This window comes from Cyclopterus lumpus, chromosome 19 (assembly GCF_009769545.1).
Source record: "Cyclopterus lumpus isolate fCycLum1 chromosome 19, fCycLum1.pri, whole genome shotgun sequence".
In the NCBI taxonomy this organism is placed as follows: Eukaryota; Metazoa; Chordata; class Actinopteri; order Perciformes; family Cyclopteridae; genus Cyclopterus; species Cyclopterus lumpus.
This window is the reverse complement of record NC_046984.1, coordinates 8,836,712-8,980,890: the sequence shown is the minus strand read 5'-3', so window position 1 is coordinate 8,980,890 and position 144,179 is coordinate 8,836,712. Positions and strand designations below refer to the sequence as shown.

The 144,179-nt window shown below is 43.9% G+C and overlaps 6 protein-coding genes across 8 annotated transcripts; 1 reads left to right on the top strand and 5 right to left on the bottom strand.

Annotated features, from left to right (window-relative positions):
* The first annotated feature begins 10,992 nt into the window (after window positions 1-10,992).
* Window positions 10,993-14,999, top strand: LOC117748882 (heparan sulfate glucosamine 3-O-sulfotransferase 2-like). The gene is made up of 2 exons (XM_034559000.1): window positions 10,993-11,486; window positions 14,381-14,999. Exons 1-2 carry the CDS (start codon window positions 10,993-10,995, stop codon window positions 14,997-14,999), a joined length of 1,113 nt encoding a protein of 370 aa, XP_034414891.1.
* Window positions 15,000-24,612: 9,613 nt separating this feature from the next.
* LOC117748679 (ubiquitin carboxyl-terminal hydrolase 31-like) lies at window positions 24,613-36,853 on the bottom strand. Its single transcript, XM_034558660.1, has 16 exons — window positions 35,807-36,853; window positions 33,379-33,516; window positions 33,043-33,131; window positions 32,097-32,189; window positions 31,718-31,853; window positions 31,087-31,237; window positions 30,725-30,905; window positions 30,526-30,637; window positions 30,345-30,439; window positions 29,682-29,759; window positions 29,431-29,560; window positions 28,951-29,070; window positions 28,362-28,587; window positions 27,954-28,112; window positions 27,714-27,866; window positions 24,613-27,611 (listed from the first exon to the last, which is right to left on the bottom strand). The coding sequence occupies exons 1-16, from the start codon at window positions 36,356-36,358 to the stop codon at window positions 26,116-26,118; spliced, it is 3,909 nt and encodes a 1,302-aa protein (XP_034414551.1). The 5' UTR covers window positions 36,359-36,853; the 3' UTR covers window positions 24,613-26,115.
* A 1,801-nt stretch (window positions 36,854-38,654) lies between these two features.
* On the bottom strand, window positions 38,655-47,185 carry cog7 (component of oligomeric golgi complex 7). The gene is made up of 17 exons (XM_034559203.1): window positions 46,701-47,185; window positions 44,099-44,247; window positions 43,720-43,836; window positions 43,137-43,305; window positions 42,945-43,027; window positions 42,711-42,833; window positions 42,282-42,480; window positions 42,073-42,200; window positions 41,776-41,930; window positions 41,502-41,618; window positions 41,321-41,386; window positions 40,976-41,162; window positions 40,726-40,866; window positions 40,466-40,549; window positions 40,132-40,246; window positions 39,392-39,535; window positions 38,655-39,246 (listed from the first exon to the last, which is right to left on the bottom strand). The coding sequence occupies exons 1-17, from the start codon at window positions 46,864-46,866 to the stop codon at window positions 39,080-39,082; spliced, it is 2,310 nt and encodes a 769-aa protein (XP_034415094.1). The 5' UTR covers window positions 46,867-47,185; the 3' UTR covers window positions 38,655-39,079.
* A 3,723-nt stretch (window positions 47,186-50,908) lies between these two features.
* On the bottom strand, window positions 50,909-55,012 carry LOC117748658 (putative protein MSS51 homolog, mitochondrial). The gene is made up of 7 exons (XM_034558628.1): window positions 54,941-55,012; window positions 54,375-54,540; window positions 53,229-53,378; window positions 52,987-53,111; window positions 52,288-52,851; window positions 52,044-52,137; window positions 50,909-51,557 (listed from the first exon to the last, which is right to left on the bottom strand). Exons 2-7 carry the CDS (start codon window positions 54,389-54,391, stop codon window positions 51,362-51,364), a joined length of 1,146 nt encoding a protein of 381 aa, XP_034414519.1. The 5' UTR covers window positions 54,392-54,540; window positions 54,941-55,012; the 3' UTR covers window positions 50,909-51,361.
* A 901-nt stretch (window positions 55,013-55,913) lies between these two features.
* On the bottom strand, window positions 55,914-64,814 carry LOC117749087 (putative protein MSS51 homolog, mitochondrial). The gene is made up of 7 exons (XM_034559301.1): window positions 64,719-64,814; window positions 63,068-63,233; window positions 62,766-62,915; window positions 60,712-60,836; window positions 59,855-60,418; window positions 56,591-56,684; window positions 55,914-56,109 (listed from the first exon to the last, which is right to left on the bottom strand). Exons 1-7 carry the CDS (start codon window positions 64,744-64,746, stop codon window positions 55,914-55,916), a joined length of 1,323 nt encoding a protein of 440 aa, XP_034415192.1. The 5' UTR covers window positions 64,747-64,814.
* Window positions 64,815-65,353: 539 nt separating this feature from the next.
* capn15 (calpain 15) lies at window positions 65,354-101,667 on the bottom strand. Of its 3 annotated transcripts, XM_034558294.1 has the most exons (13): window positions 101,342-101,423; window positions 96,885-97,032; window positions 84,768-86,412; window positions 79,567-79,775; window positions 77,605-77,788; window positions 76,252-76,475; window positions 75,336-75,461; window positions 73,823-73,975; window positions 71,616-71,777; window positions 71,287-71,522; window positions 71,030-71,199; window positions 70,127-70,305; window positions 65,354-68,592 (listed from the first exon to the last, which is right to left on the bottom strand). In XM_034558294.1, exons 3-13 carry the CDS (start codon window positions 86,388-86,390, stop codon window positions 68,415-68,417), a joined length of 3,444 nt encoding a protein of 1,147 aa, XP_034414185.1. In that variant the 5' UTR covers window positions 86,391-86,412; window positions 96,885-97,032; window positions 101,342-101,423; the 3' UTR covers window positions 65,354-68,414. The 3 variants fall into 3 exon arrangements, with proteins under 3 accessions (XP_034414185.1, XP_034414184.1, XP_034414183.1); XM_034558293.1 differs by lacking the exon at window positions 96,885-97,032 and having other exon boundaries at window positions 101,342-101,667; XM_034558292.1 differs by lacking the exon at window positions 101,342-101,423 and having other exon boundaries at window positions 96,885-98,074.
* Window positions 101,668-144,179: the final 42,512 nt, after the last annotated feature.

Here is a 144,179-nt window from a genome sequence, read left to right as displayed (position 1 = left end):
GAATAGGCCTAATTCTGCACATGCTGCATTACAAAATGGCTTGCATCCATTCTCTCTTTAGCCTAATGACAACACGACTGCACCCAAAAACAATCCATAGATTAAGATTGTGGTGTTGTTGTTTTTTTTGTGGGACATGTGAAACACGCAGGTTTACATAAGGAAGCATCCTATTTCAATACAATTGCAAGTACTACCGCAGCTTTATTCCACTGACATCGACCGTATATCTTTTGCTGATATTATTTATTAATTTACTTACGTTATTGTGAATCTGTGCAACCGTTGCCCAATTCGTTATCCGATCTTTGTCGTCTCGTGATTTATTTCAGCACCCGTGCAGATTAGGTAACATATGCAATAATTACGCCGGCCACGTCAGTCCTTTCTACCTGTACAATATCTCCACGTACCTTAATGTTTCGGCGGCGTAAGCTCGATGTTTTCTCTCCACTCGTCCCTTCCTCCCGGTCGCCAGCTTTTCCAACCTCGCTATCTATCTCTCCCCTTTCTCTTCTCTAAATTGATTCGCTTGTTTCCACGGCTGTGAGCTGGCTCTTGTTCTTGTAGGCTATTCCGCAGCGCCAACGCAACGCTACAGTGATGGCAGGTTAAAGATGAACACAATCCACACACACACGCGCGCGCGCACACACACACGGACGAAGAAGAAGAAGAAGAAGAAGAAGAAGAAAAACAGAGATCGGGTTAAGGATCGCCGGAGAAAAGGATGTTATTATTATCAGGTTTAGGGAACGAGGTCTGGGACGAGTGCATCCATGCGCCTTATCATCCTTGGAGAGGAACGCAGGCAGCAAACGCGACGGCGCCCGGTGGGCAGAGCATTTTGCGTCCAGCATAAGCGGCTCTTTACGCACATTCCGTATGTTTCAGCCTGAATCCCACTTAGGAAGCATGAGAAGAATAGATGCACCAACGACTTAAGGATGGAGATGATTTACACATGTTAAACTCGCCACCGAGCTCTGAATGTTGCATTTTAGTCTGGTTTTGGTTTGAGAGGCTTTATTTGAGGTGTTTCTCTGGTGCAACATGAGCTCTATGCATGTACTGAATATAGTCACATATTCATTAGTTAGACTCATCAGCACTGATTGGGTGAATTGAGTCAGTGTGTTTCTTCTTCGACTTTGAAATGTCATGCATTTGTGTCCCTCTTCCGGGTTTAGTCATGAAACAGACACCTGTTCACTGTTGAAGCAACAGGCATAAACATCTGCAGTGACACACATTGCTGCTCCATTGAGCTTTAAAGCAGGTGAAGTGGCTCCCTAAAGTAGTTCTCAGTGATGGATTTAAAGCTGCACATAAGGAAGCCACCACCACCTTTGCTGTCATTATAGCAAACAATCTGCAGCCCTGTGAGGTTTTCACAAACCTTTTACAAAAGCCTGACAAATGTCCATGATGTATTTTGTGTTGCAGAGATAAGCAGCGAGTGGGCTGCTGCGTGTTTTAATAAGTGAATGTTAAAGAATGCCAGCGGGTCGTTAAAGAACGCTTGAGTCAGTCTTTCTCGCTAAGTGGCATATTGATCTTTGTCATGTGTATGTCCACATGTGGCAAGTGCTTGAGCTGCTATATCATCATTTGCCCTTCACAGGCATTTATTTCAGCTCAGAAGGGGCACAGAAGAAGAGAGGCATCTCTTGTAGCCTTGTATCTGCGACCAAAGACTTTGTAGGTATAAATAAATCCCAGTACATCTTTGCTCTGTCTCAGCTCACACTAAAGGTCAAAGGACAGAGAAGGCCAGTTATGCTTCAGAAAGACCCCCAAGATATATACTCTCTCTCTCTCTCTCCCTCACCCTCTCCCTCACCCTCTCCCTCACTCCTCCCCTCCCTCTCTGTGAATGCCATAGTGAGCATTGTTCACGACTACTAGCTTTTGCTGAAAGCTGCACAGCAATGAGGTCTCTGTGCCTTTCGCCTCGCTCTACCTCTCCCCTCCCCCTCCCCTGCCTCTCTCTCTCTCTCTCTCCCACCCATCTACTGCTCTCTCCTTCCCTCTCCTTCTCCCTCTATCTCGCTGCCTCTATTAAATTTCCAGTCACACAGTGGTGCAGAGGATATTCCTCCTTTCCCCTCTTTCTCCCTCTTCCCTCGTTCCCTTTCACTCATGCTGAAATCATAGCCCACATCCAGTCTGTCGCCCGACCCTGGCTGCCTTTCAGTGGCACTCTCGACGTCTCCTCTCTCTGTCCATCTTTTTGCCATCCAACCCCCGCGCCATATAAAATGATTCCCCGCCGCCCATGACAAACCCACCCTGTGCCTCTGCTCTCCTTCCTCCCCCCTCTTCCTCTATGTCCTCACTGTGTCATTGTACATTGAATCTGATATTCTCCGTATGCCTGGTATGCTTGTGTGTGTGTGTGAGTGTGTGTGTGTGTGAGTGTGTGTGTGCGTGTGTTGTGTGTGTGTGTGGTGTGTGTGTGTGTGTGTGTGCTGGCACCCTTGAGCGTGTGTCTGAGAGAGCGTTGGAGTGGAGGGAGGTAGAGGGACATGCGTTTGTGCACAGTAAATGAACAAACACTCATCACTGTATTGCTTGTGTCATCAGTACAGGAAGGCTCTTGGAGGAGAAATACAGCGGAGAGAGCTAATCCCACCATCCAGAGGACGAGTGCATGGCATTTCCAATACAACCCAAACCCCATAAACTCTTAATGCTGTGTTAGGAGCCACGAGGGATAGGAGGGGGAGGGCGATGAGGATTTGGCAGCAACATGCTAGTGCCAAGACATATGTGGCATGCTGATAGCGCCAGAGAGGTGCAGCTCACACTGTGAAGAAGCTTTAGAGGGGTGCTGATACACATCCATCACTTCCATCGTTTCGGGATACTAGCTGCAGGCCTCGCCACTCTGGAAGTGGGTGGTTGAGTAATTGCACACAGTTCAAAGCAAAGATTAAAAATGTGGATAATTTCTGTAGCAGTAGCGCTGATTTAGGTGAAGAGCATTAGTGATTTGTTTAATGGCCCCAAGCGTCCAGTTAGGGTTGTGAACAAAGGGATATTTTTTATGGTTATTTTTAGAAATGTTGAAACATTGTGCTCATTGCCATCTGTGCAGGAGAATAAGAGAGATGCAAGGGAGAGTTTCGAGTTATTCATGGTGACATCTCTGTGTGTGTGCGTGCGTGCGTGCGTGCGTGCGTGCGTGCGTGCGTGCGTGAGTGCATGTTCGAGAGACAGAGAGGGACAGAAAATAAAAAGAGAAAAATCCTAGTGTCACAGTATCTTAGCAACTGCCTCCATCTCCTTGGAGACAAGAGCTGACATCATTTCCTGTCTGAGAGAACTTACTTTTTGATTGTACACAGTGTGTTTGTGCTTATGAGCGTACGGGCATGTGTTTGCGTGTGTGTTTGTGTGTGTGTGTGTGTGTGTGTGTGTGTGTGAGAGTGTTGGCCTGTGTCCATGTTCATATGCAGATGTGGGCCTGCAGTATGTGCACCAATGCAAACAGGATGTGTTGTGTTTCAGCCGGGGTGTGTTCAAGAATGTCGCTCTATTGGAAGTCAATAAAAAAACTAAAACGTCTTGCCATAAAAATGTTACTGCCATTGATTTCCTCTTTTAAATATGTTTAAGTCTGTTTGTTATTTAATTGAATCATCATTTTTAGAAAAGTTTGTGGACATGTTTGTTAGCAATGGAGTATCCACAGTCTGCTGTTCATGTGGGCCCTAGGTATTGCAGAGAAATTGTCATCTTCAACTGCCACCTTGTGAGCAGAGGAGTGAAGTGCAACCAGAAATCAACCTTCTCTCAACTGGCCATGTCACTGTTATTTCAAGTGACAATCAGATATGTTGTATCATGGTATTCACATTTAGAATAGATAAGCACTAAACTACTTTGTTGTAATGTGATCAGCCTCGCTCTTTTAGGAGTTACCAGTTGCTTCTAAAGCAGCTAACAGATATGATAATTTCTTCAAGACCTTTTCTGTCATGACCTTTTCCTGAAAGGTCATGACAGAAAAGCTGAGTGTTATTTGATCATCAACACAACGGCCCCATAGAATTTGCCTCTAAAGCAGAGGTCTTCAACAGGGGGGTCCGTGGAGGTACTGCAGGGGGGTCGTGACATTTCTGGTTGATTAGACAATTTTTCATTAATATTTCTATATTCTTTTCCGCCTATTTGTTTTCCTCACACATTTAAACGTCTTTAAATACACATTAACAGTGAATCCGACATATTGTAGCGAATGGATAAATGGAGGCAGAATATGTTATCTTTCAGTCAGAAATGCACACAGAAGCTCTCAAGCCGGGCACCAGTTCACTCACAGCGAGGCCAGCCTGGGGCTGAGATGACCCTCTGCCTGGCAACCTCCATCCATCCAAGGATAGATAAGTTGTATGCTACTCATCAGGGTCAGGCATCTCACTCATGTGGGAATAGGCTTGAAGATTGCAGATTCCTGTTTAAAAGAAACATGAATCTGTGTTTATGCATGGCAGTGGCACTAATAGGCCATTACTCATTTTCCTTTCCACATTTATGTTTAAAATGAAAACATCATGCATACAAGCTATTTGGTATGCATGATTATCATGCAATAGACAGACAATGTTGTGCATTTGTGTCTATAAATGTTTATAAATGCCAGTGGCACGGCCATAATCACTGTACCTTGCACATGTTGATTTAAAAAAATAAAAACATGAATACTCCTTGGCCTGAAGTATTTACTGGCATTTAAACAGCTGTTCTCACACAGAAACAGATCTAGCCCCAAAAGCATTTTGAAGGTATGATTTTGTTTTGCAGATGCATTGAGCAGGAACTACCAAAAACACAGAGAGATTGATGACACCATTAAAGTGTGTTGCCAATGTTGTGTTTACCAGCTACAGAAACAGAAAATACTTTATAACCGAAAGGGAACTAAAAAGCCTCATTATCAAAAACTTCAAGGATAACTGACTGGTGGCTCCAAACCAGTCAGGGGCTTGATGTTACAGAAAGTACATTTCAGTGAACACAGCATATGAAAACATAGAGGTGCACAAAGCAATATCATGATTGTAAGATGCTAAAGATGGACGGAATGAAAAGAGTTCTGGTTCTCCAAAACTCTGGGTCAATAATACATAAAAGAATACAGAGCTTTAAACCTCGTAGGCCTAGATTACTATTACAGTCTCGTATGCATCAAAAAAGTCAGCAACACAAGGAGTAAAACCATCATACGATAAACAGGAAAGCGGTGTCCAACATTGTGCCAAGCTGATGCTTCAGCAGAATGTGTACACGTCAGCAAAGCATTCATATTCAAGCACACAATTCCATCATTAAAGTACCTTCGATCAAATGGAGCAGAGGGGAAGTTGAGGCAGCAAAGATGTGGCGCAAACCTAAAGGCATATAATGCTTTACAATGACCAGCAAAAGGAAGAGTCAGGGGCTTGGGCTGTGCAGCTCTATCTCGGTTCTATTGGATTCCTGCGGGTCTTTGTGCAAAAGTAGCGCATGACAGAACGTTTTAGAGGAGCTGTATTTAACATTCTGCACATTAATATAGCAGAGAACAAGTATTAAAGATACAGAGAAGTAATGTCTACCCGACCAGAGAATGATAAGTCACTCTCCCTCTGAGTGTGTTACCAGAGCTTCTCCTTGCTTTGTTGACAATGCCCGACTGCTTAGCAGCTAACGGCCATCAGCTAATGGTTAGCTGATGGCCGTTAGCCGCACTGCTCTCATAAGGCAGTTACAGCTGACAATAGAGAGGCGAAGTTCTGTCTCTTCCGGCTGACCACCATGGGACATAATTATGGAAAGAAATAACCACAGTTGTGAATGGCCAGAGTAAAATTCTTTGATACCATTTGAATGGTGCCATGAATTATTCATATGATGTTTGTCAATTTAAAAGATAATTTTGCACATTAAGAAAGTTGCATTTGACGTAATTAGAAAGACTACACACTTAAAAGGTGCGTCAGTGATTTATCTCGCTAAACAATGCGTGTTTCGTACCAGGATGTACTCACAAGGTCAAAAGGGTCTCGCTTGTTCTTTTGCTTTCCGGCTAATAAAAAGATAAAAACCTATCAGGTGAGATAACGTGACATGTGTGCACGGATAGAGCCAAGTTACCTCCTCGCGAGCTAGCAAGTCGAGGTAACGGCCCTGCGTTGTACGTAGTGAGAGACACAAAACCAAATGATGCAACGACAAATCTATGACAAACTGCGACTTTCTTGACTTGCACAATTATCTTTTAAATTGACAAACATCCTATGTGTGTTTCATGGCAACATTCAAACAGGATTATTTTTAACTTCTCAAAGTACATACTAAATATAATTGTATTAGCTTGCTACTATGACTACTTTCGTTCATTTTAAACCCCTAATCTGCAGAACAAGACCAACTGTTAAAACCAGTCTGGAGGGAAGAGTCCACTTCTCTGCTGTAGGATTGTTTTGAAAACACAGACTGGGAGATGCTCGCACAGACCTGGAGGAATACAGCTCATCTGTCTTGGCTTACATAGCCTTCTGCACTGAGACCGTGCTCAAGTGTTCCCAAACCAGAAACCATTGCTGGACAGGAATGTTCGGTTTCAGCTCAGAGCGCGAGATGCTGCCTACAGGTCAGGAGACAGCCTGGAGAGAAGCCAATCGCAGATACCAAGCAGCGTATGAAGGGGCATTTAGAAAATAAAGCCCCCCGCAGCATGTGGAGAGGACTACAAAAGCAGCACCTCACAGACCAGCCACGACACCACGATGTCCTGAACCAGTTCTTTGCTCGCTTTGACAACCACACCAGCAAAGTGAGAACCACAACTACACCACCATCGGAGGACCCTGCACTCGTCCTACAGCGCTACCGGGTGAGGTCCACTCTGATGAAGATTGACATTACCAAAGCAGAAGGGCCAGACAGGATACCAGGCCGTACACTGAAGTCATGTGCCGACCAACTAGCGGGGGTGTTTACCAACAACGTCTGTTGTCCCCACATGCCTCAAATCCACTACCATTACCCTCATGCCCAAAAAACAAACAGTTATACTTCACAACGACTACCGACTATAGCCCTGACACCAATTGTGGTGAAGTGCTTTGAGAGACTTGTACTCTCTCACATCAAAGCCAGCATCCCCAATGACCTGAACAGCCACCAGTTTGCCTACCGGGGAAACAGATCAACAGGAGATGCTGTCTCAATATGTGTGGTGTTGACAGGACTTTCTATTCAGCTCATAGTGTGTTCATAAGTTCATAAAATTCAGTTTATTTTGTATAGCCCAATATCACAAATTACAAATTTACAATACGACATCCCCTGTCCCAGGACCTCACATCATAATAATGTGCAGTACATTTATTTGCCTGTGAATGAGTTAATGAAATAATTCATTAATATGTATTATATTTGTTCATACGCATAATAGAAAATAAAACATGAAATATTTCCTTATTTTGAGCAATAACATTTGGCCAAGTTACTGTTACCACTTCAGGACTTTCGATATTTCGATATACTATATGTCGTTATTCTTACACCAGTGGCGTCTGAGACACCAGACAATGAGGAGGTAAAGCCAATGTTTACACACAAGGGTTTATTGTCCACATCATCATCAACTTTTTCAATAACCCACAGCGACCAAAAAGGTTTGAAAGTTGTTGTTTTTTACAAAAGGCAAAGGAATAAGTAGATGCACCAAAATCAGCACATATGTTTTGACTTCTTGATCACCACTTGACATCTCTATGTAGCATTCATCTTCTTTAATAATTTAGTCGAGTCATCTTACCGTTTTATAATCGAATCGTTGTTTTTCTTGACCAATCCGCCTCTGAAGTGTACAGGAAATCCAATGTTTATTCTTTTAAAGTTTTCACTTTCATTTTGGAATAGAGATGCATTGCGGCCCCCTGACCAGCAGGTGTCAGTGTAGTAGCGTTGTTGGGATGTAGTTATTTGATGTAGTTATTTGAGCCTCAGCCTATATCTAATTCAGAAATAAAGATTCATATCACAGCAGATCTTTAGAGGTGTCTTCTTAGTTGAAACATATTGTGTGGTGACACTCTACTTAGCAGCTCTCTATATCTCTGATTGTTACAGGACCTACAATCTTCTGCTGCAGATAACAAAATGTACTGGTATATATTTCTGGCTTCAGCATTATTAAGTTTAATTATTAATTAGTATGTTCATACTTGCAGTATCTGGACGACTAAACCACTTGACTGCCTGCGGTCAGGAATAAATCATTCATTTGAGTAATCTCTTTCAAGCTGCATTCACATCATAACACTGACACACAAACATCACTGTGACTGTTTGTCACTAAACAAAACAGTGCCCGGTTTCTAAAAGGGGATGTAATCTGTATCTGTGAGGGTGATCCTTCACCCATCTGTAGTGTAAAGTTGTCTGGGTCGTCTGTATCTGCACTGAGTGTGTCAGGACGCGCTGTCGCTTCCTCCTCAGGCTTCACTTACCTCTGACAAATGAGCAGTGGTGCTGATGGAGTGGACAGCGGGCAAACCATGGCCTTTATTCTGTGATCTCCAAGAGACAAGCAGCAATATTAAGGCCGTTCAGCTTTCACAGACACACAGTTTGTTTTTCATAAAACCCACTTCATGTCATGTCACAGCTGGCTTCCTTGCTGTAAAACCAACTTGCTTCTCTTGAAAATGTAACATAGCTGGTTAATAACGTCAGTGTAAAGGGCTTACATCTTTGTTTTCGTTAGAGTTTAACAATTGCCTCATCATTAATGGTGTTCTCCGGGGCTTGTGTGTCCTTTCCGATATGATCTGTTTAAGACAGCATTGAAATAAATGTTTTCTCAATGTTCCTCTGTCCCAGTTCATCAGTCTAAAAAGGATGACACTCTATTCTGTAATAACCTACAACAAGACACATGTTCTGTAAATTAAACTAAGGTTAAGCAGATAAAAAAAACAAGCGACAGGAACAAGCCACACAGTCAGCAGAGGTGATTATAACATTTAATCACTGAGCACTATCGCCAAGCTTTGCCGGCTTCTCGCCCCAAGGTTTGATTTACCCGCCCTCTTCCTGAGGAAAAATCTCATTCACTAGACGGATTGCTGAGCGGGCCTCTGCGACCGGCCCCTATAAATCATTCTTTAATCAGAGGCCTCTGAGATTGGGCGCAGACACCCACAGGAGCACCGCTGTGACACCTCAACTCCTCCCTGTGCGTCTCTGCAGTCCAGGGTGTTTTGATCCTCTTCTGTCTCCTCCCCGGGCTTGTCTGCATGTGTATCAGTCATGAGGAAACTAAGAGGGATGATCGCCGTGCACTCTGTGCTCACAACAGCCCCCCAAACACTTCCTCGTTAAGGAGACCTGAGACGAGATCACTGGTCAGGAGCTGGACTACTAACCGGGCACAGTGGGAAACACAGAGTGGGAGAAACAGGGGGTTAATAGGGGCCCATTTTATGCACCAGGGCCCCCCAAGTAGGGTAATCCGGCCATGCTTTGGTTTCCAAAATGGGAGGGGGGGAGGCTCCAAGAAATTCCTGGCAATTCTGATGCTACGACTTAATAAATCACTAGACGGTGGACAACACTGAGAGTTTGTTCTTGTTATCTGCAAACTCAAAAGAGACAACAAGATACTATATGACAGGAAAGTGTTAATGAAGCAAAACCTTCGTCACAGGAAGTTCATCTTGGTGTGGGTCCCTGACATGGAAACATTTGGGCACACCTTGTCGTTGTTTGTTATTGTCCTGTTGAGGATCGAGAGCACTTTTTCTCTCACGTCATCAAGTGGAAATATATTTGTTTTGTATGATAAAATATCAGACAATAGTGAAGAATATAATGGTCTGGCGAATTATTTGTCAAAAAAACAAAACTCTTTAAATATTATCATTGTAAAATTGAATCAGGGAATTTCTGGGCATTTTTGTGCTTCAAAATATAACTTAAATGATTAATCACTTCTACTTAAAATAGATGGAGATTACTTGTTGCTTGACTTATTGTTTAAGCTCTATAAAAAATGACTGATAGAGTTCCAAGCTTTATTTATTATTTTTGAAACCGTTGATCCACCCATCTCACCATTCTTCTGTTATCGTGGGAATTCTCGAGTTTCTGATCAAATTTCATGATCTTCATCAGCCCAGTTGTTGAATTATAGATGTTGAACTACTGATGTTCAAGATATCAGTTTTTTCTGAGCACTTTAAGGACATATATCAAGCTGAGAAATACTAGCTCAAGTTAAACTCAACTGACAGCTAATTGATTAAGTTCAATATTCAGAAAATTAACACATAAACAGAGAAGAGGATACGACACTAGATGCCCCTCTGGATTGATGCAGGTTACGGTCATGCAAGTATTCAGTTATGAATGTTTATGAATGTGTGTTCATCCTGAATCGTTGGGTTCTCACATGCCATTTGGTGTAAATGTGTTTATGCAGCAGATATACCCTGTATAATTGACCGAGAAGAGTAACCCACATGATGGAAAATGAGTACAGTCAAATGAATGAGGAAGGAGCCGAATGCTTTTATGCAAAGATGCTGTGACGTCACCGTGTTGCATTATTCTTGTGTCGCTCGGCCGGTTCGGAGCTGTCAGACTCAGAGAGCGCACTCCTACTGCTTCTCACTCGTGCGTGGTGACCATGGAGACGTCCATGCGTTTTACAGCAGGTTGTCGTTTCCAAAGTCAGTGCGCGAGCGAAAGGATGCGGTTCAATTACCGAGCTGAAGAGATGGGACACAGATGGAGGGTGTTAGTGTTATCCGCGATGAAGTGGTGCAAGTGGTGACTACCAACTGGCAAGACGCAGAAGTTGTCTTATTTTTTCCTGCTCTGGAGACAGTGGGCACTTCAGCCACTTTAACGACTTAAAAAGAAAAAAAAATCAGAAAGGACGGAACGCAAAAATCAATTAGAAAACCATGCACTGTTCATATCCATGGAGAGATGGCATGCGTGCTCCTCTTCAGTCGAATCCCTCCCTTCTCACACCGGCTCACGCGAACATCCATTTGCTTACTGTCGATGTTCCTGTCTTATCTGTGCTACTGTGCACTCTTCCCGGCCGACACCATCATGCAGAAGGCAGGTGATCCGACGCCCGGCTGTCAGCGCGTCCTGGCCGATGGAGCCAAAAGGCGCATTCAGAAACCAGCGTCCTGCGCGTTGCAGTTGGATGCCAGACCGAGCAGTGTTGAGGCATCTCGGCTGAAATCCGACCAAAGACCTCCTTCCACTCTCCACGTCGACACGCCCAGTCCTCCCATGGGAAACTTAAAGTTCGGCAATAAAAAGTTACCGAACGCCATCATAGTCGGTGTGAAGAAAGGAGGCACCAGAGCGGTGTTAGAGTTCATCCGGATTCATCCGGACGTGAGAGCGGCTGGCACAGAGACACACTTCTTCGACAGGAACTATGACCGAGGCCTGGAGTGGTACAGGTAAACACATGCCTCACCTGCACAGGTGTATACATGTAATCAAATGTTGGATGACCTGCAAATGGCACCACGTGTGCTGTTATAATGTGCCAAGAAACAAGAGAGGAATTGTAAACGTTTCTACACTCAGACGGTTAAAACTCAATTACAACGTGTGACTGTTTTGCAGTATAAGAAAAATTAAAAGGAATGAGTAATTATCAGCCTGAATTAGTAAAAGTGGAGCCTTTTTATGTGCGTGGGGCTTCTGGGAGTCGTTGGCGGTCAGCTGTGCTTGTGTCCTTACATGCATATATCTGCTTTTGTTCAGCCTGACTCAATGATGATATCAAATAATGTCATAAATGATCATGAAGATGAGGACGATATTTGGCCAATACGGATGTCTAATTAAATTTCTATTTGCTTTATATTAAATATAGTTGGTAGTTTTCTTCTTTAAAAAGGAAAAAAAGGCTATTTCTGAGGGTGTTCCCAGACAAACACTTAAAGTAATTAAAAGACAAGCAAAAGCTGAGACAAATGGTGTCCTCTTGCCTTCTGCCAGAAAATCCCATTAAATCAGCTGCTTACTGTCAAAAATGTGATGTGTCCCCTCCCCTCGGTGCCTCTCTGTGCACATTATCTTTTCAGGTGGATCAACAAGCTGGATGTGGTTTTTTTATGCAGTCTCAAGACTTGTTTCACGTTCTTAATGCAGGAAACTTGAGAACTGAGCTCTGTTTACATCGGCAGAAAAGTGGCCCCTCATGCTTTGATGTACTGTAGAGCAATTCACCAGATTTATCGTCAAATCCGACCTCTCGAGGTAAACGGTATAAACTGCAGCATGCAGGCCCTGCTGTCGCTGGCAGGCCGCTGAGCTATTGTCTTGTTTCTATATGGCAATTAAACTAATCTTAAAATGAATGTCAAAGTAAAGGATTTATTTCTAAAGCGCTACATGAAGCATCTTTTATGTGCAACAAAGTCTTTATTTACATATTTAGATCACAAATGTTCTGGTTTAATCATGAAATATGATGCATGCATGCAGACAACCAAACATACAACAAACACACTCACTCATGTTAATGACATAAGGGATGTGTTTCAGTATCACTGTACAAGTATAACCTGAAAGAATCCCCACTAATTGGCTCTTTTCAGGGAGGTGAAGCCCTTTTTATCTCAGAGATGTGAACCCTCGCCCATTACCGTAGTTTGAGTGTCAGCTGTCAAAGCTGGCGAGAAAAGGTCAAATTCTAACTCGCTTGACTTTTGAGGATTTGCTTTGAAAACAAAAATTTGCCTGTCAGGAAACATTTCTCTGAATTCTTATCAATAAAGACCAAACTATTGTTTTGCATAGTTGCAGTCTCATTCTCAATATGCATACGAGTAGAAATGCAACGATGACTCAGAGTTGGCAGTGCTGAAGACAGGAGTGGGCACTCGCACTCCAGTGGAGAACAAAAATAAATAAATATTTCACAGGTTCTTTTGCAAACCTTTTCAAGAATGTAAGCGCAAGGAATCTGTTCTAACCCTCTTCTATGGGCTGTGACCATTCTGATGCTCCGGCATTCATTTTGTTTTTTTTCAAACAACTTCACACTGGCACATTGTTCAGGTAGCAGGAGAGGCCGACACAGAAGCAGGCTGACTGGCGCAGTTACATGATTTATTAAACAAAAGGCTTCCACACTGAGAGTCTGAGATGAAGGCAGGAAACAGCAGACAGGTAACCGGCAAACAAAACTCCACGCAGCGGCAGAAGATACCAAAGGGGAACAGAAGAAAAGGAGAGGACACTAACGAGGGACAGGAGAAACTCATAAGGGCGGGGCCGACAATCAGCCGAGACACGGAGAGGAGAAGACCTTCAAACCAAATCGGGGAACAAAGTGGAGCGAAAACCCTCCACCAACCAGATAGTTTACTCATAACATGATGCATCGCTCGTTTGCATTTGCCATCATTCAAAGAGTTAAAGCCACTGTGTGTAGGAACATGACATTTCTCGGTATCAATGCAATGGGAATGAAAACAACACATGGTACTTCAAACCAAAACCATCAGAATCCATAGATGCTATATAAGAGCAGGAGCTTTAATTTACAGGTAGAAAGATGAGTTGATTAATCAATTAGTTTTTAAGTACAAAAGCCAAACACTCTCTTGTTTAAGGTTCTGAAATCTGAACATTTGCTTTTTCATCATCGAAAATGTTGTATATTTCGGTTTCTGCTTTCTTAGAATATATAGACCAAATTATAACTTGACAGATTAATCGATTATGAGTATACTTGTTAATTGAAGCTCTATTAACAGGCTCTTTTTGAACTTCGTCCTTGGTCATGGTTTCCAATCATACTTCACACTTTTACTCTGAAAGCACACTTGATCAATTCATTTCTTTCAAAGACAACACTGGCCTAGTTTGCAGACCCAGAGGCAGCCTAACAGAGCCACTCTGCTATATGTGTTCTGTTTGCTTTCATCGTGATTTATTACTCCTGAATCATGCTGGGCGGACGCACAGGAGAGCTGTCAGCGAGATAAGCCTCGTGTGACAACAGGCCACTATGACTTTGCGTCCTATTATCGTTTACATCGAGAAACTGGGTTTATGGTTATAACTGGAGCTTCACAGTTATACAATGGTTTAGTGCCTTTTGAAAACTAACTTTTGTAATCCTGCCCTAAATATACATCTAATACACACGTTTTCCTTTCGACGGAGTGAATGCAAGGACTTGGTGTCCTCTGACTCTGAATCTGTTAGCCTTTGTGCTCATGTGAGAAATTCAAACTGGCAAGAAAATCGCATAAGAATACACTTAAAGAAATGTGAAATGTAAATGAGAAACCTCTCTGACTGAAATTTTTCACTTTGTGTTTCTTTCAATCAGAGGCTTAATGCCAAGGACTCTTGAAAGCCAACTCACGATGGAGAAGACGCCAAGCTACTTTGTGACAAAAGAGACGCCGCAACGGATCTCTGCCATGTCCCGAGATACCAAGCTCATTGTGGTGGTGCGTGACCCCGTCACTCGTGCAATATCTGATTACACTCAGACTTTATCCAAAACTCCTGACCTACCGAGCTTCCAGGATCTGGCCTTTAGAAACCAGAGCCTGGGCATTGTGGACGTGTCCTGGAACGCCATTCGGATCGGCCTGTACGCTCTGCACCTTGAAAACTGGCTCCGCTTCTTCCCCCTGGCTCAGATCCACTTTGTGAGCGGGGAGCGTCTTATCACAGACCCGGCAGGGGAGTTGGCTCGGGTGCAAGACTTCCTTGGGCTAAAGCGCATTGTCACAGACAAACACTTCTATTTCAACCGCACCAAGGGCTTCCCTTGCCTTAAGAAGCCGGAGAGCAGCGGCTCGCCTCGCTGCCTGGGCAAGTCCAAGGGCAGAACTCACGTGCAGATAGACAGAGACGCTATTGAGCAACTGCGAGACTTCTATAGACCTTACAATGTCAAGTTTTATGAAATGGTGGGTCACGACTTCAAGTGGGAGTAGAGTTTTGAGAGATGTTTTTTTAAATGGCACAAGAAAGATTTATTTATTCCACAAAACTCCAAAATGTTTTGCCTGCATTAATATGACATGGTTAAGCCGGAGAGCTAACAATCAGCCGTCTCCAGGCAATTTTTTGAGTGAAACTGCGAAAAAAGTTATTATTTTTTTGACACTAATGAACATTCGCCCTAGTAACGATCAGCCAGCATAAGCATCCTGTTCGTTGCCGGATACAGCCATCATTTCAGCCTCAGGATCACATGATTTCTTTTCCTGTGTGTTATTGCTGACTAGATTCCCCATTTGCTGACTGGTTTATAAAGACAGAAAAAAAGGAAATTCCAGGGAATGGGATTAGTTCCTCTTAAAACCTGCTTCACTAATCACGGCAGGGCTTGAAAACGAGACCTTGGAAAATGTCAGTGAAGTCTTCAGGGAGAGCAGAATTAAGCTGCAGGACTGTGGTGGTAAATCTGAAATGTAAAGCCATAAAGCAAGCGTGAACCACCTAATATCATATACTGTTGGTCTCATCAGTTTCTATACAGGGTGGAAGATTTTCTGTCATTTTTTCCTGCATTAATCGAGTAAGTCAGTATATGCTGTGACATGCAGCACTTCACTTTGTTCTCTGTGCTTTGTTTCCAAAAGAACATGTTTATATATATTTGTAACAAAACTATTTAATCAGTACCTTTGCCACAATACTTCTCCATGAACTTCATTAAATGAAACGGAAGCACACATGTTATTTTGTCTTATCTGAAACCGTGATGTTAAATCACTTTTTCAATCCCTACATGAGATCCTCTTGGAAAATGGTTGATTCTCCACTATACCCCCCTTTTCATATCTAGTGTAAAACTTGTTTTCAACAGATTAGATCACTAACAATCCGTCGCCATATTGCTACTGAAAACACACCTTTTTGAAGTTTATCGCATTCTGTAAGGTGTGTTGTGTGCCTCTGTGTAGGTGGAAGGAATTTCAATCACTTTTCAAAGACAAAGCAGGGAACACCTCGACGTGGCAGGTTATCAAATAGAATCTGGGACTGCATGTCGCATGATTGCAGGGAAAAGTTTGGATTTGACTACATGCTCTGAATACTAAATAAAGCCAGACTCATACAATACTGTAAAATCAAATGGGAAAAAATTACTTTGTGACACACAAACAGGGATATAAGAGATTGCCTTATTATCTCAAGCAGTGTGTTGTGAAAGATTCGGCTCTCAATTTCCACATCACACATCATGATGGTACAGGCTTTAGATTGCACTTTAAATTTACGCTTGAAATTAAAGTGTTATTATTTATTTTACAGGTTACCAGTGCCTATGTAAGTAAAAGAGAACATGTTAATAGTTTAGCCTTTGCTGACCGCAGCTGTGAGCAGAATGCTAAACTATTAGCAACATTAGCTCACAACCCGGTCTCTCTCCCAACGCGCTTGGTCAGTTCTAGTACAGCCTACTGTGTATGTATGAAGTGCATGCCCATGCACTAGTTCTAGGTCCGCTCTGAATGTAAATTTATGACCTAATTACTCCCTCTACTTCTTCCCTATTACATAATCGGTAAGCATTTCAGCAATGATTATATCAGTATCATTACATTTTAAGCAGACGTATTGACGGAGCATACAGCCGGAGAAAGTTCACGAACAGAAACACAAAACAGCAGCAAACTAACTCTGCATTTTATCTTTTAATATCACAAGTAATAGACTCTGAGAATATGTTTCCTTGACCAACAATAATGATTTCATTATTATCACTCCCAGTGAAATGTAGGACATGATGGTCCTCTGTGTTATCTACATACCTCAGAAGTCTATACTTTTATCTGTTTGAATAGTACTTCATCTGAAGCGCCATTGAAATTCCTGTGTAACACTTAGAAGATTTCTTGGTGTTTGACATCCAAATAAAGAGAGCTCGGGAAGCCAACAATCTGCTTTTGTTTTCACTCCGCTATATGTCCAGACTCTCTCCTCCATTCTTTGCATCATTTGCTCACATTGTCAGGAGAAAGATCATGCTCCATTCTATGGGACCTCTCTCTCTCCCCCCTCCCCCCGCTGCTTCTCTTTCACCTGCCGCCTCTCTCCCTCTCCGAGCATTCATTAAACTCACAAGACCTCCAGGTGGGGCGTATAGGCAGCGCCGGATGCCATTCTTGTCATCATACCCGCCGGCAGCTCATTTCTCTGGCTCTCTCTGAGCACACACAGGTGAGCTTATATCCAGTCGTCACTGAGAGCTGCAACTCTCTGTATCGTACACATGGGTCCTCATTAGGCCGGAGGGCTGGAGAGGAGCAATCCCCGAGAACAAGCACCAGTCAGAGTCTGATTAGACTCTGCAAGTGAGCAGCTCTCCAGAGATTGTGTGCAGGTCAAAACTCTCTCTCACTCTTTTTCTCCCTCACTCTCTTTCTAGCTCTCTCACACATACACTCACACATACACACACTCAGCTTTATTTTCAAATATGAATTCCCTGAGCAACCAGCCAATGCAAATCACAAAATCCTTTGCATTTTGAAGCACTACAAAGTGACCTATTTGTACTGCAGCTAATTAGGTGTTTCCTAGGCTTAATGAGTTGATTAATATTTGTTTTTCTTGCTGATATTAAGACTTAATGAGCCATTTTATTAATATATTATGTTTAATGTTTTTAACATTTGGATATTTTGTATTTTGGGATTCCTGGTATTGCTATAGAGCAGCCTGGTCCTTATTTAATGTTCAAAATACCTGAAGGAGCTGAAGGGAACCAAACTGTGGTGCATTGTTGATGAGCACTCGTTATTGATAAGACTTCAAGAGCAGACACACAGTGTTCTTTTTATCTTCCACAGGGTTTTGTGATCTGCTATCGATGCTTAAAGCAGCAATATTGTTTTTGTTCTGGTGGGGTGAAAATCAAAATAGAAAAGGTCTACTAAAAAAAAAGGCAGACTCTATATATATATTCAAACGTCACACTGATGTTCCTCATACACATCCATAATGTAGTTCATCTGCAGAATCCCCGTTAGTCAATTTGGCTTCATACACTCCCTCTTTTGGATTTTTAATGAGCTTAGAAGTGAAATATAAGCAGTTGGAAAGGAATATTTAGAAAGAAATCCTTTAGTGAAACGTTAATGTTGCAAACATTTTAACAGATGACTGTTAACAATGCAATGAAAAATGCTGTATGCAAGCCTACAGGAAAATGCATTTACATGCACACTCTATTGAGGCTGCAGGGAATCCAAATAGTACACATTGGCCCAGCGTTCCTCGTCCCGGGATGTTCACAGGAGATAGAATGAGGCTCCCTGGTATCCGAGTGAGACAGCAGCTGACACTGCAGAGGCAGAGATTCAGCCGTGCACCTCATTCAGTCCTAATGCTTCAGAATAGTTTAACTTCTGCAGCCGACAGGATGTCCCAGTGGTCGAAATCACCAGTGGCTTAGTAGCCAAATTAAAATGAAGTGCTGACAACTGTGACACAGTCTCAAGTACGTAATGATACATGTTCCAACTATTTACAGACCAATGTTGGAACTGCCGTCTGTAGGGATGACGCTGAACAAGCTTGTTCATGTGCGCTTCTCTGTCAAGCTCATGCTGGAAAGGGAAGTGAAGAAGTGAAGTATTTCAAGTGTAGGCCATTTGTTGATATGTCATGGGCCAGTCTAAAAGAAGACTTTTTCATTTACATTATACCTGCCACCCGTTTTGTCTCCAGCTGAGACTGAGAGGACTATGACAAAGATGGAGAGATTTTGTTGGGGCGCATGCCCTTTCAAGATTGACGTCTGCAAAGTTCTCCAAATTGGAAACGGTTGTTCAGGCGCCATCTCCTCGTTATTGCATCCGTTTGTCAGATGAGCGCCAGTCTGCTTTCTGTGGAGCAGCAGAAAGCGAGGTAGAAAGCTGATTAGATCGGAGGAGTAGTCAGACCTCGGCGTGTCTCTCACCAGGAGATGTGTTCTAATTAGAGAGCGCGCCTCGTGTCTCACTGAGGAGAATAACAAGCCTCGTCCCGAGGCTGCATCCAGATGAACCTCTCTCATCCGCAGCAAACCAAAACACAGCTGATGTACCAGCACGAGCCGGATTCCGCACCACACCTGAGTCGACATTAGGATCTTGATGGGGGTTCACATCATGTGGCAGCGCTCTCAAAGCAGGAGGCCAAGCAAAGCTGGAGCAACAATGACTGTTTTTAGAGCCCGAGCACCTCTTTCAGGTAATGAACACAGATTCAAACCCCAATCATTAGCAAACTGGACATAATATCTGCACGGCATTCCACTAAGAGGGGGGTGTTTTTTCCAACATATGAACCTGGATGACATTTTGGGGGCTTTGATTATGGGATGGACCCTGCATAAGCCGTCTCTAATGGGGAACTATTTTAAATGACATGTCAGTCTTGGTTTGTTGTGCAAATGCCGAGACATATTTAAATACAAAATTAGGCTGAGACCAATTGTCTTGTAAAGAAGAATTACATTTGAAAGGGGACATTTTGTTTGAATTGCTAACCACATTTGGTAAGAAAGATATATTTAAAACAATATCTAATCAGTAAAATACTTTGTATTAAATCTAGGGTTGAATTATAAGCATAATTGATAATATACATGCACAACAATATATAAAGAAATCCCAATATTAAAGAAACATTTATTGACAGGTCGCAAACTATTGATCTTATAATATTTGATTGACTGGCCATCTTTAATCATAATCAGCCGTGGTGAAAATGGCAGATTCATTCAAATATGAGCTCCATTAACTATTGAAATGCCTATTAGTCAATCTAAGATATGAAGACAATACAAGATCATCTTTAGTACTTTTGGAAATACTCCTGCAGTGCTCTCTTTCACGGAAAGGTAAAGTGTACTGTCAGACAATACATTCTTTGAAGTGCCCATAAACATCAGTGTACACATGCACACACTACTCACACAGTGGAGGATGGTCCAGCCTCCCCAGGCGGCTTGTCTCAGATTGGGTGTCAGATGCTGGATACAGCTGCACTCATCACAGCTTTTATGAATACATTACCTTTTATGTTCACCCAACTGATTTATCTTCCTCAGAAAATCAAACAGGACAGATCTCCAGTCCCCGGTTTCAGAAACTGTGCAAGACAAATATCTGCGGCCAAAATAACTGCAAATATTTCAAGCGGGTGTTAATTCAAACCTCACATGTGAGTGTGTGTGCAGATGTTTTTTCTTTTCTTTTTTCTTTAGCAGAGATGGTTTATGAAATATCAAAGTGTGTTATTTGCCTCCATGAAAACTCCTCAACATCAAAGACTCCCCTCATCTCCCACAAGAACCCAAGGATCCTGGAGTTGTTTTTCTTCTTTACCCGTGCAGCGAAGCCTGTCTTCTTCCATCGCAGCGTTGCTCATAAAGCAAACGTGTCTAATGATACAAGATACAAGATGGAGAGACTGCTGCCAACAAAATGGGGAGAGAGGGAAGAAAAAAAAACATTGTGGGTGATGATTGACATCTCTCCATCTTTTTTTTATTATTCCTGTGATGTTTGTCCAGACACGCCGATGCCAGAAACTGTGGCCTCACACTTTGGCTGATGCAGCAATCTGGTGATGTGCGTCTGTCTGTCTGTCTGTCTGCCAACCACCTGGCTGGAAGAAGCATAATCAACCTCGCAGTCAATCACTCCTCGCACAGCCAATGGTGTAGGATGAGTGTCAAAGGAAGCGTGGCAGACATGCACTGGCTGTGTGTCCAGCGTTGACACTTCACACCTTGCTCTCTAGCATCCTGATGAGTCCTCTGTACTGGCAAGGCCTCGGGATTCCAGCAACCCAGAAATGATTGTGCAGCGAGTGGGAGGAATGTGGCTGCTGGGTCTCAGGACATTTTACAGGTTATGGTTTTAAGTATATCCTCCCCCTTCTTCAGCAGAAACCGCACTTAGTTGCCTAAAATGTGTAATGAATTAATAAATGAAAGCATTAAAGTTAAAACTGTCTTCCAATTAAAGCTGTGAGTTGGTTGTATTGTGTATGATGGCTCTATTGCATAAATAATAGCTTTGTGACCCCAAATGCCTTCTGAAAGATACTAGGAAGATTATTCCTAACAGTTTATGGGATTTGCCTCTGGTCCACAAACAACGGCACATTCTCATTGGGCGTTCAAGTTGTTTTCAAGGCACCACTCGGGGTTGCGTAATTCATTCGTGGTTGTCCCACATGACACGTCATGTATATTGCATTGCCTAAAGAGCAGCTCTCTCTCTCCTCCTGCACTCAAGGCTCACTATAGATATTTCATCTCCAATTAGAGGGAATGAAAGAAGTGCATCACTGGACTCAAGAGAAGAGAAATAATTGACACGCTCGCTCCTGAAACAAGTGAATAATTGAATTTGTTTTTAATTCGGCGGAGTGAGAGAAAAAGAAAGTCTCACATCAAGAAGGAATCAAAAGAAATAGGAAGACAAATGTGGTCATTTGGTAGATGTACTTTTCAGAATACTTTCCTCCAACTCTTGAGTGTGGCCAACAAGAGGAAATAAATCAGGAGATCCCAAAAGGAAGCTGTTTATGCTATTTATGAGATTATTTCTGTTTTATTTGAGTTGTTGCGTTGCAAGGTCTCAGTTAGACGTATTTACAACACATACAGTATGTGGACAGGGAGGCTCATATACTTTAAAATAACTAGAAATAGCAGATGGACAGCATCAACTTAACCACTGCTGAGTAAGACAAAACACAAACAAACAAAAAAGAAAACAGCTGCTGTCTGAAACTTACTTCTAGGTATGTTGGAGTTTACAATCTTGCAATTAATAAAACTGTTGTTATTATCTCTGAATTGCTGCTTCCGTTGCTAATAAATGTTTCCTGAATGATTTTCAGCAATGACACTGTGAATTGATGTTAATTTAATGCTAGTGCACTTTTGTTGAACAGAGGGCACGACAAGTATGAATTGACCCTTTGCTAAGCCCCGCCCCCTGCTACATGCGTCAAGCTGTCAGAGCTGCCATGGAGCCCACACTGTCACTAACTGAATGTATGTTACCAGTGTTTTCAAGGAGAAGCAGAGAAATGGGTGAGCGGGTGTTGAAAGACTTTAGCAGCAAAGCTCCTCGTGCTCAAGACATTTGTATTTATAAGACAATGAACGAATGAGAATGAATGGATGTTATTTCATCTTGCTTTAAGGTACTGTCATTTAATAACATCCAAACAAACCTGGGTGAATGACAGCATCTCATTATTAGTAAATGAGGTTGCACTTGTTTTAGGAAATGCTAAGAATTGTTTAATTACTTTAAAAGGTTCTATTGGCTGTAAAAAGCACATCAGAAGGCTTTCTGATCTATAAATACCAACATTTCCAACTCAGCTGCTTCCACCTATAAAGTTGTCCACTCTCTTCGTCTCTTCACACCTTTTTTTCTTGTGTTTTTTTGTTATGTATGTATTAATGTTGTTATGTATTTTTAAGATAATACCATACGACAGCACCAAAACCTCGGGTGACAAACAAATATGAAAAGCACAGTTTGTGGCATACTTGTGAGGTTTAGTGTTGAACTTATTGAATCATTATTATTGAATTATTTTATAGTGGTGTTTATGACATTGTTGCCACCCTGCCTTCACCCCAGTAATAATCACTGCATCAATCCATACAAACAGCAAGCAGGGGAAAAGTGAAAGCTAATCACAAAGGTCCTGCTCGTCATCTCCTTCTTTCCAGGGAGCGTCCTCAAAATGGAGACTTTGCAACAGCAGTAAGGGCAGAATTTGGCCACAGGACATACCAAGATTGGATTGATCAATAACTAATTTAGCATGATGCATTATGTTCAGGAGTCAAGAGGGGTAATGTCACGGTTTGCTGGTTAAATTCAGCTTCAAAGTTGCTGAATTCTCCACTGAGGTCTTGCTAATGATGTTCTCTTGGAACTGATACAATTGGCAAATGATTATTGATTCCAGCACTCGAGGAGGCTGCGCTTGTTTGCAGAATGATCTTGCGCCGGGTTGCAGCCTGTGAGTTTTCTAATCACAGTCATACATGCATATTAATTGAACGACTTCACACTTTTCTGTACACCAGACAACATGTTCATTTGTGATCATCTGTGTGACGCCGAGCCTTCCTGCTGCATATGAAGAGAGAACCACAGGCCATTTCTTTTAAATGTCATCCCTTTCTCTGCAGAGGTGAGAAGTGAAAGGGGTGAAAATCTAATTTCCAAAACTGATGACTGTTATATAAAATTACAAGAATAGAAAGACAAAGAGGTAGCATTAACTCTTAATATGTCCAGCCTTGGGCCAAAGTAATAAATGCACAATTGAATCAGCTCTCAATAAATGATGGTGCTGTAGTTTAATAGCATACCATCTTCCTCTTCCAGCATCCAATTTGACGGTACTATATATCTCAGTAATCCCACAAGTTGGAATCTCTGTGACACATTCAGCATGTTGCTTTATTTCCCTTCGTTTTAGTTATGTCTACTGAGCTTTGAGCTCCACCCAGTGGAGATAATGAGAACTGTAGAATAAAAAGATAGCTGTAACCTGTAAATGTAAACCAAATCGTGAAAAGCTACATGTTAAAAAAAACCAAACGTGACATCATTTTATTTTGTTTGTCTCGCATTGTTAAATCAATGCCAACCCACACTGCTACTGCACAAAAAGATAAACACAGCACATGTCAAACATTACATTATATCGCGGAATATGAATGGAACAATAGAACGGTTTCATCATTCTCATGCATTTGGGAAAATAAATCTTTCCTCGCCGCATTGTTATATTCATACATCCCATCCCATTTTGGCATCCATACGTCCGTTTATCAGTTTATGTGCTGCATGTGTTGGATGTTATAGCAAAAGTATCAACACACTGTAGCCACCTGGCACTGACGATAATCCTCTGTTTCATTCTGCACCATGAGCCAGTAAGTAAAGTAGTGTTTGGGTTAACTGGTGAACACTCCCCCTTGAAAGTGACATTCAGTAAATCTATAATTCTGATCTGTACAATTATAAATTAAGAAAATGTGTATTTGTGTGGGATTCTTTCACTGTGGAACATTTACAGCTTCTCTGTCATTTGTCGTTCTTTTTCTGAGACCAAGAATTGAATCAAAAACAATATGAAAGAGTAGAGAATATACTGTGCATCATCAGTTGTTTTTTTGTTTATCTTCAGACAAAAGCAGAAGCGGTTATGAAGGCCGAGGTCACCGTCTTGTCTGGAACGATCTCGGTGAGACCTGTCGAGATGTTTTGATTTAGAAGCAGACAACAAGCCCGCCTGTCGCTCATAACACGTCATAACACGTCATAACACGTCATAACACGTGATAACACACAACAATTTGATCACCAGTGTCATTCTAACATGTTCACTATGAATCCCAAACTATTACAGATGATGAATGAAAGTGAAACCACAGCGTGTGAACTCCAGCGGTGTTGTGCTGCCATATAAAATAAAAACTCTCCTGTTAAAAGTTGCTGAAAGTTGGAAATTGTGAGAAAAAAAACGTGAGACAAATGAATACAAAACAGAAGCATTCATTTGCAAGTGAGTCGATTTACTTTGAGAGGGTGAATGAGCAATACTTATCATTCATACAAAATGTATATTACTTTGAAGAAATGTGCAAACAAAGCTTTAATAAAGGATGCCTTAACATGCTCTCTGATGCCGGCATTTGTAAAAATATACAATTAGAAATATATACACATCCAAGAGTAGCACATACTCTACATACTCAGTGTGGGCATTAGCAAGAATCTGCTTGCATAGTTAAGTGCATGCATAAGCAATTTATCATGCAACAACTGGCATATACTTCATGGATGGGTGATCTCTTCTCTCAGTCTGTCGTTCAGTTGCGGATTTACTCTGCGATGCAAGCTAAAGATGTGCACAAGCTGTGATGTCACACGCCAAGACAGAAGATGGGCTGACTCAAACATACCATAATGCTCTATGTACATGTATGGTGTTTTTCAACGAAGGCGAACCCAGCTGTCTTTGAATATGTGTGCGTATAGTGGCTTTTTACATTAACCCTGTGTTCATCTGAGAGGAATGTTTTGGAGATGTCTGGCAGTCTGAAGAGGCTGATCCCCATGAGGTCACATGGACGCCGCAGTTTAAGTGTCGGCATCAGCAGCTGGAGGGCAGAGGTGGAGGCGGGTGGGAGGTTGTCTGAGGGGTAACAGGTCATTACTAGTAAATAAAACACAAACATTTAGGAACCATTACAAACCGGACGTCTCCAGACATTGAACACCAACGACACATGCTTCCTTCCTGCACTTCCCCCAGTCTCGTTTCTGGCTGCACACAAATACTTCTCATGGGCTGTTGCGCAATGACTACATCGAGGAGCATATGTAAACAGCAGTTCGGGTTAAATAGGCTTAGTTGTGTGTCGACTTGAAATTACATTTTTAGTGCTTAATAAATATTAAAATTGAATTATAAATTTACCAACACCTGCAGTTATACAATTCCGATTAAATACGTTGATTATCTGAGGCACTGATGTTTGTTGAAATATGGCTCTCAATATTGACAGAGAGCTCTACATCAAGATTTTTGGAAATAATTCAGTGTTTCACTGCATCAGCATGTCAAAAATTGCCAGTAAACTTCCTTTGGTGACTGATTAGTCCGTGTTCGATGTATCTCAAAAGTTTCTGTCCACCATTGTTTCTGCTTTCCGTCTTGTGCAAAGTCACTTTTATTTTCACCTCCTACTGAGATGTACTTCTCCCAACTATGCTACCGACAGAACAGGGCAATAATTCAATACATGTGCAGTCCATGCTTATTTATAATACAGTATAATATTCCTCAAAATGAATGCAATCCATACAAAGTGCTTCGTTAAAATCCATTCCCAAATAACTATTTAACAATGTGGACAGTAAGTGTCCAGTATGGCAGCTGGTGTTCAGTAACCACTGAAAAGCTACAGGTGCTTTAAAGATGTTTGTCTGGTTTAATGGTTAAAACATCTCAGAGCTGCACGAGAGAGACTGTTAAGAGGCCTTTAAAACAATGTCACTTGGCCCTCTGGCTAGTGTGTGTGGAGCTTATAGGGATCTTCCTGGACTGCATTATCTTTTTAGCAGGCTCCTTCTTCGAAGGCTCTTTTGCATTGGCAGAGGACTGGGTGGCAGTTTCTGCCCCAGAAAGCTTGGACTTTGTGGAGGGCAGCAGTGAATGCTTTGCTGCAGCGGACCCCTTTGAGGATTCCTTGTCTTTGGCTGTGGTCCCGTTAGCCTGGGCCTCTGAAGCCACGCTCTGGGCTTTCTTGCTCGCCCCGTGTGGGATTCCCTCTCTAGATGCATCCCCAGCACCGTCCTCTGGACTCACTTTAGCCTCTCCCACCCCTGCTTTCCCCCCGTCGGCTGACTTCCGCGTCTCTTTGGGCCTCAGAGCAGTTTTGAAGAAGGATAAACCTTTTTCCTCTGTCTTACTGTTCCTTTGAGGTCCCCTTGATGGCGGTGCTGCGCCCGCGGAGGAAACGCCGACACTCGAAGATCGGAGACTAGCCATGGAGGAGCTACTGCTTGAGCTCCGGCCCGCTGGCCTGTTCTCCACTGCACGGCCCGGCCTGCCGTCTGCTCTGCTAGCAGCAGTCGACCGGGGAGGCCCTCCATGGTTGACCTTCTTCTCTGAGACCACGTTAGTCCGTGAGGATTCACGGCTCGCGCTCCTTTCTGCTGCTTTAGTCCTTGCTGAGGCTGAGCTTTTCTCACCTCCCCCTCTAGGTGATGTCCTCCTCGGAGGGTGTGAGCTTTGTAATCCTGGAGAACCACTCTTCCCCTGTTGGGCAGAGTCAGGATGGAGTACCTCCGGGGTTTGGGATGACCCTTTCTTCGAGGGGGTTGCTGTTCTCGAGGAGCCAGCCTTGCTAGTTTTGGGTGGTCCATCGCTTTTGTCCTTGGGGGATGACGCCGACGCTGCACTCTTGGTCTGAGTTCGAGACGGTAACTTGTCAATGGCTGGGGATGCAGGTGACAGAGAGCTGGATGATGTTGAGGACGTGGCAGGGCGCTTCTTGGGACTTGCTGAGGTCCTTTTAACGCAAGTGCTATCTGCAGCCCCATTTCTTTGTTTTGGGTCCTTTGCAGCCGCCCCGTGTCGAGGACTGACCGGTTCAGCAGCAGAGGCTGCATTGTTGTGGTCCCCAGTCTGGGCGGAGCCCCTCTGCTCTGCCTGAGCCACATTCTTGGAGTGAACCTGCTCCGTCAGCCTCTTACTGCCTGGATTACTTTCCAAAGCTCCGAGGGTCGACTTGGCCCCAGATGCTTTGTCTAGCTTTGGGGACAGCTTGGTATCAACCACTTCTCCTATCCTCTCCAGTGTCGGGGAGGAGGAGTGGGATTCCAGGGAGAAGCGGGAGGGAGAGTTGGAACGGAGTTGGAGCTTAGCAGAGTGGGACCAGGACGGTTTAGTGACATTTTCACTGAGCACCAGGGGGCTGGCAATGGACGATCTTGAGGAGAATGTTTGTCTTTGCATGCCCCTTACTGCTGGCCGGCTCGACAAGCCTGCATGGTAGAAAGACAAGCATCAATAAAAGATTCTTTCAGAAATGATTTGAAGACTTTAAAGCATTGAAGATTATTCAGATTTGGATGAGTCTATATCACCATCGTCCTCGCTCCGATCACCAGCAAACTCAGCTGACTCAGAGAGGGAGGCCAGGGAGGTGCGTCTGGAGGAGCCAGATGAGGCTTGGCTCGGTGGACGGCTGCCCATCAGCCGACTGATCCAGTGCTCACACAAAGAGGAGCTGGTGGATCCTAAATAGAACAGACAGTGGTTGTACATGTATACTAATTTAACATGAGAAGAAGAGATTGTACAAGCGTATATTAAAAAAAGATTACCTCCCACAGAACTGTTGGCGGACCAAGATGGAATTGTGGCACGCCTTTGGTAAAACAAGATGTAACCGGTCTGCTTGCAGACTTCATCTTCAGATATGGGCTGAACATCACTGTCATCAAAGCAATACCACTGTCCATCGATAGAGTTCTTACAGTGAGCTACAAGACACAAGGTAATTCAATGGTATAAATATCTTGGAAAGAAAATCAGTTAATACAACAACCACAGATTATATCTGTATCTGTAGAATAACGTAGCATTTCATTATTCTTAACGGTATATCCTTCTTGCCTCTAACTTTTTCAACTTAACCTTTGACCTTTCTTGGTCTTTCCTGTCTACATTGTACATTTGGCGAGTAAATCGATTGTGATTCTGATTATTGGTTGTTGTTGCTGCTCCATTACCTGTGTAATGTCCTCCCTGCATGGTCCCATGATGGTTACACACAGCGTACAGGTCATACAGGTAGTCCTCTGGGTCACGGCCCATCCCATAAGGCCGTCTCCATGGTGACCAGTGAGAGGGAAGACTCCAGCTGCTCTGGCTCCTCTTCACCATATGGGGTGCCATGTCCATGCCTGTGAGCGGGAACTTCACCATGTTCTGCATCTTCATTCGTCGATCCCCGTCCTAAAGACACATTTATGGAATTCAAGTTGTTCTATAGTTTTCTACACAGCAATATACAAAGATATCATCTCTCTAGTTAAGACAGCAACGCTTGTTGTAACTTTGTGAGTCTGTGTGTGTGTGTGTGTGTGTGTGTGTGTTCATGGCCAAATGTAGTCCTGGAGACATCTACTGTGGCGGTTAACTACCAGAGTGCTTAGTCAGCTGTTTATATTTCTGTCAGTGTGGTGACAGATGCATGAGCGTGATAGTGTTGCATAAAAACTCTTCATGTGTGTCGATGAGATCAAAATGGCAGAGTTGGAAGATGAGTGTGGCAAAGGAGCTTAAGTCGGGGGGGGGGGGATAAGAATACAAGAGTACCTGTCTAAAGCGTTTCAGGTGAAGTATGAGGATGTCTGGCAGGGTCCACAGACTGAGCTTGATACTGCCCTGCTGGAGCTGCTTACAGTGTGGACATCGCCACGCGTCATCAGGGGCGAGCTGAAATGAGTGTGAAGAAAAACCTGTTATTAGAGAGCAATTAACGTCCGGTTGTGTTCTATTCATTTGGTTTTTTTGACCTGTTAACATATGTTTTCTGTATAATAAAAGTATGCCATTTCTTGGTGGAAACGTTTAATTGTACTGCCATCTAGTGTATGTAATTATACAGCCCCGAGCCTGGCATCTTGACATCACGACAGAGATCAAATGGATAGAAATATAATCCAACAACACATCCCGTACTCACTGTCACTTAGTGTGCAGCAAATGATAAACACATCTTTAATCCTAATATGTATTCAGTCCGTGATATGCTCAGGACTCCTGCAGCCTCCATGATACCGTGTCTCCGCCTACCTGTTCCTCTTTGGTGTAGAGCTGAAAGCACTGGGCCAGTGAGCAGGTCTGAGGCTGCAGGTGCTGCTCCTTTGCTTGACGCACGCTTTCAGCATCTGGGGTGTACTCGTCCTCAGTTCTTTTGAACAGACTGCAGGCAGAACAGAGGGATCAAAAGACATGTACATGTATTTGTGCCTCGAGAGGAGACATCACACATCGGCCCTGAGCTTATTAAAGTGCGCGGGACTGTCGCTTCAGATCACACTTACTAGTCTTTCGTCTCCTTGTCCCACTCAACAACAATTTTGACATGAGGTGGCCCTCCAGGACCGCAAGACTTGAACGCCCTGTTGAAAATTAGATTAAGACACCCCCACATTATGTTTTTCATTTGAGTTGTTGTAGGTGATACATATGCAGAGTTTACAAAATGATTAGAGTTAACACTAAAGTAAGTTCTTAATTTAAGACTGCTTCCAAAAGCCAGTATTATCTATGACTCTAGGAGATATCTACAAAACGTTATCTAAAGATTGCACACTGGATTCTAGATATAATCTTCATAGACCTGGAGATCTGAAGCCTTCTGATAAACAAGCATAACATTAAGGCAACACTTTAGCTCCAGTGAGGTCGGGGGATTTATTTTCTGCTCATTTGTTTTGTTAGTTTTTCATGTGGCATCAGAGAAGAAAAAGAATCCATGCAAAAACAACAGAGCTCAACACATCTTTAGAAGAATATCTATAAAACCAGCCACGCTATCATACATCTCAGGAGATATTTTAACATCAATATTCCTGCTGAAGAGTCGGCCTACATACCGTAGCTCTTCAATCAACTTCAAGTGGATTGAACTCACTGCAGGGTTTATGTAATGACTATTCAAGTGTGGTAACACGACCGCCCCTGGTGGCGATAAGTGGCATTACCTCTCCACGGAAGGATGGCAGAGAGGCTGCTCCTCTTGAGGCAGGAGGTACGTGATTCCAACCACTCCGACCACACGCAACGTGAATGGCCCTACCTACAGACCGCCCAGGACAAGACATTAAAAATGTAACACATAAATGTGAAGACAATTCAAATCCAATATGTAATAAGTTGGTGTACCTGCACAAACACTCCAGGGCGCAAAAGATGCCGCATCTTCTCCAATATCTCTTTCTGAAGCACGTCCCATGTCACTGTACGCTCCAAATACAGAATGAATGGATTACCAAACCTGCAGAGATGACAAACATTTGATGCATCAGTTTGAAAGATTTCTTTGGGGATAATGATCCAAACCTTTGGAAGTGTTGTTCAATACCTGCGTCCCTGCTGTCCAGCACAGGCTCTGTTACACACCAGCAAGACAATCTTCTCAGCCTGTCCACTGTTCTTATGAGGACTCTGAGGTGGGGTAGTCGGCTCTTGTATTTGTGTGGATATACGATTATTATCTGTGCCGTACTTCAGGTTGTTCTGGTTGAGATATGCATGTGGGCTCCCTGTAGTAAACACACAATGAAAAGATACAAAAGGGAAATAAAAGAAGATGATATATACACAAAAAAACAATCCAACACACTGGTGAGTGTGTGAAGCAGCTCCCTGACTAAAGCATTTCTCCAATGTTAGTCCATTTCTAATCTAATCTCAACTAGTCTCAACTCAAACAGGATGTCGTACCGCCTCGCTTGGAGCGGATCTGCTCCGGTCGGAAGAGCTCAGGTGTCTCGAAGGCAAAGATGGAGTCGCTCTCCTGGATGATCTCGAGGTCGTCGTCGTCGTCACAGAAGGAGCGGTGAAAGCCGTCAAAGTACATTTCAGTGAGGACGATCTGAGCGGAGACGGGGAACAAAAGCAGTTTGATTCATTCATTTGATGGAAATGATTGAAACACGAACTCTCACAAGGATTAACAAAAGGGGGTGTTTCCAAGTATCAGAAGAGGCTTTATATTCTAAAATACAGTACAATCACTGTATTTTAGAATAAAGCACTGATGATAAAATAAGTACAAACTTCTCTCATGGCTCAATGAAAACATCACCATCCAGTATACTCAAAGTAGCACACCCTATCTTTAATCCTATTAAATTTGATGCCTTAATGGCTTTAAAATTTAATTTAAAATAATAAAAATAATTTCTGGCTGCCTTCACAAAAATCTGTCCAGGGACAGCAGATGAAAATTACCCTCTCTAGCTAACTCTGTCTCACTTACAGCTTTTACTGTTGATTAGTGTGCATTGTCCCTGTAAAATAAAATAAACAAACAAATACTAATAAATAAAAGAAGAGCCTAATAAGACAGCACCTGTTGGGCAGGAATTTTGGTCTCTTGGGCCACAGCTTGTCTCAGCCTGGACACGGTGCCAGAAAGAGGCACCGCCACCCCGACTCTCATGCAGTGGGAGCATTTTCCTTGGTACACCACTGTCACATACAGGGGCCTGCAACACAGACGGATTGAAATTAATTGTCTGTTTCATAACCACAGCTGGACTGGTGTTTTCAAAGATAGACGGCATCTTCTAATTTTAACTTTCTCCCTTCGGATCTTTCACGGTGTTTCTCGAGGCTGGCTTTGACACTCCTTTTTAGTGCCGGGCATACTTTGGGATACGGGGACTTTTTTTTTTTTTGGGACTGACAGATACTGTCTCGCTCATAAACAAGATGCAGAGTCACCTTACCGTGTATGAGGTACGGGGATTGGCAGTGAGATGCAGAGGAAAGGGTCAAAGGTGTTGCTCTGTTTCTGGCAGTGAGGGCAAGTCAGAGAGGACCTACACAGAGACATGATGAGAATAATTACATGCAGCCGGCATGGAACCGAACTGTAATAACAACATATTGTCTTTTTACACATGCCAAACACTTTCATGACTGGCAAAAACACGGTGGGGACAAGACTCCAGGAAGTCAGACACACAAACCTATTAAATCTTCAGTGTGTCATTTTTACATTTCACTCTACAAATTAATAAAACGATATACTAAATTCTGTTACTTTTAGACAGAGCCAAGATGGATGTTTCCACCGTTTCCAGTCTTTATGATAAACAGCCGGATGCTGTAGCTTCATATTTATCTCACAGTGGTATTGATCTTCTCAACTAACTCATGGCCAGACAGAGAAAAGTGGAACTATTCCTATAAGAATTGTGGAATATATGAATGAAAAACCTAACATCAACTTCCAGTAGTAGGATGTTCACAATAATCTCTTCAGTTTTAGAATTTCTAGAAAGATCACAGCAGAGCATACCAATGTAATAATGTTGGTGTATCACTATAAACATCAGTGCTTTATACTACAGTAATTAATATTACAGAAGTTAGACGAAATAACGCACGCATTTGAGGAACAAGACTTCATATTGTTGGAGTTTAAACTTGTGATCATCGTTTCTTGTTGTCAATACATTCGTATCGTAGGTTCTGTGCCTATAGGTCCCGCGATGACACCCAGAATAAGGCTAGAGGATATGGTCAAAAGGAACCTTTGGAATATTTTATCAGAAAATTATGTGTTGTGTGATTTTCCATAAAGTTACCCATGCCATAGAAGATAAAGTATGTTGAGGACTTTGTTTGTATGAATATTGAATATTTTCCCAGCAATTGAAAGTTTCACACCTGTATTGTGCCTGAAACAACTCCTGTACGAAAGAGCCAGGTGCTGGAAGTGGAGAACCTTCAGGGGCATTTTCCTCTTCTACTGGAGGCTGGGAAAGCACGATAAACACAAACCAATACAATATAATGCATATTATATAACAAGCGGTGACCAGTCGGACAGTTCATAGTCACGTAACATTCAGTTTATTTCAATATTGTTCAGATGGGAAACACAAAAGGGGGTAACATCCCGTCAAAACATATTAATTTGTTGAGATATTCACATTACGTTGGTCTATTAGCTGAATATAGAGGTCTCAAAAAACGATAGCCGTGCTCCAAGTTGATGTTTACCTTCCTGGGGGGTCTGATGTCCGGGTGGATTATATGGTTGAGGTCCTCATGAACTCTATCCAGCAACCAGAGGAGGAATTCCTGGGCATCGTGCTGGGAGTTGCCCTTGAACTGCAGGGCGCTCTTGGACACCACATTCTGCAGCAGGACAAACACAACATGGTTCAAGTAGACTGCTCCTAAAACAGAAATGATTGGCTCGTCATAAAACATTCAGCACGTTTGACCGGGATGTTGATCAGCACAATCCGAAAGGTCAGCAGAGGTGCGGGTGAGACGCAGCCGGCGAGCGGAGAAGCTTTTAAAAACCAGGACACAGATAATCGACAACTTAACCTGACTGACAATGAGACAATGAGCTATTGGAGACAACAACAGTGTGCGCCCCTACAGAGTCACCCAGGCTGGCAGCTATAAAGTCACCTCTACATGGCTATCAACATGTCAAGCAAGGTCAAAGATATGAGGGGACCGTGCCCTGGGCGTCTTCCCATCCCGACCTTTGGGACCTTCTTCCTCATTTTGAAGGCGTTACCAATGCGGCTTCAGCATTTTGTTCAAGACGTGGTGCAAATAAAGAGAGAGCCTTTCTTCTGTGGCTTGGCAACAGCGGGCGTCTTTAAGTGAAGGTCTGTCGATGAAGGCTTAATACCCCGACAATACAGAAGCCCTGCATAATCTACAAACACCTCTAATCATTTAATCAACCATTGATTGCAGTTACCTTGTGCTGTTTACGCACTACCACCCTCTGTCGGATGTGTTTTACCATCAATCAAGTTGTCAAATGAAGTATCACTTTTCACAAATGGTGAATGTGTTATCATCTATGAGTGTTTGTGTGGACAGTGCTCCGGGGCAGTTTGGGTGGTGTACAATGACATAATCCTGGAAGCAATCCTGGACTCTGAGACACGGTGGATAGTTCCCCTGTGTTATTATCACGGAGGCCTTCCTAATGATCTTTAAGTGCACTCAGTTGAGGCTCATGTTGTGGTCTGAGTGTAAGAAGAGCAAAACCGACACACGCTGAGCTGTAATCTACACGAACCACAGAGAAACATGTTTAGCTGAAGTTCAATTCGCTGCATTTAAGTTTGTGATGTATAAGAGTAATGCTATTGAGATATTAAAAGAGAAAGTACACATTCTACTGCATGAACATATAAGGAGCAATGCAGCAACAGCGTGGGCTTTTGACAAGATTCTTTGTTTATCACAAATTAGACACCATAGTTGATCAATTGTGTCTGATAGTCTGGGTTTGCAGTTGATTTTCAAGGCCTCACACTCAGGGTAGAATAATCTATATCCAATCGGACAGTTTGTACTTTGGCTGGCAACCGATGTAAAAAGTGGACAGAAATAGAAACACTGTCAAGAATATGTTATGGCCCTGATCAATTTCATTCCTCCCATTATGTATTTTTGAACTTTTGAGAAAAGAAAATAGGTTATCAGACATATAAAAATAAAAAGGACACCTTTGTGATTGTGACAGGCAAACGTTTCAGCGCTGGGAAACGAGTTTATGAGGGGAATGGATGAAAAAGCAGACGAAGCTGATACGTGGGGGGCGGCCAATAAAGCGGCTCCAAAATCAGATGAGTTTTATTACGACTCAGATCTGTGTTAGTCCAGGAACTTTCATTAGGATGTATTCTCCTTTGTTAAGTGTAGTTGCAAATAAAACAAACTGGAATCAGAACTGTGGGCTATATGCTGGAATATGATTATTGACCAAACACAGAAAGTACCTTGTGTTTTCATATATACAATAAGTTTGCTTTTGAGGACAGACTAAACTGCCATATGAGGCTTGTTGACAAGCAAAGCAGTCACCCAAGGCCAGTGCAAAATCACTACATCTAAACCCTGTCTGCAATCACCCTGACAAATGAAGGAATTTCATTATTTTAATAACTAGACTCAAATTCACATCTGGATAAACCGATCGCATCAAAGCAGCTGCCTCTGGTCTTATCGATGTCAACATTGACAGAGCACAGACAATATGTTTTATGTTTTATCACCACTGATTAATCCAAAAGTAGGATTATGCAGCACAGTCCCTATGCAGCATAATCCCTTTTCATATATTATCCTTCATGGAGGTGCACAAAAGGCACAAACTGGGGCTGAGCTGTAATCCATAAGGCCCTTTGTAATCATAACACTGGTGGCTTTACTCTTCTTCTTTCAGCTCACATGGACCATATAAGAAAAATAACACATTTAAAATGTGGCTCCGGATGGCAAAAATAAAAAGTTATTGACTCTAGAAGATCATATCTCGATGAGTACTGAACGTCCGGAAACTTTATTCTAGTCTAATCTAACTGGTGTCAATATGCACACCGTGTGCTTTCGGCATCTGCTGCGAGATGAATTATGCCTCACATATGGAGCCCTGTGACGCGCAGCCTACCTTGAAGTCCCTGCTGTGCTGAGGCGTGTACTCGAAGGTCCACAGAGCACGAACCAGCCCGGACAGCTGCTCGGTCACCTCCCCGGAGTCTTGCTGCTGGCCCCCCTTCTTCTGCACCAGTCCCCCGTTGGCTTTGGCCCGGTCGCCGCCGCCGCCGCCGGTCGTCGTCGTCGTCGTCTCGCCCTCTTTGAACTGCTCCAGCGCGAGGTACTCCGCGAAGAGCTCGGTGTTGCTCAGGCACTGCAGGATAGCGTTCATGAAGCAGGTGTTGCCGTGGTTCTTGAGTCCGGCGACCCCCGGCACCTTGTCCCCGAAGGGGAACCCCCCGCAGTCGCTGTCGTCGGACGGGACCGACCCCCCGGTGGTGCTCGGGTTGAAAGTGGCGTCGTCCTTCTCGTCCTCCGCGGCGTGCTCGTCGGTACCGAAATGAGACAGAGTCGACAGAGTCCGGAGAACTCTGTTCATGAAGCTCCCGACGGAGCGGACGGAGCTCCTGCGGAAGAGTTTTTTACTGAAGGATTTCTTCTCCTTGTTACTGACAACTTTCGACATGATGGCTTTCTCCCGCTTTTTACGCCTTAAATCCAGAAAGGGTCCTTCTCCTCTTCTTCTTTTATTTTAGTCTCAGAGCATCTCCTCCCTCCCCCCCCGCGCAGTGACAGCTCCTTCCCGGTGTGATGGTTAGGCCCGAGCATCTGTCACAGAAACACAGAAGGCCCGGCGGTTCTGGGGATCATATCACATGGAGGCAGCAGCATCAGATCAGCCCACTTGCAACACTGCGTCGGATTGCATAAACAGCCTCCATGGAGAGCCGCGGCCAGGGCGCTTTACATGAGAGCTCGGGGCAGTCCCGCTCCGGGCAGCAGCCGTCATCTCTAGCGCTCGGTCCGGTGACATAACATCCCCCGTGTCATGGTGCGGACACACACGCGCACACAACAAACAAATCTGCACCAGTGTCCGTCAGACGTAAACATCAAATCAACCTCTTAGAATAAGGCTGACGGCGTGCGAGCGGAATCCCTCATCATTTATTGAAGAACCCGCAGCTCCACCCTCTTAATTAAAGGCTTTTCTTCAACTCCCCCCCCCCCCCCCCCCCCCCCCCCCCCCCCCCCCCCTCCCCGGGGGTCGGATCCCGGAGCTGTGTTGTTGCAAACGGCCCCGGTTGGTGATATTTACCCGGCTAATGTCGTCCCTAAACACCCCGACCGGAGAGGCACAGCCCGTCGCCCCCTCGCGTTTGGCCGCCGTGGAGCATCTCTTCGGGGGGGGCAGATGTGAGAGGTTCACGTGTCGGTGTCCACAACCGAAAGTTGTTTTTTGATGTTCTCCCTCCAATACTCGTCTCACTCTCTGTGCGCCTTAATTCCTTCTCCGGATGGGATTCATGGCGAGGCCGCTTCTCCCGTCTCCATCATCATCATCATCATCATCATCATCCTCATCATCATCTGTGGGCACGGATACTGCAGGCAGGGCGGTGACGGCTGACGTCAGAGCCAAACACTGGTCCATGTTGGAGGAGAGCAGGTACAGCGGCATGTGATGCGGGATGATGCTCCATCCCGCCTCTGCACAGCATGCACGCTGACGCGCGCCAGTTGGGTAGAAATGTTATCACATTATGTTATCACATTATCAATAATAATACAAAATAGTGACTATCTGATAGATTTAGGGAACCGCTAGAGATAACATGCAACAACCTTATGGAGAAAAGGTATATATTGCCCATTGAGGGGTACAATAAGTTTGATTGTGTTACTGTACAATGTTAGTGGCAATATAAATTTCCCCCGCCCCCCCCAAAAAAAGACAGGCTTTACTATCGTAAAAAAATCTATTAGTAATTAATCTATTCAAATTGTGCTATATAAATAACTACATTTTGAATGATTAATCAATCTGCTAAGTCTAACAATTAACAGAAAATGGTGACAAATGGCCCTCACTATTACCTAAAGCCTAAGGTGACGTGTTCAAATAGTTGTAGTGCGACTAAAAGTATGAATATTTATCTTCACCAGATCAGTAAAGCAGCAACGTCAGAAAAGCCTGACTAGGAAATGTTTGGCATTTTTTGCTTGAAAAATAAAAAATAAAAACATAATTAATCCATTATCAAAACAACTTAATCTCAATGAATTTATACTTTCAGCACAAATAATCTTGTCGTCTGACGTCGTGAAAAAGCCCATCAAATTTTCCCAATCTGTCTGTTAATTATAAACATGTTAAGCACAATATACAATCTTAAAAGCCCCATGGTCTGACCTGTGTGTTACAGTAGTCTTCTATTTCTGCTTATATTCCCCATAATATTCCTTATGTTCCCACAGTTGACTGACAGACCAGGCCATTTTCATCATGTGAGGGTGCAAACGTTCAATGTTAAAGACCAAAATAAGGCTGAAATGTGGCACGTGACAGCTTTAACAGAAAAGGCCATTCATTGATTGATTGATTGATTGATTACATTACAAACTCATTCAACCCGCTATTTCAAGAAATAGTGTGATCAAAAGAGTTGCATAGGGTTTAACACAATAGGGGCCATACATACATACATATATGGATAAAAATGACATGTTATGTAATATGTATGTATGCGTGTATATATATATATATATATATATATATATATATATATATATATATATATATATATATATATACACACACACACACACACACACACACACACACAGGTATATATGTACATATGTATGTAGTATACATACACACGCACACATACATATATGAGAGAAAGAGCTCCTTCACCGTTAATTTTGAAGTCAACTGCTCAGCTCAGTTCACAGAAAAAAAATACAGCTCAGAAATATTACCTTAATATAATTTAATATAGATGAATTATATGAGTGACAAATAATCAACAACTAATATATCAGTCATGTATATATTTCAAATGCTCTCATACATCCCCTGATGGATTACATTTAGTTAATTCCTTAGATGCTTCAGCAATTAAAAAAGAAAAAAGCAGAAATGAAAGATGTCAAGACACTTTCACATGTTGGCATCATCACCATTGGTCATTCAAAGTCCCACTAGTTCAACAATAATCAGTATAAAAAAAACAGAACCACCCTGATTTCAAACTAAATGCCACACTTATTTTGCAGCCCCAAATGTGAGATTCAAGGGACTATAACATGTTCACCAGATATACAGTTGACAACACATTCTTCTTCAAACATGCCGTTCTGAGAGCCACTATACTAGAACCCATCTTCCTCCCCCATGCTGTTAGTAGTCGATGCACCGGACAGCAGCAATGGTGGAGGCCAGCCGACGAGGCAGCAGCTTGGCGGTCTGTCTGTAGTCTTCTGGTTTGGCCCTCAGCAGGGTGACGATGTGCTGCAGGGCGCGGGACGGCTGCAGGCCCAGAGCGTCCATCACATTGCTCAGATAGTCTGTGGAGCAGGAACAGGAGACACATTAACTCAACTGGGAGCCACCACTTCATTGAATTGTTCCCCGTGAACATTAATAACAATGGTGTTGTATTGCGACACCATCACAAGGAACTGCAAACTAAACGCGTCTGGCTCACTGTACCGATATCTGTGGCCAGCTGCTTAGTGGAATGAGTGCTCAGCTGGGGAACGAGCAGGATGGCGTCACAGTAGGTCTGCATGGTGGCCCGAGCAATGGAGCCCAGCCAATAGTCTGCAGTGTTGTCCAGCTCGGGAAGGTCATCGCCTGAGACAGAAGAAGATGTTTCATAAGTGCACAAGGTGGAAAGGGAACAAGAGTTAGTGGTGTGAGGTTAGTGATTAGACAGATGGGGATTAAATATAGGGAGTGAGGAAGAAAGAGGAAACTGGAAATGGAGGATAAAGGATGATTAAGATGATATGGAGAAGAAAAGGTTGACAAAAAAAGAGCAGAGATGGAAGCTAAGGTAACCCAGCTATATAGATATATATAGAAGCTTCATCTATATTCTCTTCCGTGTCATCAAAGAAAGGATTTTCAAACGATGGGAATTTTGTGAAAAACTGCACTTGAGACCGAGTTAAAGTTATTATTAAGACATTTCTCTGTATATACACAGTTTTGTAACATCTAAATATAATTGTATTATATAACAATTCATTCATGTTGTCTTAAGTGACACTTTCTCATTGAGGACCACAGTAAAGTCAATAGATAAAAATAAATAAGAAAGTGAATAAGTTTCAGGCTCAAGATATATACAGTTAGGAAAGAAAGGATGCAGAAAGAGGAGGACGGGGACAGAGAATAAAGACATCCTGAGGAACATTAGATTGTGAGGAAGGTCGATGGCAAGGCACCTTGCTCTGGAGGGAACGGCAGCTTCCCAGCATGGAGGGCCATCTCTAGTGCCGGGTCCTCCTGAGTCACAAATGGCTCCAAGTGGAGCGGCAGAGACATGAGGTACTGCCCGATCTGGAAGGGAAGGACAGACTTCTCGTTTGATAAATTCGGTATCTGGAAAACTACAATATGAAGCTGTGAATGTGTACAAAAAGACAGCAAGTTTGACTGCAGCTTATGAGGCAAGTTGTTCCATTAAATTCTTCTGCACTACACATTTGAAAATGTGTGATTTAGGAATTATTTAAGTTAAATATTATGATGTTTTTATCCCAGCCAAACCAGACTAACATTTGTGATGTATTCTTGCGGTGACAGGCTGTAAGTAGGCAGGTCCTCTGTGTAGCTCTCTCCAAAACCAGGTGCCTCCTGTCGCTGAACACAAACATGGGGCACGAATCAAACGGCATGAGGGGAGATTAAAATAGACAGTGCGTCCAACACTTGGATGCACACGCACAAAAGGATGCCCAAAAGCTCTCAGCAATGCACTCAAATCGTGCCAATCAGCATTCAGAATCAAATCAGGTAGTAACTTGACACTTCATCACCTCCATCTTGGAGACGAGGCAGAGCTGGTGTTTAATTTGCAGGAAGACGGAGTCGAAGGCCAGCTGGTTGGCCTGCTGATTGAGTCTGGTCAGAGCTGCTCTGGGCTCCGTTAACAGGCTGGAGTTCCCTGTGCCCTTCTCCTGCAAGACAGTCGGAAACAGATGCATTAAAAAAAGAAAAGGAAATGCAGTTCACTTCATATGACATCAACAAAACCGAATTATTCCGACACCTTGCCCTGCTCCATACCTTTAGGGAGTAGAGGACTTCCATCAGGCTGTTGTATTCAGTCATATTTCCCCTCTGAAGGTAGTTGTATTCCTGCCAGGGGTTCTTGGTGCTGCTCTTCCTCTCTGTAGAGCTGGCCTCCTGGATGCCTGCAAGGCTGCGTGGACTATACGTCTCTGACAAGTACTTACCTGCCGTGCCCAAGATCCTATAGGATGTGTTGATTGGATTAAGAGAACACACGCAATTCCTTAAAATTGGACATTGTGCCTTGTTGGCAGGGTGACCTATGAGTTACACCCATGATGAATGGTTTAGAGTAAAACTAGAACATTATGAAATGTAAAGAATAAACATGTCTCTTACTTGTTTGACAGCTGCTGCTCAAAGGCTCCACATTGTCTGAGCAGTTCTCCACAAGTGGCAATAATCCTGCAAAACACAACACCAGTTATCCATCCATCTCTACAACTGTACTGACAGGCAGCTTAGTTATACAGAAATCTGCATTCTAATGAAATAGTCTGAAATGTAGAAAGACGTTAACCTGACAGAGTTCTGAAAGGCTGTCCAGTCCTCCTGGAAAACAGATGCACTTGGTGTCTCCTCCAGTTTACACTTCTTTCTGATTGACTGCAGTGTTGTGGAGAAGTCCGACACATATCTAGAATAGATAAAGACAATATTAAAGCTGGCAACAGAAAGTAGGGTTGACCGATCCCAAAAAAATAAGAGAACTATTTATATGAATAAAGCAAAGGGGTTAATATGCAGTATGTGTTTATAGTATGTTATGACACTTGACGATAAAGGATATTTACTTGGTGAAAAGTGCTTTGAGGGCTTTGAGGAGGCCACACACGGCCAGTCCGTCAGTCAGTTTGACGCAGCGGTCCACAGCAGCGCTGGCCAGGCCAAACAACTTGCCAACAGAGTGGCTCAACTCTTCCACACAATCAATAACCTCCCCGTGTTCCTAAATGAAAGAGAATAAGGAGACAAGAGGAGACACAAACGCAGAGAGAGAAACTGAAAACAGGAAGCTATGGTGGTGTTAATAAAACAATTATCGTGCGTGCGTGTCTGTGTGCGTGTGTGTGTGCGTGTGTGTGTCTAACCAAAGGTATAGCACTGATCTGGATAAGGAGGTGAACTTCCTCCAGATCTCCATACTGTAGTTGAAAAGGTTTGTAGGGGTCATACAGCGCACAGACCAGCTCATTCACCTTCAGCAGATTATTCTCACCTGGGGAGGAAACACAGACGGAACGTAAGGACCTAACTCCACCCACATCGGAGGTATCCACAGTCATGTCTCTGCACAGACCCAGGTGCGGCAACATGGCGGCCTCCAGGCTGTGTCCGAAGGTGGACGTGGTGTGATGGAGTTCGAGCAGAGTGTCGAGGCGCTGCTCTTGAGCTGCCCGCTCCACGGCCAAGCTCAAGCACACAGGGATGGACGGGACCATGGCCCCCAGAGTTTGGATCAGCAACACTGTCACCACCTCATACGGGTTCTTGAACACCTGTTTATAGGTAGTGTGCAAACATTTAAAAGAGCATTCTGACTGACAGTATTTATAGACTGCAAACATTGCCTGCCTTATTGCTATATGAATAACATTAACAATAAACATACCGCCTATGAGTTGGTGTTCCACTTTTCTTACTGATCCCTATCCAGCCCTTTAAAATAGTGTGTTAGCATTGTTAGCACGTTACCCGTGCACTGGTTCAGTGTCCACAGCTGTCTCACCTGGCTGCTCCACTGTAATTGAGAGTGCCACGAGGAGAGCAAGGTGTCGTAGAACTCAGACAGCTGCTGATTCAGACTGAGCTCACTCTGAGAGAGGTCCTGCCACATGCTCACCAACTGGCCCTGGAGATGCCCAAACAGACATTCATTAAAAACATTAGCGTACGTCTACACCAAACAGGTAAACGTTGTTTTTATCAATTCATTATTAATTATTAGGCCTGTAGGACCTACCTTGTGACACTTATAGTAGTAGGCAAAGAGCTGTGGCATCCTATCGATCTCTGTGAAGACTTTAACAAACAGCTTGGCTTGGTCTGCAGAGAAAACACGTGGAAACATGAGTATTCTTTACACCGAAAGTGAACTACAGTGAAAAAAGGAGGCGAAGTTGAAATGAATATGAGAAACAAAAGCCCATCTCACCCATAGACATGGAATTAAAGGTTGCTACTATTTGCGTGCTGGCCAGAGCCTCCAGTCTGTTTTTCAGAGCCTCCAGGTGAACACACTTTTCAGAGTAGTCCGGTGTGTCCACCAACATGGCCAGGCTGTTCTGCATGCTGGTCAGCTTGGAGGAAATGATTGCAAAGTCCTGGGAAAGAAAGATAACGTATCAAGATCAATGTCCAATAAGTAATATTTTTAATATTGTTGTTATTTGCTAAATACAGTGTTACTTTTCAGAAATATAAATATTTCAATTGCCTTTTAAAAAAAAAAAAAAATGTTTTGAATCAGTTCATATCAACTTCTTAGAACCGTCTGTGAGTGTCCATTGCCTTGGTTGTCTTGCACACTTTAATGAATTGGAACTATTCCTTGAACATTAAAATAAATTGAACATGCAAAAAGGCATATTACATTAAAAGCTTAAATTCCACTCCAAAAGCCTCAATCATCTGGATGTGGGCCAGGACGAGTAGCAAAGAGTAATGATCACATAGCAGCAAGGCAGAACAAAATAAAATAAGTAAAGTATTGTGATATTGTCTTTTTCATTTAATACCTGTGTTTTGAAGGTCTCCTCAATGTCTGCACTCAGTGTGCTCCATTTGTCAGCCTCCTGCAGAGCTTCAGCTGCCACCTGCATGCGGCTCTTCACTTGATCTATTTCCACCAGGACCTGGAGAACAAGAACCACACAATATAAAAGTCGTAGCTGAGAAATATCCTTCGAGCACCTCAGCACCACGCACATGCCATGCCACTGTCAGGCTTTGCTTATTATCAAAAACATTATTTTAATTAGTATTTCAAAAACATCAGGTTAACACTTTAACTATGTGGATTTGCATCTGTTTTACATGCAATATGTAACTTGTGAATATACTTTTGCATATGCTAAATTCAGTATGTAGTAATGACATAGTGCTTGAACTACACACCTGCATAGACTGTGCAGTGTCTTGCTCAAACTTCTTGATGTCCTCTTTGACCAGAACCATTTGCTCCTTGAGGAAAGAAGCCTCCTGTTTCAAAGCCTCCACGTCTCGTAGCACTCTGGGCATATTTTGGAGGGCCTGATTACTGGTCTCTGCACACAGAAATACAGAAGCATTTTAGTTGAAGAAGGACATAACAGAAAAAAGTATAACTTCCATAACAGTATATTATAGTGAGTGCCATTCTAAGAAGAAATGACCAGCAGTCTTGTCATGCAGTTCTCTTTGATTGGGTTTCAACAACAGTACAAGAAGACCAAAATATAGATCCAACTTAAACAAAGACACACTTACTGCTGCACCTTCTACAGATTGGTGCGATTTGTATAATCTTCTGTATGTCTGAACTGTTTCACTGTAACCCTGTTTTAAGTAAAGGCTGCATAGATGTTGCACTCATTATTCACTACACAGTCAGTTGCCAGATTTTAAGGTTTACATTGTTAAAAACTAATGAAGTCTAATACAACTGTCTTGCAATCTAGCCTACCTTGATGAATGTTCCTTATTTGTTGAAACTGTTCAAGGGGGGTTTATTTGTCCACCCCATCTGTATCAAGGAGGGCACATTGAAGTTAAACATCACTTAGTTAATAACTTCATGGACATGAAGTTGAATGGTGGGACTAACTATGTGTACCTAATAAAGTGGCAACTGAGTGTATCTAAAAGGATTCACAGAAACAATGTTGACCATCCTATTGTCCATAAAATCTACTATTTACCTTCCTATTGTCCATTTAGCTTTACCAGTGTTCTGATGATAAATCTGGTAATGCCATTATGACCTCATGTAATCCAAATTGCTGCAAAATTAAAAAATATTTCTCAAGGCTGGATATTTTGAAACCTGTTTCATGTCAAGGATGTTAAGCAACTCACTACAAAATATGTCACGTGTTTCAGGCCCATCAATGAACGTATAGCTGCCAGTTCATAAGCTGATGCAGCAGCATTACCAAAAAGTTATACTGGAACTGTTTGAGAGGCATTGATTCAACTGCATAGTCATTTTTAACGCTGTTTGTATTGCTGTCCAATTGTAGTGCAAATACTAAATACTAATATTCAAGACACATCTAACGTTGCCATTGACACAGTATGAATCGAATCCTCTTTGTCTAACCCCAAAAAGCTCTTCTCTATTTTTTCCAACCTCCTTGACCCCCCATGTCCCCCTCCTCCCTCCACCCTTCTACCAAGCCACTTTGTTGACTACTTTACAAAAAAAGATAGACGACATACGCTCCTCATTTACTAATCCATCTTCTATAACTACACATCCATTAACTTCATCTTCTTCCCCTTCGTTTTCCTCTTTCACCCCCCTGTCTCCCAATCAAGTTCTTACCTTGGTAACCTCTGCCCGCCCAACCACCTGCCCCCTTGACTCCATCCCGTCTCACATTCTCCAGTCTATTGCTCCCGACCTTCTTCCCTTTCTCACCCATCTTATTAACACCTCCCTCTCAACTGGCTGTTTCCCTAACTCTCTGAAGGAGGCAAGAGTCAACCCTCTCCTGAAGAAACCCACTCTCGACCCATCTGAAGTCAATAACTACAGACCTGTCTCTCTCCTCCCCTTCCTTTCCAAAACTCCAGAGCGAGCTATCTTTAACCAACTCTCCTCCTGTCTCCACCATAACAACCTTCTTGACCCCCACCGGTCTGGATTCAAGACAGGCCACTCAACAGAGACTGCCCTCCTTGCTGTGTCTGAGCAGCTTCACACTGCTAGAGCAGCCTCTGTCTCCTCTGTCCTTATCCTTCTAGACCTTTCTAAGCTAATGCCATTCGACCTCTACAGCTCATCCAGAATGCAGCTGCTCGACTGGTCTTTAACCTCCCGAAATTGAACCACACTACTCCGCTCCTCCGCGTTCTTCACTGGTTACCGGTGGCCGCCCGCATCCGCTTCAAAACATTGGTTCTTGCGTACCGTGCTGCGAACAGATCGGGTCCGGTCTACATCCAGGACATGGTCTAACCTCACACCCAGGACATGGTCTAACCTCACACCCAGGACATGGTCTAACCTCACACCCCAGCTCGTTCACTTCGCTCGGCTTCTGCCAATCGGCTTGTAGCTCCTTCACTTCGAGCTAAACACTCAAAGTCACGACTGTTTGCTGTGCTGGCTCCTCATTGGTGGAACGAGCTCCACATTGACATCAGGACAGCAGAAAGTCTCTACACCTTCCGTCGCAAACTAAAAACACATCTTTTTCGACTATACCTTGAATAGGGAAGGTAGCGCCGTAGTAGCACTTTAGTAGCACTTAAATGTCTCTTACTGAAAGCACTTTGTTGTTTAACTTTATTGAAGAAATTGTACTTGCTTGATTTTTGTTGTTCTGAGTTTGGACTCATGGTTTAATGCACTTATTGTAAGTCGCTTTGGATAAAAGCGTCAGCTAAATGACATGTAATGTAATGTAATGTAATATGATAAACAGAAAGAACATGCAGCGCTTATAGAAGCTATAGGCGTCTCCATAAACCGAAAGATGACACTTTACACACTTAGCTCACGTCCAATAATTACCCTCGATGGAGTTGTTGACTTCCTGGATGAACAGTTGCAGTTTCATGACCAGTGTGGCTGCGTGCGTGTCTGCCTTCCCCGGCGCGTCCTTCTGCACCACCTTGAAGGCGGCGTTCACCCAGTCTTTCACATCAAATTCATCGTCCAGGAATTTGGAAAAATCCATTTTGCCCGTTCACTGTTTCCCCGGCGCGAGACGCTGGGCGGTGTTCAGTCAAACTGTGCAGTCTGTGTCATCGACCCATTGCTAACGTGTGCTAATTCTTCCCAAACAATGGCTTCGAGACGAATATAAAATAAATAGCCCAGGAAAATGAAATTATCATGACAACTAAATATAGTTCCAGCAAGGCGACAGCTTCCTCCAGAGTTATTTTGTAAATGTCTACGGCTTTAAAAAGAGAAAACTAAACACATATTATTAAATGATTGATGCGGCGGCACTGACAACAACTTCCTCTCGGTTCTTTCTATTTATCTTCCCCGGAAACAAGAGCCGACAAAACAAACGGACCTGCTGAAATACATGTTGGACCAAATTACTGTAAAAGTAACATTTCGTCAAAGAAATGTGATATTGTTTTCTGTTTTTAAATAAAGTTTTTTTATTTAAATTTGGTTTAAAACGAAATAAGAGACAGAGAAACATACTAACGGTGAGTTTGAAGCAGTGCCACAAATAAGTACATCCGTGTAGAAACGTGATTTCGTATTGGCCAATGTAGGAACTCTGCTTCCCTCTTGAGGAGAACAATAATGCAAAGCAGGTTAGATTCATTGCTTATGGAACAAGAAATGCTTCTTTTTTTAAACTCATAACTATAATATGTTGCACAAGTAAAAACGCAATAAGCACATAATTCCCAATGTGCCTTTTTTCCTCACTCTAAAGTTTGGGCAAGTAACTAATATTGTACTTAACAGCTGAATTATGGCGCTGTTGCACAGTGCGTCCTGATTTCCCAAAGGAACATTTGATACATTGTTATTAATGCTGCCCAGCATAAATAGAACATCATCCTTCAGCATAGTTAACAAACACAATAGTGTATATTTATGTATTTGTAAAATGGCATTTTGCAGGAAGGGATGGGCACCCAGCAGAGGTCACTCAATTGGTCATGGAACTAGTCCTCACTGAGGCCTGTACATGTACTTCCATGTCCCAGGCACAACCAAATTTCCTTTTGGTTATTTCATATCTTTTGCAGCAGACAGTTATGACTACAGACAGTTGGTTGAATAAATATTATGCAAACCAGAAGGGCAGTGAAGGACTAAGTGGAAAGTGGAGCTGGAAGACAGTAAAGCTACAGAAAACACACCTCAACCACAGCAGCTTTCTGTGAGCCATTTCACTGCTCTTCAGCTCATTTAATGAGATGGGACTAATTGGTGACATTGAGGACACGGTGTCCAAGGCGGTGTTCAGTCCTTCTACTCTGTTATCCGGCCGAGGCGGACTGCACATGGCCCAGATCCTTCTGTCCGTGGTAACCTTTGTCCTGGCTGCCTTCAGAGGAGGGAGCAGTCATACCTACTGGAACTACGCTATGTTCACCTGGGCCTTCTGCCCCACCATGACCCTCATCATCACCATTAGCTCAATATCATACTCAATTTGTTTTGCATGGACTGGTCCGACTTCAGCAACGGGATGGCCATGTCCTCAACGCTCATGACCGTCTCTGTCGCCATCACTTATGCCAACTTCTATGTCTGCCTGACATGCCTGTACAGCTGGATAGTGAGTATATTTGCTTTCTTGTGTGGCTTTGTCTACACGCTCAAGGTGGTGAAGGACAAACTCCTGGACAAGAAGAAAGGGAGCTACCTGGCTGCTCTGCCTGGATTCTGGAAGGTCATGGAGGCCTTTGTGAGCTGCATGATTTTTATATCACTGACTGGCTACGGAGACAAGCACTAATAATGGATTTTGTTTTTTAACATCCATTTTTCATTTCACTCATACTGCCAGAGCTAAAAGGTCATTTATTGTCTAGTTTATTAGAGATGCAATGTAGTTTATTACAATTCAGCTCCAAGCAAAAATGTTTCACAATCTGTTTTTAAATTTCTTAATGTGCTGCTGTGAAATATAAACTGTGTATGGTACTCCATCCATCCATTTTTAATACCGCTTATCCTCATTAGGGTCGCGGGGGCGCTGGAGCCTATCCCAGCTGACATAGGGCGAAGGCAGGGGACACCCTGGACAGGCCGCCAGTCCATCGAGGGCACATGTAGGGACATACAACCATTCACTCTCACATTCACACCTATGGGCAATTTAGAGATCAATTAACCTGCAGCATGTCTTCGGACTGTGGGAGGAAGCCGGAGAGCCCGGAGAGAACCCACGCTGCCACGGGGAGAACATGCAAACTCCACACAGAAGGACCGCTCCGACCGGGAATCGAACCCGCGGCCCTCTTGCTGTGAGGTGACAGTGCTAGCCACTACACCACCGTGCAGCCTAGAGTATGGTACTGCACATTAATATTTAAAGGTGTAAAATGTGTTGCATTTCATCTGTTTGAAATGAGTTTACACATGAATGAACACACCTGTTTCCTGAGACAGACGAGGGCTGCAGTTGTAAATAAAGTGACGCTCTGATAATGAGTTATTGGTGACCTCATCTTTTCCGATAGATGAAAAAGCTCAAAATTGCAGAAGAAACGTGTACTTATTTGTATGTGAAAGAGAGACTGACAAATGTCAGTTTGCAGTTGAATTTCAAGAAAAACATGTTGATCTTGATCCAAGGAAAAATCTAACATTTAAATTAATTTCCAGCCTATATGATCCTTGGACGATAAAGGTAACAGATATGACAGATGTTCATTTGAACACATAACAGAGAAAATGTAAATGTACTTTTTTGCCTGCTGGATCAATTACTAATTACACGGAAAATATTGACATGAATTGTTAAAAACAACTATCGATGCGGCATCGAGAGGGGTTTTAACACAAGATACTGGACACACGCATACAAGATCTGCAAGAGTGCAATAACAGTCTCTTTCCACCTCAGACCTTCAAGACACACAACACACATTGGTACACTGAGAAATTTATGAATCTGGAAATTTGATTAAAAGTCATTATGCAAACGATGCCTGCCTGTTGTGTGTCTATGACAATGGATCCCAACTTTAGTTCTTCAAAATCCGGGGGTTCCTCCATTTGAACATCATGTGTGGCACATTCAAGGGCTGCCAAGGCCTTTTGCGCCTCCTGGAAATAATCTTCAGTGCTTTATGTTTGGTTATCGTTGTCTCTAGAGGCTGGATGGTGAGTCCATGGGTTTTTTCTGGGTTTTCTGCATCACTGTGCCCCTGGTCCTGAGCATGGTGGAGGCCAAAATGTTGCACTTCCTGCTGTCTTTCTTCCTCCCCAACTGGGCAGACCTGGCGTCCAGGCTGACCGCCCTGTGTGCTGTGATGATCGCCTCGGCGACACTCATTTTTGCGTCTGTTTTTGTCTGCCTCTCCTGCGTCGTCAACATCATGTGTTTCATCCTGTCCCTGGGGGCCACCGGTGTTTTCCTGATTGACGGTGTAATGCAAATAAAGAGGTCTCTGAGCGGCTACCTGTGCAGCCTGCGAGGAGGACTCCGCACAACAGAGGCCTTTACCGCGTGTATTATTCTCACTGCTGCCACTGACCACTTTGTAAATGGGGAATGGTCCTTTCTCCCTCTCGGGATGATATGCAGCATTAGCGTGTTCGCCGCTTGCCTCCTGGTCACCGTGGTCATCATCGTGCTCCATCTGCTCAAGCTACTGCAGTGTCTGCTCTCGTTCAAGCTGAGAGTCATGGAGCTTGTGTTTAACATTGTGGCAGTGCTGCTGTACCTGCTGGCTGCCATTGGTTACAAGCCTTACACCTGTGACAAGTGTTCGTTCGTGAACATGAATACTGTTAACAATGGAGCAATTGTCAATATTGTCCATTACACCGTGGACCTGGTTTTATCCTTCAGATCTCGCTAGAAATTAATATGAGATGTATGTAGAGATGAAGATGAAAATACTGATTAGTTTCTGTTTAATTACTTCAGTGACAAGAAACATATTCATTGAACAGTAGCCATTTATATATATATTATTTTATTTTTTTAAATATATATATATATATATATATATATATATATATATATATATATATATTATTTATATATATATATATATATTCCCCAAACTCATGTGAAATAGCAGTTTAAAATCACATTAAACATATAACATTAATCCTGCATTCAGAAGGTGGCATTGCTTTTGTTTGTTTTGGCGATGTCATTTTTTTAGTATTAATGCATACTTAATTCTCAGAAGTTGTTGACAGATAATAGTGAATTATTTATTTTTGAGAAATAGAGGCGTATAATGCATTTTGAAATGATGTCCAAGCTGTGGACAAAGCAGTCTCACCCGTATTTAAACATGTGCATTTCCTCTCTACAGTTTATCCAAATCTCACCTCTCTGGCATGCCATGAAACTGAGATAGTGAATGCAAATGTCACAGTAAACACTTATAGCTGTTACCAACGTAAAATGCTACTAATGTACAAGAATATGCTTAAAGTAAAAATTAAGTAAAAATAGGCATATACAAACAAAGACAACAGAGTGTGCACTGCAGCTCTTGGCTCACTCAGACCTCCTCAAATTCCACAGTCTCCAGTATACCATGAAAACAGAAGTAGTGGGAGTTGCAGTAGACCGCAGGCTTGTTGGGACTCGAGCCCACCACTTCTGGTTTCAGCGAGGCGAAGGGACTGGCTCCGCTTCCCTTCATGTCCATCTCCAACTCCAACAGGATCTGCAGGGAGTAGGTCATCTCTGTCTCACTGCGGGTGGAGGACAAGAAACATCAGCCGCCATGACACGTGACACACACACCGTGGAGGAATTCACAAGGATGACAAGGGAGCAGGCCGAGGATAAGGAGTGGCCTTGCACTTACAGTACTTGTGTAACATATACAGTATGGTGCAGTAATATGCTAATAAAATGCTTCAATGTGCCAATTTGTATACTATCCACAGTAATGATGTGATGCAATTGCATACATTCTGTGAACTCCTAATCCACAGCTCTCTTGCCCAAAGCATTTATAATTAGATTACTGGAATGCATTTTGTTTTTCAACGGTTGTGAATTAATTAATGTTTGTAGAAGTAGAAAGACTTTAAATGGAAATATTCCCGTAAAGTATAAATATATTAAAATAGTATTTTATAAGCACAGTGCTTGAGTGACTGTAATGAGTTACCACCGTATATTTCTGTGAGGTATATTCATGGTGTGCGTGGCTGCTATTCGGTCACACTCACCTGAGAGCAGTGAAAAGGGAAGGAATCTGGTAATCCCGGAGGAGCAGAAGTGTTGGAAGCCAGCCCTGGTCCAGGCCCTGACTGGCATCAAATCCTTGACAGAACAAGATGTGAAGGAAAACAAATGAAAAAGAGTTCCGTATAAACAAGAAATTGCTTCTCAGTGGCTAGATATTTAGCTGTTTACTGCCACTGAGTGTAAAAGTGAGTTTGGTATATTTTGTGATGGAACAGATGTTCTCACCTGGATGAAATCCAACCACCAGGTCTGGCTGGGCTGCTTCCTCTTTCTCCACCACGTCTTCCCAGAACTGGTGATAGAGGCCCTTGTGGGCGCTGATGTAGACTCTGTGCTTGGGGCTAGCCCCACTGAGAGGAGGCCTCATGATGGGGCCGTCCACCACCTCTGGTCCCACCATGACTATCCCGATACCCTGGTGCCCGGGGAACATGTTGTTCAGCTCATCGTAGTCTGTCAGACGGGCGGCCAGAGTCTCACTGTGGCCAGCCCCCACCAGGTGAATGGTGAGAGGTTTGGAATACGGGTCGAGGCCCAACAGTCTCATCGCCCATGCTATGGTCAGCGGCCTGGAGAAGAACTCGCTGCAAACCCTCCACATTGACCACTTCAGGTCCTCATCGGCAGGCGGAGACCTGCCAGCGTCGGTCCACAAGTCTTTCATGTTTGCTCCTTTCAAAATGGGGTTGAGGCGAGCGGTTAGATCTCCCTGCATTGCGAGCCAGTCATCCCAGCCTTTAACTTCTGACTGGGGCTTTGACCACTTCTCTGTAGGGAATGGAAGGTATCCTGATGATGTGAAAAAAACATATATAAAATTAGTTTAGTAGTTAAATAGAAGGAGAAACAGCTTGTGAGTTATCTTAACTATGCTTTATTACATATGTATTCCTTGTTGGAAGAAGTCTTTGATTTCTGTGTTACCTTTGAATAAAAGCCATTCCACGACTCTGTCGATGGCAGCCAGACGCAGCTGTGGGCAGAACTTCTTGTGTTTGGGCCAATCCGCCTTCTGACAGTCTTTACCGCAGTAGTAAACATTTAGACATCTGTGCAAAAACGTAAGCAAAGGGACAGATCTGGGATTGTAACATGACTCATGTTGATGAAGGAATATCATTGCTGCATAAGCCTGCTGGCCGAGATCTTGTTTGGTTGTTTTTTACCTGGTACAACGCTTCAGGCTCTGGCACTTTGAAAGTTGATTTGGACGCTTCTCGCAACAGGCACAGCTTTGAAAAGATTCCTCCATCTTCTCAAACATCTCTTTTTGAGAGTGGAAGGTCATGGCCTTCACCTTGGTCTCCAGACCAGCTCTGGTGAGACACATTTTTTAAAAAAAAGAACATAAATACAATATAATTAATGACCAGTGATTCATTAGTAATGTGTACACATGACATCTATTGCTTCTGTCCATCCGGGGAGAAGGATCCTCCTCTGTTGCTCTCCTGAAGGTTTCTTCAGGTTTTTTCCCTGTCAAAGGTTATTTTTGGGGAGTTTTTCCTGATCCGATGTGAGGTCCTGGGACAGGGATGTCGTATGTGTACAGATTGTAAAGCCCTCTGAGGCAAATTTGTAATTTGTGATATTGGGCTATACAAAATAAACTGAATTGAATTGAATTGAATTCAAACAACAAGTTTAAGAAACAAGTTTAAACACCACAAGCTATAACATAACGTTTCCAATTTTAGACAATGACGTAACCAGTGAAACCTACAGGCTAACTATTCTCGGACTGGAACATTTGCTTCAGTGTGGGCAGAGGGGCGCAGCACAGGCGCGCACACACGGACACACACGGACACACACGCACGCACGCACGCACACACAGTGGGTCTCTACGCGTTACGAGCAGTGGAGCGACAGCACGCAGGGATTCATAACGAATTTACAGACACAAAAAATACATTGCAGAATAGTTGCCCGAAGCTCCAAAGAGACAACTCCCAACATAAAACAAATAGTATGAAACTAGATATTAACGATATCAGGCGGTTCCTGAACTTTGACTTTTATGGTGCGCTACGGTGGTGGAATATATATATATATATATATATATATATATATATATATATATATATATATATATATATATATATATATATATATACATACATATATATATATATATATACATACATATACATATACATATATATATACATACATATACATATATATATACATACATATACATATACATATATATATATACATACATATACATATACATACATATACATATATATATATATATATATATATATATATATATATATATATATATATATGTATTAACTACTTACCTCTCGGAGTCCGTCATGTGTGAATGAGTCGGCCACTCACGCGCTGTTCACTTTTTCTTCTTCTGCGTCTCCTCTGGTGTGTCACGTGATCGGCCTGTGGGGGGCTCTGGTGGAGCACCTGTGCTTTCCCTTCTAGAAAGTTCTGTCAACTCCAGACTCTTCCTGGCTTCAGTCATGACAAAAACAGCGCGCTCGTATCTGTTCTGGTGTTTTCTTGCAATACATACATATTACATTACATTACATTACATGTCATTTAGCTGACGCCTTTATCCAAAGCGACTTACAATAAGTGCATTAAACCATGAGTCCAAACTCAGAACAACAAGAATCAAGCAAGTACAATTTCTTCAATAACGTTAAACTACAGAGTACTATCCGTACGTGCCATTTAAGTGCTACTAAAGTGCTAAACAACAAAGTGCTATCGGTAAGGGACATTTAAGTGCTACTAGAGTGCTACTACGGCTCTACCTTCCCTATTCAAGGTATAGTCGAAAAAGATGTGTTTTGCAAGAAAACACCAGAACACGGCGTTAATTTCATTCATTATAATTCCCACTTACCAGGTCACAGCCCATATGCACATTTAAAAGCCCCGAGCCCCCCATTACAACCACAACGATACCTATATATTGTCCTCCACTAGAGGGCAGAGTCGCACTGTAAATACAGACTGCAAGACATTTCCTCCTGAAGGAGCGAACCAAGGAACACACACACACACACACACACACACACGTGTAATGATATGTTTAACACGTTGTATCAGCGTGATGCTCCAGCATTATTAGTTGTTTTCACACGATTAAACTCCAGAGCAATTCATTTGTCATTGTTACAGATAGCAGTTTCTCACCACTTTAAAAACTGCACTTAAAACTCACCTATTTAAATCTGCCTTTAACCTGTGATGCTGGTTATGTACGTTATAATGTCATCTCTCTGCCTTCATATTGTTATCGCTTTTATTGTTTCTGTTTTTACCATGTACAACTTTGAGTTTTAGATAATGTGTTACATTAGTATGCATATGATTGGATCGGATTTATTGCGAGATTTGGAAATATCACCAGCCACAGATACAATTACAGAGAACCGTAAAAATATGAACTCATTTTGGTCTCATTACATGTACACCCAGGCCCCTTTATATCCAACTCCCATGCCACCTCTGGGAGCCAATAGAGTAGACCTTTGAACCTCCGCTGATGCCCTCAGGTGCCATCACACTTCATAAAGAGCTTTGAGTCATTTCTGTTATCCGTTTCATTCATTTATTATTTCAGTGTGTTAAGTGAGCTAATGCAGTAATGGTGTCTTTGTCTCGCTTTCATGCTCTCTGCCTCATATTCATATAAATATACTGTATATCTGCAGGTAGCAGCACATCAGAGCAATGTCCATCTGTAGAAGGCTACAGGAAGCCCCCCCAATGACCCTGTGAAGTCCACAAACCCTACTTTGGAAACCACATCTTTAAAAAGAGGAGGACTTGTGGCATCCCACACAGGCTTTGGTTTTCCACATGATGGCCTCTTAATCGTCCTCTAATTCTTCTTGAAGCAGCAATCCCTGGAAACGGATGTAGTGAGAATTGCAGAAGACTGGGGTTTTGTTTGGGCAAGACTGGACCTGCTCTGGTTTCTGAGCGGTGAACGGATTGCTCCCACTGTCCCTGATGTGCATCTCCAACTCCGACAGGATCTGGAGTGAGGACTTGAGCTCTGCCTCGCTGTGGAGACAAAGACACAGCTAAGGAATCAATTAACCAAGTGAGTTGTATTGTCCATGAGAGACTGAGGGGAGATTCGACTCAGTCAATACTTTGCTACATCATCAAATTAGAGTCTACAGGGGGTGTTTGCTGAGAATGCTTGAAGGAAAATAAATCCATCTTTTCTTTAACTTGGCCTTTGTACAAACAGTATGTTCTGCCACCAAAAGCAGGGAGTGTGAAGTGTGGAAGGAGTGGTGTGATCGGGCTGTGGAAGATAACTGCATTGACACTGAGGACTGCACTGATGATGTCAGGTATGTGAGGACTAGAGACACCACACATAATATGTGGGTGAGCAACAACAGTAGTAGAGCATAGAGCAGATGCCATGCAATGTGAACATTAGACATTTACTATTGCTCAAAGGGTTGTTATAATTCACAACTATAAAATGTGAAACACATGCATGTTTCAGAGTTACAGTAATGTTACTAACCTGTACATAGTGAAGAAGGAAGGGATGTTATAGTCTCGGAGAAGCAGAAGGGTGGGCAGCCAACCTTCTACCAGACCCTGGTTAGCGTGGAACCCTAAGTTAAAAACACATGCGTGAGACACACTGGTCCTCAATTAGACAAGATCAAAGTGATGACGATTGAGCTGTGAAAACACTAACCATTGGGTTATTCAACCATTGGGGTATTCAATCATTATGGTATTCAACATTGGGGTATTAAACCATTGGGTTATTCATTCATTGGGTTGTTCAACCATTGGGGTATTCAACCATTGGGCTAATCAACCATTGGGCTATTCAACCATTGGGCTATTCAACCATTGGGGTATTCACCATTGGGTTATTCAACATTGGCGTATTCAATCATTGGGCTATTCAACCATTGGGGTATTCACCATTGGGTTATTCAACCATTGGGCTATTCAACCATTGGGGTATTCACCATTGGGGTATTCACCATTGGGTTATTCAACCATTGGGGTATTCACCATTGGGTTATTCAACCATTGGGGTATTCAACCATTGGGTTATTCAACCATTGGGGTATTCAAAATTGGGGTATTCAAACTTTGGGTTATTCAACCATTGGGGTATTCAACCATTGGGTTATTCAACCATTGGGGTATTCAAAATTGGGGTATTCAAACTTTGGGTTATTCAACCATTGGAGTATTCAACCATTGGTTATTCAAGCTTGGGGTATTCAACCATTGGGTTATTCAAACATTGGGGTATTCAACATTGGGGTATTCAACCATTGGGTTATTCAACCATTGGGGTATTCAACCATTGGGTTATTCAACCATTGGGGTATTCAAAATTGGGGTATTCAAACTTTGGGTTATTCAACCATTGGGGTATTCAACCATTGGTTATTCAAGCTTGGGGTATTCAACCATTGGGTTATTCAAACATTGGGGTATTCAACATTGGGGTATTCAACCATTGGGTTATTCAACATTGGGGTATTCAACCATTGGGTTATTCAACATTGGGTTATTCAACCATTGGGTTATTCAACCATTGGGGTAACCATTTAGAATAACTATATAGATATAATATATTTTCTTGCTGATGGTCTCATTTACTTATGTTGGTCATATAGCGGCACCATTATTAATAAATGTTTTTAATTTATTCAAATATTGCTATATCCTGTTCGGTGCTCTAAAGTATGTGACATCACCTTTTTTCCCCCCCAACTGAAATCACCCACTTAAAGAAACAACAAATATTGAAGTAACCAAAACGTTATGCTCTGACAGAGGAAAGTGTGTTGAACATGCGTGGATTCCATGAACCACAGAAAGAAGCTAATTGGAAAAATGTTTCATATAGAATTAATTTAGAATTAGCCGCTCTTGCAACATAAATGGAACTTAACTTTCCAGCACACGGGCTGGAGCGGTAGGACGCCCAGCAGTCCTGCTATATTTATGCTGGATTGGGTTTCTTATTCCTTCAGCATATTAACTGACAGATTCAGTTTTTCTTTTTCCAGAGCTGCAGGGTAGCGTGGTGAATAGCTCGACCTTCAACAAGTGACTGAGGTTCAAGCCACCATGGCAGCAAATACTGGCTTTAGTGTCCTCTAGTGAGCCAAACCTGGCCGCAGAATTCCCCTTCGCTGATCAATAACGTCTCACATTATTAGTTTGTCCAAGAGAACAACGTAATCACGGATTCAATTTCAATCAGCATCAAGAAAAGGCTGCGCATGTGATGAATTTATTAAAGCATCAGCTGTTCAGTACATTACTGGTGTGTATTCTGGTATGTTGGGGGGCCCAGAGCATGACGCGCACACACACACACACGCACACACACACGCACGTATCCACCGCCTGCAACCTCTTTCTGGGGGAACTCAAATTGCAGAAAGAGAGGATTTGGACTTAAAGAATGCATGTCACGATACGAACATCCCAGAGTTTACACTTCCCATCATTATAAAACATTTAACAGGGAGTAAGTGTTTAGACCTTCAGGAGATAAGGTGACAACGAGACGCTGCAGTCCGACTGTTAATGGAAAGGCAATAATTGCCTTTCCACATGGTGGATGGCCGTTCATGCTTATAGACTTAATCGACTTAAAAAATATAGAAGTGTGAAAATCCAGTTTATTTCGCAGAGAACAAGCAGCCTGATCAGGAGACGCCTGTTTGCAATGGTCCATCTTTATATGAATGGCATTACTTAGCCAGCATCCATCTTCTTTATGAGAGCAGTTGACATCACTCTCCGTCTCTTATTCTCTTACGGCCAATGTCCGTGGTTTTTTCCCCCACTGCTTTCTAGCAGCCTTTTCCTCTCTCATTCTCATTGTGACTTTCACACACACACACACACACACACCTTCCTTTTTATTCCTTCCGTCACGCTGCCTGCTCCCCTATCACTTAGACAGTGTCATAACGCAGTGCTTTGCCGGGCACTCGCAGGATGACTAATTCCTTTATATTTAGCTCCAGTGGAGCCTGCGGTGATAACTGGGGCATGGGTTCTGGGGGAGGCTGGGTCGGGGCTTTACTGCTGCTTTGCAGGTTAAAGGGTCATTGAGCAGATTCGGTGGAAGAGCTTAAGAGGTGTAGGGTTAAAGTGACACTTTAATGAGGTGGTTGTTTGTGAGAGTGGACGGGACATGTCTCTCAGTTTTTAGGCTGTTTGTTATGAAATGGAGAGAAAAAAAAGTGTCAGTTGCCTTTGGTGTCGAAATCCAAAAATGATTAACGATATCCATCATTAAAAAAAATTATCCGGAAAATTGTGAAACCGTTCGAGATCAGTGACTGGAGCTTGCAATGTGCGTCAGAGTGAATCTGAGGGAGGTGGGTGGGTGGGCTTTAAAAAAGGCAGCTTACCGACATTATGCTGAGTCCAGCAATCAGAAGTCAAACTCTTTCCCAGCTGCTACAATTAATCATCCAAATCCCCAATAAAAGCCCGGCGCTAATGAATAGGCCAGAGCCAGTGAGTTACACGTCTCCTGCTCGCTCTGTTCTCTGAAAGAGATAATTGTCAAATGAGCATAAAGGGAGACAAGTCACCGGTTCTCAAAGAACACTGACCACTTTCGCTGAGCAGTTTCTATTTATAGCCGCAGTGATCATTATGTTTTCGGATTTAAAAGCGTTTTGAGGTGAACGTCTCCTTTCAACCGGTCTCAAGAGTGTCGTGGTTGTACGGTCACATCTCTAACTTGTTGTTTGTTCATGCTTGACATGATGTTGGATGTTCTCACCTGGATGAAATCCAACCACCAGGTCTGGCTGGGCTGCTTCCTCTTTCTCCACCACGTCTTCCCAGAACTGGTGGTAGAGGCCCTTGTGGGCGCTGATGTAGACTCTCTGCCTGGGGCCAAACGCCCTGAGAGGAGGCCTCGTGATGGGGCCGTCCACCACCTCTGGTCCCACCATGACTATCTCTATGCCCTGGTGCTCAGGGAACATGTTGTTCAGCTCGTCGTAGTCCGTCAGTCTGGCTGCCATGGTCTCATTGTGAGAAGCCCCTGCTATGTGAATAGTGAGCGGTTTAGCATACGGGTCAAGGTCAAAGTGTCGCACGGCCATACCAACTGTGAGAACTCGGGAGAGGAACTCGCTCTGAATCCGCCATAAAGACTGTTGCAGGTCAGAGGCATCCGGCCTCGGCCTGCTGGCGTTCTTCCAAAGGGTTTCCATGTTGGCACCAGACAAGATGGCGTCCAGACGTGGTGCGAGGTCCCCCTGCATGTGAAGCCAGTTGTCCCAATTCTTCACCTCGGCAGCGGGCTTGGACCACTTCCCCGTGGGTAGGGGGAGGTCTCCTGTATGGGGGGGGTGGGCGAACATGTATGATGGATTTGTGTGACACAGAGCTGAGGACACAGATTAGTGTTGATTCTGTCTGGAAGTTTATAAGGTGTTTAAGTTTCAAAGGCTTATATTAAGATTAAAAAAACGCACCAATGTAGCACTGTGACTTTCTGTCAGTGTTTGTCTCTCAGGCATTTCATTTCTGCAGCTCATCTTTAATGTTAGTTAATGATGAATGTTTGTTTTTTTGTGTGTGTTTTGTGAACTGAAACAGTTTCCACAGCACCGCCTTTTAATTTCTCACCAGTGAACATCAGCCACTCCACTAGTCTGTCTATTGCCACCAGGCGTAGCATCCTGCAGACCTTTTTATGCTGAGGCCAGTCCTTTTTCTGACAGTCTTTGGTGCAGTAGTACACATTCAAGCACCTGTGAGAGAAGAATGGCCGTAGAAAGCAATGCAGGGATATTAAATGGAAAGACATAAAAGTTAAACAAGTTACACAAAAACGTTCACAACTTTAAAAGGTTCATCGTGTGGGATTTGGCGGACTCCAGTAAGCTCGTAGGAGAACTACGGGGGCCAACATGAAAACGCAAATCTAGAGCCAGTGTTTGGTTTGTCCGTTCTGGGCTCCTGTAGAAACTCAGTGGCCGGCTTCATGCTGCAAATATTCAAGGTCCCTAAATAATAGATTCTGATGACTTGGATAATCACGCTAATATTAGCACGCTAATATGATGAACTAAGATGTTGAACACGGTCAACAACATTACTCCTGCTCAACATCGAACATCTAGCATTGTCATTAGCATTAGCATTCGCTCAAAGCACAGCTTCACAGAGCTGCTTCGATGGCCGGAGATGGTTTGGTTGGAGGATGAGCTGAGAGGGAAAATGTCCCTTGATAGATGGAATCTGGAGAAACTGTTCAATTATAACCTGAAAGTGAGTGAAATCATATGAGAGAAGTCTGCATTAGTGATGGATTGTGTCGTTGTGGAACAATTTCCTAATCAGCTGAGGACCATAATAACATCCTTTATGAAGCACTTTATTGGAGAGTGTTTCTATGTTCCCAGGGTCATATGTTCACTCAGCTTAATATCATCAAACAAGACCTTTCAAGGGGGTTTGTGTGTTCAGTAATATATCTTTTATATGTTTCTGTATGTGAAAAGTTGAAATCACCCACCTACAGCTTCTAGCCTACAGTTATACTCATTGGGAACTATGCACTCAAATCCGCAGATAAGAAAAAAATTAACTTTCCAAACTGTATTTTAAATATTCATCTCCCTTCATTCATTACCTGCCTTCAACAGCCCTTACCATTCTCTTACAATCTTATTTTATATCAATAACAAACGACCCTGGGAACATAGGGATGACCCCTTTCAGGGATAAAAAGTCTTGTTTGTAAGACATAAATATCATCTTATCATTTATCTACAATCCATGCTTATATTAGAACTCATAACACTCAAGGTGAATTCGGTCCCGTTTTAGGAGGCAGCTGTCCAAAAACAGCCACCTAGGTAGATGTTTGAATTCATTATTCTTTATACGACCTCTTTGTGTGGATGTGGGCTTTTGTGTCGTCACAAACTTTAAGTGGCGAGGTCATTTGTTGGATCAGAGGTCCGACAGCCGGCGCCAGTTGGTGCTTTGGGACACTATATCACTTTACCTTGCAATCATTTACAGCCTTCGAGGCACACACATTTACATAACATAATTCATCAGCCTCCGCGTTCTGTCCCGGCACACTTTGTGTGTACTAATCCTCCGAAGCAAGCAGACAAAGTGAGACAAAACAAGGGGAGAAAACACGTGCCCTTGAAAGGTCTAGCAGAAGGAGTCCGACTATAAATGTGAATCAGAATGAAAAGAAGGTGATGGAAAAGTCACAAGCAGGCACTTCTGGGACTATTGTTGACAATTCTTTGATGTCAAAGGTCTTGAGCTGCTACTGTTAACTTTTCTGAGAAAAGCAGTGGCAGCTGAGCATTCCAAGGAAGACACATGCGAGACAGTGTGAGCGAGAGTGTGTGAATCAGTGGGAGAGCGATAGAAAGAGAGCGATAGAGCCAGGAGAAAGCGCGCTGTACTCCACTCCTTATTGTCAATATGCTCCTCCGTGATGCTGCGACATTATGAACCACTGCTCTTAACAGGCTGCATATGAAACCCAATGAGGGGACCCATCTATATTTGTCACTGACGCAACGGTAACTGGTAATGCTTCACACGTGGCAGCAATTGGACGGTTCGAGCTGATCTGAGAACAGTGTCGGTTTCAGTGGCCTCACAGGTTAACGCGTTATTCTGTGTTCATGCCAGTATAGAGCGCTTACTTCACGCAGCGCTTCAGGGTCTGACCCTCGGTAAGATGCGCTGGGAGTTTGTTGCAGCAGGTGCAAAACTCGAAGGTCTCCTCCATCTTCTTGAACATCTCCCTGTAGTTGCGGAAAGATATTCCTGTGGCCTTTCCCTCAACGGCAGCTCTAGAAATCAGACACATTACTTGTCAAGAACAACACATTTAATGGATAATGAAGTAACATATGGAAGAAGGGCAACTTATCACTTACAGACAATGCCATATGAACTAATCAAAGTCTGGTGAAAATCAAACACAGCTAAGGTAGTGTTTTACCTGTATTCTCCGTAGTCCTTCATGTTGAGCTTGTTGAGAATGACCTTGGAGAGCCCGGGGACACCAGAGTCCAGAGAGTAAAACCCAGACAGGACGGAAAAGACGCTGTCAGTCCTCGGGGTGTCCGGCTGTGGGAGCGCTGGGATCTGGGACGTCATGTTGTGGCCTTAAGTATCACATAAAAGTATCACATTTTCATTTTTATTTTCATTCAATCTTGGTTTAAGCAGGTAATCTAATTGAGACACGCCGTCGTGGACCTGGATCGTGTTTCCCACAGAGAGCCGATGCGACATAGCCCCCCTTTTAACATTCTAAAAACCATCAACTCCATTGGTTTGTGTGCCTACCGACTGACAAAGCAGAGTCAGGGGGGATGTGAGGGACAGGGACAGGGACAGGGACCCCCCCACACCACCACCCCGACCCCAACCCCAAGAGCTCCTGCTGGCAAATGAGAAGAAGCAGGGCTGGAAATGTTGACTTTGGCGGAAGGACACACAGTCCCGAGCTCACCGAGGTATTTGTTCTGCGTGCCCTGACGACCAAGTAACACATTGCACCGACACACACAAAGGGTTTCCCTGCTGTTAGAAGACTCCAGACAGCGTCTGAAATGCTCCTCCTGATAATACATCGCCGCTGCCAGGGCCCACAAATGCTATTTCAGAACTGATGATAACATATATACAAAAAAAGAAAGATACACTGTAAATAAATAACAAGGTGAGCAGCTGCAGAATTTCAAGTATGACTTTTACAAGGATAGAGGAACCTTTCACCAAGCAGCAGTGGAACAGGCCGTACATCAAACGACAGAGTACAGATTCATATTCTCAAGGCTGATCTCCATACGATGGACTTTAAACTACATACACTCTGGCTTGACCACACCCCATACCTTTCTATACTCGGCATGTTTTATTTACTTACCCCCGAGACATGAGGAGAGAAATGTGATCACCTTGCGGGGGGGGGGGGGGGGGGGGGGGGGGGGGGGCGGGGGGCACATCCAGTCGCTCCGAGAATCTTTCTTTAGATTTCATGTACGTCCAAGACTTCCCGTGTATGCTACATCTCAGTTTGATCCCGTTTATTAGGATTGAACATAATCGACCTTCCTCTAAAAAGTACAGCAATGCTTACCTCGGCCTTGAAACAACGCCAATATGCATTTAACTCCACGCAGCTCGTAGCAATGAAACTCTCTTCTTCATTTGCACAATACATGCTTCACTTTATCACATTGTTGTAACCTCAAATTATACTCCAGTTTTACTTGATAACAACTTTTCCTCTACTTTAAGGAACTCTGTATCTTGTCTTTTTTATTTTTTTAAACCAAGTGTTGCTGGGGAATGATTTAGCCTTATCATGTCTGCAGTCAGAATTGAAAAGCCTATATCTAATTAGCGCTTTCATATCTACAGAGCGGGGGTTGGAATTGAACAGATTTCCCATGGGAGGACAGGTTTCTTCTTTTTCTTTGCTCATCTCTTCTCACATTTCTGACCGTGTCACTGTGGAGACTTTAGCAAGCAAAGTCTCTCCGGTGACTATCTGGCGACATCATTATCACATTTTCACCCTGCGGTGGTGGTGCACTCCAGACTAAGACTGAAGACATGGACAGATCATTTAGCAGTCATACCTTTGGTTCCAGGCGAGCAGAGAGCCATCGAGATGATTCCTGTTAGAAGAACGTGATTGACAGCTGCTTATGTTGGATGTCACCACATCTTGGAGCCTTTACCGTGTCCCTACTGGGATCAGCAATACATTTACCACCACAGAGCCAAAGTGGGTGGGTGGGCTGGGGGACTGTTAAGTGTTGGCATCTGAGGTTGGGGGGGTGGAGACTGAAACAGGGAGAGGACTCATAAACACAAGATACCAGTGATATATATTCAGTCTGCTGGAAGAAGGGAGTCCAAGGATGAGAAATGGAGAGCAAACAGGAACCAATGATAATCAAATCAGAAAGTGGATTTCTGGAATCAACTAAAGTGCTGTAAACAAGTCCACATGTCAGTGAACATGTTTGTTTTAAACACAAACACATTATCCTTTTATCAGACTGTTTTCCCACTTACATTTACAGCTTGAAAGCTCTGACTTCTTCTTACTATTCATCAAAAACAAAAGACTGAACAGACAATAAATCAAAACACATTTCTGCTCAAATTGTTCATGAGGGTCTTTTCCATGAGTCACAAACTATAAAAGCCTTTGTTAATGAACAGTAAATGGAAATGTGCATGTGGAAAAACAATAAGTTCGCAAATGTTAATTTAAAAAAATTTATTTGGTCCATCGGAACCTGAGATTGAAAATTAAACATACATATGTTTGTACACATATACTCATATTCCCATCCCAGAAAAGATCAATAAAATATATATCACATTCATCAGAATTCCATTTTTTTCAGCATTAGGTTTCATTGTTTTGTTTCTATCATACTTTCAAGGTTTATTTTTTATTTTTACAATTTTAAAAAGGGGGCCAGTCAATGTTTTCCCCCATTTTCTATCTCATCCGTGGCTTTAGTTTGCATTCTGTACAATTTACAAGGAGGGAAAGGAGGAGAGGAAAGGCGCTGTGTTCTCTGGCTGTTCCCTTTCCAGCAGCAGGGGGCGCCCCCCACGCACAGAAGAGTCACCGCCACAACTTCACAGAAGAGGAAGGACACCAGCAAGAGCCAAAATGACACATAGTATAAAACAAAAAGCAAAAAAAACAACAACAATCTCATGTAATTGTAAAGTGATCCAGCGGTGACATTGGATTTTGAGGTGCCTCGTCATTGCAGGTGATTCAGTGCAGGTTCATTTCTTGTCAAGCTAATTAATCCCTCTGGGCTCAAAATAAAGCCAACGCGTTATCACATTCCTTTATCTGTCATACATCAGTCCAGTATTCAGCAATATTCATTTGACAACAGGCCTGCAAATCACTTATACAAATAAATTAAAAAGGTCACAGCTGCTTCCCTGTGATCATGCACGCTCACACAGGGCGGGACAGACATCATTACATATTATGTTTCTTTGGAAAACATATTTACAGCTACCTCAGCTTCAGGTTTCAAGACACATTACACAGCTGGAGCAGTTTTCTTATTCTTGCGAGTTGCCCTGGAGATGTGGTGAAGTGCAGCCGGCCGACCGGTGGGGGACGGCGTGCTGCCGCCTTACCGCCAACGCTACCCACCAAATGCTCATGAGATTGTGCACGTGACGGCACTTTCTCAACTCAAAAGGCGGCTGAGCGCAAGTCTTCGACTGAATCATCTCACGTGGGAACTTTGATGTTTAAACTCAAAACTGAACTTGACACGAAAAAGATCAGCAAGCGCACGATCAATCGTTGTGTGAATGCGCCAGCGAATTTTGCTTATCAGCTTTCAAGTTTTACCCTCTATTTCACACCACAATACATCAACTTTGACTTGAAATAACGTCTCCCACGCCACGCTCTTACTACAGTACCACGTCCCTCTTCCCCCCTCTCTCTGATAAAACATTTATGTTGCCATGGCGAGGACTGAGAGATCCTAAGTGAATTGGAGTAATGGCTTTGACACTGGGAGGAATTGGAACGAAAAAGCGGGCTGGGCCTTAAAAGGTGGACCTACGTTAAAACAGCTGTAGGCAACTCATCCTTTGAGACCACGCAGATGAAACATAACTACCTTCCGTGTCTCAGGGGTCCCTTTACTCTCCTGTTACGTGTGCAGGCAGACTGACAAAATGATAATTTGTTGTTACACGAGTGCTGCGCGCTGTCGCTAATGTGCGGTCGGTGTCGTCTTGTGGGAGGGGGGAGGGCCAGATGCTCGCGCTGCACCCAAGCAAACAACAACGGTCCCTGACCTCCCAAAGTAAACTCGGCAGCTCGTCGCAAGAGCTCCCCCAATGGCAGACTGACTGTTCAAACAGCCACTGGCTCCTCCGGTACTCCCTAAGCACACTGAAGTGTGTAAATCAAAACACTGGCAAAGTGTGAGAAATAGACAAATACTCGCTGACCTTCGGTACCACGGAAAAGATCCGACACAACTTTCCGAGAGTGCAAAAAGCAGCATTAATTCAGTCTGTATGTCGAGAGAGGAGAGTGAGAATTTATGTGTGAAGATATAAACTGACTGCCGATCTGGATGAGAAAAGCCAGGGTGCCCGAGGGGTAAACTACAAAGCTGGTCATGTAATGACTCGCCTCCAGCGTTTCGACCCCAAACTGAGGCCGAGTGAAAATGAATTAAAGTATGCGAGAGACAGGAAAAGAGGAGCTACAGTGGTTTGTTTCTCTGAAGGGGAAAAAAAGGCCAAAATGTATGTTAGTCCATTGAACCACGAGGACGGGAATTCTATTATGTGTCAGTATTTCACAAGTTAAAACCTCTCTCCAGCACGGCTTGGCTGGTGAGTGTCGACGTTTGAGCTATCTGGGCACCGTACACCTGCCACATCAGCTTGAGGTTTTGCTCGACTACAACTTACTCTACAAATCACGGGTTTGGTCCTGAGCTAGAGAGAGAGAGAGAGAGAGAGAGAGCAGACAGCCCTGCAGAGATGATGGAGAGTGGGGACAGACAGCGCTGTGTGAAAGATAGCTTTTCTGCGGCCTCAGAAAAAAAACACCAAAAAAAGGGACGAGACGTTAACATGGACCGTGTACAAAAACAAGTAAGACCGACGTGTATCGTCTCGAGTAAAAAAAACAAACATGTATGACCATGAGTAAAAGTGGAATATGGGTTTTGGCTCATTAAGTACCGTACCGAGGGCGAGGCGAGATAAACTCCCCCTGAAGTCTCCTGCTCGGTTAGCTGTCCTTGCGGACGGCACAAGTGTCTGATCGCTGCGGGTGATTGGCTCAAAGTTTGTGGGCCGGAAAATGGCTCAGTAGTTACGGCACTCCACCCTGACTTCTGGGAAGGAAGCAGGGTCGTCTCCAAGCGTACGTAACTCAGGGATGATCCCTCGTACAGCGCTCATTCCAAAAACATCCAGAATTTTAAGTAGTCGGAGCTGGATCCTGTTGTTAGGTGCCTGGCTGAAGAATTGTTTTTGGGACTCCATGTGACCTGTTCCCTCATTTCCTCCTGACATGGCACATCCATTTGGCAAGGGAGAGAGTGCGTGTCGACCGGATGAAAGCATTTATTGAGAATTTGGAGGACAGCAGATCAATGCTGCACGTTTATGCTTTACATTCAGGTGCGTGTGTTCTCCACGTTTTAGGGCTGCACACAACACTCGCCCTTCCTCGCCTGGTTTTCTCCAGTGCTCTGACAGTTCATTGGATAATAGTCAGCGTGTATGTGTGAGATAGTGGGCGGTGGTCATAGTGGCCGGGGCCGGTGCAGGCCATCAATGTCCGGAGTGAGCAGGGGGCTGTGGGTGGCCTTGGTGGGGGTCCAGTCTCCCAGGGAGGCCTGGGCTGCCTTACGGTGAGCCAAGCGGTGGGTGATGGAGAAGCCGGCGTTTCCTTCCAGCTGTGAAAGCACCACCAGCACCTGCCTGCAGGGGGAGACAGAGAGCGCTGGGGAATAAAAAAAACATGGAGCAGCTCCTGGTCGAGGCCTCTCTCGCTTCAGTTAAGACAGAAAAAGCACCCGGTGACCTTTCTGAATACAAATGTGGTATTTTCATGTTGTGCATTGTATATGGTGAAGGGAAGAAAGGGACTGTATGACAAATACTTGTCTGAGGAGGAGGGTTAAAACCTATTTTTATTTTATAAAAAAGCAAGACCCTCCCTAGCGTAAATAATATTTTCTTCAGAACCCCCAGCCCCCTCCCTAATATATTCAAATAATATATTTATGGAAAAAATAGAGCCACTATTTTCTAAAGAGCTGCTGACTAAACAGTTATTAGAGTGAACTAAAGGGTGAATCAGGAACAGACAACAGGTCTGCAGCTGCTAATGGACTCACCAATACTTTCACCCTACTCCGTATTGCACTCATTTAAAATAAATATAATTAGTTTAGATCTTTTTGATGAAGTCATTTTGTTTTACAATAAATCACACAAGGGAGGAGTGAGATAAACTCTAAATATAGGATGAGAAAAAATTAAATACCCTTCCCTGCCCAAAAAGTCTGATTTCAAACAAAAATGTTTTTTTCTGGCTAATAATTATTGTACAGTTCTAATAATGCCACTGATCTTGGACTTGTTTATTAGCTACTCAGCAAAGTTAAAGCTATGATTGGAGGAAGACAAGGTGCTAAGTCAGCACGATCTCAACAGAGAACAAGATGAGTTAACATGGGGACAATTATTCACAATATTAATGATATCTGGGTACACCCCAGTTTGAATCCTGAATATGATTACCAAGCTGCTGAATGTGTTTGCCTCTGAACTGATTGCATAATAGCAAGTGAGAAAGAACATCAGAAAATCAGATGAATAGTGGAGTATTCCCAACAAGTGAACAGACATAATAGTTAGATGAGAGAAAATGACATTAAAAGACACGGCCCTCCTGCATGGGGACTTTACAGTTTCCCATTATGTGTGGGACATAACTTCAAGGGGATAAGGTCGTACATTTTAATTAATGTATGCTGAAATGCGTCTGTACGCCTGAAACATCCATACAGTAGATGTCCAAAGAACCGAAATTCAGATAAACCTAATGATGTGTGAACAACTCCAGTGTGCTGCTTTTCATAGGTGACTATTTAAATCAGTGGCTTTAATGGGAAGAGAACAATGGGGACCAACATAAAACCAAAGGAAGCTCTAACTGTGCTGAGACCAGCCTAAGGTAGATTAAGAAATACGGAACGCTAATCCTTTGGGATGGCTGGCGTTTAAAGAAGTGTGGACGTGTGTCCAGATATAATCGTCTGAAGGGATGTTTGCTGCACCTGTACCAAATGTTCCCAAAGCTTTTCATCTCTTCACTTGCTATTTAGGTTGTTTTCTTCCGAGGTGAAATATAGCTTCATAAAGAAAGACTGGAAGAGTTGTGTGTATGTGAGGAAGAGAGAATAAGGTGTGTGTGTGTGTGTGTGTGTATGTGTGTGTGTTGGTGTACCTGTGCAAAGGTGGTACACTGTCTATTGTCTTGAGGCTGCCGCGTGTGGACACCACATTGAAGCTGTCGGTGCAGTCACAGGAGACGTGGAGGTAGTATTTGGGGTGGCGGTTCTCCACCACCACGATGAGCCCCGCCCAGCCGTGGGTCAGGTAGTAGCATGTCATGCCCTCGCGGCCCTGAGAGCATACGTGGAAACGCCAACAAATTTGAGCAAGAAAGACTTCCTTTCCCCCCCCCCAAACAACATATCTTGCGGCTGCAGTGCATTCTGGTCTATCATTCTGGCTAGACTGCTAGATTTATGCTTGCATGGCTGGAAAATAATCTGCAGTCTAACTAATATCTAGCTGTATCGGAAAGGTACATCACTATTGTGTTTAAATGCTATTAAAACTGCTTTAGCTGCTGTCATTTAGCTGGTGTCCAATGGACCAGGAACAGCATCTAGCAATTCCACTGCACCCAATATCTGTCAGCAACACATGTATGTGCTCATAAAACAACAAATAACTTGATTCATGACACAGGACGGCTCAAATGACTTTAATAGCCCCTAACTATATTGTTCAAACACTACTGTTTGTGTTGTGACTGTCATGCATTCGTGAGTGCTCGGCCCGCCTCCTGTGAGCGCTGAATTCCTGGAGAGCTCAAGTGCTGAATGATTTAACAAAGATGATCTCAAGTGTTTAAAAAGCTCTGTCATCCTCTAAAATATCAGCCAATGTGACAGCATTTTAGGGAAGTGCTGTTCACGACAGCCAGAATAATTCACTTCTTCCTTGGGTGTGAGCGGCTGTGTGTGTGTGTGTGTGTGTGTGTGTGTGTGTTGGTGTGACACACAGAGAGACAAGGGAGCTTATTCTCTTGTTCGCAGGCGAGCGTGTACACGCGTCTCACCTCGTGTCTCTCGCCTTTGTTTTCCGTGAGCAGGATGATGGCATCGGCCAGCGTGGTGGCCGTCGCCTCCACCTGCTCCACCATCACCTGTCTAGAGCTGTAGATGGCGAGGATGTAGCCGGGGAAGTCTTGGCTGGGCCGCCGCGCTGCCCCGCTGGTAGGACTGGAGACTGCAGGACAGAGATAAGCGTCGTTATGGATGACGTGAACATTCATCAGCAACAAATGCACTGCGCGTTATATGTCTGTACACCTACTGGGCGTGGGCGGACCTCCCGTCCCGCTGACATTCATCTGCCAGTGGTTGAAGGCGCAGCAGACAACAGCATACTCCCCCGGCTCCAGCATCACATCGCAGCCAACAAACTTCTTCACCGCCCGCTTGCTGTGGGCCAGCAGGCGGCCCAGAGTCAGCTTGTTTCCGCTGCCGAAGGAGGCACGAAACACCATGATGCACAGGTCCAGCAGGTGGCTGTCGGCGGTGTCTGAGCGCCTGCACAGGGGACGGAACGGGGTTAGCGCACAACTCAAAAGAAGGGGAGGAAGGACAAAAAAAAAAAGCTGATGGAATGGCTGCCCTATTTACCGGCTCCCCTCCTGGAAGAGAGCGAACTCCAGTGCCGTCCTCTCCAGCACAGTGAGGGCCGTGACGGTGACCGGCCCGCTGGCCTTGCTGGGAAAGCAGCCCTGTAGCCTCACCTCCTGCCAGTCTGAGTGGATCTTACAGATGTCCACTGAGTCAAAGTACCTGTGGGAGGATGGAGCCTTCTTCAGTACAACAGTACATACAGCATCAACAGGGAAGTGGTGCGTCAGGAGCGGCTCGTGTGAGACACTAACAGTTTGACCCGCTGCTCTGCCCCCGTTTTGATCAGAGTCTATTTGTACGCATCACAAGGAGCTCTTCAACATTAGCATGGCCTCTGAGGGTGCTGCTGTACAAACACCATTTACCTTGCTAACGCATCAGACCTTCTTCTTCAAAGACGGAGGAGGCCCCGAGAGACACTCTAGTCTTCCTCGCCTTCAGTCTGTTTTTCATTGTTTCATCACTTTCTAACCTCCCACTGACAACTGTCTCACATCTTACTTTTTGCCTTCTTGACAATTGGGAAGAAGAGATCGGGGGGAAAAAAGGGGGACAGGCCAAATCTTTGATCACTAGATATAAATGTGTCTTGTTTTGGGTGGTATAATCCTTCTGAAACGATTTTAATAATCAACATCAGCACCATCACAGATTTGTCCACTTGAATTAAATTGTCAAAATAAGAGCCTTGATGGTTATCCGACAAGCTGACCACTTTTCTTTCCTTCTTTTTCCCCATATACCGACAAAAAGTGGAGGCAGGCGCATGCTGTAGTTGTGTCATATCGTACAAAAGCTGGGAGATTATTTTTCCGTCAGAGAATACAATAAACAGTCAGGAGACAGATGGGATTCTGGTCCGGGCCGCACACATTTTTCAGGTTCGAGTTGTTCAGGGGGACAGCCGCATTGATCCCTCTGGACTTCTTGCGACTCTTATTTTGTTAGACACGAGGGACATGAATAAGAGCCCGACACACACCTCATTTATCTTTGGGCGAGCCGACTAACCTGGTGGACAACAGCCATTGATCAGATGGTTTGCTGACGGTGAGAAAAAAACCTTTTCTAGGCAAATGCGGTCCGGTACACGAGATAACTTTTTGTAGGGTGTAAAATCGTGTTCTACGCTCGGTGAAATAATTTTGTTGGATTCTCTTCAAATTTAATTCGATTTTTCTTTTGCTGTGATTCAGTACAGTTATTTTACCAACATTAAGGTTCAGTCAGTTATGTTTTAGTGCGGTCCAAGGCAACAACTCCCTGTTATGTTTCAGAGTACTTTTCGATCAAGCCGTTAGAGGCCACAGTGTTAACGACCTTCTCCAAGGTCACCGGCCAGTGACAGCTTAAAAAACAACTTGATGCTCTGTGTGATTGAATGACAGGATTAATCTCATATCACAAAACACGCTCACAGCCATTACAAAAGCAACCGAAAAAAAAAATTAATCTGTGGGAACCGGTTTATGATGCACAAACAAACTCACAAAAATGCAATGCACTAAAAGAAAAAAAAAACAACGTTGTCATTCCGTTTGGCGTCAATACCAGATGGTAAGCAAAAATCCACAAAGGCATGAGATTAATAATCCATCCATCACTTTTAGCATCACGGCACAATAAAAGGGCCTCAAGAGTTATTTCACATGAATTCAGTGGACAAAAGCTTTGACATTTGCAAAACAGCTGGTGCTGAGTAGATCCTTCCTGGGATAAGCATCACAGGTGTTCATGCATTTTACATTTGTAACCATGGTGTGTTTGGAATTAACACAAGAAGTGTAGCGTTAGCGGCCACTGCCTCCATTGCTCAACTTAACGAGCAGAAGAAAAAGCTGAGCATCCTTCATGTGGGCACGTGGTGGACAACAAAGTACAACAATGACGATGGCGTATTATCAGAGATATCAAATACAACCGAGATAGACGTGTCAACTTTAGATGCTGCCATGCCTCCTGGTGGCCACCAGGGGGAAGAAAGGTCAACTGGGAATGAGTGAATAATTGAAAGAAGTCTGAAAGAGTGAGCTACTTTATGATCCCCATCTAAAAATGAGGCCCCTTGTGGATTAATGAATTTTTTTTTATTTCTTTTTTTTTGCTGCCGTCATTATGGTTGCATCTGTCCTGGCAATAAGACTAGATCTACCCAATTACCACGAAAATAGTAAACAAAATCTCGCCGTAAACAGGGCTCTTACTTTATGAAGTCGCTGTACTCCATCCAGAAGACACCCTCGCTGCTGCCGTGAGCCATCAGGTCGTGGCGCAGGTGCTGCGGCCAGTCTGTCCACTCGTCCGACCAGCTGCCGTTCCAGGAGAAGCGACCCCACGGGTTACGCAGCCGCAACAACCTGAAGCGTGGCCAAAGAGTGACAGTTAGGGAGGAGGAGGATGGATGGCGAGGGAGAGACAATTACAGGATCCAGTTAGAGCGACAACAGCTTTCTGTCAACGCAGTATCCCCATCGCTGCTCCTCTTATGGATCATTGCCTACTTTTTAACAACCCATTTCATTTTACTGCCTCCTCGCGACAGTGAAAAACTTAGGAGACAACCATATTGGAGAGTCCCCTCTTTCCGGAAAAAGAAGTGCAGGTGAACGTCTGTTTCCAAGCTGCTTTTCGTCTCCTCCGGCTCCAAGCAGGAGGACTCCAACTCATTTTCCATCAAGGGCTGTGGCCCAATCTTCCACTCAGATTGCTTTATGGCTGTAAATTAAAGTGCTTGTGTGGGACTCTTGAGTAAATTACATCTGAGATTTACAGCTACTCTCAACCTCCTCTCACAGGTCGGACAGAGGATCCCTCCATTTTGTTGACTCACAATGCTGTTTAAACTGAGCTGTTGTGCACCTGTTCTCCATTGGCATCACGCCTCTTCCCCATTTACCTCTGAATCATTCAAGTACCTCCACAAAATGTCCATCTGTCCAATCAATTCTAAACCTGGGATACTTACTTATGAACGTATTCCTATTTAATGAGTGAACACAACCTTTAAGACATGAAAGAGACCTTCAAGCCCCTCCCAACATACTGTATGATTCATTGGCTTCCACTATGAAATCTACAACAGTCATAAATGAGAGATGAAGAAGGAAAAAGGAGGAATTAAAAGGAAAAGTTTCCGCCATGACAACTTAGATGAGCCTTTTGCAGGAGGAACAGCACTTATAGAGTTGGTGTTTTTCCCCATTTCAAACATTTCTCTTTATGACATCCTCAACATTAGTTAACACAGACACATAGCACTCTGCGGATTATCTTATGATTCAGTTAGTTTATGTTATGGCCTCCAGTTTTAATTATTTAAAAGATGTTGTACTACCCCCCATCATTTTAGAACGGCAAGCATTTAAATACCCATGAGCCTCAGCCGGCGTGAGAGACGCAAGAGGGAATTCAAATCTCTTGTGAACAAAATAGGACTCCCTCGCTGAATTCATCCAAAATCAGAAATTAATTGAATGAATTGCACTGTGGGAGTCTTGGTTAATGTCTCAGCTTATGGTGTTATATCTTTGGTTTTTATGACTTTGTAAATCAAGGCACCTGATGTTTTCTAGCTGTTCTAGTTGTTAATCTCTTGCACTGCTGCGGAAGTGTTACCTCACACTCCCTCCAATGGAGGGAGATGATAGATGTACAAAGAGAAACTCACAGAGTATTAGATACCCTCAGATTATCCCTCTAGTTCACATGGATTCATACCTATAACCCTGGACATCTCGTACGTCCAGGATGGAATAGGCGTGTCGGGGCCGCAGACCCAGAGACTCATAGACCACGTCGTCGACCTTCATGTTGCCTCCTCCACAAGATGCACCCATCAGAAACCTAACAGACATGCAAGATTCACAACACTATCACCGTAACGTTTGTTAATTATTTCCATATTCCATATATTTTCTGGAACAACGATAACTAAAAAGGTTCAAACAAAACAACGTTCAAGCTTCTTCCACTTTTGCACAGCTAATTATGTCAATTGATTAATTACTTACTTATGTAATCTTTATTTAACCAGGAGAGCCTTCAGAATTGGCAACAATACAGAGTTACAGACAAACAACACAAAAAAAAAAATCTGTTTTCAATTCGTGACTGCGGCTGCTTCTTTGCTGATGCAGCACGTCTCTGTTTAGTAAAGTATAGCGATGTTGTCAGGGTTTTCCAGGCTGTTCCCCTTTGATACATTGAATAATCCTGCAGGTCTTCTGACATATGGACCTGCAGTTTGTCCACAGATGATTTGGCCTCTTTGGAGTCCTGCAAGCTCTCATGTTGCTTTGAAAGCACACATATCAAAGCGCTGACTACCAGACCTCCTTCATTACTAACACATGCCGCTAATTGGCTTTCAGCTGCTTTGTGGTTTTGAAACACCTTGGTGTTTGTAGTTGGGATAAGAGGAGGTTGATCCGCTGATTTTCCAATGAGATGTTTTGCTATTTATCATCTCGTCTGTGCTGTACGGGGATATATCCCTCTATTGTAGATGTATGTATTCAGTTATTCATCAGGACACGGTGGAACATTATCGTAATAAATGAAAAGCAAAGCTAACAAAGACAAGGTTTCTTCACGGCCTCATTGCACCAACATTCCTCTCCACTCGCTCTCTTACCCAGCCTCCTTGGAGCTGAGCATCTTGGCCCAGATGAGATCTGTGTCGATGGGTTCCTCCCGAGGGTTGGTGGAGCTGACCTGTAGCATCAGGGAGTCACAGGGGGCCCCCGTCAGCGTGGCCAGGCCCTCGATGGCGCGCCCTGCCTGCAGGGCAAAGTAGGAGCCGTGGAGTTTGGCCAGGGCCTTCTCGATCAACGCCACCCATAGCTGCTTCCTCTGGGCCTGGAACCACGGGAAAGAGAAGGAGGACATGTTTAGTCACGTCTCAGTCGTGAGTACAGCTCACTCGTAACAGGATGTTGTGTTCGTTTGTTTTAAAAGGTGTTGGCTCTCAACCTGTTGGCTGTGACTCAATTGGTTCAAGGTTTATGAACAGAAACTATCACAAAAATGTTTTATTGTATTTATGCTTAATAACTGTTCTCTTTACATGTTGTCCTGCATTTCTCCCACGCTTCGTCCCCATGGTGAAGTAATTCACTTGTACTGCCGGATGTTCCTTCTATAACCTCTTTTCTCTGCTCTGTGTTTGACCGTCTCAACAACATTTGGTGGATACAGTGTGAAAGGTTCTGCAGTGTCTCTCTAGCATGTGTGGGCCCGGGTTGGTGTCCCTGTGCTTTGTTTGTTGCAGAATGCAATACTATCAAAGGTCCTGTAATTGACTGTTGATTAATTAAACCTCCAGGTAGGATCCTCCTCTGTGGGGCCCTTTGAGACGTGCTTAGGATAAAAGGCGAGCTATTAAATTAGCGTGAACTTCCATTTAAGAAGTTGATACTCCTCTGCAACTATCAAGCAGGCGATTATGACTGCCCAGAACAAGCACAAGGGAACTTATGAATGCCCTGCTTACTGATAAATCAGAGACGATGTATATGTCAAACATCCTTGCAGCCCGAATTAAAAGTACTCTGCCAATTTGACATTTGCACCTCTTAAACATTGTCAGACTCCCGATGGGCAGTTCAAAACCCATGCAGCAGAACAGATACAGTCAAATCTTATTCCCTGCAGTCTTCTTCCTTGTCAAAACCTGACGCTTACTTTACCTACAATGAAACTTGCTCGCCGACAGAATCGCAGATTAAGTGTGTTTGTGATAGCAGCGGCTAATGTAGAAGAGCTGTTACAAACATCTGGTTAAATGAATCCATCCACCTTCTCTAACATCTAACACACATTATACTAGTAGTACACCGTGTATTTCTATCTGTACTTCATTCTGTCCGTTCTGCAGTGTCCATGTTCACTGAATATCTACAATGAGTGTCTATTTCCCCACCCTTGACATCTTTTCCTAGATCCCTCCCTCCAGGGCTTCCCACATCCCTCTTTCTTGTTTCCTGACCTGGGAGAAGAGGAGGTAGCCGTAGTCGTCGCAGGGCAGCATGTCGTCCACCAGCACCGTCGTCCACGTGCCGTCTTTACATAACCGAACCTGGTAGGCGCCCTCTGTGCAGATTGTCCTGGTGATCATCACCCTCTCCACCAGCTCCGGACGCTCCGCCAGCACCGCCAGCGCACTCAGGAACCTGGAGAGGGATTATAACTCGATGAGTCGGAAAATGAAAAGTCGGATCAGGATAGACAGGCGGGTGAACGAGAGGATGCGACTGAATTGAGCAGTGAGACAAAAGGAGACCAGACATAAATGCTCAGCTGATCGTGACGGACAGCTGGATGGCTGAATGGAGCCCTACTTTAGTCGAGAAGACAGGTAGAGATGAGGAATGTCGACCGACAGACGCAATCAAAGAAAACAAAGAGAAACACACGGACAATCAGCTGTGAGGCTGTAAATGTGGAATTAAAACATAATTCTTCCAAAAAGGCAACTCAAGCAGGTTTTTTAAAAACATAATTTGCCCTCATTTAAAATCAATCACATTGGATGAGTCAAGCTTCTATGCCTTCTGGTTACCTACCCAATACTGTTAATTCACCCCGCAGCAAAGACCATCTGACTCACTTCCTCTAATTAGCTTGCAAGAGAAATTAGATAATCAAAAATCCAGATAAATCAGAAAATGCTAATTCCTCACACAAGAGAAACGCGGCTAGGGACGCAAGGATCCAACTTTAAAGGAATATATTTTAAAGTGAACATTAGTTAATGTGAAAGTGCGGAAAGAGATCAGACAATATGATGAAATGGCTACAAACTGTAGAGTTTAGGGGACAATGAGCTAAAAATATTTTTCTTTGTACATATCCTGACTCGCTTTATTAATGACATAACTAACATTGACCAAACCTACTTTTGTCTCTACATGTGCAGATGAGAGATGAAAGTAATATCCCTTTCAGTCCGGCTGTTGATGTCAGTAAAGCAGCCTTTAAAGACTCTTTGTGTTTGGAAATGTGTATTATTAAAGCTATAGCCCATCTGTTCAAGTGGCAGCCGAGTGAGGCCGATCAGCAGATCCAGCGGCTGATGAAAAACCAATCGGCTGCATAGAATCAAATAAAAGTCCAATTAGCCATGTCATAATGTGACTCTAATGTCAGCTTGTACCCAAGGACAAGGGTGACTGGCACTACTTTCTTCTGCCGTCATTGGCTGGCTGAGGGGAGCTGGGTTGTTTGCTGGTTTATTAGGGCAGTGTCCTAATAAACCAGCAAACCAGTGTGTGCGTGCATGTGCATGTGCGTGTGCGTGTGAGTGTGTGTGTGTGTGTGTGTGTGTGCATGTGTGTGAGTGAGATGAATTAGGGTTACATCTTTTCGGAAGTGAGAGGATTTGGCTGTGGGGAGAGTTATTTTTTGATAAGCTGTGTGTGCTAGAGATGAAGTATTGGGACAACTTTGTGACTGTTTATTGTTGTGTGTGGAGGAAGATTGCGAATGGTAGCACCCACACACACACACACACACACACACACACAGACAAATATATATATATATATATATATATATATATATATATATATATATATATATATATATATATATATATATATATGCACACAACGGTAGAGAGATAAAGTGTCCAGACTCACATTTGTGTGAATAATCTCTTGTCAAGTGTATCTGTACATCTGTCTACTACGCCCTGCTCCCTCTTTCATTTGATGCTTGCTTTCTTTTTCTATTTTTCCCTGCCTCCCAATTTCGCAAATACTATCTGTTTTGTATTCCTCTGACCTTTCTCAGGGATTGAACAGAATGAAAATGTTTCCTTTACTTTGGGGATCTATTTGTGTGTCTCCTAGGTTAAAAAGCAGCTATGAGGGCAGATGTCCTTCTTTATGTAAATGAGTCACATTGTTATCTACACTGATTAAAGTCCTGTGCGGTTCGGACAGCTCACCAGCAGTTTCCGAGCAGGCCTTGCAGGATGTCGGAGGGCCGTGGCGTGCGGAAGACGGACCACTTGACGCCTCGGTCTTTGAAGTTGCTGCAGTTGATCTCGTGTGGGCGGAGCCACTTTTTGATACGCTGCTGGACGCTGTCGCCCTCGGGGAATCCCACGGATCGAGGTCCCGGTGGGAAACTGTCGTCCACGAAGTTCACGGCGTTCTACACGTGGGACGAGAGGGAACCATTGGAGGGTGGAGAGGAAAAGTGAGAGGGAGACAAAAAGGGGACAAAAAGGAGACGACTGAAACTGCTCAAATATGAACTTGCATTTAAAATAGATTCCAAAACAGTAAGTCACTTGTTTGAAGAAAACATCTGACCAGATAACCCATTTTTAAAATCATTCCCAGAGGAGTTGATGAGAGCACATCAAAATAAAGCTTTTCAAAGACATCATACAAGCCTGAAGGACACTTGGAGGAGCAACAACTGTTAATCTCTTACAGTCTCTTGCATTTCTAATATGACATATTTTGCAGGTGGATGATAACTAATACAGGACACTAAAGGCCGCCACATGAGTCCTAGATTCAGGGTGGAAGCAGGACAAGCTACTGCCTCCCACATTCAGTCATGTGGCGGGGGGAATAACCTCCACTGTTAGAGTGGCATCACACATCTGCACAGCAGGAGTCCAAATGTGGCGTCATGTAGCAGCCAGGATAAAGGACACAAATGCAAATCACTTTCAAACGTTTTAAACGCTTTGCTTTCTGACACATTCCCTGCAGAGCGAATAGCATTTGAGATGACACACTGGATTTTAACACTTTGAAAAGTGGCTGCCTCTCGACTGTACACAGGACCCGGACGACACGGGTACATTAACAGAACAGGACACCCAATCTGACACACTATCTGCCTATCTAAAACTCTCCTGTACACACACACACCCGAGAGGGCCAACAGACACACACACGCAAACCTATCCGGTTTCCTATTTGTGGTGTGAGAAGTGGGCTCGGCCAGTCGTGTTGCGAGGCAGGAAGGGGATGCGATGCGCGGGCAAACCCACTGCTGGCTCACAGTGGAGCGAATTGATTTGTCGCCGTTCCCACAATCCAATTCTGTAGTCTCGAAGCAGCATTAGCTACCAGACAGAATCACTTCGACACCAGCTCACCGCCCCGGCCAACCAAGGTCTCCACGTAGCTTTCTGATTCTGTAGCTCACTGGCTTATGTATGACCCTTGTGCTGGCGTTCATTGTATGGGCTTCGGGGCCAATGTGGATTTAGCACAGAAGTGTGTGTGGGGGGGGGGGGGAAGCTTTGGCCCTGCACACAAACAGAGGCCCAACTTGTCTGCACATCAACAAGATTAAAGTGCTCCAAACAAGCACAACAATATTTATTCTGCATTCTAGTCTGATATATTACACACATCTCATCATTTGGCAAGGAAAGAGGATACATGTTACGAGTCTCTTAGTTCTGATGGATGGATACAGGTTGGCTCTAATAGCATTTTAGCATCCCACGAAGGTACGGAGCATCCTGTCGCACTCACCACTCTAATCGCATGGGAGTCAGACCATTAGGAAAATACAATTAGCCTTTTCACCCAGGTGGGTATATGTGAATAATATTTGTTTTTTGAAGCGCTTTTGACTATATATTCCTATGCATTAATAATAGCAGTGAAATGTTTGTGGCTGCAGGAGTTAATACTTTCCAAGCTGTTTTAAGAAATCCTATAAATTTATCTGCCGCGTTAATGACTCGGAAAATAAAATAATCATGGTTTTATCAAACATAAAGTGTATTTCTACGCGCTACCAGTCCCAGCTGTGGAGACATTGGCACAGCTGTCTATTTATAAGGCATTCGTAGGTCTGTGTATTTTACTGTATTTATAATTTTGTAGGTTTTTTTATTCTATTGAATGTTTTGTACTATCTGGACCTTAAGTCTGAAATAAAAGTGTGATTGATTGATTAGGAAGGAGAAGGAGAAGGAGAAGAAGAAGAAGAAGAAGAAGAAGAAGAAGAAGAAGAAGAAGAAGAAGAAGAAGAAGAAGAAGAAGAAGAAGAGATAAGAATCTATTTGCTATTTCAAGCTAAAATTCATAACTTTTCTAAGCAGATAGACATGAAATATACTAATCATGATGAATATATGGTTATGGAATATGTACAATGGGATATGCCTTCATGAGATACGTTATAAACCAAAAGGAAAACTAACACGTTTTGTTCGAGCAAGGACAAAGAATATAATTCACAAACACAAAGCACCTGTCGTTCAGGTTGCCGTGTTGTGACGTCTGTCAGTGTAAGTCTAGCTGTCTGTCCTCATCGAGTGAACCGGGGTGCTGCTGTCTCTGATTCTATCACTGGGCAAATGCCAGCATGCAAACCAGACCAGTCAGCGATCAGCCAACTCGATGCTGAGCTCAGAAATCCTGCTTGCCATTTCCCAGAACACACAGAACTGGCAGGACTTTTTATTTTATTTTATTTTAAGATAGTGTAGCTAGATATCTCGAAGTTACAGACAACCCATTGATTTCTGAAAATGTGGTTATAAGGAACTAGAGAGCCAGAAAAGTGCCACACATATGAAACCGAAAACAAAAGTGTCCCAGAACAGCCTGGTACCTACAACAGTGTCACAGGCAGTGGAGAGCTGTCACAATCCAACATGCAAAACCTGCACCCCGGAGTGGCAGAAATCCAAGCAACAAGTCGTATAAAGAGCGGTCTTAAGAAGGGAAATAAAACAAAATCAAAGTCAATCTGTTGCCATGTAGCATCTTTTCTGTTGCTCCCCCACAGGGTGACATGGAGAGGGAACAGAGGAACCAGCTTCAGCCACGCAGGGTTTTACAGTTCACAAGCGGCGCTGATGGCTGTTAGTAGCGTTTACTCGTCTGGCACCGTGAGTAAGCGGACACGCTCTGGGGCTCTGGCATCGAGCACACACACCTCTCGCTCACAAAACCAATCAAGGAGAGTAGAGAGCGAGGAGGCAGAAGAAACAGACTGCAAAGAGGTGAAGAGAGAATCACATTTCTTGCACTACAGTCTCTACCATTTGCTGCAATCTGGACAAATACTTAGTAATAGTAATGTATTGAGCATATTTCATCAGCAACATAATCTGCTAGAATCCAACAAGTCTAGAAAGAAAATCTGAACTAAACTAATACTAAAAATAAAAAATGCATCCAGAAACTGCCCACGCGCCAGCAGGGTTAAACCAAAGGCTGTAATCATCACCACATTTTCACCACTGGTGTTTTGGTGCCTCGATAGTGATGGAGCCGCTTGCTTACCAACTCTACCCCCGTGCATCGCTCTGACCCCTCAAACAGAGCGGTTGATGCGGTTAGTGATTGCGTTCACTATAGGAAAGCAAATCATTTCTGCTACTCGACTCTCCAGCTCTGCTTCTAAAAATAGGCCAGCCCCTGTGTTCACCTTAGCACACACACACGCGCGCACACACTGGAGAATTGAGTGCAGTCGTGTGGAGAGGGTGGGATGGGGGTGAAGGGGGTACGGTGGGTGGCAAGGGGAAAGCATGTTTTGAGATATTAGCAGAGTGGAGGAAAAAAAACAGGATGAGCGTGCAAGGATAGATGCGATGGAGGGAGACGGGATGAAAAGGAGATGAAGAGGGAGGAAAAGTACATTGAAGAGCGCAGAGGGACAGCGCTGGAGAGCGCGAGGCCTAAAATAATTTGTAGGAGAAAAAGAAAGTCGGTAAAAGAAAGACTTGCTTAAATGTTGATCTTAAAATTGGGAAAAGAGGAGGGAAAGGTAGCGAAGAGGGATCTATGGTGTCCTTCCTTCCTACTGAGCCAACTTCCCTCCCACGCTCGCAGCAATGAGACTAGAATCCATTAATAATGCATATTCTAAAGCACACTTCATAATATTGTAAACATGGCTTGATAGGTGCCATGCATGTGTACTAAAGCGGCACGCATGAGACAACCAATTAGAGTCAGCGGATATAAGCCTGCCATCAAACCAATCATATCTCCTTAGCAAATGGTCTACAAATGAACCCTTTTGACAGCCCTGAGTAGCATGTGCATGACAACATAATACAGGCCTATCAAAGGTGCAGTATAGCAGAGGAAGTGTGCAGGAAGTGGCGCGATACAAAGAAACGACATCAAAGGTTGTCACTTCTCGATCACGGTTGCTGGGAAAGACAACTCGGTGTCTCCAAACAGCTGTGACACCGCGACCAATCAGGGCTCACGAATGACACATTTGATCTCAAAGTCCTCCTGATCCCAACACTGATTAAATGCAGGTGATTGTGCTTGAGCGTGTACAAATTGCATCATTATTTTAGGTTGTTATGACGACATTGTCTGTAGTTACAAAAGCATGATTGCGTTTTTCTCCCTAAAGAGAAATATAACTTAAAGATTAACTTTGTGACAGCTGACATTTCCGCAGCTAAATTAAAATGTTCTGTTTCGCGTTGTATATTGTTTAAAAAAAAAAAAAGGGAGCATGCCGTCTGTTTAAAAAGAACAATTAAATTACGTCGCAGAATTGATGCAGTGACGTTCACATTGAAGGGGAAATCACATTCTGAACGATAAAAAGGTTTTCATCTTTCACAGATGCGTCCGCTTTTATACAGTAAGATGTATCGCATTAAGTAGTCTACTATTTTAATAGGAACTCTTATATTGTGGTGTGAGGACAGAAAAAAGAGAGTCCGACTCAAACTAGGCTGTCAGCATTAAAAGAAAACACAACATCCTAGCAAAGTCTAATCAGAACAAACAATGAACCGTCCTGAATCAGAATTCTGTGTTGTGACTTCGAGACACTACGAGGCTCTCTCTCTGTATCTGCAGCTCCTTTTCAAGATTCACCCGCTGGCCGTTTAAAACTCAGCTAACGGAGCAAGTGCAAACAGAGGCAATGACACAGCTCATTAGCATTTCTCTGAAATTAGAGAGATTGAGGGAGTGGGAACAATGCCGAAAACCTAACAAAAAGAGGAATTACAATGAGGGAGCTGTGCTCTGAAAGGCAATGTGACGCATCGCACATCGAATAAAGCAGACTTGGATTTCTCTGGGGGGGAGACACATAATGACAATCAACTTGTTCACCCTATAAAGATGATGCTAACTCAATATTAACAAAGTGACGTCAGTTTTGTGATTGTTCCCTTACCTCTCTGCAGAAGGTGACTATGTTCTCCAAAAGCTCCTTGGCCTCGCCCTCATCATTTCGTCGACGGGCCTCTACATGCATGCTCTCCCGCCTCTTGAGAGGCTTAACCACCTTGCGAAGGGTGAGGTACTGCTGCGGTGTGTGGCATGCTGCACAGTTCTTGGCCTTGATGTCATTGAGCAGCGTACACGCTGGGCAACTCCACTGTCCTACCTTCTCCTGAAGGCTAGACGAGATGGAGGAGGAAGAGGAACTAGATGAAGCAATAGCAGAAGAGGAGGAAGGGTAGCCCCGGGCCTGTTTCCTTGATTTATGACCCGAGGAGGATGAGGAGGGTGTACAGGAGCACGACGCAGTGCTACAGTGTGTACAGCAGCGGGGCAGGGCCACCTGCTGCTCCTGAAAGCCATGCAGCTTGGAAGAACCACAGGCCGAGCACTTGGGTGCACCCGTGGGGTTGCGCAGCGTGCACTTGGAGCAGGCCCAGGTGCTAAAGTCCGGACTGGAGGGGCTGGCTGGGGTAAATCGTACCGTCTCGCAGCCTACCAGGTCAATGAGGTCAGCGCCGGCCCGCGATGAGCGGCAGGTGTCGCACTTCGATGAACTCCCTGGGTTGGGCAACGAGCAGCTAGGGCACTTCCAGGTGTGGGCGGCTGGGGAAGCAACAGGGAGGTGGGGGTTCAGAGGGTGGTACTGGGGATCTTCTTCCTCCAAGATACTGAGGCGCTTGCTGGGGTATGCAGGTTCCTGGGGTTGGGCATGTTTGGGCTTGGCTGGCCGCTGTGGGCCTGGCTGGGGTGGCACAGTGGCTGCTGAAGGGGACGTGGGGCTAGGAGTGTTGGTTCCCGGGTTCGGTGGTCGTCCGGGAGGGGGCACCTCTCTCCTGCTGCGAGGCACTGGGTTGTTTTGGAGGGAGGAGAATGAAGTAAAAGGGGAGGAAAGAGACTGCGAGGAGACATGGGGAGGTTCTTGAGGATCACAGGGAGGGGCGGGAGGAGAGTCATCCGTTAGGTCTATAAGTAGCGGGGTAGCCCCTGCTGTGTGAACAGGAAACCCCAGCACAGGAGTGCGCACTTCAGGTACCACCAGTGCCTCAGGGGGGATTTTCGGCAAAGACAGTTTCCTGGGCCCACCACAGGCTGAGCATGACAGTGCAACCGGCGTGTTGTGAAGCGTGCAGCGTGGGCACGCCCAGCCCGAGTGCTGCACCTCCAGGCCATACACCTCTCCGTTGCTCTCTGACCGTCGCAGCACTTCCTCCTTGGCTGGATGCTGTCCATGGGGCTCAAGCAGAACGGGCGGGTTGACGGCGGGTGTCGGGGGTTCGGCCGGGGCGGACGGGAGGCCGTTGGCAGTGGCAGCTATGGTGGTTGTGGGGGGGGTGTGAGTGACAGGGGACGGTCCAAAGCCGCAGACTGAGCAGGCTCCAGATCCCTGAGGGTTGTTGAGCGTACAGCGGGGACAGGCCCAGCGGTGCTCCTCGGTGCTGCTCAGCCGAAGGATCTGGTTAAGGTCGGGTTTCTGGCGCGGCGCCTCACAGATGGAGCAGCGAGGTGCTGCGCCGGCATTCAAGAAGGTGCAGCGTCCACATGACCACTCACTGCCTCGTACCGTTGCTGCCATGGAGCCAGGAGAGTGAGAGTGGCTGGAAAACAGAGAACAATGACTCAAATCAAATTCAGTCAGCAATACATCCTGCCATTAAACTGTAATCGCTTAGCAATAATACACTTTAATGATTTGAGACTTTTTGGTCACTAATATTCCGTGCCACGTTTAAAGGGAGTGTCAGTGGAGCAAAGCAGGAGGACAAGGAAAGACGAGACGCGGTCAGAAAGAGCGAACCTGAGAAAGCCAATGAGTAAATGCTCCCAGTCAACTAAGGGTGATTATCTAAAAGAGAGAGAGAGCACAGCGAAAATATCTGAGGCTGCAGGAGGAGGAGAGACAGGCAGAATTAGAAAAGAAAAATAGAATGAGAGAGGGAAAGATTAGCTAGTGCAGGGGAAAAATCAAATCTCCCTCCTGGGGGCTCTGAGGGCAGTAAATCCATACACAATGGCCACATGATTAGAGTCAGAGAGACAGCACATAGAGAGGAGGAGCCAGAGGAGAGGAGGAAGCTTTTGCAGAATACCAAGGAAAGCATTCCTTCGGTCCTCCTGACTGAGACTTATTAGAAGAGAAAAAACACTTCCTATTAGCACTTCTTTCCCCTTTTACTCAGTAAATGCAAATGCAGGGTAGATGGGGGCAACATAAGGTCATAAATATCGACTGCATGACGCTGTTCATTCTGGCAGCACTTTGGACATATTTCAGTGATAACTCATCCACACGCCTTTATTTAAAGCAAGTATCAACATCTAGTCCAGGACATATGTGGTGCAAACAGTGCAGAGGAAAATATAAGGAGAGGAGAATAAATCCATTTTAGAAAGTTTTGATACAGAAGCAATTTATCCATCAAGTCTGGCTGCTCACTTTTTTCCAGCTCACACACATAATAACCTACAGCAGGCTGTTATCATGGATTGACTTGTATGTATATTAGGGCCTTTGGGAGGGGAAGCAACACAGTTGGATACCTCCACAGAGCAAGGGGGTTTTGGCAGCCCCGAGGGACGGACAGAGCTGCTGCCTGGACAAGTCCATAAATGTCACTGTCACTCAAGCTGCTCATGTGTGAACACCAACACATAGATGGTAATGTGGGAATTGTAGGGCAGTGTGGTGCTAAGAGCTGGACTGCTGCGATGCTCTTCACATTTATCACCGGGGCAAAGATGTTGCCCACAAGCTGACCGCTGGGCTTGTGGATCTGGCCACATTTATCCCTTGTTATTATATTTTGGTAGGAGAGGACAACGCCAAAATCGGCAGCTGCTTTCACAAAGTAGTTTGTGGGGAAGATTGGATTGTGGCTTTTTGTGAAATGTCTATATCGCTGTGGAAACAGCCTATTTTTCCAAGACAAACATATTCGAATCCTTTGTTTTCAAATTAGGGCATGGGAAAGAAACAAAAACCTCACAGTCAATACAACGTTTTAATTCCATTGATGAAGTATAGCAGACTGCTGGTTGGCTGGACTGTGTCCTGCTCTTCTCCACTGCAGCACCATGTGCCCTGGATGGCTAATTGCCCTTAGTTCAACTCCATTAAACCATTTCAAACCAGGCGGGTCCTCAGAACCCAGGGGAACCTCTTACAGACAACCTCCAGCTCCCAGCAAGGTAGGGAGGAAAATGACAGCAGGGGCTCTTTGGGTGTCTTTTTGTGTGTGAGTCCATGCTGCTGGGTGTGTGTGTGCAGGCATGTAGCTATCTCTATTTGTAGACATAGCAGAGTTCCATTGTTATGTTGTCAAACTGCATTTGTGTGTGTGTGTGTGTGTGTGTGTGTGTGTGTGTGTGTGTGTGTGTGTGTGTGTGTGTGTGTGTGTGTGTGTGTGTGTGTGTGTGTGTACGTATGTATGTATGTATGTGTGTGTGTATATCCACAGGCCCAAGGCAGCAAAAGTAGCAGAAGTCCTGATGCTCTATGTCAGGAGCCATGAGCACTGCATTCATTGTATTTAGGCCCTCTGTTGTGGCTCCCTGAGGGTTTGACCAAAAAAAGAATACAAATATATATATATATATATATATTTATTTTGCCCAGTGGACAATCTTTCAAAGGGAAGTTTTAGGTATTACTGTGTCACTGAAATATTAGAGCCCTCAGTAAACAATCAATGGATACATTTAAAAAAGAAAAGTCACAGAGAAAAATAGAGTTTAATTCTTCGTGGACGTATTTATTTGTTTTCACGGTCAACAATGCTGGCTGACCTTTATGCTTGATGTGTGGCGAGAATTTAGCAAACAACAAAACATGTAATGTTGAAAGTCTCTTCCAGAACAAGCACAACGCATTTGCTGAAAAGTATCAAGTTGAAGAAGAAGTAACTGAGCAAAGTAAATATGCTTTCATGCTGTGAAGCGCCCGGGGAGCAACTGGGGGTTCAGGTCTCGCTAAAGGACACTTAGACTGAACTGAGGGGAGGACAGGTATCGAACCTGCTACCTTGTATAGAGCCACACATATGGGGAGGGTTCAGGACCTGCATAGTTGACATCAATGTGGCCGACACATGACAGTTTATTTTTTTCTCCTCTTCATAAGAGTTTGATTTAGTTATAACCGATAAAATAGCAATACAAAGTCAAGAATTGTCTATATTCTGGTTCTATAATTTCATAAATACAACAAACTACAGTTTTTGTATATATGACTTTATATATAAAACTTTATAAGCTGCGATCCGGACACATTTTATTTGGTGGGAAATAGGTCAAAATGGCTCTTTGGATAGGAATGGTTGCTGACCGCTGTCCTAGGCTAAAGTAGGCCCTACTACATAAACCAGGGCCCACTGTGTGAGGAGCAAACTCAGTCTGTCAATGATAAAAATAAGCACAAACACTGGGAAATCAGTTTTACTTAGTCTTTCATCCCCCCCCCCCCCCACCCCCCCCCCCCCCCCCACACTGCTAAAATTAAGTCTTCTTGACCTTAAAACATGAGCAGTCACTGAGTACATATTTTTAAAAGCATTCAAAATATTTGTTTGTAAATATTCAACACAGCCCTGTGTCCTCATACCACAACAACACTTCCCCCATGCCCAGTTTAGCTAACTGTGGTTGAATTAAGTGGTCGGCCCCATGCCAGCATTGATGGCACATGTTCACACCATGCTGAGCCCTCCAAAGGCCGTCATATCCGAGGGCCGCAAACGGAGACCACGACGACTGCGAGTGTCAATGCCTCATGTTTGATGACAGGTTCCTTCCTCCCTGTGGACATTTTCATAACTGTCAGGCCTCGTTCATCTCAAGTCACGGCATCAGCCACATGGGTACTTTATCAGAGCATCGGTGGAGTGTGGGGATTGCAATTGCATTATGTTATTATGTTTATGTCCACAGCAGCTGAGGTATGAGCTTTTCATTGAAGTGATCAGCCTCGCAATTATCTTATCTTAATTAATGTAAGTATTATCTGTTGTAAGCGCAACACGTGTTAAAAAGTTACACACAATTGTACAACCATTATTCTGTCTCTCAATTAAAAGGATGTATAATGAGCGGGCGCACACACACATGTATGTACAGCACATGCCTGCAGCAGCCGCTGGACCGACTACAGCCTGTGATCCCTGAAGCCGACATAAAAGGATGCTTTGCGTGTACGTTCTCCAGGAACGTGTTCAAAACACACACACACACACACACACACACACACACACACACACACACACACACACACACACACACACACACACACACACACACACACACACACACACACACACACACACACACACACACACACACACACACACACACACACACACACACACACACACACACACACACACACACACACACACACACACACACACACACACGCACGCACACGCACACAAACCTTTTGTCCTTGGCCCTGTGCTCAGTGGAGAGTGGAGCTGCTCTAAAAGTGCCCACTTCAGCTCCTCAGTTCCTCCGTGTTGCGGACCTGGGCGAGTAGCCAATAGCTTACAGCGTGGAGAAAGAGAGAGAGAGGGAGAACTCACCTCTATAAAACCCATCTTTTTTAAATGAGGCCCTCAATGCAGCCTGCTACCCATAAAGTACCTACTACTGGTCTAAATTAATTAAAGTAAGAGCATCAATGACCCCTGGCCAGTTTCTCAATGCGTCGCATCAAAACAATCATAGAGCACTTCAGCAGACAATCACAGGGAATGAGCGCTCTACTACGCTCAGTGAAAACAAGCAAACGAGTATCAAAGGTTTAACTAACTGCCAATAACCGAGGCACCAGCAAGGAAATGTGATAGAAAATGTCCAGAAAAGGGTATACCTGTGAAACAGACACTATACACAATTGAGGATGTAAAATGGGTCAGCGAGGCTTTAAGGAACGCCAAGGTTAGACTAAGTCTACAAAAGTGTCTGTGTGTGGGCCACCTATGACTGGCTACTTGGATTCATTCCACACCCTGAACTCGGTTCCGAGATCAAGTGAACTCAGTCTCGCCAGCTTCTGCCTGCGTCGCTGTGAGACATTTGGCCTTTGTGTGACAGTCATTAGCACTGCCTTTCCGAGGTTGGCCGTGAGCCCAGGGCCTGAGGGGGATAGTGTGGTACCTCCATTGGCCACTGGGGGCAGAGCGCTTTACACATTCAACACAAAAACAAAGCATCCCTACAAACTGAATGCCACGATAGCAGAAGAAGTGGCTGTTAAATGTGTATTTTTTTTTATCATTTACAGTCAACTACTTCTTCCATGTCCGTTCTATTTTTGTTATATTATCACCAGAGGATGTTGTATCTGATGTACAGTACAGACATGCCTTTGGTTCCGTTGTAAACTAAAAACAAAGAACATGATTAATAATGAAAGAACACCAAAAGGACAAAGAAGACAGACTAATAATTCCTCCTCAACAATTCAAACACTTTGTTGGCTGTCAAGTAAATGAATCCTGGCATCAGACACATTAAACACAAAGTCAGTCAGCACTTCCCAGACATTAGACACTAATGACTGTAACTTTAAACAAGCGAAACAACACAGAAGGCCTTCACCCTAATGAATCCAATATTGTCTACTCTATTCTATAGTCACTTTAGACTGATAACTAACATTATTATCTTACATGCCATGTGTATCTGGGAGCAACATCACAAGTGAACTTCCTGGCATCAGAACATGATTGACAGATTAAATAACGCCCAACTGTAATGTGTATTTAGTCCAAACCTGCAGGCTAACTACAAGGAAAAAGGTGTGTATTGGTACAATTTAAAGTATTGTCCTAGTAAACTCAACTTGTGTTACAGTGTTGGATAGTTGTAGCTCTGTTGACTTGTGCACAGCAGACAAATACTGGAAGAAATTGAGATATATGTCTACTCGCAGATTGCTACAAGAAAAACTATTCAAAACCTTGAGTAATTACTCCTTTTGCTATTACAAACGGGTCAGTTTTAACAGCAATGATTACAAGTTAAAACATCAAACATGCCAACAGCTTCACAAGTTTGAGATCCTTAGCAATTAGATATTTGAGCTGCTAGTGAAAGCAATTTAAGACACTCGTGTGGGGGTCAACTAAGCTTAATAAATTATCAATAGGGTAATCAATAGTGCAAATAATCAGATACTATCTTGCCTTCATGCTTACTCTGTAAAACAAATGTTCCTCCAGTAATCCCTGCTTCACAATGTTTTGTAATGCACCTACATGTATTGTGGATAGATGTTTACATAAAAAGGTATTACGGCCTACATTATAATTGCTTTTTGATAATTTAGCTACTTCAGTTGCGTCAAAGAAATGTCAGTCATGCGGCATCTAGTCCACTATCACCATTATTACTTTCATATTAAACACAATCTGTTGATAATGTATTCGATTTGCTTTTTTTGATCTTCTTGATAACCAGCTCCTATCATCAGTAGCATCACTTATCAGCGATTACTAATATACAGAGATCCAGATGAAGCCGCCGCACACAAACACGCTCAAATAAAACGAGTCCCTCTTTTTTTCCCCACTAATAGCTGGAGTCGTAGATACTGTAGCGTATGAAATCACTTGATGAAGAACCTGTTTAATAGCTGCGACCCTCGAAGTGACAGGGATGCTGGGAGTGATTTCCACAACTACCAGCTGCAAGGGTATTAAGTGTTTCCAGTGCGCTGGCATTACTGCGTGTGCTGTTCATGTTTCTTCTTAAACATCACCAGATTGTTATTGGATCAGATAAGCTGGGAAAAAAGTAAAAAGGAGAATGCATGTTGAAACGTTCTGCTGCATCTGAACACACCCAGAAAACTTCTCCGACAGGGATTAGATCAGCACTTTCACACATTCTTCACCGCACTTGAGTAAACCAACTGAGAAGTTATTTTTCCCTTCAGTAATGAGTGCAGTCTGTTTGCAGCAGTCGGTCTGGCAAAAGGTTTTGTTCGTCACTTCATTGCGGGATTTTCCTTGCACGCCAGATCAGAAGACCCTTTTCCATTGAAAAGCAATTTTCCCCCAGGCGTGCACTCCTGCTCGTCTTTCAGACGAGCTGAGGGGCAAAAGGCTGACGACTTGAGAACCAACTGGAACAGCGTTGGTTCTACCTGCCAGGCAATATGTTATGGCATGAATATGACTCATTATTCAACAAGGAAAGGTCTCCAGAATTAATTGGTTCCAACTAACATGACAGAGCGGAGTCAACAACTGCAACTTATCTGAGGCGGAGTATCAAGAGCCCGCTTAAGAGCTCCAATGTGACATGCTGAGACTTGATGATGTCACATATGGGATTGGTGGCACGGAAAAAAGGGACCGAACAACAACATAATTGGGGAAGTGTTGACACACATTGTGACATTGAGCAGGGCACGTTTTTTTTTTAAATTACGCTTTTTGGAGACAGAATAGATTCATAAAATGTTACTCTGCACAAAGACCAGAGCAAGTTAGACAAAAAGGTATTTTAAAGAAGTGCCCTGAAGCAGACACTTTTCTCAAATAAACATAGCTGAGGCTGTACACTATGAAAAAGGGATATCACATGATGGGTGTGATGCTGTAGAAACAAGGGTGTTGTTGTGTAAATGCTACGTGTCAGGGAAATGCCATGCACGAGAATATCTGGGTCTGGTTCAGCTATTTATGAAGTGGAGGTTTGTATGCAAGCCTGACCCAGATGATCCCACCCCTTATAATCAATGCCTCATAACCAGGAGCTGTTTTTAAAATAAGATATGAACATATAATCTTTTCTGCTGAATAAGAGACTGAATGAAGATACTAGAAATGCAAACACTGGTCAAGAGAGGGGACATGAAAACTGAGAGAATAACCAAGGCTTCTGACCTCTAGCTGTGCCCTCGGTGAATATTTCACGACCAGTGCTCATTTTTGATGAGTGAATCTGTCAGCGGTGGAGACAGCTTCAGACATTTGAATCTTTAAACAGAGGAAACTGTCTGACTGAGTTTCAGCAGACATCAGTAGCCCAGAGCAAGCAGGAAGCTGGCAGGAAGCTGTAGAGTCGGGGAAGAAGGAGCAGGGGCCCGGTGCTGCAGCCGCCGCTGCGCTCATCTGAACCTCCTGCGGGCACCCAAACCTGGAGGGCAGGAGAACTGCTGACACAGCGCTGCCTTCAGCCAGAGGGGAACATCTCAGACCGGCAGCACAGAGTGGAGCTTTACTTCCTGTTTCCAAGACACTAATTCAACCCTAGAAGGCAGACCGGTTGCCTTGAGGTTCCTCTAGCTCATTGGCTTCTATCTGATAATTAGCGGGTTGTATGTTTTCCTCCAGAGGTCCAATTTGCCAGCACGTGTTTCTTCCTGTGTGTGACGCTGCCAGGTTACCATGTGTGCTCTTATCTGGGGCCCAATAGAATTGGGTTACTGAACATATGCTACAGATTTCCATGGCAACAAGAGTGGGGGTATCTGGAAAAATGTCAGTTTCAGTGCCAATGGGCTAGTTCCTCTTGCCGCATCAATGCTCCGTTTTTTTCAAAAGAAAGCCACACTGTGAGACACCGCCAGCGTGGAGAATCTATTCTGGTGGCTCGGGGGACAGTCCTGTCTTCATCAGACAGGCAAGTGCCAGGGAGGACACACTGAAATGATTCAGACGTAACATGGCCAGTGACCACGCTGGTCAAAAATCCAAGTGGCCACGTTTTAATCCAATTAAAAAAGGGAGGAGAGCCAGTGGAACGGAGCTGCGATAAACGCCATCATCCATCATGCTGGGATGGTGGAGACACTGGGATCGACTATAGAAGAGAGCAGGTACTAACTTTAAGGGCTCCGAAGGCCACCGGCAGCAATACGGGGCTGAGATCAAAAGGAAGCGCAGGCGTCACAATGTTAATCTAAACAATAATAGCACTGGGATCAAGTGACATTGTGCTCCTATTAAAAAAAGGGGAATGAAAAGACTGATATTCCAAAGTTATGAAACATCGGCGCTCACACAGCTGCACTTGTGCTGCACATCTTTGTCTGGCGAGTGGTTCGTTTTCTTGAGTGAAACGTCACAGCTGAGGTACTGAGTCAGTGCACACAAACACTTCCCAGAGTTTATGTATCGCAGCTGGATGAAAACAAATTGAAATTACCCAAGGACAAGACTGTTCATGCTGTCTCCAAGCCAAGAAAAACATGGGGAAGAAAAACGTTTTACTGGACAATATATTGGAGAATAAACCGTAAGAAACTGGCTGAAGTTAAGCCGGGCTCATAGTGTTCTGTTGTTTCTATATTTCATGCTCTGTCACAGCTCGGCAAAGCTTGCCTAACATTGTTAGGCTCACACAGCGGTGTGTGTATATGTGCATAAGAGTGGGAGAGTGTATGCGTGATAGGAGGGTGTGTTCCAAGCGCTACTGCACGGCGTTTCTAAAACATCCATTGTGAGAGTGCGTGTGTGTGTGCCTCCCTCCTCCAGCAGTAGACTGAAACGGTGAGTGCTGTATATCTCTGCCTGTGTTTATATGTTCAGCTGAGGGTGGAGTCTGATTGGAGGCCGAGGCTTGTTGCTACAGAGATGCACGGTCGCAGTGCAAGAGTCTGCTGCATTAAAAAAAAAAAGAAGACAACTTGTACTGTAAAATGCAAAACTACACATGAGCCATACTAGAGTTTCATTCATGCATGGTTAATGGGAGCGTATTTTAGCATAGGCTGAAACCAGCCGCGTCTGGATTTCAAAACTCTTAGAGCAAGTGGTGTAAGCCACGGCTGCCTTCGCTGTTAAATGCAGAGCAACTGCGAGGGGAAGCGCCTGGAAGGAATCAAGAAAGATTAAAGTCTAACTGGAGACTGATGCTGAATAAATAATGACATCCATTGTGGGGAAATGTGATCGGGTTCTCTGAAAATCAATAACTAACAACCGGACCATGATGCCCTGAGTGACTCAGCAACGACTCCAATACACTACAGGCGGGAGACGTGCCACAAGAAGCAGGAGGAGAACTGGAAACGAAGACCATCCGTTGGAAGGAAGTCAGTGGAAAGTGCTGGATGAGCTGCACATTTAGACGGAGCTTCTTACATGCCACCGATGGGCCTTTCTCTGTGTTGACAGTGACTCAGAAGGCAGTGACTGGAACAATGGATTACTGCAGCACAGTCTTTCTTGTAGTTACAGTAACTGAATACATATTTTTCAAGCAGTCGATACTGACAAAAACAGCATATATGAATAGCGCGTTGCCTCCACAAATAGTTTGCTCTGCTAGACATAAGCCTCACTCAATTACACAGCGGCTGCTAGCTCAATATAAAGTTTGTTTTAAGAGAAACTCTTAATATGTTACATTCTGAAAGGGAGCCTCTATTTACAGCAAACAACAGATTTGAGTCTTGCCTCAGTGAAACACTACCAGTCTAGCCTCACTGAACAAGATAATGTATCCGCGTTTTTTTTAATCATTTCCAAAATGAATAAGACTGAATCAAAGCTGGTCTTGAATCCTGGTAACAACTCATCTTCTAATTACCCTTGGGCTGGTTTTCATTGGGCTCACAGAGGTCAGGTCAATCTATCTTTCCAAGCAATCCACTCAGCACCGCATGGGTAGCACATACTACTGTACAGCTGTGCGAGGAGGAACCGATGGGGGGAGATTTTGGTTCACAAATCCGGCTTAGCCAGATTTTGGATGCTTCATAAAAAAAAAATCCAAATGTAGGCTTTGATTAGATAAGCTTTGACGAAACAGGGATTTGATCTTTCGCTGTGATGTTACTGAATCCTCAGTACGCTTTTTCTAAAAGGCTGTGAAAAAAAAAAGTAGTACGAATAATGCTCATATTGAAGCCTGGACAACATCAATCATGAGCCTCCAAATAATGCCTGTTTGTACGCGTACACTCACAAATGGCAGCATTCCCATGTAATACAACACCGAGTCTCATTCTCATTCCCCCCCCCCCCAACAACTGGTCAAGCCTGTCCAGGCCGTGCTCCGAGTGCACTCAACTGAGTAATGTGGCTGGCAGCCGAGCTGGGCAGGCGGCGTCGACCCTTACCTGCGCTCTCGCTGAGGCAGCGGGTGCTGCTGCTGACGGGTGATGAAGGTGGTGCCCCACACCGGGCTGCTGTGGCTGTTCCTGAGCCAGCCCACAGGGGGTGACGACGGGTACGGGGTGCTGCGGAAGCCATGGTCCGACTCTGTCTCTGCGGTGAGAGACGAGGCTGAGCTCCCCATCGCCACGGCAATAGGAAGTCAGTCTCCAAATGCACTTTGATTGGCTGATCTGTTTGTTTTTCTTTTCCTTCGAGCACACGGGCTGACAAGGGATCCACACTTGCATTCGGCGAGACAAACGCAGATACACTGAGACTAAAGGGGTTGTCTGACCCAAAACTGCGATCGGGTGTTTGTATTTGTTGTAAACTCTCAGTTGACAATTTTCTACTTCAAATAAGAAGAGTTTCCTCCTGCAAGAGACCTCTGAGAGCGCTAGAGTTAGAACAAATAAAAACCACAGCAACAGGGAATCCAAGATAAGGGGACTCCAAAAGAATGAGTGTAACTTGCAGGTGGCCAAGTGTGCAAGGCGGATATCCCACAGTGCACAGGGAAGAAGTTCTCAATTCAAATAGTAATTTGATGCGTGGAGAGCCAATTCCCATTCAGCAGTTGGTCTCAGAGAGGAGAAAATACCATTTTCTCACAGCAAAGGCTTGTAATTCTCTCTCTTGTCGACTTTAAGCTTGTAACATTCTGCACAACGTCTTCCACACTTCCACTCACAATTCCTCCTGCGTTCCTTCTGACACACATCCCCAGTCTGTACAGTCTCATGCCGGGTCCAGCTTTCCTCTGCACATGCTTAGAAAATCCATCGATCAGCAAAAGTGGGAAACGGTGTGGTACAGGAGTCAATGTGCTCACGGTCTTTCAGAATCTCAGCAGCCACACACCGTTACACCTCTGGAAGAGGACAGCACAATAGCATCAGTCCATAAAGACCGTCGCCGATAGTGATCACTGGCGGCACGGATCGTGTAGGAATAAAAAAGTCATATCAAATACATCCACAGCGTTATTTACAATGTGGGCAGTGACATAAATCAATGCATGGCATTTGCTGGGAAGGGTGTTGGCCAAACTACAAGTCTGCTCATATCCACGTCTCATCTTTCAGACATCCAGTCTGACTAACAGCTGTTGTGGAAGTTTACCAGTGAAACACCAGCAGCATTTGTCCAACTGGACAAAACGTCATATTTGAACCCCTTGGGGTGTGTGTGTGGGGGGGGGGGGGGGGGGGGGGGGGGGCACTTCTGGTATTTGCAGATTTGTGGGATATCCACATGAAGAAAATAAATGTTAAAAACAAAGAACAGCTCACATGCACGTCATAATTTAACCAGAGAGAGCTGCTCTTTAAACCTCAACGGTCGCCACAGCATGAAAGTGTTTACAGCTCAGCTCCAAGTTCTGTGTAATATCCGACAAAATCCCGGAGAGGGATGTACCGTTTCAGGCTGGGTCAGCTCTGCCAGCGCGAGGACGGGAGATGATCCTGTGGTTTCCGCTGTCTGAGAGAGACGGCTTAATTTCTGTCTGATCCCACCGCCGAGGCCGGACAGTCTAGTTCATCAACTTGCGCCGAGATGAACGTGGGTGGACTCGTCAGCCTGTCACAGTCTCTCCACCGGCGGAGCATCCGGGGGGGGAACAAGTATCGGCCCATTTGCGTTCACTTTACACGAGTATCGAGAGCTATAACAACCCCGAGGCAAAGGTCTGAGGAGGACGATGCTCCGTGGGTTGTTGTTGTTGTTGTTGTTTTCTTTTCACATGTAGTGTTCACTGATTCCCATCGACCCGACGCAGTGATCTCGTGGGCTTCAAGCTGTAGTTGAGGTTGTCAGATTCACTGCGCGGTCAATGATGACTGATCAACGCGCACACTTTCAAGTAAGCCCATTAACAGCACTGCGAAGCATTAGCCTACTTGTAATTTGTTAAAAAAGAAAAAGGAAAAAAAAGGTGATGTGTGTGTGTGTGTGTGTGTGTGTGTGTGTGTGTGTGTGTGTGTGTGTGTGTGTGTCCGTTTCCAAGCAGCGGTACAGAGGCCAGGGGCAGTATGCGGTGCACGAGGCGACATGCAGCCGGAAGAAACGTCAACATAGCCGAGGAGGTCTGGAGCCACATTCACCATCTTCCGCCGGGTCCTTCACAGCCTGCGCTCATCTCATATTTCCTGCAGTTGGTTGCTGTAGACGCCGAGCCGTGTTGTCTTCTATTAGGAGGCATCCTCGCTCCAGCCCCGCTGTCGCCTGCTCACAGTGTCAGAAAGCTGCTCCATTCCCAGAGTGCCGGTGTGTAGTGCTGTCATGTGGGCATGTTGTGGTCCCGGTATATGTTCTTACCCCCCGCCCCCGCCCCGTTATGTATTTTGTCCACGGGCTTTCATTCTCCCTCACTGGTAGCGTGAGCGCAGTGGACGAGGATGCAATCTCCTCCTATAACAGCGGATTACTGGAGTGTCGGCAGAGCGCATGCGCACTGGCCCCGGCGAGCAGGGTAAAAACTGGGAGGCTGCGTTCAAGAGATTACAAAAAAAAACCTGAAAAATAAAAAATAAACACACACACACACACAATCGAGTGGCAGAGATCTCACTCATTAATGTGAATATGATCCCGGTGCAATGGCTAGTGATGGACGTCAGAACCAGGCCTAGGCAGGACGAAGCATGCTCATTCTGGGCAAACACAGCCGTTTACACATCACATGTCAACCTTACACAATTGTCTATTTTTTTTCTTCTTCAATTGGCTCCTTTTAGAAGAGCCTCTGCTTGTATAGTCAATGCCAGAGGGGGGAGTAAAGGGTTAAGTAGAAGACAGTGGTGACTGCAACACCCATCATTGCTCAACTGTCCCTGCACATTACTGAGATAAGCCCTCAAACTTTCCCTCTCCTCTCCCTTCCACTTCATATCCTTTGCTGACCTCTTTTATGATCCCTCATTCTCTCTTTGAAATGTCACCACCAAACCAATGCATAAAGCACAGGCCTAACCATGACACGGAAATACCCATACCACATATCTTTTTTTATTGTTCATGAAAGCAGTGGATTAATGGTTAACTGGGTACTACAGGTTAAGCAGGCCGGCTGCGTGACGTCATTTGTCTGGAACTCCGAGCACGACTTCTGTTTTGGTTTCCTTATTAAATGTGTACAAGACTGTAACTGGTGTGTCTGGTAAAAATGACTTCCACTAAAATTCCAGAGAACAGTAATGGTGAAGATATGCAAATTGTTGGTAGACTTACAGTAAGTCAAAACCCAGGTCTAGATGACTCGACTGTAGCTGTCAAGAATGGCTGCGTCACACAGAAAGCTCGGCACAAACAGCTCATTTTGTTCCCTATACTCCACTCAATGACCAAAAGCAAGTGCAAGTCGTGCAATCACATTTGGGCCGTTTCAATTTAGCCCAACCTTGTAACAGCACACTCACACATTACAAAGCGTGTAAATGGACAACATGACTAAAAGGCAGCTTGTAGAAATAGGGACAGCAGGTTGAACATAAACCACCCCAGAAGTCAGAGGACTGCAACCCTTTGTTAGGGGTGCACCTGTCCAGAGGCCACCTGTCCCGCTGTAAGTCAGCACCCAGAGATACAGCAGCTGACACAGTCAGGTGCCAGAGAGAGAGAGAGAGAGAGAGAGAGAGAGATTAGATTTCATGTATGTGCTCCAGGAAGAGGGAGACGAAGGGGAAGGGAGGATGTGAGCTGATTTCACGGCACATTACAAGTTGCCATGTCTACACCACCAAAAATGTCCTGACCACCACACACACTTGTTTTCTCCCCAGTGGACATTGGCAAAAGCGGGAAATACAAACAAACGATGAGACCACACTCTCAACCAAATCATGTGAGCACATTAGATTTCATTCTGATGTTGATCCAACAGACACACCTTCCACTGGATGCACTGAGTTCAGGCTTCAGGTCACACATCACACACCCTGCTAAAAAAAAGGGTCCATGAGGCAAGTCAATCCCCAGCATCTCCTGATACAAGTTCATCCACCTGACCTTTGCCCTCGGACCTGCTCCCCCCAACCCCTAAACGGACAAGTGGAAGAAACATGCCCGTGTTGTTGTTGCTGTATTGCCCTGTTATGTGCAGTGAAGCGGCGAGAATAACGTGACCCCCAATGGCCGTTGAAGTGAACCCACGTTTTAATTACGAGGCACTGTCACATAATCGATCTATTTGTGGCCGAACTGTAAGCCTGTGAGCCCTGTCACGAGCATTAACGTTACCCCCCCCTCCAAGTGCAGCCACACGAGAACTCCTCACGATCCCATTGAGACAGCGCGAGCCGGGGTACGCCGGGGACCTTGTAAACAAAGACACTCTTATTCAGTCGCTTGGTCGAAGCTACCGACGCCGCCACACAGCTGTGTACTCCGCGAAGTCCGCTCACAAATCGGCTGTTCTTACCTCGAGTCGGTCGAAGGGGGATTATTCCTGTTTTTCGGTCGTGTGTGCGTTAACTTTTCGCAGCCATCGAGACGATAAGTTCTCCCCGGGTTGTACTTTAGCCACCGTTCACCTCTCCGGGCTTTAGCTTCGTGCTCTCCGCTGCCGCTGCATGTTTCCGACATTTGTGACAAACACGTCCATGTCGGCTGCCGTTTGTGTTTCACTCAGTCAGGTATCCGCGAGACTGACGCGACCGCGTAGCTTTACCTCAAACAGCCCAGGAAGGAAGGAAGGGAAATCTCCCAAGGAGCAAGGAGAAAACGCACGTACGTCGAATGCGTGCCGGTTGGTGGCTAATGGCAACCAGCGCACGTAAACGTACGTAAAAGTCAATCAAGAATATCCGGGTAGAAAACTCAATTCCCCACAATCAACACGGGCATTTTCAACTAGGATATCCGGGTGCGAGTTTCGTCACATTTGGCCAACATAAACAACCAGATATATACATACATGTGTACATTATACCTACAATAATATGTTTGATTTTTAAATGTGTGTTTTCCTCTGTATCCTTCCTTGTTGTGGCTAGATTTAAATGTTGATTTTAAAAGATCAAAAAGATTTCCCTTCTGCCTCAGACCAGTGTCAGATAGTGACACTCTAGTGTCATCTAGTGGCACTCTAGTGTCATCGAGTGGCACTCTAGTGTCATCTAGTGGCACTCAATCTGAACCATCGGAATCAGCAGCGTGAGGGGCAGGGTCTAAACATCATTTCACATTTTGAAAATGTACATGTCCTCTTCTTTAAATATGTTTCTAAAATGCTAGTTAAAAAAAAAAAGAATTAAGCATTCAACAATAGTGATATGATACCGGTTTACTCTCACTAGCTAAGAGCAAAGAGAGCATAATGTAAATGTATTTAAATGCTCAACAAATAAGTCCCTATGACAACATATACAATGCTTGTAATATTATTACTGCAACTTCTGTTGCTGATAAACAATATAATTGGTAGATGTTGCAACCATTACCACCACAAGTGTAATTGAGGATGTAGGTGTTCACTTTGATCTATTGCGTGAGATTGCTTTGAAGCACTTAACTGCAGCCTAAAATGTATTGGCTCGAAGGAACAATTAAGTCCGACATATTATATTACTGCTGTGGCCAGTATTACTTCTGCTGAATGCAGAATAACATCAATTCAATTAAATTCAGTTTATTTTGTATAGCCCAGAATCACACATTACACGTTTGCCTCAGAGGGCTTTACAATCTGTACACATATCCCGGGACCTCACATCGGATCAGGAAAAACTCTATAAATCACGTGGCTGGGGCTCTAGCCTTAACTCTATCAACTATACATTGACTGTATCACCAGGTTTGGATGCAAGCCAAATGCTTGTTAAATGAATGTTAATTGCCTTGTCCGCATGGTAATGTAATTCAACATATTACAATCTGAAAATATGCCTCTAAAATAAGGAACTAGTGTATTTGTACCAACCAGTGAGTGTATGACAATATAGGGTGCTTAATACAATGTTATAGCTAAAGATGCCTTCTTGGATGTAGCTGCATGTATTCTATTTTTATACTTGGGTTTGTTTAGTACTTTTTTTCTGGAAGGGATCAAATTATGAAGCAAAGTAAATAGACTATAAGATTCATTACTGTTCACTGATAACACTTCATAGTTGAGCACTTTCCCTATTATGTTTATTATATTTTGAGTTTATATTTGCTGGCCAATAGGAAAGCCGTACACACAATATGATTTTACCAAATCGTTTTGTCTACTAATTTGAACTGCCCAGCTATTTCTTTAAAACCACGAGTGAAATGTAAACTTCATTAAAATAAAGTGTAGCATGTGAAACAAGTGACTCTGGATTATCTCTGTTAATGCCGGTGTCACCCGGGTTGTTTGAACCGGGGAAATTCAGAGGATTAGGCAGATATCAAGAGGGTCGACGGTACACTTCAATAACGAGACAGCAGAGTGAAGTCTAAAAAACAGATTCATCTCTTATTAGGATCATTTTCCTGTCAGTCGCCAGAATAAAAGAAGTGAACCCAGGCTTTGTGTTGGTGATTCTGAATTACAACAACCTAAAGGAAGTTACCGAATGAACAATAAGTACAAATCTCAGTAGTATCCTTGAACATCCTTTGGGGGGGGGGGGGGGGGGGGGGAGAGATATATCCTCCCATCTAGTTGAGAGACACAATCTATACGTGTCTTGGATTACAGTGATTTATCTCCAGTTGAGCGAGGCGGAGCAAAGCATCCTTTGATAGAAGCGGGCAGAGGAGTTGAGAGCGAGTCTCTGGGAGGAGAAAGCTGCGGCTGGACGTTGTTCACATGTCCCGCAGCACACCGCGGCTCCAGGATACACGCTGAGAAAAAACGTCAGTAACGTTACCGATGTGACACACCGTGTCCTGAGCGGAGAGGTTCACACGGTTCGCTAACACGGTAACCGGAAGGAAAGGAAGAGCTCTTCGTCAAGAAGGTATGCGCCTGAATGCAACTCTTTTTGTTTTCTACATGAGACACTTGTGCACTTGTTCTCCGCTGGAGCTAAACGTCATATTTTCAGTCGCGATTTGTCTTTTGTGCGCGCGCGCCAGGGCTAACTTTTCAGAAACGACAGAAAGTTGCTCGCGAGCCCACTTCACTCAAATCTTCGTCTGTGTGTGTGTGTTGTGTTCAATGGCCAGTGTCTGTGCGTACACACTGTTGTCATGACAATGCTAGGGGAACCGAGCGCGAGGCACGTTGGGAGACACAAAAGACACCAGCCTCAGTGTTCAGCGTGGTTTAAGGCTTTCTCTCGCAACAAAAAGCTCCGCTGAAAGTCCACGAAAAGTCTACAACAAACTAACGAGAAGTGTTCAGTTATTCTCCTCTAATCTTCTGCATGGGAATGTCAAAGAGAGACCGGGAACTGAACCCGTGTCAGTGGAAAGAAGAGCACTTTGGGAGGTAAGGGGTCAGAAGGATATGTGCAAACTGTTGGGCTAAGGTGTGTCCTGTGTTTATATGAGACTAAATGTGACCCTGCCCGCCAGGAAAAGGATGCTTTTAGTCGGCTCTTTTCTATTTTATGGCCAACACACGTGTGGAAATGACTGGCTTCCACAATAGAGAGTGAACAACACAATTGTCTTTAGGGGAAAAGGAAAAAGATGTCTGTGGGGGGGGGGGGGGGGGGGGGGGGGGGGGCTATGATTGCATGAGGGACAAAAAAAAACGTGTGTCATTGAATGTTTCATAGGGTTTTCACAATTACACACGTGTGTGTGTGCGTGAGTGTGTGTAGATGGTAGGAAGTGGTGTGGGGGTCAGGGTCACTTCACATGGTCATGGACTCGTGAGAAGAGATGATGGGTAGTAGAAGGGGGGGGGGGGGCTTTATTTATATCACTACTAATGATGTAGCCACACACATACAGTACACCCGGATAGAGCGTATCAGGCAGCTACTGGCATGAATGTTGCTAATGACAAGCGGGATCAGCTCTCACCTCTCCCGACTCATGATTATTCTTGTTTACAATCTTGCGCAGGGGAAGTTCTCACAAGTCCAGATGCTAAAGATGACAGTTTCATGGACCAGTGCCATACTTTTCATTAAGTGCAACGCCAGATAAATATCCTCCTCCAGTTCATACATAAAACACTGGGTGGCCAAAACAAGAGGAAGACACACCAGCTTCCTATATTTAATTATTCTAATCCATCCATTATAATCTATTTTGCTCAAATGTTTCTAGTGCCTAATATCTCAGCTTAACGTTACAGTATTCTGTAGCACAGTGAGATAAACAGCAAATCATTTTGAGCGTGAAAAAGGGCTTAATTAATTAGAGCCTCTTCATTGCTTGTTTTGTCTGACAAACAGTCCTATACCCAAAAATATTCAGGTTATTGTCACAGAAAATGATGAAATGGGGGGATTTTTGATTGAAAAACAACAATAAATAGTATTTTTCTCTCATCGACTGTATGGTTAATCGTCTTATGTTTCAGCTTTGAAAGGACACTTTTAGATGTGAAGATCATTGCGTGACACATTTCTTCTTATTACCCTGTGGGGGTGGGGGGTACACCCAGACAGGTCGCCGCATAACCACAGTGCCGATACATAGACCATAGGGATCGACAACCTTTCAAACCATATACATTAATAACATGTGCAAGGAATCTTATCCTTTTTAACACATGTACATAACATGATACTATATGTAAGGCTGAAATGCTAGAAATCAGAACAGTTCCACTTAAAATGGAAGTGTGAATATATTTGTGATGGTAATCTTTTCTAGCAAAGCAAAATAAAACTGAAAATACTGAATTAATACAGAATATCTTAATAGAATCCACAATACATGCAGTATGTTTAATAGCAATAGCTATACATTACAATCACAGTATTGCTTCTAGTCATATGAATTATGCATTAAAAGATAATGCATGGCGACATATTGCAACATTAGCTATTTGTTCTGCCAAGTATCTATGTATGTCAGCCTTCCTCACTCTTTCTATGTCGGGGCATGCAGCCACATCTCTCTAGTCTGGCTTTCACCCGCAGGGCCTGGAAGCACATTAATACACACATAAACACACACACACACACACACACACACACACACAAACACACATACACACACATTCATACAGTCATGCACATGGGGCAACATGAACAAGCCTACATCAAAGATACATCTGTTTCTTATGCATGTTTGATGCGACAGGCAGGCGGTGGCTGGCCACTGCTCGAAGTTACAGTACAGATTAGTATGCATGACTAGGTGGAAGCAAAGCAGTGAATGTGGATTACGTTGGTGAGGGTAAGAAGGCAGATACAGCACAGATCCATGAAAGCAGCAATGCAACACGAGGAATGTATTGAATACTTTCTTTCACATTTGCGTTAAATTATGTTTTGTCTTACTGCTAAGACTGAGTGAATGGAGATCTGGATAGAACCGCAGCATTTCCTAATGCTGAGACACTAGTGAGTTAATAACTCTTTCCTCTTTTTGTGCAGTTGTCTTTTGTCCCCACTGTTTGATGTATTTTTGGCCTTTTTAGCTGTGAGCAGCTGCTATAAGTTCCTTTGTCCGGTTGTCAGTCTGTTGCCTAAACTTTGTCGGTCTGGAACACAGTTACAAAAACTGTATCAGCCAGTTTCCCAGACGAGGATTAAGCCCAGTTCAAGGTCGTTTAGGAAATTGCTCAATAAATGTCTCTATTTATTTGTGTCTATTTTTTTGTAGGCTTAACGATCATTTCCAAGACATATTAGTCTGAGTTTAGGTTTGTTGTTACATGTCATGTTTGCCACATCAGACATTCTGGCTTTAGTCAAATGAGCAAAAACAACTTATTTCTGTATTGTATTCATCATTTATACAAAAAAATAATAATATATAGCTAATTTTTGTCTTTAGAATAAAACAAAAAAAAGCCTGTCAGATTAATTTACTTTTGATCCATAAGATTAATAGCTTAAGCACAAGTTATGTGCAAGTTAGGGTTCTTGTAATCAAGCAAAATGTAGGAGTGTGTGATAATTAAGTTTGCGTTTCTTGACCTAACACCCACAATGCAGCACTGTCAACATCGGCTGTCTTTGCTTTGCCAGGATTTTCAAATATGTAAAAGCTGGGTTGGCTGCTTGTCCATTTTGAATGTAGCAGTTCTTGGCACAAAGAGATACGCGCATCGCAAATTTAAGTCAAGTTCACCGCCCAAAACATTCAGCACTTTGGAATCAAGGGAGAGTCCCATCAGTTCAACTCGACAATATGTTTCCCTTCTCGCCAGATGTTCTGCTTAATTAACACGCAGGCTTAGCGCGAGAGAGGTGTCACCACCCATACACAGTTCATCCAGGTGCCGCAGCTCTTCATAATTAGCTTGCATTAACATTAACATGAATATTATTCATTAGATTCATGGTGTGTTTCCTTGAGTGAGAAATAGGCCGGTGTTATTGGTGTACTGAAACGTTTGTGGGCGATGATTAAGACATGCTGTGTGTTCTGGATGTGCTCTTGAAAGGAAAGCAGCTTCCACGCACATGTTGTTGAATCAAGTCTGTGTGTGTGTGTGAAGAAGACAATATTAGAAGATATGTATGGAGCACATGTCAAAGGGAATTCACTGTCACTGCTGTTCAAGCATATTCCAAATGTAAAAATCAAACATAAGCCAATGGCCTTTGTCAGGATGAATTGTCAAAGATGGAGAGAGCGTGACAATCCTGACCACGTTTATTTGCTTTAGCACTTCTTCAAAGTCTTTAGATGTCTAAGTACAGGAATCCTGGGTAGTAATTGTGAATACACACAGGAAAGTCAGAGGCAGCAGAGGATTCTATGGCTAGCTCTGTTTCCATCATAAATCACACAGTATGAAGACAACTTTGAAACTCAACACCTCAAGATCTGAGAGGCCTACAGAGGCCCTTAAAGAGACAAGAGAGGGTGACAGATAAAGAAGACCGACAAAAAGACAAGGCTATGCTTTGAGTGATTGTACGTCCGGAATATTTCCTGAAACATCAATAACACCTCTGGTTTTAAAATGATGGTTTTGATGAGTGAGTGCAACATCTGCTCATTCATCATGTATCTCTCTTTTACATACTTCGAGGTGCATCTGCTGCAAGGCTAACATGTGTGTGTGTGTGTGTGTTTGTGTGTGTGTGTGTGTGTTCCCAGGTGAAAGCCAGGAGTCACACTGTAAAGGGAGGACTACCAAGCCAAACCTGGGGAGCTGCTGGAGCGCCAGGGTGCTGGAATGGAGCAATTCATAGAGTAAGAGAAATACCTATCTGTATAATTTAGGAGTCGCTTTCACACAGTTTGTTCACATGTTTTATTGTGTTTGAATGAACTTCCTGTCTTTATTTTGGGGCTTCCTGGAACTGTGTTTTGCCCACGCTTGTGTTGTAAGCACAGTCCGCACTGGGACTGAAGAAGCATTTCAGCCATATAAATATCCGATTACTTCATATATATATATACAGTGTTTCTCTAGTCCCAATGCAACTAAATACAGTATATAATCAATCCAACGCCATTAGATTTTTTAAACCCATTTTGAAGAACCTTTTGAAAGACAGTACTGTCTGGAAGGTTTGTAAGTAAGTGTTTTTGAGGACATTTGAAAAGGAAACATGAAGATCTGTCTGCCTGTTTGAAATACAACATTTTGACAGAAATTGAAAACAAGCCTAATCGCACTGTTCTTTATGCACACCTTCTTTGGCAGCTGGTAACATCTCAACATGTGCTGTGTGTTCCTCACTACTTTAGTAGGTCAGGTTGAGCCAAACATGTCTGGGCATTTTAAAAGCCTGTTAGTTCCTTTTTTTTAGCAAAAACAAAACTTATCATCATCCAGTGTGCACAAAGTTGCAGTTGAAGATTTGATAAATGGAGTGATTGGAAAATCAGGATTAGACACCGAATTGTACAGTCGCAGTGAAGCAGAAACACGCATATAATCATGAATTTGCACACATAAATCCTTCGAGGTACACAATTATACATAAACTCTACAGAACACAAACACAAAAATGTTTACTTCACGTCGCCTATTCAAGTAGTGAGTCAGCAGAACAATTAAAAAGGACTGATGCCACGGAGAAGGGATAACCAAACTGTCTGTGTGCAGGCAACCTCACACTGTTGGGGGATGGGGAGCTGATTTATCTAACCCTACATACCTTCGGTCCTCCTTTGTGGGGGGACTTTTCTAAACAACACTGCTAGACTTGATTGATATATCTATCTATCTATCTATCTATCTATCTATCTATCTATCTGTCTGTCTGTCTGTCTGTCTGTCTGTCTGTCTGTCTGTCTGTCTGTCTGTCTGTCTGTCTGTCTGTCTATCTGTCTGTCTAGATAGCTAGCTATTTAGCTATCTAGCTCTCTATTTACCCAGCTAGCTAGCATCGAGCTATCTCCCGCTTGTCTACTTAGCTTTCATCATGTGTTGTTATTCTCTTTTAAAACCTGCTTTTCTTCTCTCTCCAAAGAGTAGCCTGCATTGCAAACACATCCCTTCCCCTCCTCGTCTGCGCTGCTGTGGCTGGGCAGATGAGATGTGACGAGAGCCACGGGGAGCGGTGTCTTCTTGGCTCTATTGCATGTCCTCTTCCCTTCTTCTCAGCAGTACATTCTAGATAGCAGAAACAGGATTGTCATTGTGTCTCTGGGGTGTGTGCTGGGTGTCAGTGACTGTTCATTCAAGTATGTGTGTGTGTGTGTGTGTGAGTCACACACTCCTTGTCATTTCATTATACCTATCTCTCACCGGCGCGAGTGGATGCAACATGTATAATTCATACCTGTGTCTGTGCCTAGGAAGGGATGCGTTTCCCTCCCACTCACTACACCTACCCCCGACCTGTCAAGTGAAACCATTCATTTTCAGTATATAAGTAGCGGCCCCCTCTCGTGCCTCATATTGACTGTGACGTGTCACTGATTGTTGAATCACCTTCCTCATAACCCGACGGCCCCTGGCTCCTATGCCAACGTGACTAGCTTTCTCTTAATGAGGAGGTTACCAACAGAGCGGGGCTCCTGACTCCACTCCGGCCTGCGACTCATTGGTGAGTCATAGCAACAGCGAAAGGGCCTTTAAAAGAACCCCCCAAGCAAGTGCACCCACACATAGCACACACCGTCTCTGTTGTTAGACAGTGTGTAATGTTAGGGAAGAGTGGTTTGTGTGCGTACATGCTGTCCTCCCGTTCTGTTTTTGTGTCCAAGTACACACCCACACCCACACACACACACACACACATCCACACACACACACACACACCTACACAAACCAGTAATTGTTTGACACTTTCCAATTACCGTTCTGTTGACTCGATAAGATAAGGCCAAGCATAATGATGAGGACGGTGGTTCTGATATTTGTGGTAAATTGGGTCCAGAGTGGTGGGCATTCAGCCACTAGAGGGAGACACCACCATCAGTTTCACAGAGTTAATGATGTTATATTATTATCTTTATGTGAATTCGATGTTTCACTTTTTTTAAGGATGGGCGTTTGTCACTTGTTTGATGCGACCAGTTCGTAATTCAACTCGAGTTGTAGCAAAACAAACCTAAGTTTTGCTTGGAGAGTGGGCGATGTTGCCACTTCATTTTAATGCCTCACGTCATCTTTTCCTCGGTCTCCGTGCAGTATTGAACTCCTGAGAGGCTCATTTGCTGATGTGGATATTTGTTGAAATAGTCAAACACATGGAAAATGGAATATGTATATATGAAATCAGTCAGATGTTTCTGAAGGCAGTTGGGCTGATGTCCTGTTTATTGTCCCATGACACAACCTGTCATGTGTTGACAGTTAAACCCACAATTTCACTTGTAGCACATATAGCATTTACGTAAGGAAATTCACACCCAAATAGTCACGTTACATTCAAAGCAAAGACCATGCTTTAGAGACAGACACAACATCTCAGTTTAAATATGGCGCTTAGATTCCCTAGGGGAATTTCCGTATTTTTCTCTCATTACTGGAGTCATTAATGGCAAAACAAATCGAAAAAAGATTCACACTTTATTTTTTACATGTCGGAAATTTGAATGAACTATGGAGGAGTTGGATTGTGAAATGTGTGCAAACCGATAGCACTTAGTAGATGATTCATGTTCCCTTGGAGACTATAAAAGTGTCATCCCCATCACCCTGCTGTCAGGGCAGGAGTGCTGGATTTCATGTGAGCGATGGAACTGTTGTGTGATCACGGTCGGGGTCGCTCTTCACCGGATGTAGTAGCAGTCAACCTTTCAACTCGATGCATCTTATAAGCTGTCCGTCCTTAGAGCTTAATTCAAGGTTTAGATATGGCCGCCTTGGGCAACAACAAAAGGCGATGGCTGTTGTGCTGCAGTGAAGCTTTGATAGCTCATTAATGTCCCTCTTTGTCTCTGCTCACATCACAATCACTTGTCTGCAACAGCTGGCCAGAACACATTTACCAGTCCCCTTTTCTAGGGATTGAATTACTTGCATTGAGGTTAAACTGGCAGAAATCTGATGAGGGGCTCCGGCTTTAGATTTATTCACACAGCCTATGAAGGAATTGGTGGAGGGAAATTGAGGTCTGAGCTATTGGAAGAGGTAATGGCCAGAGTCTATACGTGCACTGTACACAGTATTTCAAGAAAACCATTGGCAGAGGGCTGATGTTAGAAAGCTGGCACCTGGAAATCTGACCCAAAGTGTGATGTCAAGTAACAGTCACTTTTAAGATGTAGCGTGACGTTCATCACAAACATCATTCGGCTCTTGCATGCTTGTCCATTCGTGGGATATTTGTATGTTGTGCGGATAGGAAGTGTAACGACTTAAGGAGTAGTGTTGAGATGTTTATTTCTTAATCTTCAGTCTGACGAGCTCAGTAAATACTTTCTGTCGCAGTGAGCAGGTAACCAGAAGGGCCCTAATTGGCCATTTGGGCCTGAGCTGTCAGACTAAGAGAATGCATGGGGGGCGCACAGACACGCTGTTGCTAACACTTCTGGCCTTTACACAGCAGCAGTTTAATAGGATTGATTTCTTTAAAGATGATTCATGGGGTGCTGCCGCCAACAATGCCTCCTTCGTGACTTACACACTGCAATAGTTTCACCCAAATCACCATTTCAGTAACAATAACACATGGTACATTTAGCTTTATAACAATGCCTTCTCTCTATTTACTTACTTTAACTACAAACATAAAATTGAACACCTCCAACACGCGCAAGGGTGTGAAATGAACACGTCATTCACAGAGTAGCTGTCTGAGGGAACACTTAAAGCTTCCTTGTCAAGCCACAGCTGGAGGATTTTTTTGGTCTCACAACACCAGTTGTTTTTGCTCCAGCTGGCCTGTTTGGTTAATCTTTAGCGTTCAGTCCTTAAGTTGCCTATTAATCTTGAACTCATCACTATGCATTCATGCTGAGTGGAAGGCTGCTTGAGAAGACCGATTATCGCTGCATCACAGGGATCGACTGTGTTTTTGTGCCCTTGTTGTCGTCTGTGTGCGAGTGGCTGTTGTCTAGCTGGAAGGTCTCATGTCGGTGTCTGCAGATAGACATGATCTCAGCACGCTGTCAAAACCTTCCGCCAACACTCCCAAAGTGCCTACGGACCAACACATGCTCGATCTTTTTATTGTCATTATGTTTTCCGGTCACCTCTTTCTCATTATCCTATATTTTACTGTGTGCAGCTGGCTTCGTGTGAATCCGAGCGTTGTTTTCCGAGAGACACTCATTTCAAAAGAGATTTTGATTGCGTTGAGGTGTCGCGTCAGCCCCTGGAGGAGCACTCGTCTCACGTCGGAACACGTCGCCGCGACGCACACACACACACACACACGCACACGCACACACGCACAAATACATGCAGCGGCAGCAGCTTAATCACTCCACAGAAAACAATGATAATGACGAGTGACACGCAGCGTCATGCAAATCCAACTGAACTGACGCATAATGAATCGGGGAGGGCGGTCGGCTGGACATCAGACATGAGCAAAAACAGACACAGTGGTCGGCCCCCATCAAAAGTGGGCGAGAGGGTGGGAGAAAAAAGCAACACAGCGTGGCTGTCTGAGTGTAAAGGGAGACAAAGAGACAGTGTACGGGAACTATAGGGGGGAAGGATTGGAACGAATATAGGATGCGTGTAAATATTTACGCTCCCAAACCCGTCAGGTGTATCATCTACATGTATAAACTGCATATATACTGTATTTGCTTATGTTCAGAGCTGTGATTAACAAAACATTGGACTCCAAGGTTTCTTTTGGAGGTTAAGGGAGTTAAAGAGAAGTTCAAAGCCTGCAGCCAAGACTTACATTGCTTCATCTTTTATTCAGGGCAGCCCTCAGGACTAGAAGCTCTCTAAATTGCAGTATTTCTGACTGGAATTATGCAGACTGGGAGAGGCAGGGTCATATTATAGTGTGGGGAAGGAAGAGATGAATAGACAGGTAGGAAAAGAGTGGGTTATGGATGGAGAGAGACAGAGAGAGAATGAGAAAAAATAGGCATTTGGTTCCAAGTCCTCCAGGCAAAGCATTTTCCATTTTTCTCTCTGAGGATGATTAATTTAGAGAAATAAAGCAACAATTCCATTGTGGTGTGGCTACCAATGCATCAGAACCACAGCAAATGTTTTTGAAGAACTTGCTTTTGGTGGCCAACAACAGACTTGTTAAAATACACAAAATAGCATATAAAAATAAAGAGAATATACAAAGCTAAAAATATGTACCTTAAAGGGCCAACGGGTTACTGCTCGAGAGTCAAACAGCCTCAGGCCTCAGCCTCTGCTTCTTCCTTTGAACCTCTCACATTTAAAATAAAGCTGTCTCTATCTCCTGAGGGCATCTCCTCAAGGATTTGAATCATGCCAAACTTTATTCAGAGCTTCTGCTTCCTGGGAGTTTGTGTGCTTTTGTCTGTGCCCACACTTTTAATCAAGACGCTTTCCTGTGAGCCAGAGAAAGATGGGGAATATTATTTTATATTATATTATATAACTTGAACATCATTTTCCACTATAAACTACAATGGACATTGTCTTCTACATTCAAATCGAGAAAAGGGAGCCATCCCTGCAAAGTGATATGATATGGAATAAGTAGTGTAAACTAAAACCTATCTTAAAAGCTCTGAGTATGATATTTACGGCAATGTGTGACTGATTTGTTCCACTATAAGCTGAAGAGTAGACATGGCATGAGTAATTACTCGAAGTCTTCTTTTTTTAAAGTTTGACTTAGGACGTTTTGACTCATTATTGCAGGAGGTGACGACGTTCGCGGTGTGTGTGCTCCATGAAGTTAGTGGCACAATACCAGGGATCCTTGATATATCTCACCCACGTCTTTCTGAAGCAGATCATTGTTTTCCGACCTGCAATATTCAAGTTTAAAAAATGACTTTTACAACCTTTGTTTATCATTTAGAAACTCGGAATGAAACTCACTCTGACTCGGGGCCAAACGGTATAGTACAGTTGTTGTCAGGCTAATGCTCCATGAGCTTCAATGAGGGACTCCTCTCTTAAAAATGTATGTGAAATCAATAGAGGTTATGAATTATGTGGACCTCAGCTGTTGTTTCTTCCTCTCCAATGACAGAGATGCGATGGGCTCACGTCGATCATTCTCAACAATTCTCTGTGAACTTACATTGAAAGATGCTGAAATGCCAAGCGACTGGTGTGTGCAGGAATATGTGTGGGACGGAGGATCCATCGGCAAAACGGGAACTTTACTATTGTAAATCATAGAAAGATAATCCCCAAACTTGTTTATATACTAATTTGCAGCTGTGAGTATTATTTCAAAAGAGGGCATGACAAAAAACGCCAAGGCCACAGCACACTGTACAGAGGCAGAGGGAGTTAATCCCTTTACTGATGACTCATACATATAGGGGCAGTGCTCCTCCTCAGTGTGTGTGTGTGTGTGTGTGTGTGTGCGTGTGTGTGTGTGTGTGCGCGCGCGTGTGTGTGTGTGTGTGTGTGTGTGTACGGTTCTATAGAGAAAGTGCCGATCACTCCATGAGGATATTTAAGCTGTTGTGCTCCAAACTGATGCCGTTGGTTTTTTACTGAGGGGTCGCTCAGATTCTCCGCGTGTGGCGTCCTGTGAATGGTCCCGTCCGACTAATCCCACTCGGGACTGTGAGGGCTGCTGAGTGCTGCTGCCACAGTTATTACAGGAAGAAGCTTCCTTAAACTGCCTCTCACTTTCCCCACGGCTCTGTTTCTCTCGCTTGACCAATGATCTGTCGAGTGGAACCAAGTGTCGAGGTGTCTGCAGTGAATATTTATCGTCACCCTTCAGTGTGCCAGAAGTCCAAATTGATTCCACCATTATGATTACGCGCTTGCTCAGATTTAGGCTGGGCGATGTGATAATTCAGTCTTTCATTGGGGGATATTGGGGGATTGAGATATTGTGATGAATAATTACGCCATCGAAAATTGATAACGAGCACAAATTAACTTTACATACTAAATTTCTCAGAAAGTCTGATGTGAAATATTTTGAGGGAATATCATTTTGAAGAATTTCATATTGCCAAGCACTCCGACAGATTCAGGGTTTTTGAAGATAACGCCGGTATAGAGATTTAAAGGTTAACAAGAATACATATGGATTGATATTATTTGGTTCGACATAAACAGACACTCGGGATTAAGATCTCGTCGATGTGATTATTAAAAATGTACTGAACATTTTACAGTGTAGAAACAAACCCATCAGTTCTTTAATGGTAACACTCCTTCTCGGGCTCGTCTGACCTTTTTCGCTGCAGATATTGTGACACGTGGGAGAGGCAGAGGTAACGCTGGTTACATTAACGATGTCTCCTGATTAAATATTCCAGTGAGCTACGACGACCAAATGTCAAAATGTCTTATGTGAAAAAGGTTTATGTATTCAGATGATGTCCGGTGTTGTGCGGCCGCTGAGCACTTGGAGGGACACGGCTCAGCTCCTGGCAGCCGGGCCCCAGGCTTCATGTTCTGGTGACTGCACCGGCTGCTCCAGCTCTGGGGGAACTCCTCCCCGTCGGATAGAAAACAACTACTAGTAGCATAATGTAAAGAAGGAGGCAGCACAGGGGTCAGAACAGACACGGACTGGTGCACATGAGGACAAAACACGACAGTTAAAAGTAACTTAATGTGTCCGAAAACTGAAAACTGAAAAGTCATGGATAATTATTTATTTATATGTAAAATCTGATTGAATTAGTCAGCATTTTTGGCTCAGTAGAGCCCCTCAAGTATTAGGTTCCCAAGTGGATGTTTACAAAGTGATCTTTTTTAAAAACTTTTTAAAAATGTTTCAATTAAAATAGCCCTTAAAAATAGCAGTACATGATTTATTCATCAGGAAAACCCATTTTAGAGCTAAATGCGGACTACAGGCAAAAAGAAGGATGAGCTGTCTATAGTTTGAGCTCAGCTCTTCCTCGCTGTGGTGGCACATTTCTCTCAGAGGTTTTGCTGCCGCATCCGTTGTTGTTGTTGTTGTTGTTATTGTTGTCAAGATTCACTCATTTTTACTGTGTTTCCCTCAGTCCTCTGAACTCCAGCCCTGTTTGTCTCCCACCTCTTCCTCTTTTCCGGTGTTAACAACTTTTTACACAAGGATTGCAGCAGTGATAAAAGCTTTTCTCAATAAGATTCATAGATCTATTCATATCTAAAGTATTTCATATAAATATAAACATATAGGCTAATTTGGTATGTTTGTACATTATGTTTTCTATCTGCCTTTCACTGCCTCTATTGCAGTTATGGGTAACTGTTGCAGAGAAAACAGCTATCTCAAGTATTCAGATTATGTTCGCCATATGAGAAAAAGGCAAAAATGAGGTGCATTTCAACTACGGTTAATGTGCACTCAAGTACAGCAGCACAGTGTATGCATACATACTATTGATTTACCTGGTTTGTAAATGCGTATGTTCCTGCTATAATACTGCAGATTTATGTATGAGTAATTTTGTAATGTCAGCGAGGATGAGGAATGCAGAGAAGTCAAACATATTACACTGTGTTGTTCACCTCATTTGTTTATCCCTGTTTATTGGATATTCTCTCTCTCTCTCTCTCTCTCTCTCTTTCTCTCTTTCTCTCTCTCTCTCTGCTCTTTCTGCTCAGAGACTCAAAATATGACTTTGGGGGGTGAACATAATTTAGATCGAGAGGGAGGAAGACGAGGGAGACGATCGATTGATAGACTGAACGCACACCTTTCACACAACATTAACTGCACCGTGGAATCACAGCAAACACACTCATATGCACATAAACACACATCAGTCAACTTGTTGTTGTTGTTGTTGTTGTTTTTTACTGTTGTCCAATACTTTACTGATCTGCTAATTAATCGCAAATGAAAATATTCATCAGTTGCAGCCCTAGTGCGATGCTCACAAAAGTGCCACGAATACGCACAAATGCGCCATTTGAACGGGGGGAAAAAATGTGTACGATCGCAGACTTATGGGTTCCACCACACTCATACTAATATTGCGATGCATATATTCTGTGTGAGTTGCTGATCCGAGTAAACCGGGCTATTTCTTGTGAGGTTGATGAAGTGGATGTGAGCTGACCAGTAATTGTACATAATCATTCCAGCAAATTAGTCCTCAATTAAATACCCTGCATGAACCTGCAGACTCTCATCAGAGCTGTATGTTATTGTCAGTGGATATGAACATTGTGAACTAAAGTATACACTGCAGTGGGAGGTTATGTTGTTTCTATGTGGGTCCTGGCTGCTTCAGAGAGCCGGTTGCAAGTGTGAGCGCATACACTATATATACATATATATATATAGAGTATACTTTGGGCTCTCATGTGCACCTTCTCAAGTCAGCATGATCACTTCGGATAATTTAAGAAGCTATACCCTCTGGCTGTTTGAATAGGGGAAGAATGGGAAGGAGAGTGAGGGCGGGCGAGAGAGGGAGGATAAGAGGTTTAGAAAAAGGGAGGCATGCGGAGGGAGATGGATAAAAGGAAGGAGGATCAGACAGCTAGGGGCGAAGGAGAGGTAAATGGAGGATGCAACTGAGCGATCTGGACAGTGAAAGCAGAAAGAGAGAGGGAAGAAGAAGACACTTTAAAATTTTTTAAAAAAAAGGTATTCTCACATAAAGACTGGATGTGTGGGAGGGAGCCACACACACACCCCCCCCACACACACACACACACACACACTCGCTCTCTCTCACTAACAAGCTCTTCACAAAGAGCACCCCCCCCCCCTCTTAATATCTCCTTTTCCTCCTTCCTCTTATATTTCCCTTCTAACCTTCCCTCGTTCCCTTGCCGCCTCCCATCATCTTCTTTTATATTCTGAGTGGACAGCAGGTAAATGCACGAGGCTGCCGGCCGCTCATTCCGTAAGAAAGCTCTCTGCTTGTTTTTCATTATTGATGAACTAGAGTTAAAGAGAGACACAAGTAAACACACAAACAATCAAGGGAAGTTATGACGGTGTGACACAAACACAAAGCTCAACCACTACCACCTGCTTTCCAGCATTGATGATGGTGTGTGTGTGTGTGTGTGTGTGTGTGTGTGTGTGTGTGTGTGTGTGTGCTTACCAAGAGTCGAATGGTCGAGTGAAAGAATTCACGCACGTGAGAGAGAGAGGGAGGGAGCCAGAGAGAGAGATGGAGAGAGAGAGAGAGAGAGAGGGGGATAGACAATGCACACTCAGAGAGAAAGAGGGGGGTGGGCTTTGATATAGGCATCATAGCAGCTCATATTCTCCCACTAGCTCTGCTTTCTCCAGCACACAAGTAGAACACGGACGCTGAGCCACCACCCCCCTCTCTCTCTCTCTCTCTCTCTGTCTGTCTCTCTGTCTCTCTCCTCCTTCTTATTTGCTCTCCAGTGAAGGGGCACGGCTCCTGCCGTGTCGATTGGTAGGCAGTTACAAACGTTACTATTATAGAGAGAGTCAATACAGGCGCTCTGCGCACCGTAGCGAACGATCAAAAGAGGAGAGAGGCAGAGAAAGGCAGAGTAGGGTTCTGGCTCGTTCATCTGCACATTAAGTGCTATGCACGAGAGGATGAGGGAGCGCAGGGAGACTCGGACCTGCGGCTGACGGCGAATCCAGGTAGAAGCAGAAGAAAGCAGACGAGTCAGGAGGTCGTGTAACGAGGAGCTTCGCAGAACAGAACCAGACCCCCCCCCCTTTTTTTTCTTTTTTTTTTTTATCGGATCAAAAGGAAAGAAGGCAAAGGGAGAGAGGGAGGTGGAGGTGAGAAAAGAGAGGAAAGATGGCGAGTTTTGGGAAACTCACAGACTACTTTAATCGCCGCAAGTCTCAAGAGGAGCTGCGGGTGGGCAGGAGCTCGCAGCGCAGTGGCAGCTACTGCTGCACTGTGGCAGAGGCCAGGTAACCCGTGTGTGTGTGTGTGTGTGTGTGTGTGTGTGTGTGTGTGTGTGTGTGTGTGTGTGTGTGTGTGTGTCTTTGCACAGGTATGCCAGGCCACACGGGGGCATGGCATGTCTCTGTGACTAAATATACATGTTCACGTCCCTATTGTTGCTCTTTGTGCAGCATAATGTGCTTGTTTACATGCCGTGTGTTGAGAGGAGCCTGGTGTCATTCTCCATCGTGCATGCCACACAATCTAATGATTTACTTATAAAAATGTGAATCTAACATATACATGTATATTACAATATGAGAGGAAGTTAATAATGTTTTTTTGTGTAAGTATCCATCCATATTTTTGCGTGGGACTGCACGCATACAGGTGTTTGTATACACGTGCGTCCGTGTGTGCGCGCATGCACGAGTGTATGCATGTGTGAGCCACCATTATGTTACATAAGTGTGGAGGTGCAGGGGATGTGTGCTGTCTCCTATGGATTCTTCCCACATGCAGCACCATGAAATACTTCTCTATAGATAGAAACAGGATAAAGTCGATATGGTGCATGGAGAGGAGGAGGGACTTAAACCATGCTGTTCCATGCTGGAAGCTTCCCAGTGATAATCATAACTCTGTACTGTTGATTACTGGGAGACTCCAGTAGAGAATGTAAGGGTGTCTATACATTGACAGCAGGTGTTGAAGAGGGGGGGAATATGTTGCATCCAGGTTTCCCAGAGAATCTCGTGGGTTTGAAGCAGCGATGTTAATTTCGCAATCACATCTGAAAGTACTTGTGAGGCGTGTGTCTGCGAAGCTTTGCTGAATTCGGAAGTGTTTGCTTCGTATCACAGCGATTTAGAACATTTTGGAAAGCTGTTTGCTGTGTCCTGGAACAAGAATTTAATTCATTCATTAAATGATCCCGTTAAATTGCTTTTGAGCTGACGTCAAGTTACATAACCGGGATGAAAGTACAACTGAGAATGCTAATGTAATAAAAACTGCCACTACTCTAGTCTTGAAAAAATACCCATCAAATCTCATATCATTCACTCACAGCACAAGTGTTAGCGTGGGTGGACATGCGATACAAAAAAAGCTCTCAGATTCCCTGCCATCACCAATCCAGCATCTCTCCCATCCCCACAGTCTCTTTGTCTCTGTCTCTCCCACTCACTGTCTTTTTCTCACGAGCCACCCCCTTCCTACGCCCGTCCATCTCATCCCATCTTTCTGCCCCATCTTCAGTCTAGTTCTTTTTCATTTATTTTTGTCTCTCAGAGGGGTTTGTTTGTTGGTATCAAAGTTAAGACAAGTCTGTTTGTAGATGTTGGACCAGAACAGCTGACTGAATAGGAGCAGGAAGAAAAGTGCAGGGTTATGAATACCAACGTTTCAGCATTGTCGAGCAAGTACCCATTTCACCTCCCACCTTTCCACTGAGACTAATTAATGGTCTTGCTTCTAAATTTAGCCAAGAGCTCACACTGTACAGAACGTCTGCCCCCATTGGCCTTAAAGCCATCACATTTCCACTCATGCCAGATCTCGTTGACATATTCTGTAACTTTTTAATTAGAACTTTAGCCCATATTAATCTTCACGTTTGTCTTTGGTACAATCCAACGACACAACTGTCGTATGTGTACAGATTGTAAAGCCCTCTGAGGCAAATTTGTAATTTGTGATATTGGGCTATACAAAATAAACTGAATTGAATTGAATTGAACTCCACCATGCTGATGCTATCAAAGTGTGAGAAGGCATGTCAACTGGAAATGTACATCATTTGTTTTCATAGTTTGACAAGGCATCGTGTTTTCCCATAACTTTGCTGTCAACACCCCAGGTGTGCTCACATGTTCACATCCTTTTAGGTCTGTCATTTTATCTGTGTTTTCTCCCTTTATCCCACCCTCTATATTTTATAGATTACATGCAAATTTACTTCCAAAAGAGAAATGCTGTAGCGTCAGCACTTTATTTTGCATACGATTATAACTCTGCCCTCTCTAGGACACAGCCATAATGAAAGGTGAGAAGTCAGTCAGTCCATACTGGATGATGAGCAATGATGATGATTTAGGCTGTGATGCAGTGTAATGTAAAAGTCATTGTCCATGCAGAGGGTTAAGTCTGCAAGTCCACAATGCTTGGCCTTTGCTCTTGCCTGTCACTCAAAATCTCGCAATCTCTTCAGTCGAGTGACTCCTTGACCGATGTCGACTGAATCACTGAAGGATAAAGACAGATGTCGGTCCGTTCATACCCCTTTGCATCATGGGTTCTGTGCTGTTCCTCCAATCCTCCTGAGAGTTATGAAAGTCTTCCTTACTCAGCACTGAGATTTATAAATGCTGCTATCATCGGTTTTATCCGTGGAGTTCAACGTTTGTGAATCTCTTTAGTGAAGAAAGTGACATCTCAAAAAGGGTCGAGTGTTGGAAACAGATTAGAAAGACAAAAGAAGAGTCAAAAGAGAGATGAGGACAAAAGTAAAAAGGAGCACCACCTCACCCCCCAAACACACATCCTCATTCAAACACAGTGAGAAGGCATTAATACTGAATACGACTTTTAATGAATGGCTCACAACTAATTGAGTCAGCTTTGCTTACGAATGAATAACCATGTGCTATTTAACTGGCTTCAGAAGAACATTGCATTACTATCATTAATATCAATATCACTCATCAGTCTGAACTGCGTTAATGGTTTTTATCATAGAACTGAAATCTTCTGCCTCTCGTACCGGAGATCGTTTCATTAACCTCCGTATGTTGGGTAAATCACATGTTGGGCATGTGAGTGTATGTGTCACAAGTAGATTCAGCACCATGGATAGTTCTCACTTCAGCAGCTACAGTCACGTCTAACAACGTTCATCAGGAGACACATTCAGTCCATCAGACAGCATCCCGGGGTATAAAGTCACCGTTACTCTGCTCCACTGTTCAGGATTAGCCTTTACTGTCCGAGCGAAGAAAATACTTCAACGGTTTCAGTTTTTACATCGCCTAGCTAAGAAGAGTCAAGGGGTTGCATGCGCTACTTTCAGCATGAAAATAGGTCACTAATACTAATTGCTGTACATCTGTTGCAGTATTTTAGCCCTGCAGCAAGAAATAGAACATAAGTCTTCTTCATTGTCAATCGAGTCCAGAAAAAGATGGAGGGAAACATCCAAACAGCTAGATGAGTAGCATGTGCGGAGTGCGGCAAACCTATTTACATATGTCACCATCACTCTTCTCTTCCTCTCTCACGTACCTCATTGTGTAATTATTTGTGTTTTTTAAATTCAGATTAATTTTTATCATATTCTGAAGCGGTTGCACACACAGACTCTCACAAAGAAAGTGAGTTTTCTCCCTTGACTGCAGCACCAGAGATAATACATTTGGCAACAGTGAACATGTGGTACGCTTGATGCTTACAACTCAGGGCAAGATATTGTTTTTTGTAAAAAATGCAGATTGCTGCTCAGAAGCAAAGAAAACGTCTCTCCTCTCCTTTCCCCATTTTTTGTGGACAGAGTCGCTTAGCAACAGGTTTGTAGGCCCGAATTATCAGATTGGCCTGGGCTGGTTGTTCAGCCCAGTGTCTTATCATCCTGATGTGCTGGTGGGAGGCCAACAGCTGTTTATAAGCATGTGTGCGGTTGCACGTGTGTGCATGTGTTTACCGGTGCTCCTTGAGTTATTTAATCTCATGCCAAACGTGAGGAGTTTGAGTATGCATGCCTGTGTGTACGTTTGCGTGTGTTTGTCTGTGTGTGTGTGTGTTTGTGTGTGTGTGTACGTGTGCGTGCGTTTGTCTTTTTGTGTGTGAGTGTCTGCTTCAGGCAAATGCTTGCAAGTCAGTATGGATTTCTGAGGAGTGAGAGACCTGCCTGTTTCTATTACCATCCAAGTGTGTGTGTGTGTGTGTGTGTGTGTGTGTGACATTCCTGCATGTAAACAGTCACTATCGGCTCTTCCTCTGAATGCAATATGAACGCAGTATTCATCATCAGACCATCATCTCATCCAGGGATTCTCTGATCCCAGGTCAAATATAACTGCAACACCCACCTTGTCTATCAGGGGAGTAGTTTACGAGCTTACAGCGGGCAGATGTCAGTACTTTACTTCTCTCGCCTCCGGATGTGCTGACTTCGAGCCGGCTGTCGGTTTACCTGATCGCTCCCAAGTGATAAACAGCCCCAAGCCTGAAAATACATCCTGAGCCAGACATCCAAGAGATTTAAAAGAGAACGGAAGTACTTCACACGAACATGGGCGCATTAAGGGTTTACTGAAGAGCCCTCGTCTGTAACATGATGTTTAAAAGTAGCTTGTAAAACCTGCTGGCACTGAGAAGGCTGACATTCAGTATGTAATAATGCATAAGCAACCGGATGAGGCAGCATGAATAAATAATGATTTATAATCGGCCATTGTAAAGTCAAGCATTTAATGGATTAGATGTGCATAGATCAAACGCTAATTTAAAATTAATTACAGCTAATGCTGATGATATTTGATTTGATTGGGTGATGATACAGAAATTGTTATTGCCACAGTTTACATTCAATGCAATCACGGTGTTGTGTAAGCTTAGATGTCATATCTCTTAAAGTTGACTTTGAGAGGAATGCTTCCACTCTTTATGCTAAGCTCAGCTAGTGGTCGCCTCGCTCCAGCTTTGTAATTAATAGACAGATACGAGAGAGATATCAATCTTTTGGGAAATAAAAGTGTCTGTTGGGGTGATCGATCACGATGAAGCAGACAGTATGTGGCCTGTGAGAGGACAAAACAATAAGACATAAAGAAGACAGAGAGAGATTGGTATTGCTATAACAGCACTCACTGTTCTGTCAGTATATCAGCTTTAATGACATTGGTATACAGTGTCCTACTCTGCCACTGATGCTTTTGTCAAAATCAAAATGAGACAAATAAATCTCATATCTGAATATCAGCCCTCTATTTTCATGTATAAAAATCAGCACGCATGTCCCAGACTGATTTTCAACCTGGGTTCATGTGTTTCAGACACGTCTGCCAGACACTGATATCCGAAATTAATTTGATCACATCTGAGCCGATCACAGCTGGCGCTGCAGTGAGTGACACAGGATGTTTTTTTCAAGTCTTGTCTCTGTTCTATTATAAATGTTATACCAAGATTTTAGGGAGGATTTCATGTCATATTAATCAAATATGTTGTAGTGTGATATAATACTGGCAATCTAGGGAATAAAGGAGTCTTTTGTGACAGCTACTTGCCAAAAAGGTTGGAGGAATGTAGTTTCCTCAGATAAAAGAGAAACAACAAGGTGACAGAAGGATGCTGCAGTAAAACAAGGGGTGTTGCTTCTATTTGTCCCTGAATAATGGTGTTTAAAAAAAACAGCCATCTGTGTCGTCTTTTAAAATACATTGAAAAACAAAACCGCCTCACGTCTCATCATTGATATATGCGGATTATTTGACTGTGTTGTGGCTTGTAAATTGTCCACAATTTGCAATTAAGCCGATCTTGTGATTGTGGTTATTGACTGGAGTCCCGCGGGAGAGCGTGTGATATCAACCGCTATAAAAGAAAGCAATTTCTATTGGTTGTGTTCCAAATGGCTTCCAACTTGATTATGCTGAGGTGGAAGCAATTTCACTATTGATCAGTGCAGCTGCTCTCTTGTTGCTCATTAAGCTGTGTGTGTGTGTGTCAGTGTGTGTGTGTGCGAGTGTGTGTATATAGTGTGTGCTGGTATTATATTGCACATTAAAGTACAGGACAGGTTAACAAACAGATGCTGTATGAACATTGGAACAGGTTTGTCTTCCTAAATTTTGCTGTAATCATTCCTCGTGTTCACACTGGTCAGTGATGGGGGGGAACTTTCAGAGACATTTTCATAAGCTGTTATTGTGATAATCTTTGGAAACAACACACTTCATCTGATTGACTATTTGTGCTGTCCAACCAGGTCGCTGGAAAGGAAGCTGCAGAGACCCATACTGGCTAAGTCCCGTACTCTCCCCAGCATCCCCCAGTCTCCTACAGTCTCCAGGGTCCATCACTCTCATCTCATTGGGGGGAGTCCTCCTCGTAGGAAGAACCCGCCCGCTGCCGGCAGCCACCCAAAGGCCTGCACTCTGCCACCTGCAGGTAAAAATACCAACAACTAAAAGATAGTATTGGTTTCATTGCTCCGGAAGTTTGTGTTTCCCAAAACAGCACCAGGCGATTTGGTAGAATTGACGACATTCTTTCATCTCCTTTCTCTGTTTGTTTTTTTCCCTTTGTTTACATAGTGGCTCTGACAAATCTCTAATCCAGTTTTGACAAAGCCGAGAGCCGAGAGTCCCCCAAATGCACTTAGCACAATTATGGTATTGGAAATCAAAATATTCCTTGTCAGCCTGACTTATGTTGTAGGAAATGGGGACATTAAGCTTCAGCAGCAGATTCTTATTGATTCATGAACAAGCACTTTATGTCTTCAAAGCAACAGTCCTGTAAATGGCCAGAAAAGATAAATGTCTTGCTCACGTCAGCACTGTTTGACTTGGTTTCAGGGGGACTGTTTCTCTGACCTCTTCTGATGACCATGATGATGTGTGTGCCTCTTGAACTATGATCTGAGGTGTGTCATGCTGGGCATAGAAGACAAAAGAGGCCACGGAAGCTTCAACTAAAGTCTTGAATATGTCAAACATATCCTGATCCATTTACTTTCAAATGTCCATTAATGCTTTGCTTCTTTGATATTTCACTAACCTGATGGTGCCTCAGAAGAAGTGTGCGCAAACAGCCTCTCTCTCTCACGGAGAGGGAAACCTGTAACCTGCTGACAAATATAGCTTTCATCTTCTCGATGGATGAGGGTTTTCTTCAAGGGTGAAATAGGTTACTAGTAATAACACAAATAAATACAGATTGTAACATTTTTGTCAGAACATTTCTTAAGGATATGTAATATATGCTTAAAAAGTGACCTACATACAGCACTTTTCAGTGCATTCATCATTTTTAAGTGGATAGTTAAACAAGTGGATAGTTGATTCTGCTTGGAGCAGCTCTCACACTTTCCCAAAGTGGGTCATTTGTAAAGTAATCTTCTCTCCGACCTATTAACACCATCTGAGACGTGGACAGACTCCTCATTCACACACACACACACACACACACACACACATTTGACATCAGCCAGGTCGACCGCTGATTGACGTCGCACAACTCAACTTGTTTAAACTGCCACCAGATGAATGAGAATTGTCACATTTCAAGTGTCAAGGGGAAAAAGGCTGCATTATTTTAGTCCTTATTTGTGATGTTTTAGAGAAGCTTGCACACACCCTCAGCCCTCCAACTCCTGAAGCCGAATGTTTTTCTTCTCTGTGCAGCGTTTGAGAGAAAATAAATGTTTAACTTTACAAAGACAGAAAAGAAACTGCAAACATTCGAGAAAAGGAACTTATTAAAATAAGGAGAAGTCTTTGACTTCAAGTAAACCAAAGTCCCACTGGATTCACAGAGAGACAGGCAGCAACACAGAAGCTATACCAACTCAGACAAGCGCACTGTTTTCACAGTGTAATAAAACAACCTTATCTTTGTGCCAACCCCCAGAGCCACCATGCTGCCCTAAAATTAATTTTGACCAGAAGTAAATGATCCGATGAAGCAGCCTCAATGTGAGTCTTCCAGACAGCTTCTGTTCCGACACGCCAAAGACAAGTGGCATTATTATATTGTCGTATCCCGAGATCTTTTGTTTAAATTCATCCATATGGCATTCAGTGCACATCTTCTGCCACCACATGCTCTCAACATATAACGGCAGAGCGCCAACAGTGCTGACAGTGTTTACCTGAGGGGGACCCGGAGGGTTGAGGCTATGCTTCATGCAGCTATTAGCTAGCAGGTGTGGCACAGGAGAGACTCACATACACTAGAATATACGTAAACAAAGCACAGAGAAGCTCAGATTACAACACACACGATTAGTACCTTTGATATTCGGCAGTTTATTGAGTGTGTCAAGTCAAAGTTAAAGAAGGAAACATGAATAAGCACTTTTCTTTTCTCTCTCCGACTCCTGCCAACTCTTTTTACCTCTCACAGTCCCAACCTCTCTCTTGTGTAAAACATGAGGATGTTGTGTTCTCAATTACACCACTTAGAGGAGCAGTGAGCCAACCTCAGCCCTCACGGCTCCTAAATCTTTACTATTACTACTTCTAATGGTCCTGGACTTAATGACATCCCCTGTGATTGGTTTATTTAGCCCAAGTGCTTCCATTTTGTGTCCTTAATTCACCTTTCTTTGTCTGTCTCTGTGTCGGTTTTCCCTTGCCCGAATTGAGAGAGAGAGTCTCACATGGCCCCTTGTTACCTAGCAACCAATGTCATCGACCATGATGCGGCCTCTCTCTGTCTAGTGCTCTCTCTCTCTCTCTCTCTCTCTCTCTTAATCTCTCCAACGGGGCTGAGAAAACTTTTTAAAATTGGTTTTACATACATTTAAAATACATGCTGTTCCATTTTGATAAACACTAAACACTGATTTCCATTCTTGGATCCTTTACTGCAGCTGATGTGTCCACTGACTGTAAACTTGTACTGTCAATGGACAGTACAAGTGTTTCTGTAAACATTTGTTTACAGAAACAGATGTGACGCTAATGCTAGTTACCTTATCATAATAACATAAAGTACTTGAGGATAGTACACACCCATTGTAATAATGTCAGCAACAGACTGAACGTTTCATTTATGAAACCAGTGTTTACTCACTGTGGAAGTTTCAGAAGAAACACTGAGAAACTCTGTCCAGTAGCACATGTTAGCAACGTAGCTGCCTTAAAGATGTACAGCTGTTCAGGTGACAATGTTAGCAATGCATTTCATACATTTTTGTATGTGAGCATGCTTCAATATTCTACTGTTTTTAACTCAACAATGTCCCTCTCCTTTATGGACAGAGTCTCTGTACCCAGCATGCATCAGATAAGTAACTAAAAGAGCATTAAGAGTCTTACTCGGCTGTGATTAGTGGGTTCTGACAGCATGCATCCATCATGTCAGAGCTGGAGAAAAATGACAATGTCACTGCAAATGTGTTCCTTCCTCTTCATTATACACGAGCGATCATTTCTCTTGAGCGTATGGAATCATAATCGAGTTGTTAAGCAGGCAGGCTGAGAATAAGGCTTGTAAAATATTCCACCTTTAATGGAAGCTTGATTACATTTGGGAAAGATGATATGAAAGCAATCAGTGGATGACATTCCACAATTTGTGGAGTACGTTTGCAATAATCACATTGTCAAAAATAAATATGAATTATCCGTCCAGTCTGTCTTGCGCTCATATTTCTCTCTTTCCCTTCTCTTTCTTCTTCTCTTGTTTCCTTCCTGATCATTGGTCCTTTTGTTCCATCTGCTCTCCTCCAGAGGAGCTGTGGCGTTTGGAGGATGACATGGAGGGCGGAGATGAGCCTGAGCACGGCGGGTGCACCGTGGCCCGTCCTCGCTCTCAGTCCCCTTTTTCCCACTTCCGGGTGCGAGATGCCTACCTCCGCAAGAGCGTCTCCGCAGACGACCACCTGGACATCGGCTCGGACTACGGCTCTGCGGCCGTCGTCGAGAGCAAGCCGACCCGTAGCAGCAAGGGCAAGCTGAAGAGGAAGTTTGTAAGTTGTCTTTTTTTTTTTTTGTTGCTACTAAAACTAGGTAGGAGTTTGGCTAAAAAAAACTAATCTTGGCTTTCACACATCCAATAGCCAAAGGAGTGAATTATTTCTGACACATGTTCACACGTACACCCACGCCGGCACAGCTACAAAGACTACACCGTGTGGATTGAAGGTGATGTAGAGGTTGCTACAATACATATGGTCATTTAGTAGAACATGGCTTATGTTTTTTTCTCTCCTTGCGAGAATGTGCCATCATGCAGACATTTACAGCAGCTCTCACATGAAGACACCATGACTCTCTGTCTCGCTGTACTGTACCTGATGTCTCTCTCTTTTTTTACATTACATGTCATTTAGCTGATGCTTTTTTCCAAAGCGACTTACAATAAGTGCATTAAACCATGAGTCCAAACTCAGAACAACAAGAATCAAGCAAGTACAATTTCTTCATTTTTCTCTCACAACCTCTCTTACCCCCCTTTTTTCTTTAAGATGTTTTAACACATCAATCCATTACACGTGACTTTCTTTTTTTACTCCAATTATGAAGTTTCAGCCACTCTGTCAACGATGGCAACCCAAAGCTGCTGGTCAGTTACCATCTTGTGTTGAGCTGTGACCAAGTTCTCCATATTTTATCTAATTGTCACTGTACTATTTCATCAGATATTTGAATGTTTGTATATTTTGTTATATTTCAATACAGTTGGGAGAAAATTCCCAAAGAATGGTTTGCGTCCGCTGATAGCTCTGCACAAGATATTAAAAATAATTGAATTTGAGCGGACCATTACCGCCAACTCTCCGAAGACGCTGATAATTTCACTGAACTTAACTTTAACTGCTTGAGGCTCACTGTGTGGCAATTAGCGATCTTTGTCCATTGGACTGAGGGCCATTTGCATAGAAAGGTTCATATTTGGTCAACCTTATTAAAAAAGGTGCAATTAGCGCCTAAGAGCAACGAGACGTTAGGGGTGCTTTTCACTCTATGCGGGTGCTTTGACAATCACATGTACACAGTTTTAGCAGACGCAAAAAAACTCACAATCCTTTTGCGACCGTGCCCCTCAGTGTGTGTTCCATTGGATCTTTTGAGGGTAGTGATGCCAGACGTGGGCGGGTGAATCTGCATTAATGATTGAAGACTTATATATTGTCCCTCGGTCACTGGATCAGGTAACTGGAGACCTCATTACCAGCCTGAACTTTGTAATTGATTCTCCAGTGTCACAGGTGTAAGAGGACACCAGCATAGAGAGGGGGTAGTCTGGTGGGAGGAGTTTTTTTTCTCTCAAGTATAGAGCCTGTTGTTTCAAATGTGGCTGGAAAGGAGATATTGCACCGATGAGGGAATCATTTTCAGGATGTAACCTTTAGACACAAGTTGAAAGAATCGTCTGGATTTCAATTGGAATTCACAACTCAAAAGTTGCCTTTGACACATCTTGTGGGCGCGAGCTGGAGTTGGCGCACTTGTTGCAGGAGATCCATCACAGAACTGAAAAGAAAGGAAAGAAGCACACGATACAAACTTGTATCTCACTCGTGTGCAATGGGGACGGCGCTGGATCTGATGACCTGCCGCGTGTGTGTTGGGGTGAGATGACACGCAGTCTCATAACAGCACGCAGCATCAGAGGGCATTTAGGAACGCGTTCACATTCAGCGGTTTACACACTCACCCAATACGATGCATTTGGTGGATGCTTTTATTCAACGTCCCTTTTTGTGCAGCTCCACATGGCAGCGAGATGGGAAATAGAGAAAAATAAAAACAGATTTACAGATCATCAGAAATACAGGTTATAGAAGGGAGCATTGTTTTTCGGTATTCTTCCCCTGACCAGCACCTTGTTTTCATCTATCTCCAGCTTTCAGAGACGTGTCATTGTTTGAACTTTAATGTTTACAGCACACAGCAGAACAACAAAGCCTTAATATCAGAACAATGAGGAGGCATCACATACTGAGTTACACTGAAGAATGTTTAAGTTAAACCAACAGAGAGAAAAAGAATGTAACCCTTTGTTTGTAAGTCTGCCAACGTGCACATCGTGGTGTCAATGATACTCCACTTCCTCACAGCTCCTCATACGAAGACATACATCTCTGTAGGATTGGATAGCGGTCGTCTTTGTGTGTCTGTGTGTACGCTACAGTGTGTGTATGGCTGTGTGTGACTCTATTACGTATACGTCTAGCCGGTGCTGTCTCCTGTTTAGACATTTTATTAAAATTCAGCTGGCATACCAGCCGGAGTTTATCGCCCGATAACGCCACACATCATTCCTCTCACTGCTTTGACAACTGGGCACTGATCTGAAGTCACCTTGAGATGATGACAAGTCTCAGGGATCCTTTACTGAGGTGACGTGTCTGACATGTACCATCAAAATACATAGGTTTGCAAGCGTCAACAACTAAGTGGACATCTGTTTTTACCTCTATAAATATGTTTGTGTGTGGGACTTTTATTTATGCATGAATGTGTGTGTGTGCAAATGCAGCTGGGGACGGAGTAACCACATAATCAAAGTGAGGGCCGTATCATTCTTGTTGATTGAATGGCTGTAACTACATTGTGCTTTGTTCATGTTGATTTGCAGCACTTCAGTCTGACACACTCTACGTTTGTGCGATGACTCACAAAGTTTCTCTATTAAATGAAACAAGGGGAGTCAATGTTCCTTCGTTTTTCATGTTTGTCATTCGTTCCTGATTTACCAGAAATCCACAGGAAACAAACAAGACAGATTTCAAACAGATCATGACCATGAATACATCCTCACACACATGTGGGCCTTTTAATAATAATAATACTGGCAGGAAACTCAGTGGTTCCCAGTTATTCCAATAAGATGATTGATATTCTGCATGTTGCTTTGCACAACAGGGTGTGGGTGGTCTGGATTGGTGCTCACACATAATCCTTCAAGCATCCGCATCACACACATGAAAGATAGCAAGAGAACATCTAGCGCCTATACAGATATCATATACTTAAATGGCATTGGCGAGGTTTTAATGGGAGAATTACAAATGATACAGATCTGTCAGTTCTGAGCACTGGCTCTGTTTTTAAACCTGCACATTTTCCTCTTTAACCGAAAGCATTCATCTGACATTGGGCCTGCAGAGAGCTATCAGAGACTTCCATGAGTACCAGTATTGCTTCTGCAAAGCCATTGCTTTACACCCAGCTTCACAAACTGCTTGCAAAGTAGCTTCAATAATTGTGAAATGCAAGAATACAGAACCTTCTGTGTCCCTGTGAACAAAGATCTTCCTTAGAGAGACTTAGAGAACAAAAGAGAAGCATTTCTACAGTTTAAAATGGGACTGCATGCTCGACAGCCGTTGAGCCGTTTGCTTCCCATCTGTTTCAATCGGTTGTGTCATACAGACTAAATCTCTTTTTGGACGCAATGTGTTGTTTTTGCAAAGCTCTCCATTTGTTGTCATTGGCTAAGTCACAATCTGTTACATGCATGCCATCTGATCAGATGTGATGATCATGAAATACCTCGAGTCATTGAGTCTGTTACAGTGCTAAGATTAGCTTGTTGGTAGCTGAGTGAAATGGAAATAGATAGACAGATCAGCTTTGGTCCCAAACCAGCCAGCTTGTTGGTTCTATGTCAACTGCTGCCACCTATTTATATTGGCTTTCCTCTATTAGGATGCTGGGCGGATAGCGTCTAGTCAGCATTAGTGAGCTTGTCAGAGGGGAGTGGATGTACAGAGTTTCATAAAGGAATGATCCATCAGCGACTATACTGACCAATGCAGGGAGCTGAAAGTGTTTATTCTCCGCTTCATCGGCTATATTAGAAACCCTTCAGACTAGAGGAAGCTATTAGATTCAGTATTGATACAGGAACAACACGATTTAGCTTGAACAACAAATATAAGAGCATTTTGTGAGTCAGGATGCTGCTGTCATGCTGTTGGATAACGGTAGGGAGGTGCAGTGGAGGGCCTCAGGGTGCACGGCCACTTAATTCTTTGATTACAGTCATTAAAAGGTGAAGTTGTTGTTGGTAGCGACACACCTGTATGATGCCCGCTTAGAGTCCAGAGTGGGGTGGGGAAGTGCTATTGAGCATGATGAAAATGTCAATGTTTTTGTACAGTGTATACCTCTGTGACACCAACAAGCACACACTTGGTCACATCCACTGAAAGGCCAGCGAGGACAGATGTTGAATGGCGCACTGGCAGCAGTTGGAGAGCTTCACTATTCCCCTGAGCTGCCCAATTTCCAGTGGCCTCAATCAAAACAGGATGCCTCAAGGCCTTTTCGGCATTAGTACAGTAATTACTGGGGTAATTAGCCTGATGATGTGGCCCATGTGGAGTCAGGGGAGGACATGGGCATGGGAACTCTTCCAATTTGCTTTTCCTCCCAGTGGTATCGTCCTTACTGTCTTTAAATTGGTCTTTCCCAAAGTTGCATTTGTGTCCTGTGTGCCTCCATTCAGTCTTTTCCACTGTCTGTAAAGATGATGAAAAGAGGATTGTTAGTCTTCACAGTACGTTAGCCAAGGTACTGGACTAAGTATGGATGTCTGCTGACTTGGCACATTGCTAATGTGATCACCAATAGCAGCTATACGTCTTACTTACATGGATATTCCCTCTTTGAAAATATTTACTTATAGTTGTGATAGTTATGCTAAAGACAACTGTATAACCATAATTGACTGAACCTTAGCTTCACACTTTTACTTGCAGGACAGGACTTTTGCTCATATTCAACAGCGCTTGCATATAGAAGTGTGGACGGCTGATCTAAGATCAGCAGACGAGCTCTGCTATTCTGTGGATTTTCTCATTTACATGTAGCTTATTCTCATTTGTGCGACACATAAACTAAAATCCCAAAATTGCCAGTGCTAAATAATCAAAAGTCTCTAAGGATTGCGAGGAGGATTTGAAAACAATGTGCTCTGTCTGTACTGATTAAGTGGCAGGTGAAAAAAGCAGTTATTCTCTTTCCATCACGTCTGCTCCTCTTTTCTGTCTCAACACTTGCGTTTTGAATTCCACTCTTTGTCTTCCTTTTGGCTTTGTTTTTCACTTTTTTTCTTTCTGATTAGTCCTCTGCTCAAGTTGAATAAAATGCATGAAATAACTCAGGTAGAAGTTGCCCTGCTCCAACAAGTATAAGACTTGATAATCAGGAGGCGTACGCACCCATACGGTCCCCAGAAGAGGTCTAATCAGAGATAACTGAGAGCACCTGTAGTGGTGCACTCTGGGTACGTAGGTGCATATGATGATACACACAATGATCCACCTTCACAGTCGTAGTAGTACAGCCTGCATTCTCTCACCTGGATCTTGATTGCATGTTGCGTTTCCAGGTCTGTCACTTATTTATTTTTGTCATCTAACTCCGAACTCCTGGATGATGTCCCTTCAATGTGCTTCATGCGTTGCAGCCGCATGCCTCCGTCAGCTCCGTTCATCCTTAAGCCGGCCACACGGTGGCAGCGTAACGCCACGCAACAGAAGTCCGGCCTCACTGCCTCAGCGCTGTGTGTTTTTGTGTGTGGCTGAACTGTTACCTGGGTGGTGCTTGAGGTTTCTCGCCGGTGACTCATTCATCCTGAGATGACTAACACACAGACACCACAGTGGACAGTCAGAGCCGCCAACGGAGCCGAGGTTTGGCTGCGGACGGCCGACTAACATTCATTATCTATGGAGACTTTTATTGGAATGCACAGCAGCGGGTGAGAAAGATGAGAGTCTGGCTACTTTGTGAAAATAAAACAGTGGTGTTCGTGTTTGCTCAGCACTCCTGTGCTGAACACCGGTGTGACAATCAGGGTCGCGAACTGGTTGGACGTACAAAGTCACAAAGTCACAGCTTTGAGTCTGGTTCCGAAGCTTTTTTGCCGCTCACCCCTCCATCTTTTGTCAGCTCTCCCCTCTAATACAGAAGGATGAATAATGCTGTAGACATTATTATTGTGATCAAACAAATAAAGAAGTAACTAAACTAAGATTTTTTTTTAAAAAAGGATTTTGATGTAAACGTCTCTCAACACATCATTTTTCATGAACTTCATCAGTGGCTAAAGTTCTTTTAGGACACCAAAGGCAGTAGTGGAAGTTAGTTCAGAATCAAAAACTATGGTCTGGCTTGGAAAGGCGCATTTATGGTTAGGATGGTTTTTCGGTTGGCTTTTTTGTACACACTCATATACGCACTTACTGGAGTACCCATACACACAACCTCACATCATCACACATAATTCATCACCATTTTCAGCCGTCGTCCCCCTCTCTGTGCAGTGTACTATTTTCCATCTATTCCTGTTATTTCTCCACCGTGTTTCTCAAAAGGCTGGAGCTCTAATAGCTGCAGCTTTTATGGAAGTGAGTCTGGGCCAGCGAGAAGCACCACATTCTGGTTATTGTACGTGAAAACGTAGAAAGAATACCACTCATTTGAAAGTACTTGTCCAGTTAGACCTCTCTTTGACACGCGTGCACGCACACACGCTCACCCAAAACAGACTGGCAGAGTGGCATGGGAATGTTTTCTGCAGCCACTTTGGTTGCCGACGGTAACCAGTGAAATGGTGTTCATTAACTAAGTAGATTCGGAATTGCTCCTCTCCCGATCTGTCCCTCATTCTTGCTCTCCATCACACTCTCTCTCTCTTTCTCTTTCTCTCTCCCTTTCCCTTTCTTTCTCCATTCTTTGCGTCTTTTCACCCTGCAGACGAGGCCGGGGTTTTGGTGTTTTTCCTGACATGGGAGCTCTTGCAGGGGATTACTCTGGAGTCAGTCGTACACTAATGATGATGTACAATACTCTCCTCTCCACGTTGACGGTTGCAACAGCATTACACGCTGTACTTACCAGCTTTAAATTCTCCCGTTGTATTTACCCTGGCTTCTCCCTCACAGGCTTGACCATTCTCCCCCCTCACGTGAACACATCCAGGATGTGCCTCGTCTTTCCGTGATCTTCCAATAGCGCTCCGATTTCCACGCCTTCGTCATACAGCATCACCTCTGCGACTACTTGGCGCAGTGTGACCTAGACATGAGGTGACAAACTGGATGATGCACAACTCCGTGCCTCAGGGTTCGCCTTCAACGCTTGCGCCACCCCAGCTGACTCTCCAGTTGTCGTCAGGTGATGATGACCCGGATGGAGGGAGTGTGGCTCTCTCACCTCGCCACTTCCCGGTGTATGACCGGTCATTCCTTATATGCTTCATGCAGCGTTGGCAGAGGCTGGCTGAGCAGAGGGAGCTTCCCGTGGGGCTCAAAGCTCTCTTTGGAGCCCTGTTGTAAACAGGCGGTGGAGAAATGTAACTTTCAAGGTTTTCCACACTACATGACATCACCATGTTCAAATGCGTACACTGCGTGAAATATCAAAGCACAACACACCATATGTGTGTCACATGGAAATGTATTTATCACAAATTTAAATTGGCATTGCAATCATTTAAAAAGTTCTGATAAAAGACCACCCGGAGTGAACAGAGGAGTTACGCTGCCCGTGTCTTTTGTGTCGCTCCAGCAGACGACGTGCAACATGCAGCCCCTCAGCTGCTGTTGGTCTGTTTTGGTGATGTTTTGGCCCCCGGCGAGCCGTTTTCCAAATAGAGGATCACACACTGGCTCTGTGAAGGCATTTGCCTATGAGCTCGACCCCCGCAGCCATTTGAGCACACTCCACCCATCTCTGGACGTTCTGTTCAGCAAAGCGTCGGTACATGATACCTGTTTGAAGTTGTCTGGGCCTTTGATCTGTTGCTACGCTGCTGGTATTTCTGGATCATTCCGAGATCAGTGCTCAGGATATATTTTGCTGGGCTACTCATTGAGGCCACCTCATGTCCATACTATATAAGCTGTAATGCCATGTGCCTCTAACTTCCTAATACAGAGGAGTTATGGTATGAATTGTACTCTTAGCCCCAGTATATTGAGTATATCCATGATGCTCTGTAGCCCACTGAATAGTCACAGAGGATAAAGAATGGCCAAGCCTAAATGGCTCATTCGGGAGCTGTGTTCACAGAAACAGGGTTGTGCACTGTAACGCGTAACCTTCACACTTGAATACTCCTGTCCTGGCGTTCTTGGTATCATCATATTGTCTCTGTCTCTTTTGCTGTTCTTCTCTCTTGTTTGGTCATTTCTAAAGGCCGGCTATTTCTCTCTACATGTTTGCTTATAACTATTATATTCGTAATACTCAACAATATTTATTAGCTTGAGAACAGCACTTAACAAACACTGTCAATCTCGCCTACCCCTTCAACTCTCACCTCCAAACTCTGTCTGTTCGGCCCTCTTTTACATCTTCATTCTCACCTCTGTCAATCCTCCCCACATCACTCCTCACACACTCCTTCACCTCTCTACTCCAGCCCTTCTTTTGCCGTCTGCCCTTCAGTCCTCCGCTGCCTCCCACTCTCCCATCTCCCACCTCTATCTCCGCGGGCCCCCTCTTTCTCTCCTTCATCCCCTCCGCTGACCTGCCCTTAATTGGCCTGCTGCAGTTGCACCTACAGGATCCAACCAGCTGTCAAACAGATCTCTGCCTGTTGAGGTTATCCTTAAGTGGGCCTGAGTCGCGGCTAGAGTCCCGGTTTTGAGTGGTTCTCAGGGTCTAGGGCCTCGGGCACAAAAGGAGGGCCAAAAGCATTTCTTTGAGAGCACCAAATCTCCTGTCTCCTCTTCTCCCTTTGCCCGGGCCTCCCTTCCTCAATCTCTACCTCCCTCCATCCCTCCTTCCCTCCCCTCTACCCTCTCCAGACTCTCTGTCTGCGCTGACACCGCCTTTAATAAGGGGGAGTGGGGTGCACTGTTTATTTGTGTGGTGCGAGGTTAAAAACTTCCCCCTTAATTGACATTCCGGTAACACTTTCCAATAATGGGGCGAGCAATTTCCTTGAAATTGATGTGTGTCCACCGCAAGGAAAAACACCGCTTCTAGCTTCCACTGACCCATGGATGATCTGCACTTGTGCTGCGTCTTTGTGTGTGTGTGTGTGTGTGTGTGTGTGTGTGTGTGTGTGTGTGTGTGCGCTTGTGTGTGCACTTGTGTGTGCGCTTGTGTCAGCGTGAGAAATTGCATGAATGGTCTTTCGTTGGCAATAGCAGCATGCTTGTTTGTGTGTGTGCTTGTGTGTGTGTGTGTGTGTGTGTGTGTGTGAGTGACACAAGGCAAGCACGCATCATACTGATCTCTGCTGCTAATATGAGTTTGTCAGTTTGTTGATGAATATGTGTGTTATGGCTGTGTATGGATTAACACTGAATGCATGCACAGGAGGAATATGACTGGTTGTGCTTGCTATTGCGCATGTGCACATGTCTGTAATTATCTTGTTTTCAGAGCTTTTGTTAGCCTCGTTATTGCTTGTGTGCCCTATATTTCTGTACCCAGTGAGGTGAACATAAATAAATGATTCAAATATTTTCATTTTCATTTATCCCACACACCAATGAGTGACAGTTACACCGAGTCAAAATGCTAAAACAAATCCACAGTAGAAAGCCTATTTTGCCGTCTGCTCAGTCAATGTCGGCCTGTGAGAAAGTATGCAAACACAAACATCTCGCCCTGCAGCAGACTGCATCCTTGGCCTAAACGGTGACCACTGGATAGGACTTGTGGTGTAATGACGGTTGGTGTTAAACATGTGTGTGCGTGCGTGTGTGTGTGTGCGCGTGTGTGTGCGTTAGGGAAATAGAGAGAGAGGGACAGGGAGAGAGCTTAAGAGACAGCGTGTGTCAATACGTAGATGAGTAAGTGTGATAAATGTGAACGTAAGTACGAATTGTGTGCGAGCGTGTGTCCGTCCGTGCCTGTGTGTGGCTGCAGGCAGACGCGGGCTGGTTCCTGGCCTTGTCATTCTGTCTGCCACACGCTCTCTGATGTGGTTTGAGGCTGTGGCTTTCACTATGGAGGGGGATAGCCACCGCACACACTCACACTGTTCTCACATGTCTGTGGAAACACACGTTGCACGCTGGTATGCAGTCACATTCTCAGAAATGCAGACGCACATACTGAACAAACGCACGCACACACACACACACACACACACACACACACAGCTAAACCCATGAAGGATGTAACAACACAACAGCGGCTTGCCAAAGTGTCTGAATGGACGCCGGAGCACACTCGCAGACTAACACACACACACAGCGCTAGACGCCATCCGTGGTGCTGGTGGGCTCCCACAATAAGCGGTTAGTTAAATAATATCAAAGACAGATGTTGGCTCTGGTCCCATCATACTTTGTGTGTGTGTGTGTGTGTGTGTGTGTGTGTGTGTGTGATTGAATGGGAGAGTACTGATATGCAGCCCCTTGGGAACACATGTTTCCTTGGGAATCATTACATGTTTGTAGATACTTGTCACTCATTTGTAGCATTAAAACATGTACGGAAAATACAAATAAATTCAACTGTTTTGGCATGTGGTTAAAACTAAATATTTCTGAAAAAATTCTGTTCTCTTTACGACTCTGTAATCACACTATATTGTTCTTTTAGTTTTTTCTTCTAAATATTACTTTAAATACGTGCATCATAAGACAGAAGAATTTGCAGTAAGACATACAATAAAGTAATGTTAGCATTCTTATTTACTAGGTCCTGAGATCAATAAATAGATGATTTAATTATTTGTAAAGCTGATACAGTTTATACAAAATTCATCATTTGTATACACAGTTAACTAAGGTTCTTTGAATAATTGTCCCCACATGAATTCATTCATTCAGGTAACATTTGTCAAGCAGTGACACAACAAATGTGTTATTCATCTAGACTGTAATTTGTTTATAATTTTTTATTTTTCATGCAAATACGCACAAAAAAACCGACATAAAACACAGTGTCTCTGGTGTACTTGTATACACAAACCAGAGAGGTCTCTCTCTCACACAAACCCACATTGACAGTGAGCTTCAGCAGACTCTGTGTTACTGACCCCTCATGGTTACACGGTGAATTGGACATTTGGCCCCGCTGCATGTACAGTATGTTTACACTAATCTGTAATAAATATCTCCTCCTAATGAGATGAGAGTCCAATTCCGCACACCGGTGAAATACGCTGTGTACAAAACAACGGTGTCTCGGTGGGTTTTCATCCCTCCATCCATTCAACTCACTCAAGACTTCTGTCTGTCTGTCTATCATTGTTTGCTTATGTGTGAGTATGTGCTTGCATGTCCATAATTGTTGGCGTGTCCCTCCACGGTCTCTCCTTTCAGTGATTATGATGTGGGGTGGTGTGCAAATAGTTGCTACACTTTCTAAGATAGCTTAGCTTTAATCATTTATTTACTGTTATTATCTCATCGACAGCATCCTCCCATTTATAGCTACTGGTAATCTACTGGTTGTGAAACAAAATGCTATGTTATTTTTTAAAGGTAGAACTGGCTTGTTATTGCATTCTCGCGCTCATCAATAACAGCCAGTGCCAATCCAAAAGCAGTTTGTATCTCTTAGAGGGCTCTTGAGGGGCCCTGCCGTCCCTCATTTTCTGCCAGCCTGTCTCTTTAAGGTGGTGTTTGTTTATGCCGAAGCTCAGCTCAGTGAGACCTGTGCAGGCTCAGTGCTGGGCTCCTTTCATAGGGGCTCCATTTTGTTCTTAATAAAATGGCACTCAGTGGCTGGGGGACTGGCAGGCACCCAGCTCCCTGGGAAACCAAAGAATGCCGGCCTTCATTTAGCGACAAACAGCTACTGCCTGAGGAGGCTAGTTCTCCACTCTGCTCCTCAATACTACTGCGGCTGAGGCCTGTGTGTGTGTGTGTGTGTGTGTGTGTGTGTCACTGTGGAATGGGGCCACGGTTGAAGGAGTCAGGTATGGCGGCTCCTTACATAGCCTTTCTCTTGTTGACGTTTGCTTGCGCTATTCTGTCTTTTCAACTCGCTGTCTCTCCGTCTGCGTCCCTGTCTCGGCTGCCCACTTGAAAACATGCAGCACCACTTCTCCTCGTCCCCTGCCTCTCGCCCTCGCCCTCTCCATCACTCGGTGTGAATGGTGGGAACAGAGCAGCCATTAAGATGCACATTTAGAAGGACTTAGCCCCCCCTCCCCCCCTCTTCTCCTCCCATCTCCCATACACTCTCATAACACACACACATACACATACTGTAAGTCACTAAGAGTGCCTGTCACCAGGGACACACGCATCATTACACACACACACGCACTCACACACTGAGGCAGACTTGTTGGAACACTTCTTGTTGTTGGCTGTCCAAGCACAGGCCGGACTTTTCCCTATCCTGCCATCCACTTCACCTCTTCCTTGCTCCTGTCTTCATTTTCTCAATGTGTATTTTCACAATATTTGTGTTGACAGGACAAGGGCAGGACTTTGATCACCTGCCAGCAGGAATACCTGTGGTTCCAGTGACAAGGTTTTAAACACCGCACAATGTGTTGGCATAAAGCAAAAGAGCTAAAGTGAGAGGTGACAACGGAACGTGTGTCCTACACCGAACATCTAACTGATCTGATAATGGGAGCTACTGAAGCCCTGTGATTAACAAGACGAAGGTAAGCAGATAGCAGGCAAAACATCTGTTTGCTGCCAAAATAGTAACAATACACTGAGCGAATGATGCAAGGAAATGTGTGGGATAGTAGATAGAAAAGAATCGAGTACGTGAGTGAGAAGAGGGATGGGTGCATTTAACAAATATGAAGTTGATGAGATAAAAAAAGATTTCCCACATTGCCTCGATAATTCCCCGTGTAGACAGTCAGGAGAGGTGAAAGTAGGGAAGCTGAGAGGTTGAGGGGAAGAAAAAAAAGAGCAGATTGACATATAAAGAAAAATAAAGAAAGCGGGGAACATCAATATGAGCGAGGCGTAAGTGGAGATGATAGACACGCGCAAACCCCAAGAGTAAAAGCAAACTGACAGCAGGGAACAAAGGACGAGGGCGATGAGGAGACGAGGGCAGAGGAGCTATGAAGGAGGAGACGAGGGGAAGAGCTCTGTTTTGTGTGTCGTCTCCTCCTAATGCGACACATATGAGGGGCCTTTGGAAACAATGAGTCACCCTAGAACGGGACTGTCGCCACTATCGGGCCCGAGCAGGCGCTCTCCGAAAGGATGATTACGTCGGCGCTTTTCATTCCTGCCACTGACTCGTGAGTTTCCACCGTTTTGCCCGCCATTTGGACACAATGGCCGTGGTTCGGTGAGCAGAGCTGTTTGGCAGAACGAGGCGATGCAGGATTGCACACGTGCAAGAAAACCGAATGCGCAGGTACATAAACCTCCACAAAGCACATGTATCTGATCACACTGATCTCCATAATCATTGTGTAAGCTGCATTGTTCTTTGGCGTCGTCATAGTAGAGATACTCCAGCCATGACCTCATCTCATGGGATACTGGGTATGTATGTGTGTGTGTGTGTGTGTGTGTGTGTGTGGGGGGCTGAAGGTGTGGAGAGGTGGAGTGCACTGCAGTGACAGCCACTGATGTATAGATGGGCAGGTGGGAGTTGAACAAAGAGGGAGGATGCTTGCGAACCCATTGTATGGAGCTGTCTGTACTTTCCTTCTTCAGCTGCTGCACTCTTTCATTATAAAGCATTTCAAAACAAAACCTCTCACTCTCCCTTATTGTCCCGCTCGTACACACACACACACACACACACACACACACACACACACACACACACACAATCACTGTCAAGTTTTCACTCCTTTCCCCCAAAATTGGGAGTTTTTTCTTCCTTCAGACTGATTGATTGATAGTGAAAGCCCTGCTTATTGCTTTAAAAAAAAAAAAAAAGAAGAAAATCAAAACCAAAACTGACACACATTGTTCCAGCACCATAAAAATATAACTTACTGTTAACCCTGTGCGACTCCGTGTTAGCCGCAGCAGGCCGTTATTGCGGTGATTGATTGGCAGGCCTAGCTGCTTGTACAGCCGGTCATGTGGGGAGGTAAAGCAATCAAGAGCAAGTTGCAGTGCACTGGCAGTGGCCTTTTTTTCTTCTTTTTCCATGCGGCCAATTAGAGGGGAGATTTCCCAACAGATTGCTGTAGCTCCGTCTGTGTCTGGGGCTGTGCTTTGGTTTGATCCCATGAAATTAGCTTGAAACAATAGGCCAACGCCATCCACTCCGCCTCTATCGGCAATGTGTCAGTTCTCCTTGTCCCTCAACTTCGCTCCACCATTTCTCTGTCTGCTCTTTGTTGTCTCTTCACCTTCACTTTTCCCTTTCTCATTTCTCGGCCAACTTTTTCTTTCTCCATTACCTATTCATGATCTAAAATCTCTCTCCAGACACACAGCCATTCTCAGATACTCTAAACTTCTGTGGATGGCGATATAGTAGAGTGGCCACAACTATTTTTAATGAGGGATGTCCAGCTTAAAAAAGACATGATAAAAATGACCATTATAGCGTTGAGCCCACCTCTGTAGGCATTGACTATGCTACAAGCAACACCTTAAGAGGACTACAGTACTGAGCACATTTCAAACTATAACAATGTCTAAACTTGTGCACCATTATTTCACTTTTTTCCATTTTCAACATCAGTCACCTTTGACTGACTGGAATTGCCTTTCTTGCTCTTTGTTTGTTGTATTGTACGGAAAATACTCTTACCGACGGGTTGCTAGGCAATAGCTCATTCAGGGTGCAGACACATGCAGGTCAGGAGGCCAGATGGATGAGTGGAGTAAACAAGAAAAGGACAACAGGGAGAGTAGGAGGTGAGTGAAAGAGAGCAAGGAGAGGTTAGGATAAAAAATGCCAGGCAAGAAAGAGAAGAGCTCCAGGGATGAGAGAGGATATGGAGAGGATGAAGTAAAGAGGAAAGAGGGATTTAGGCTGTGAAATGAAAAATGGGGTGGGATGAATCAGGGTGGTCCATGTGAGGCCCAAAGAACACTATAAAACTATTTTGAAGTGTTGTCAAACTTTCGATAAGTTCGGTGTGCTCTCTCTACAGTCTGCCCCTCCTGCAGACTCACAAGCAATGCTCCCAATGGAACATCTTTTAAATTTAAGTCTCCCGATGGTTGTCGAGATGGCAAACCATTGAGGCGTAGCCTTAGATATAATTATAAACAGAATATTTAAGCTCAAATGTTCAAACGTTCATTTGAGTCCAGAGAAGAA

Coding starts and splice junctions, on each gene's coding strand:
- LOC117748679 (XM_034558660.1), bottom strand. CDS start 36,358: ATGTCGAAAGTTGTCAGTAACAAGGAGAAGAAATCCTTCAGTAAAAAA. Junction 28,588..28,950: donor ACCTGAAACGCTTTAGACAG/GTACTCTTGTAT, acceptor ATGTGTCTTTAG/GACGGGGATCGACGAATGAA. Junction 28,113..28,361: donor GCAGGGAGGACATTACACAG/GTAATGGAGCAG, acceptor TGTGTCTTGTAG/CTCACTGTAAGAACTCTATC.
- LOC117748882 (XM_034559000.1), top strand. CDS start 10,993: ATGGCATGCGTGCTCCTCTTCAGTCGAATCCCTCCCTTCTCACACCGG. Junction 11,487..14,380: donor CGAGGCCTGGAGTGGTACAG/GTAAACACATGC, acceptor TCTTTCAATCAG/AGGCTTAATGCCAAGGACTC.
- LOC117748658 (XM_034558628.1), bottom strand. Junction 53,112..53,228: donor AGCCTGAAGCGTTGTACCAG/GTAAAAAACAAC, acceptor GTTTTTGCACAG/ATGTCTAAATGTTTACTACT. Junction 51,558..52,043: donor TCCCTTTTCACTGCTCTCAG/GTGAGTGTGACC, acceptor CTCCACCCGCAG/TGAGACAGAGATGACCTACT.
- LOC117749087 (XM_034559301.1), bottom strand. CDS start 64,746: ATGGCTCTCTGCTCGCCTGGAACCAAAG. Junction 62,916..63,067: donor AAGGACTACGGAGAATACAG/GTAAAACACTAC, acceptor TCTGATTTCTAG/AGCTGCCGTTGAGGGAAAGG. Junction 56,110..56,590: donor TCCTTCTTCACTATGTACAG/GTTAGTAACATT, acceptor TTGTCTCCACAG/CGAGGCAGAGCTCAAGTCCT.
- cog7 (XM_034559203.1), bottom strand. CDS start 46,866: ATGGATTTTTCCAAATTCCTGGACGATGAATTTGATGTGAAAGACTGG. Junction 43,028..43,136: donor CTTTAATTCCATGTCTATGG/GTGAGATGGGCT, acceptor TTTTCTCTGCAG/ACCAAGCCAAGCTGTTTGTT. Junction 41,619..41,775: donor CTCAAAGCACTTTTCACCAA/GTAAATATCCTT, acceptor TATCTATTCTAG/ATATGTGTCGGACTTCTCCA.
- capn15 (XM_034558292.1), bottom strand. CDS start 97,063: ATGGGGAGCTCAGCCTCGTCTCTCACCGCAGAGACAGAGTCGGACCAT. Junction 71,778..73,822: donor GAGTACAGCGACTTCATAAA/GTAAGAGCCCTG, acceptor ATCCTCCCACAG/GTACTTTGACTCAGTGGACA. Junction 68,593..70,126: donor AGTGTACCACCTTTGCACAG/GTACACCAACAC, acceptor CTCCCCCTGCAG/GCAGGTGCTGGTGGTGCTTT.